The 119,142-nt window shown below is 42.0% G+C and overlaps 3 protein-coding genes, 1 long non-coding RNA gene and 1 other non-coding gene across 9 annotated transcripts; 1 reads left to right on the top strand and 4 right to left on the bottom strand.

Annotated features, from left to right (window-relative positions):
• Window positions 1-22,013: 22,013 nt before the first annotated feature.
• Window positions 22,014-40,714, bottom strand: LOC118393146 (uncharacterized). Of its 2 annotated transcripts, none has more exons than XR_004827498.2 (3): window positions 40,601-40,714; window positions 38,318-38,392; window positions 22,014-22,269 (listed from the first exon to the last, which is right to left on the bottom strand). It is a non-coding gene; the product is annotated as an uncharacterized LOC118393146 (long non-coding RNA). The 2 variants fall into 2 exon arrangements; XR_008063908.1 differs by lacking the exon at window positions 22,014-22,269 and adding an exon at window positions 35,763-37,632.
• A 2,088-nt stretch (window positions 40,715-42,802) lies between these two features.
• On the top strand, window positions 42,803-62,484 carry LOC118393145 (zinc finger and BTB domain-containing protein 34-like). Its single transcript, XM_035785505.2, has 2 exons — window positions 42,803-43,699; window positions 53,612-62,484. Exon 2 carries the CDS (start codon window positions 53,645-53,647, stop codon window positions 55,163-55,165), a length of 1,521 nt encoding a protein of 506 aa, XP_035641398.1. The 5' UTR covers window positions 42,803-43,699; window positions 53,612-53,644; the 3' UTR covers window positions 55,166-62,484.
• si:dkey-191c17.2 (uncharacterized protein LOC100005628 homolog) lies at window positions 62,483-65,632 on the bottom strand. Its single transcript, XM_035785504.2, has 2 exons — window positions 65,088-65,632; window positions 62,483-64,873 (listed from the first exon to the last, which is right to left on the bottom strand). The coding sequence occupies exon 2, from the start codon at window positions 64,871-64,873 to the stop codon at window positions 64,085-64,087; it is 789 nt and encodes a 262-aa protein (XP_035641397.1). The 5' UTR covers window positions 65,088-65,632; the 3' UTR covers window positions 62,483-64,084.
• Window positions 65,633-77,896: 12,264 nt separating this feature from the next.
• LOC118393143 (angiopoietin-related protein 2-like) lies at window positions 77,897-107,062 on the bottom strand. Of its 4 annotated transcripts, none has more exons than XM_035785500.2 (6): window positions 106,739-107,062; window positions 106,438-106,620; window positions 95,329-96,255; window positions 82,464-82,657; window positions 81,043-81,313; window positions 77,897-80,870 (listed from the first exon to the last, which is right to left on the bottom strand). In XM_035785500.2, the coding sequence occupies exons 3-6, from the start codon at window positions 96,221-96,223 to the stop codon at window positions 80,671-80,673; spliced, it is 1,560 nt and encodes a 519-aa protein (XP_035641393.1). In that variant the 5' UTR covers window positions 96,224-96,255; window positions 106,438-106,620; window positions 106,739-107,062; the 3' UTR covers window positions 77,897-80,670. The 4 variants fall into 4 exon arrangements, with proteins under 4 accessions (XP_035641393.1, XP_035641394.1, XP_035641392.1 ...); XM_035785501.2 differs by having other exon boundaries at window positions 106,438-106,602; XM_035785499.2 differs by having other exon boundaries at window positions 106,438-106,591.
• On the bottom strand, window positions 93,770-93,823 carry LOC118394324 (U7 small nuclear RNA). The gene has a single exon (XR_004827741.1). It is a non-coding gene; the product is annotated as a U7 small nuclear RNA (small nuclear RNA).
• Window positions 107,063-119,142: the final 12,080 nt, after the last annotated feature.

Raw genomic sequence — 119,142 nt, 5'->3', positions numbered from 1 at the left:
AGTATAGGGTCGTTCGTCTTCCCCTGTCTCTCTGTTATTATCCTGCCACTCCTTAAAGGAGCATCACTTACATTACCACTTCAGCTCAAACACCTCAGTGTCTACAGATACAAATGACAGGGAAATGGGTACCACCCATATCACCTTGTTAATCTATGTGAGTTATGGCCCCTGGCTGAATTGCTGTCATTTCTCCACTATGACAGTCCTACCATAGCCAAATGCAGTTGCCATTTCTTCTGTACAATATTAGCTAAAATCATTTTAATATATGTGTGGTATTATTAGTATGTTAGGAATGATTTATTATAGATGAACTAAGACTCTGTACAGCTGTGAGGAGATACAGTATGTCCAGGGAACATGCCTCATAATGTCTCCTCTCAGGAAGCAGGTTGAAGTGATGGGCTCAATGGGCTGAGTCGTGAGTACTGATTACAGAGTGAAAGCCACAGCAAACTGGGATGACAAAGGAGCCTCATTTACAGTAAACACACAGGGAGCTGGCACACCCACGGAGTGTTTGCATTTCAAAAAGACTGTTGGTCAGGACCTCACCTAGTAGACATCAGGCCAGGTGAACCCACAGTGTAGGGCTCTGACGACAACGGTAAGCTCAGTTACCAGCAAACACAAGCATGTAGTGTGATATACTGTACTGTATAGTACTTTACTGTGCAGAGTTGACATCATGTTTATTCATGTTGGATTCCATTATTTGAAGATGTTATAACATATTAGTGAATATCACAATATTTTAAACCTTTTCACTCTTAGGCACTTCTGGATCTCAATAATGTACTGGTTGTTTAAGCTTTTCCCAACCATAATTCCTTATTCCATCCACATGCCTTCATATCCTGTCATTTCAAACCACAAACTGCTTATTGTCATTAATAATGTACCGCTCATCATCAACACAAACCTGAGATTCTAGCTTCTCAAATTAGAGCGGAACTAATCAAGCCAAAACAGTGCAGGCAAAAGTTCCCTGTATCAGTCTGCAGGCAGTCTGCTGTGAGATTCAGCTCGCCCAGAGAAGTCCCTGGGACTAGTGGGGTGGCCTGGGCAAGACAACACCACTCCTGAAACATGAGCTGACCTCTACCACTCACACACACTCTCATACACACATTTCCACTCTGTTAACCGTTGGCCTCCGTAGAGTTTTCACACATTTCCACCACTGCCGCTCTGGCACCACATAGGAAATTAGTCCAGCGACAATATTTTCATTCGATTACCAAAATCCCCCATTTTCCACCTGAGAGACAGTTGTAGGCCTGTTTATTTCTTCTAGATGTTTTCTTTACATTCCGCCCCAAGAAAAAACATATGTATGGTCCTGTTTTTTTATCCAAAGTATTAAATGAATAGCTACATACATTTTTAGCAGCAGGCCTCTTAAGAACACAGCATGGCTGAAGACAATCTATAGTGCTACAGTATGTGTCAGTCAGTGACCTTACAACCATCCTCTCTCCATCACTCAAATCAGAAGAGGCCCTTCACGAATGAAACTACTGTAACAGATGACTGTGTTTGCTCTGAATATCCCACAATACATTGTTTTTATCTGACTATTGTTTTCATATCCACAGCATATTTTGACACAATGAGGTCCTTTAAAGCGTATTTTATCACCATTATTTCCCAACCTTACAATTAGAAGCGACCGAGACCACATTTCCCTCAGCCCAATTAATTACAGGCTGGGCCTAAGACAATCAGGCCTCTGTGGGCTCACTACTGTCTGGATCTCCCTGCTCCCAGCACAATCATCTGAGTTCAGCCCAAGTCCAACTGGGGAGCAGAGGAGCTTCTCTCCGTTTTTGTTGAGCACTTTTCATTGCTTGTGGTTAACTGTTAGGGAGAATGGTGGTAACCAATATCTGACTCTGACACTTTCTTCAAGCCAGTAATTTTCTTGAAGAGAGTCTTGAAGGGCCCTGTACGTGATGAGCACACGACTGAGGCTGACTGACTGTGCTCGTAAACAAATAGAGAAGTCATAGCCTGCTATCCAGCCAGGTACCGCCCCGCCCCAGAGAAGCTTTGAGTTCAGGCTCTCAATCCAAAAACACCACGCTCTTCCACAGATACTGTATGAAACTATTTGTGTCGTGAGAGGCTGGTCAACTCTGTGTCCTTTTGCTGAGAAAGAAATGGAATGTGATTTACCTCTCCGTGCCCAGAGGTGTAGACATAGCCTTGGATAGCCCCAGTAATCCTCCCACGCTATTGGACACCATCTGTTTTTTTGATTTTTCAGCATTATTAGTCCTTATTTGTACACGGCCGAGGAATGCAGTCTGACTGTTTGAAGTCTGAGGAGGATGGTGAGGCCAGGGGCAATGGATGTAGTAGAGATAACCTCCGGGGCTAACACAAGCCAGCACCCCTAACCTCCTGAAGATCCACCTTTAATGCTGCCCTACAATCCACAAACACATTTTTGCCACAGACATTTTTGGACTCCCTCATGGGAATTGTATGTCTTGCAAACTAGAACAATAGATTGACCGGGGACCTCAATTTATAGAATAAGAATGACTATAGGACGAGTTTTCCATTTGCTGCGTCTAATTAAAATGGACATACAGACGTATGCTCCTATTATGAAACCTAAGAAAGGCTATTCAATGTGGATAAAGAGATGATAATTGGAAAACCTAATATCTTGCTTGTGGTCTTAACTTTAATTAGAGGTTTGTTCGAACACTATGCAGTGGCAAAGTTATTGCTTGCATGCAGGGTAAATAAGTTGATTTATCTTTCACTATAGTGTTTCATAACCATGAAATGCAATGTAAACTGATACCTGTGTGCTTACCATTATTACATGACTTGACGTACCTTTTTGCAAATACACAGGACACTGACATTTACTGAGCTAACTTCTAACAAATTAAAGTTCACCTCTGCTGTTGTATTGGATGGACATACGTCAAAAGGGAACACAGAATTAAACCTGTCACCACGTTTTCTCTCTAGATAAGCTGTCTGTTAACCACAAGACTTGGAAGGGAGTGCGTGTCTGCAGTTTCATATTACTCAGGCAGTTTACAAACTGTCAAATAAAGAGCTCTATTTAAGTATTTTATTCCGTCTCATTTTCTTAAAAAAAAAATGGCTTCATGTAACGGAGAGACATAATCAGTTTCATTTGATAGCCTGTTAAAGCCCGATGCCTTCTGCACTCTGTGATCCTATCACACTTGTATAGCTGAAACTGAATAGGAGACAACTTGTCCAGGCACACTCAGGGCAGGGAGGAGTCAGATGACTGGCTCGCAGCAGACTAGGTCCCTCCAGACAGCACATCTAGTCCTCTGGGAAGTAGAAGAGACCTTTCAGTTACCCTGGGATGTAGCACAGGACAAGGTGTTTAGGCTCTCTGCTATATTTCACCCCACGATGTTTTGACAGAAATAGCCATTGGCTAATAAATCACAGGTACTGTAGGCATAGAACTTGCCGTAGACAGTAAATCCTAAAGTCAACAGCCAATAACTGGTAAACTAAACTGGCAGGAATTCTGCATTTGGCGCACATCCTGTCATGTACTTTCTATTTACTACATACGCTTAATACCTCCAATAAGAGACCATTTTTCTCTGCTTCCTGTAGGCCATTGCTGACTTGTAAGACATACATTTGCCTCTGTTCTTTATGAGGGAAGTTATAAAAAGCAAGCCTGTCCTTAAGGTCTATATTTGTTTACATAAATGAGCTTAAGTTGTTGTTCATGCCCAAAGGTCTTTGACAAATAGTAAATCTGCAGAGTGCAAAACTTATTGAAGTGACACTGTGATAATTGTTCTCCTAACCTGTATCATTCAAATCAGCTGATGTCTCGTGTTTGCAGCATCTTTTGCACATATGTCATGAAATAATTTACTCTGATAGAATTGAAATAAACAATGAAATAATCGACTTTTATCTTACTTTATATATTGACCAGTTTTAGAAGAATGTCCTTAGGTCAGTATAAATAATTCAATTTCCTAACAAGGGCAGGAGGGATAGTTCTCTCACAGAGAGCGGTGAGGGTCTTCCTTTTCAAGCTTTATCACATCAGTGGCAGTGTGAGCCATACTGTATGACATTCTGAGGGGACTAGCTACAGTAGTAAGGACCTTTGGGCCATGTTGAAATGAAATGGTCCAAGGGATTAACTACACCCAGACAAGTCATGCAATGAATCCACAAAAATCTAATTGGCTGACCTCAATTATTTAAGCCCTCGTTAAACCCCACGCTGGAATCCTGCTTAACTCCTCCAGTTGCAATGACAAAGCTAACAGTGCAAACCTAAGGACTTTTGGGCTGGATTCTGGATCTTGTCACGTCACCCTATGTGACCTATGTATGACCTAATTGACCTATCTGATAACGGGTGTTTTCTCAGAGAGAATAGAGGTCCCTACCACTGTCACTTGCGTGCCCTTCCCTCTGACCTGCTCTGAGATATTATGAAGGCTCCGGAGTTTTTGTCAGGACAGCAATGCTATTATTTTAATGTGAATGTGAATGTGTTTTCCATACATGTCTCATAGGATGGATGAATATATATAATGTAAAACACAATCATGATTCCTTGTGCCTCCTCAGAGAGTCTTCTCTCTATGTCTGTGTCCTCCCAGACCGTATTGACTGTATCAGAGGCCTGACTGAACCCCAGTACCTTCTTCTCTCAGCTTACCAACCGGAGCACCACACCAGAAGACCGTTACTCTCAGATGGGCAGCTTTGACTGGCTTTGACAGCTTTATTATAGGGCTTTAAACATCCCAAATAAACCTCAGATGAACAGCCCCTCCAAACTTTTCTTCAAAAGGTTATGACATTCACTATATGGATTTTTATGGGCTTTCTTAAATGTCATGGTTTAATAATTAACTGTGTGGTCGTTTTGGAGAGAAATTGCACTTTTGCAATGTCTCTGAGTATGGTGAAGTTAAGTGTTGCTATTGTTTGTCTTCTCCATATATATTTTGGGGGATTAACTGGTGGATGTAATAACATATTCATCTCAATAGATCCATGTTAATATTTAGACATAGAACACCACCACATGTACAGTATGTCAAATCATTTGACATGTCTTTGATCTCCATGTTATATAAACCTCAATCTCATTGATTGTTTACCTGTCAGTGTTGGGGTGGGGATGCATTATCATTTAATATAGTATATGTTTCTAGCCGGAGCAATAATCTCTGGTTCCAGATTACATCCTAGCGCAGATATCAAAGGACGTGACCTCCCAGAATGACCTTTTTTATGTATACGTTCTGTCGGTGTGTCTACTCTTCCGGCTGCAGCGGTGCATGCATTTGTGTGTGTGAGGCTTGAGTTTCACAGACCCTCCCTCTAGTCCTACTCCTCCTCGCTTGGTGCGGTCAGACCGTCACATCAGTGAGGCAAAGCAGGCAATGGAAAGTCAAGGTCGTGATGGATCGGTTCCTCCCGGGCATTTACTGGTTCTCTCCCAAGGTGGAGGTACATGGGTTCACATGGCTCTGTTCCCCACATCCCTGCATGTCATCAGACTCCCTGTACCCTCCTGATTGAAAGCTCTCTGTTGACTTCCTCTGCTGAAAGGGAGGCCTGACAAGCTATATGGCGTTGAGCGCTAAGCCATGAATTAGGATAAGTAACACACGGTTTTATGTCTTTATGTTATAGCTTTTCACTAAATGAAAATGTTCTCAGAGAAGGGGTGTGAGAAAGATTTATTTAAAATGAACATTACTCATGCTTTGTAAAGCTCTCTTGTCATAGTTTTATGATGTCTGAATATTCCTCAGAAACAACCATTCTGTATTAGCTCCTCAAAACAACATTTGAAATACTTATTGAGCAGATCCAATCCTCTTGTTGAGATGCACATCGGTGGTGTCAATCACTGTGAAACTGGATCACCTGATTTGCCTCTGAGAGGAGGAAAACAATGTGATGCAGCAGCCTTCTGGGAGGCAGCAGGGGGCTCAGGTGAAGGCAGCAGGGGGCTCAGGTGAAGGCAGCAGGGGGCTCAGGTGGAGGCAGCAGGGGGCTCAGGTGAAGGCAGCAGGGGGCTCAGGTGAAGGCAGCAGGAGGCTCAGGTGAAGGCAGCAGGGGGCTCAGGTGAAGGCAGCAGGGGGCTCAGGTGAAGGCAGCAGGGGCTCAGGTGAAGGCAGCAGGGGGCTCAGGTGAAGGCAGCAGGGGGCTCAGGTGAAGGCAGCAGGGGGCTCAGGTGAAGGCAGCAGGGGGCTCAGGTGAAGGCAGCAGGGGGCTCAGGTGAAGGCAGCAGGGGGCTCAGGTGAAGGCAGCAGGGGGCTCAGGTGAAGGCAGCAGGGGGCTCAGGTGAAGGCAGCAGGAGGCTCAGGTGAAGGCAGCAGGGGGCTCAGGTGAAGGCAGCAGGAGGCTCAGGTGAAGGCAGCAGGGGGCTCAGGTGAAGGCGCAGGAGGCTCAGGTGAAGGCAGCAGGGGCTCAGGTGAAGGCAGCAGGAGGCTCAGGTGAACGCAGCAGGGGGCTCAGGTGAAGGCAGCAGGAGGCTCAGGTGAAGGCAGCAGGAGGCTCAGGTGAAGGCAGCAGGGGGCTCAGGTGAAGGCAGCAGGAGGCTCAGGTGAAGGCAGCAGGAGGCTCAGGTGAAGGCAGCAGGGGGCTCAGGTGAAGGCAGCAGGGGGCTCAGGTGAAGGCAGCAGGGGCTCAGGTGAAGGCAGCAGGAGGCTCAGGTGAAGGCAGCAGGGGCTCAGGTGAAGGCAGCAGGGGCTCAGGTGAAGGCAGCAGGAGGCTCAGGTGAAGGCAGCAGGAGGCTCAGGTGAAGGCAGCAGGGGGCTCAGGTGAAGGCAGCAGGAGGCTCAGGTGAAGGCAGCAGGAGGCTCAGGTGAAGGCAGCAGGGGGCTCAGGTGAAGGCAGCAGGGGGCTCAGGTGAAGGCAGCAAGCCCTGACAGAGAGAGGGCTGTGTTCCCAGCCAGCCTGGAATGAGTTACCATCGCTCAGGGAGGAAAGGCTACCCACAAACCCCTTGCCTTTGGCTATACATTTGAAGGTGCATGTAATTTCTTGTCAAGTTGCCCTGGAAACATTGGGTTGCCTCTTCACTGTCTTAAAGTTTGTGTTCAAACTGTCTGGAAGAAGATTAAAAAAATAAGCTGTCTCAGTGTCAGGTGAGTAATGTACATGCTTTAATTCTTCAAGTCCACATAAACTGTTTGTAAGAGTAAAGTGAAAATGTCCCTGCCCAACTAGTCCTGTCACAGGTCTGTTAGATAGCTACAGGTCTGACATACACTTACAGAATGATGTGTATCCCAAATATTTCATCCCTTACAGAGAACAATAGACAATAACATTGTTTGTTAGTGCTCTTCTTGGTCTCCTGATAATAAATAGAACACCATCTAATCTTGCATTACCCCCGCAGTAGGTTGTATGCCAAACATAACTAGACTCACACTGCAGGGATGATGGAAAACATGAAATATTTGTGTCACCACAGCAATTGGAACAGAGCAACATTAATAGACCATGCGGGTGTTAATACAATTAAGCGAGAAATATGCAAAGTATATGACTGTACGACTGCCCTGCAGTATCTACATAGACAGGTGTCAGCCATCTTTAGTGTTTACGACAATGCTCCCCCAGCAAATTATGTCATTGTAGCCTAATTGAATTAATGATGTCTGGGAGCTTGGGTTTCAGCATGAGTTCAGCCTTAAACAATTTAAAGCTGTTAATGATCTCAGCAGGAGGAGCCCTGCTCTAAAACAATAAACTCATCAGCATTGGACATGTAGAAACAACACATTACTGGTGCTTTAGGACCCAGTAGGCTACAAGTGCTGAGCGATGTCTTAATGGCTATTGGTTTCTCTTTTGCTTCCATGTTGACTGAACGATGAGGAAACGCTGATCGAGTATATTCATTATGACCATATCCAATAACCAATAACTTAAGTCTTTAGCAGCCTGCATTACTTCACAGTTGTACACTTTGCTGATTCATTTGACATATTGGGGAAAGAAAGGTCCAACCAGCATACATTTTGTACTTGTCTTAACATATTTCTTATGGCTCTACCCACATCAAAAAAATACTACAGTTTACTATAGTATTTACTGTAGTGGTTTTGCGGAATGTAGTATTCTGTAGTACTTACTATAGAATTCTGTAGTAAACGGAATACTAAAGAATACTATACATTGTAGTATCCCTCGATCATGTGTAGTACTTACTTTAGAATGTTGTTGTATACTGTAGGATACTACAGTAAATACAACAGAATACGACAGTCCACAAAAACACTACAGTAAATATTATTGTAATGTCTGACAAAATACTATAGTCGGCAAAAACACTACAGTTTTTTAAAACTATTGTCACGTTTGTCGTAATGATGAGACCAAGGTGCAGCGTGATAAGGATACATTCTTCTTTAATTAACGAAGAACACTTAAACAAACTAACAAAACCACGAACATGCCGCTATGATAAACCGAGTGCTGATATGCAACTACACATAGACAATAACCCACAAAACCAAAATGGAAAATGGCAACCTAAATAGGATCCCCAATCAGAGACAACAATAGACAGCTGTCTCTGATTGGGAACCAATTCAGGCCACCATAGACCTACATATACCTAGACATACCAAAACCCCATAGATATACAAAAAACCTTAAACAAGACAAAAACACACATACCACCCTCGTCACACCCTGACCTAACCAAAATAATAAAGAAAACAAAGATAACTCAGGTCAGGGCATGACAACTGTAGTGATACCACAGTATTTAATTTGCATAAACCCTGCCCATTGCCCTCCCCATATCCCAAGTTGTGCCACCCATAAGTGAGAAACCTACATGCCAAGTTCAGACAATGTGTTGTGTTTGCTACAGGTTAAAGAAAGGAGCAGAAGAGCTGAACTATCTGTTCAGCCCCGAGTCCTACCTACCTACTTACCTACCTACCTACCTACCTACCTACCTACAGTACAGTACAGTACAGTACAGCACAGGTTATGGAAAATTGGTTATTTTAGTATATGTCCAGTAGGTTTCCTCAAGGAGAAAGAACCCACTTCTAAAGATAAAAACACTATAGAAAATACTACAGCAAGGTTTGCAAAAATGATACAGTAAACACTGCACTTTACTACAATAATGTCCTCAAAAACACTACAGTAAATACTATAGTATATACAATAAACTATACAGTATTTATACACAGTACTAACTACTATAGTAGTTAAATACTATAGTATACTACTATAGTATTCTACAGTAATATCTGCAAAAGCACTATAGTACATATATTACAGTCCACAAAAACACCACCGTTTTTAAACTATAGTAATACTACAATATTTAGAAAATAGTAAACTATAGCATTTTTTCAAGTGGTTAAGGAAACCACAACAAAAAGCAAATTGACTAAAGACAAATATAAAGAATAAAGCAGACATGATCATCAGAAGGTTCTAGCACCTCATAGATGTATAGTAGTTAGAACCATGCAGTGAGCTGTCAGACAAGCAGTGTCTCAGTGATGTGACTTTACTGCCTCTGCCCAAGGACCTGTAACCCATTTGACAAGTATTGCAACCCCATTAGCACTGCTACCTCTGTCTGGACATGTGAAATGAGACTAAAAGTGTCGCTGTGATGAAAGAGATTCTCTTTAAGGGGCCTTCAAGCAAGGAGTGTCAGCAGAGGGGTGATTAAAAATATTAGGGGGGCAGCATTTGTGTAGGTGTGTGGATCTTCTTATCTATGTTGTGGGTACATATACATGCATAAGATCCAGTGATCTGCTGGGGAAGCTGGGTTTTGTTGGCAGTAAGGTTGAGGTACTCTATCATCATCACAGAACATAGAGAGGAGCTGTTCACTTGATATCCATGCAGTGATACCATGGAGGATTTGACATGAATTGTGATGTTCGCTGGACCACAAAATGCTGAATCAGTAACGGCATGGCAGGTGCATGACCTCTTGGACCATGGTGGACAAAGCATTCAGGAAACACTGTTCTAGCTGTAGAAGAGGCACTTCATCTTCATCAAGTGGTGGTCATAATAGTTACGTTGCCTGACGCCGTCAAGTTGATGACAATAAAATCCGCATTATCATTATGAGTTAAATTGCACAGATTGTGTCACATTTTTAAGTAGGCTTGTTTGAAATATTCAAATAGCATTGTAAGAAAGAGTTATTTTGGGATTGTGAATGCCACTTTACTGTGTTTAAAAGTTTAAACAGGAAAGTATACTGTACACAGAAATCAGGATTGGGTTTAGACTTTTTTTTCAAGTTGACTTTTAATACAGAGAATGCATTAATAGCCAGCTTTTCATCTAATAAAAACTAGCCGTCTAGACAACTTCATTGTTGCCACTGTTTCTGTCATGCTAAATGTTGGACTTTCACATCTGTCTTTATTTTCATTTGGTTTTTCACTGTCTATCACTGTGTGGTTACCACATTTGCTGGGTGTTTCTCAAAATCCCCACACGAATCTTTCCAAGACTCTATAATACATTTATTATCATATTTTCTCCATGGTTAACCATATATACTTTATTCATTCCTTCAGATATTTTTCAATAAACAGTCAAAGAAATAAACATGTATCAATTTCTTATGGTCAGTATTTTTGTTGAAAACCATGAAATGCTTTCAAAAGCTAAGGCTTGGCATTACGCACATGGAGTAATACAAAAAAATATTGATATAAAACAAACTACTGTATTTACAAAGAAAGAGGGTCAAAGCCTTTTTTACACAACAATCATGCATAGCTATTGTGCCAAATGTCAAGTTATCCACCAAAATCTTTAACAGGATGGCTGAATGATGATTTTCTTGTCTCAATAGACCAACATGTTTTTGGACCAAAGTTTCTCAGTGTCCAGTCTTGTGGGCTGTGACCCGTAAGGAGTTAGTAGGATGAAAAATTGCAGTTTCTAGTGTCTTGGATTAATTATTGTATGGCGGGGAACTCCCTGTTCTGTTTGGAGGGCTTAGCTTGCGCAGGGTGATGTTTTCTTTTGGGCCTTTTCCACAGGGATAGGTTTGCCCTCATCTTTGATAGTTAACCCAGGGTGACCCCATCCCCAGGGCCCATCCAGCTCCCAACTCCCACCTCCCCCCTGCTTCTCATTAGGTCCTGTCCACTCATGGGACCACAGTATATGAACCTCATACCTCCTTCACAACCATCAAATCACGCCAACATGGATTTAAGGTAACAAATACTGTCAGTCTCTTTTGTAGCTTCATAGCCACAGAAGGGAAAACAAATGGTAGTGGGTTGTTCTGGTTCCCTGCTTATTCTGAATGTTTCAAGTTTCGAGTTTTAGTGAAATGCAAGTACAGTGAAATGCCTTTCTAGCTTGCTCGTTCCCAACATTTCAATAACAGTAGTACAATAAAAAAAGTAAAGTAGAACAAAAACACATGAGAAATGGAAATAAGAACACAAGAGAGTAAGTAAGCTACTGTATATAGAGGGTCGGTTCCAGGGTCAGTGCAAATACCATATTTACAATGTGCCGTTCTGCCTCGCTAGGAGAGACCAAAAAATGTCCTCCCACCAAAAAAAATACAATAGTCCCAGTAAGCAAAATGCAGTTGAAAAGACATGTAAAATATGTATTTTCTAGACGTTGAAGTTAGGTTCAATTTAGGTTCTGAATGGAAGGTGAAAAGACATGTTTTCTGTAAGTTTAAAATGCATATTTTGCAGGGCGTTGAAAAGGCATCTTTTCCAAACATTGAAAAATATGTATTTTCCTAATGTTGAAATCAGGCAAATATTTTGTTCTGAATAAAAGTTTGAAAGACAGAAAGAATTTATTGTAACGAAGTTCGTCTGTTGTTTGAAGAGAGTCAGACCGAAATGCAGCGTGTAGGTTACTCATGACTTTTAATGAAGATAATGCGTTACATGAAATAACTGAAAATACAAAAACAACAAACGAGTGAAACTAATTACAGCCTATCTGGTGACTAACACAGAGACAGGTACAATCACCCACGAAATACAACGCGCACTCAGGCTACCTAAATACGGTTCCCAATCCGAGACAACGAGAATCAGCTGACTCCAATTAGGAATCGCCTCAGGCAGCCAAGCCTAACTAGACACACCCCTAATAATACACACTCCCAATTAATACAAACCCCAATACGAAATACAACATATAAACCCATGTCACACCCTGGCCTACCCAAACATATAACAAAAACACAAGATACAATGACCAAGGCGTGACATTTATCAACGTCTGTGTTTGGGCCAAATCAAGGCTTGCCCAGACCCGACAAAATCTGAACCAAACATAGACTTCTGTCCGTGCTTACTGGGGTGTAGCATGCCATGTCGGCTGCAATGGGCATTTAATGAATGCCCATCCATGTGGTTGGCTCACCATTTGTAAAACAGGACATTGCATTGGATTTATTAGTTCTGATTCCTGTGACTAATCAATTTGGCTATTTAAGCTCTGAAAATCAGCAACTCAACTTTATCAGGTGTTATCGTCAGCCTATTTGCAATGTGTTAACACAGACATATTTTATTTTTCAGTATGATCAGCTTGTCAAAAATGTATCGATACAAACTTGAAACCACTGATCATGACAATGGGGTGAAACTCCTGGACAACAGTTGTGATTGTCCCTTCCATATCGTCCATTTTACTTTGACCTGTCCTGTTTTTAGGACATGTTGTTTGCTAACATGACAGCTCATTTGATATTTTATTTGATTTAGGTTAGGCTATTTGATCGGAGAAACCTGCATGATGTTAAAATTGTCCGTCTCATTGCACTGTCATACATTTTATCTCCAGCCTGTAGGCTACAGAAAAGGCTGCATACTCTTTCTATAATATCCTATATCTGCTATATGATTTATGTTAGATACTTTTTTGATGGAATGTTGGTGGAGCGCCGCAGCTATCTCCAACAGCACCCTGGACATTTTGCGCCCCTGCCTTTGACAAAGTCGACACTGTATCACAGGGCGACATCAGCGCTCACCTAAAAAGCCCATATGTCGCTGGTTGAGAGAAATTGTAATTGCTTTTGGGCAGAATTATGTGAGGTGTTATGCGGCGGCCTATGGTAGCATTGCCTTAAAATTGTTTAACTTGGATCAAACCTTTTGGGTTGCCTTCCACAAGCTTCCCACAATAAGTTGGGTGAAATTTGGCCCATTCCTGCTGACAGAGCTGGTGTAACTGAGTCAGGTTTGTAGGCCTCCTTGCTCGCACAAGCTTTTTCAGTTCTGCCATCAAATGTTCTGTAGGATTGAGGTCAGGGTTTTGTGATGGCCACTCCAATAAATTGACGTTATTGTTCTTAAGCCATTTTTCCACAACTTTGGAAGTATGCTTGGGGTCATTGTCCATTTGGAAGACCCATTTGCGACCAAGCTTTTATTTTTTTATTTTTTTTTAACCTTTATTTAACCAGGCAAGTCAGTTAAGAACACATTCTTATTTTCAATGATGGCCTGGGAACAGTGGGTTAACTGCCTGTTCAGGGGCAGAACGACAGATTTGTACCTTGTCAGCTCGGGGGTTTGAACTTGCAACCTTCCGGTTACTAGTCCAACGCTCTAACCACTAGGCTAAGCTGCCGCCCCGCTTTAACTTCCTGACTGATGTCTTATGATGTTGCTTCAATATATCCACATAATTTTCCTACCTCATGATGCCATCTATTTTGTGAAGTGCACAAGTCCCTCCTGCAGCAAAGCACCCCCACAACATGATGCTGCCACCCCCGTGCTTCACGGTTAGGATGGTGTTCTTCGGCTTGCAAGCCTCCCCCTTTTCCCTCCAAACATAAGGATGGTCATTATGGCCAAACAGTTCTATTTTTGTTTCATCAGACCAGAGAACATTTCTCCAAAAAGTGAGATCTTTGTCACCATGTGCAGTTGCAAACCGCAGTCTGGCTTTTTTATTGCGGTTTTGGAGCAGTGGCTTCTTCCTTGCTGAGTGGCCTTTCAGGTTATGTCGATATAGGACTCGTTTTACTGTGGATATAGATACTTTTGTACCTGTCTCCTCCGGCATCTTCACAGGGTCTTTTGCTGTTGTTCTGGGATTGATTTTGATTTGCCCAGAACGCATCTCCTTCCTGAGCGGTATGACGGCTGAGTGGTCCCATGGTGTTTATACTTGCATACTATTTTTTGTACAGATGAACGTGGTACTTTCAGGCGTTTTGAAATTGCTCCCAATGATGAACCAGACTTGTGGAAGTCTACACCTGTTTTTCTGAAGTCTTGGCTGATTTATTTAGATTTTTCCATTATGTCAAGCAAAGATACACCGAGTTTGAAGGTAGGCCTTGAAATACATCCACAGGTACACCTCCAATTGACTCAAATGATGTCAATTAGCCTATCAGAAGCTTCTAAAGCCATAACATCATTTTCTGGAATTTTCCAAGCTGTTTAAAGGCACAGTCAACTTAGTGTATGTAAACTTCTGACCTACTTGAATTGTGATGCAGTGAATTATAAGTGAAGTTGTAATGGCGTTCTTCGTTTGTCGAAAGAGAGTCGGACCGAAATGCGGCGTGGTGGTTACTCATGTCTTTAATGAATGAATCGCGGTACATGAAATAACTGATACAAATACAAAACAACAAAACGGAACGTGAAATCTAATTACAGCCTATCTGGTGAACACTACACAGAGACAGGAACAATCACCCACGAAATACAAAGTGAAACCCAGGCTACCTAAATACGGTTCCCAATCATAGACAACGAGAATCACCTGACTCTGATTGAGAACCGCCTCAGGCAGCCAAGCCTATGCAACACCCCTACTCAGCCGCAATCCCAATAACTACAAAAACCCCAATACGAAATACCACAAAATAAACCCATGTCACACCCTGGCCTGACCAAATATATAACGAAACACAAAACACTACGACCAAGGCGTGACAGAAATAATCTGTCTGTAAACAATTGTTGGAAAAATTACTTGTAGATGTCCTAACCGACTTGCCAAAACAATTGTTTGTTAATTAACAAGAAATGTGTGGAGTAGTTGAAAAACAAGTTTTAATGACTCCAACCTAAGTGTATGTAAACTTCCGACTTCAACTGTACGTGTGAGCAAATGAAGTGTGTGTGTGCGTGTGCGTGTGTGTGTTGAAGTGTCAGTGTCAGTGTGTATTAAACCTCAGGATAAGACCCAGATGCAGACAGTTCAGATCACATAAGTTTATTTGCGAAACAGGGGGTAGGCAAACGACAGGTCAAAGGGCAGGCAGAGGTCAGTAATCCAGGGCAGAGTCCGTAAGGTACAGAACTGCAGGCAGGCTCAGGGTCAGGGCATGCAGAATGGTCAGAAGAACTAGAAAACCAGAAGAACTAGAAAACAGGGACTAAAGAGAACAGGGGTATGGAAAAACACGCTGGTAGGCTTGACGAGACAAGATGAACTGGCAACAGAAGATGAACAGCAGAGGAGCTACGAATCTTATAGATGGGGAAAAGGCCAATAAAACAGCGCAAAAGTTTGCCCAGAGGGGCAGACCATGAATGGACAGCCATACCCTCGGCCTGAGACGATAGCGGGGAGCCAGGGTCCGGTGGCGGTCTGCCTATCATCGACCCCTAGAGGTAGTCTTGAGAAAAGCAGACCGGGCGTCTTCCAGGTACGGCGACAGCGGCGGATGAATATCTGGGCCAAGGGAACGCTGACCTCTTCCTCTTTCTCAGGGAAGAGCGGGGGCTGATAACCCATCAACCACTTGAAAGGCGAGAGACCAGTGGCTGAGCAGGGAAGGATGTTGTGGGTATATTCCACCCACACGAGTTGCTGGCTCGAGGTAGTGGGGTTGGCAGAGACAAGGGAGTGAAGAGTCGTCTCCAGATCCTGATTGGCTCACTCCGACTGGCTGTTGACTGGGGATGAAACCCGGAGGACGGACTGGCCGATGACCCAATGAGTGTGCAGAACACCTTCCAGAACCGGAACGAGAACTGCGGACCATGGTCAGAGACCATGCCCACCGGAAGTCCTTGGATCCGGAAGATGTGCTGTACCATGAGCTAGGCCGTCTCCTTGGCTGAGGGGAGCTTGGGGAGGGGAATGACCACCACCGTAAGGATCGTGGTGTTGACATCAGACGGAGGGAGACCAGTGACGAAGTCCAGAGATATGTGTGACCAGGGATGATGAGTGACAGGAAGTGGTTGAAGGAGGCAAGCCGGAGCTTGCCAAGGACTCTTATTCTAAGCACAGACAGTGCAGGAGGCGACGAACGCGGAGACATCAGGGACCATGGTCGGCCACCAAAAGCGTTGTTGAACAAAGGCCAGGGTACGACGAGAGCCATGGTGACAGGTAAGCATGGAGGAATGAGCCCAGTCCAGGGCCAGGGAGCGGGCAGCGTCTGGGACAAACATCCAGTTAGCTGCCCCCCCGGGTTCCGGCTGGGAACGCAGTGCCTCACGGACCAGGTTCTCTATTCCCCAGATGAGTGCAGCCAGCAGACACGAGGTGGGAAGGATGGTCTCAGGGTCCAAGGGTGTAACGGCGGGGCTATATCAGCATGAAAGCACATCTGGCTTCACATTCTTGTAGCCTGGGCGGTGCGGAGATATTCCAGGATCTTGTGATCCGTTCCCCTAATGAATGGATGTTCTGCCCCCTCTAACCAGTGCCTCCACTCCTCCAACACCCTCTTCACCGCGATTAGTTTCATATTTCCCACATCTTAATTCCTCTCTGTGGCATTAAGACGATGGGAGAAGAAGGCACAGGGATGCAGCTTTAAGGTCCAGAGCAGAATGCTGAGACAGGACAGCCCTGACTCGAACGTCCGAAGCATAATCCTCCACCACGAAATGACGACACGGGTCTAGATGTATTAATATAGGAGCCGTGGTGAAGCAGTGCTTAAGGTCCAGGAATGCCTGGTCTGCCGCTGGTGACCATGTGAATGACACCTTGGGAGAGGTGATCGCAGAAAGGGGGGAAGCCATGGTGCTGTAACCCCAGATAAAATGGAAATAGAAATTGGAAAATCCCAGGAAGCGTTGCAGCTGCACTCTGGACGTGGGTTGGGGCCAATCCACCACCGTTCTCATCTTTCCGGGATCCATCTGCACATTACCAGTAGCAATGATGTATCCAAGGAAGGAGAGATGGAATTCTGATTTTTCTGCTTTCACAAAAGCTGGTTTTCCAGCAGACGATGGAGGACTTGTCAGACGTGGAGAACGTGTTCTTGAGCTGAGTGTGACAAGATGAGGATGTCGTCAAGATAGACAAACACGAACCGTTTCAACATGTCGCGGAGTACGTTGTTAACCAGGGCCTGGAACACAGCAGGAGACCTCATGATAAGACCCAGATGCAGACAGCTCAAGTCACAGAAGTTTATTTACAAAACAGGGGCCAGGCAAATGACAGGTCAAGGGCAGACAGAGGTCAGTATTCCAGGGCAGAGTCCGTAAGGTACAGAACGGCAGGCAGGCTCAGGGTCAGGGCAGGCAGAATGGTCAAACCCGGAAGAACTAGAAAACAGGGATAAAACAGAACATGGGTTTGACGAGACAAGACGAACTGGGAACAGACAAATAGAAAACACAGGTATAAATGCACAGGGGATAATGGGGAAATGGGTGACAAGCACAAGACAGGTGAAACAGATGAGGGTGTCATGACGTTGGCCTGGGGGTAGGTTTATGACAGTCATAAATACCTCTTCCCCCCTTTTTTCCTCTCTCTACCAAATCAAATCAAATCAAATGTTATTTATATAGCCATTCGTACATCAGCTGATATCTCAAAGTGCTGTACAGAAACCCAGCCTAAAACCCCAAACAGCAAGCAATGCAGGTGTAGATGATGTTACATTTGCAAAACCCTTGGTTAACATAGAGATTCTGGGAACATCAGAAGGTGGGGGGAAATGAACTATATTCTGGTAATCCGATCAATTGAACATATGCGGTGGTACTTAATGAATATGATGTCATCTGAGACATTCTCATCAATGATAAGATGACATAAACTCTACAGTGCAAAGTCTACACATCAGAATTATCGGATTCACATGGAATTGTGGTTCAATTTAAATGTTTGAATATGAATTTATTTGTGATGGGATGAAATGTGATTTTAGCATCTAAAATGTGAGATTTGGGTTTTCATAAGGTAGGGCTCTGCTCAATCAGTGGCCCGTCCCTTCCAATATAAAGGCTTGACGACAATATAACCTCCTGTTCCGAGGATGTGAGGACGACGGTCCGTTGTCAGAATGGTGATAAAAAGAAAGTGATACCTCCTAGCCGTTGAGTAAGCAACAGCAGCTGCAAACGCAGGTTAGGAAGGAACAGACAGAGTATCCCTTCTACCACACAATGACGTTACTACAACATATCCAATTTACCAGCAGAGACATTCTTCAAAGGACAAAGGACTCGTTTGGGCAACACGGCCTTCCATCTACCACCAACCTACCGAAGCGCAGTTCAGAGTAAATATTTATTTCATTTTTCTTTTCCAAATGGGCGGTAATTTAGAATGCATAAGATTCTGTATTTACGATAGCACAGCTTCGCCCTTTGTTCCTCAGTTTTCCCGCTTTTTCACTCAAACCCAGCCCTTTCTTTGGTGTAACCAGCTGTCATATCTTTTCCGCCCGCTAGGGACGTTTTCCTTTATGACGTCATTTGTAATCAAGTTAAGATTTAATTATGTGTATGTGTAATTCTGTGTGATTAGTTAGGTATTTAGTAAATAAATAATGAAACCCAATTTTGTATTGCTGATTCAACTTGTTAGCCAGGGTTCGTGCAGATAACCAAGAATTTACAACTTTCAGATGAGTCTGAATTAAGATGACGATTAATATTGACTGCAATTGATGTAAAATATTACTTGGTCTTTAAGAGTTTATTCGGAAGATAACAGCTCTATAAATATAATTTTGTGGTGCCCCGACTCTCTAGTTAATTACATTTACATGATTAGCTCAATCAGGTAATATTAATTAGGGAGAAATTATTTTATAGACTAGCATGTCATATCACTTAATCCAGCATAGCCAAAGACACGACAAGGGTGTGACAGTGTGTGGGTGTGAGTGAGTGTTTGTGTAGAGTATGCATAGAGAGAAATCAAAAAGAGGGTGAGACACTTCCTCTGATATCTGCAGATATCAGCTGTGAGAGCCAGTCCAAAGACATTACGTTCTTATGACATTTCAAACTGCATTATTGCTTGACACTTGAGGCTTTGTATGGGTATATTACTTCCTATTGGGGTTTAAGGCTTCATGTAAATGAGAAGAATATATTAATGCAAGAACAATATTTAGGCTTTGTTTAATTGTGTATTTATCACTCTTCTGTGTGTGTGTGTGTGTGTGTGTGTGTGTGTGTGTGTGTGTGCGCGCATGCGCGTGCACGGGCATGTGCGTTGTGTAATACAGTCATCACTATTGATTTTGGTGACAGGGGATATTGACGCTCGCTGAGTCACTGCTATCACAGTGTGTGATGATGAGACATGAATTTGTCTGGCCTGCCCCACAGCAACACAAAGGGCTGAATAGAGAGCAGGAGGTTGGGATGGGGCCTGTGGCCAGACTGGCGGCAGGCCCATCTGAGGGCCAACAGCCAGCCACCTGCATGGTACTGCTGGCCTATTCTCCCTGGAGCTGCCAGCCTCTCTGCCAGGCCTCATCTACAGCCCAGCCATATCCTGTTCTCTCCTACTCTAATATCTTCTCATTCCATCTCATCTGTCCATCTCGCCGGCTGAGTTTGTATGTGACGAGTGTCATGGCCTCAGCTGTGATCTGGCTTCTTTTCAGCTTTCACAATATGGTGTGATCAACAATGAGGCTAGCCAGGACAAAGATTAGCTGGGCATTTTGTTGTTTGCTGTTTGTTTGACTGTGCAACTTGTTTGTTGTCTTATGGCCTTTTGATCTTTTTCACTTTAGGCTTATCTAATATCCATACAATTTAATTTCATAGGACACAAAATTATTGCTTGTTTTTGTTAATGCAGTGGTGTGAATTGTGTTGATTGCCATTGTCTTCAATGAAATGATATAAGGTTTGCTACAAAACAAGAGAAAGTTACTGAATCTGTCATAGAACTATCTTGTACATTTGACTTTTCCTCCGACAATCATTATGTCCCCTCCTGTACTCCCTGTTCACCCAAGCCTGCGTGGCGATGCATGACTCCAACACCACCACTAAGTTTTCAGACGACAGTGGTAGGCCTGATCACCGGTGAGGATGAGACAGCCTACAGGGAGGAGGTGCCGGAAGAACAACCTCTCCCTCAATGTCAGTAAGACCGAGGAGCTGATTGTGGACTACTGGGGGACGACAACTGACTGAAAATACAGTTTATTTTTATTTCTCATGTGTTTTTGTTCTACCTTGCTGATTTTAGTATTACATTGTTATCGACAGCTGTATTGTTGGGTTTAGAACTTGCAAGGAAGGCATTTCACTGTACTTGTGCACGTGACATTACAACTTGAAACCTGATGTGAATGTTTTATTAAAATCTTAGAAATGCTAAATCATATTTTGATAATATAATGAGCAGCGAGTGGAACAGAGGAACGTTCTTAGCTGTGCCAAGGCAGTCAAAAAATAAGGGTTGCTTTTATATTTGATTGTAGAAGCTGTGCGATGAATTTCATAAACAATGTGTTGAAATCATATGATCAAACTCCACTGCTGCTCTCCCTCTCCAGTTAATTGAGAGAAAAGCAATTTAAATATATTTTCAAATATGCTATGCTCAACATACTGACACACACCCCTCATTCCTTCTTAAATCCAACTAGGCCTACCTTCTTAAAAGTACAATCGCTTCACCTGAAATGAGAAATACCAAAGAAAATATTTATTAGAACTACTTTCATGATAGTTTTTGAGATCGAGTCTTAATTAAAGATGAAAGTGAAGAATATATATATATTTTTAAATACATTATTGGCACTGTGACACATTCTTGTCACATTGTATCTTCCATGATTAGTTCGACTTAATTTACCTGCCACAGGGAAGGTGAACATTATGACCAATCAAATGTCAATGCTACACTCCAAAGTTGGTAATATAGTAAAGCCTGAGAACATAATTCTCTAGTAGGATTCTGTATGGGTGTTACTAATACAGTTTTCATGAAACAGTCAATTTGTGGGGAAATATTTGTGGTGATATTGTCTAAGCTATAGATAAGAGTTTGATTATTTACTGTCTTGTCTGCATTTTGCTACACCCGTGATCACATCTGCAAAATATGTGTAAGTGACCAATAAAATTTGATTTGATTTGTTCTGTGGTCAACCTGCGGTGGGGCAAAATTGATCTCTGCCAGGTTAATACTGCCCCCTGGAACCCATTCACTGTATTGCAATCATGTTCAAAATGGAATTGTGAATAAATTAAAAGCAGTTAGATAACAAAATGTAAGTGTCAATATTTTGTCATCCATTAGTATTTAATCAATATAATAAGTTAAAACCATATCTCTGAAATCATTCTAGAAGTAAGCGCACATGTAAAAATGAAGTGTGGTAACCTCTTACTGTCATAATAAACGCTAAGCACCAGACCCATAACTTTGTCTGTGTGTTGGTGATGGTTTTCATGTGTTGATAACTTCATTATCCGAAATGATTACTGCAGTTTTTAATAAACTATGTTTCATCCCCATATCATACCATACCAACATGCCCTGGTTCAGTATGATGATGGATCGTCTATAATGATTTTGAACTGAGAATGGTGATAAAACCCTGAATGCTAAAACATCCCTTTGCCTATTGAGGGTATTTATTCCAAGTAATATTTCCAAATGTAATTATGTAAATAATTACTATTTTAGATATTGTTGTTGTTGGTAATATCCAGACCATAAATAGAAAGTTTCAACATGTGTTTATGTAATAAATAAATAATTAGCATACCTATATTTACCTTCACACTGCAAGACGCATTTGACAAATGTTTATTTCATACAAAATGAAACTACTGTCTCTTATGGAACTTAATCAGTACAGACACATCCTTGGCTGCATCAACTTTACAAACTGGTGTAACATTTACAATTGTTTTCAACATCAATAGATTTGAATTCCATCAAGGTTCACCCTGAGAGGTGAAATATTAGCTCTGTTTTGTGCCCCTCCATGGTCCTGTAATGTTTCAGTTTGGTGCACCTTTGTTCTGGTGACATTCTAGTTTTCCTCTGAAAGACAGACAGTGATGTTTTAGGATTATGACCCCAGAGCCCCAACAAACAGGTCATCCAAACATGTGATTCAGAGGAAGATAAAGGCAGAAGGAGCACACCAGGATCCCTGTCCCAGACAATAAGAAGCTGAAACAGAGGAGGAGAGAAATTTCCATCCCAGCTATAGGCCTTGTCGGATCCCCATCCTAAATTCCCGAGCTGTCTGAAGGAGCCCTCAGGACTGGTAAGCTGGCAGGGTGTGTTGTGCGAGTCTGGCCTGCTTCTGTAAGCCCAGGCGGGGGGTATGGAGGAGCTTTTGGGGATAATTTGATAACTTGTGCATTTTTGACCCCCTCATGGTCTCACTGTCTCTGCTAGAGGGGAGTCAGTCTGGGTTAGATGGAGCCACCAGAAGCCCTTCAGTATATCTTACACATTCATGCCAGTGATAATTCACAAACCTGTCATGGATTGGTCTCTAATATACACAGAACCAATAATGTGTGTCAACCTCCAAGGTACAGTGAAGACAGAGTTCATGAGAAGGTCAAAGTTGGTATACTTTACTACTGCTCTGGCCTTGATCATCCAAACTTGTTTTGTGAGGGGCATGACGTAGAGATCATCAGCCTAGGGCAAAGACAAGGCTGGTAGGGAGACTTTCTGAGACTGTCTGAATGCTGAAAGCACTTTCAGGGATACAACCTTTCTGAACAGGTTTGCAGATCCATGCAAGTACCAAAACAAAGTAATTATCACCAGCCTGAAGGAGAGTCTGTTCTAGACTAATCTAAAGTTCCATCAAGATACTAAAACATAGTAGAATTGAAAACACAGACTAGAGTCAGATGTGGGGGGAGAATTCTGTTCTGACCTGATGGAAGCCAAATCCTGTGCATTGCTGTTTAAGCAGAAATATCAAACAACTGCAGATACTATTTTTATGTGCGGAACTCACACTCAGTTGTTCCCTTTCTTTGATGTTCCAAGAGTTTCTGCACTACGATAAATAAACAGTAATGCGGAGGAGAGATTACAGACCAAAATGGCTGCAACAGGGAGGAAGCTATGAATCTAGTGAATGGTAATGAATCACATTCACTTGCATGAAGATACAAGGACTCAGCACTGTGTGTATTAGTCCATAGTCCTGTCTGTCTTACTACATGAGAGTTGACATGTTGTCATATGTGATGATTCAGGGGGATAGCTACTGCAGCCATAGCTCTACATGGCTCTCTGTGTGTGACCGGTTCTCAAAGGGGGGCGGCTGTGGCGGCTATCCATTATCAGTAACAGGTCAGGGTTGCACAATGGGGGCACTGTCAGATCTGTCGGGGATGCACTGTGGTAGGTACAGGGGTCACTTTGATCTCCATGCAAATGTTCACTGGAGTGTGCCATGTCAGAAAACTGATCCACTCTGGACATTTCCCTCCAGTAACCATCTCAGAATCCATCTCTTGCAGACGAAAAAAACAACAACAAGAAATACAAAAATGTGTGTCTTAATTAAATCAAAGGAAAGTGAGTTAGATAAAAGGATGCCTGTCTGGTGTGTGTGTGTGTGTGTGTGTGTGTGTGTGTGTGTGTGTGTGTGTGTGTGTGTGTGTGTGTGTGTGTGTGTGTGTGTGTGTGTGTGTGTGTGTGTGTGTGTGTCTCAGATGGGAGCCAAGACTGCCCTGTCTGTGTTTGTGGGCCTGAGTGACCCTGGTGGGTGTGTTCACTTTAAAGGGCTCAGTGAACTGTGAGGACCTGAGACATGAGACAGAGTCGCCCAGCTGGCCCAGGGCCCCGGGACACGGGTTCACCCAGAGAACGTGAGCTGTGCCGGGGAACAGGGCTGAGACTGGCTCCCACAACCCTCCACTCCACATGTCAACAGGCCCGTTTGAACCTCCCTATGTTTTTACTTGCTTGTCCCTGGAAAACTGGGTTCTGGTATGGCTACTATAAGTATACATTACACTCAAAGATCTTTCCTGAAATTGTCAGTTTTTGTGTTATTTACAAAAAGTATTTTAGAGAAGATATTAGAAACAGCCAGACTTAGTCATAATCAATGATTATATTGACTGGTTGATTGGTTGGTTATACGTAGTCCAGCCCATTCATACTGCATTTACAGTACATAATAATTGGATGGCGAAGTAAGACAAACATTTTGCTAACCATTTCTCAACAGTAAATGTTATCATAATAAGCTTTGAAAGTTCAACATATATTTTCAGCCAAGATGTCTAAAGTTTGAAGAAACACTTCCTGCTGGATCATGTAATTCTGAAGAGAAGCACTGTACAGACAGTGTTACGTCCCAGTCACTGTCTGACTCAAGCCGAGTATCTGTATTAGGTTATAATGTTTGCTGTTTTAAAATGAGGATCTTCTTTTCTTTATTTTCTTTTTTGAGGACATTGAGGCAGACAGAGCCCGAGGGCCATCATCCTGGCTGGGATCTTAGGAAGTTTCCAGACAACCATCCACCCTGTGGACCCTGCCGTTACTCTGGGTGAGGTCTGGCGGATGTCAATTGAACCAATATTTAAATATTTAAGCAACAAACATTACAAGCTCCCCCTTGGGTGCAGTTATCAGGTAATGCTGCCGCAGTGCTCCCCAGAGCATCATGGTTAGAATTACAGTGTAAATTAAAGCTGACACTAAGAAGTGCTCCTCACAATGACCTGCAGAAACCAGCAGACAAAAGGCTCTATTATAGCGCAGGACAAAAGGGAGGTTACTAGAGATACCTGAGCCCACTCTCGCCGAGTCAGTGTGTCTGCTGGAGGAGGAATGCCTGGTGTTGCTGTACCACAACACACACACACACACACACACACACACACACACACACACACACACACACACACACACACACACACACACACACACACACACACACACACACACACACACACACACACACACACACACACACACACACACACACACACACACACACACACACACACACACACAGGATACACAAACACATCATCCACTCTTCCCGACAGCTTTCATTATTGTATATCATAAGATGTGATTTCTCAGGTTATCACACAGAAAGGTCAACAGTGATCTGTACCAGGTATATAGTATGTACTGGTGTCATATTATAATGACCTGGAGGCCAGAATCCTGTGTTTTTGTGTGAAGAAAGTAATATCTGACTATTCCGGTGTCAAGAGGTTAGAACAACACAAAATCTCTCTCTTTCTCTTTCTCTATCTACCTCTCTCTCTTTCTCCCTCACTCTGTCTCCTCATGCCGACACCATTTGTGAATTTCAGGAGATTTTATCCTATCTCTCTCCATCTGCTGTCTCCATGGTCCTCAGCAGGCTTTCACCTCCACACTAATTCCCCACTTCATCTCGGAGTCAGGATGACAGGCCTGCATGGTCCTTCTCCTCCCCCTCTGTCTACTCTGCTGTCCCCCACCCTCTCTCTCCCCTGCACCCAGGCACTGTCAGTCCATGGACAAATTGGTCAGCTGAGTTGCCCACATGACATGAAATGAATGACAGCAAATTTGTTTGAATCAGAGATATCCAACTGTCTTTTTTGAGTTATTGAAATAAAATGAAACAAGACTTAAAAGATTTCAAAAAATGTGATAGGCTGTCACGAGGCTGTCACAAACACAGAGATCCCACACATCACAGAGTTCTACCGTTTGTGGAATTATATGGTCACAAATACACCATCATTTCAACATTCCACTGCTTGTACTTGATGCTGGCTGTGTCGTCATACCGAATCCACATTATAAGGACAGCTTGGTGATTTTCAATAGAGCCCTATGGAGGGAGAGGACTACAGGGTTGTAGAGGTCACTGGAGAGATCAACACACAAGATGTTTAATAATGCATATGGCCTTGCAGTGTTCACAAAGTGTCAGCTGCCAATACCAGTCTTGTCACTTCACCACCTTAGATTAGAGCTACATACAGCCATTACTGATAGATATCCCTATTGATTTTGGAATATTGTTCCCATTGATTTTCCCCCTTTGTTGAATTGTTTTTAATAATTTATATGGTAGTACTATTGGCATCCATGTTCACACGTTTTTTGTTGTTGTTATTGTCACATGACCTGCATATGTATTGCCATACTAGAATATATATAGGCCTATATAAGCTGGTAATAAAGTCCAACAAGTCCAAGTCAAATTGTATAAGCTTGGTATATACATTCTTGTGTCATTGTCTGTAATGTTGCTCAGAGATATGATATTGCAAAGTACTGCAGGTGCCCCCAGCATAGGTTCAATCTGATGGCAATGGTTCAGACTGAGGGGAAGGGACTGTTTGCACGTAGTTATTGAAAAGATAAGGCGGTATGAAATCACATACAGGAAGATGCATGGTGCAGAGACAGGTCTCAGACAGGTCTCAGACAGGTCTCAGACGGTAAAGGAAGGTTCGGGAATCCAGTTTGTGCATCCAATGAAGACCCAGCTCTTATTAAAGTTGCCTTTGGATGTTTTAAAGGCTTCAATGGGAAGTTGTTAAGTTGGGAATAGAAATAACAAGCCAGGAGAGAGGACAGACTGCCATCTGTCAAAACAGAAAGGTTTTAGTGTGAGGATGGCTTGGGGCAAAGTGCTAACTAACTTGTGATTTTTTTTGTCTCGCTAAAGATGCATTGTATATGGTAGCCTTGAAATAAATACAACAGGCCCAAGAAGTTGTTCATTAATTTTATATCAATTAACACCACACTGTAAAAAAATGACATCCAGTTACCTGTAAGTTATTATAATAAAAGGCAAAGTATGTTACCGTAAATACAAAACTTTACAGTAATGTACTGTTAAAACAAAGTTTCTTTATGGAATTTATCTTATTTTGCTGGTTGCCAGTAAATTACAGTGCAGGTGCATCAAGTCTCATAAGCCCACAAAACAAACAGTTTGGAGAACAAGGTGCAGTACATTCAAAAAGTATTCAGACCCCTTAACTTTTTCCATCATTTGTTAAGTTACAGCCTTATTCTAAATGCATTAAATTGCTCCCCCCCCCTCCTCATTAATTTACACACAATACCCCATAATGACAAAGCCAAAACAGGTCTTTAGAAAATTTTTGCAAATGTATATTTAAAAAAAAAAAACTTGAATTAAAAACTAAAATGACATTTACATATGTATTCAGACCCTTTACTCAGTACCTTGTTGAAGCACCTTTGGCAGCAATTACTGCCTCGAGTCTTCTTGATATGACGCTACAACAATGAGTTTCTCCCATTCTTCTCCGCAGATCCTCTCAATGTCAGGTTGGATGGGGTGCGTCGCTGCACAGTTATTTTCAGGTCTCTCCAGAGATGTTCGATCGGGTTCAGTTCTGGGCTCTGGCTGGGCCACTCAAGGACATTCAGAGACTTGTCCTGAAGCCACTCCTGCATTGTCTTGACTGTGTGCTTAGGGTTGTTGTCCTGTTGGAATGTGAATCTTCGCCCCAGGTCTAAGGTCCTGAGCACGCTGGAGCAGGTTTTCATCAAAGATCTCTCTGTACTTTGCTCCGTTCATCTTTCCCTGCCGCTGAAAATCATCCCCACAGCATTATGCTGCCACCACCATGGTTCACCGTATTGTAGGGATGGTGCCAGTGACGGCATTCAGGTCAAATAATTCAACATTGGTATCATCAGACAAGAGAATCTTGTTTCTCATGCTCTGAGTCCTTTAGGTGTCTTTTGGCAAACTCCTAGTAGGCTGTCATGTGCATTTTTACTGAGAAGGGGCTTCCGTCTAGCCACTCTACCATAAAGGCCTGATTGGTGGAGTGCTGCAGAGAAGGTTATCCTTCTGGAAGTTTCTCCCATCTCCAGAGAGGAACTCTGGAGCTCTGTCAGAGTGACCATTGGCTTCTTGGTCACCTCCCTGACCAAGCCCCTTGTCCCCTGATTGCTCAGTTTGGGCAGGCGGCCAACTCTAGTAAGAGTCTTGGTGGTTCCAAACTTCTTCCATTTAAGAATGATGGAGGCCACTGTGTTCTTGGGACCTTCAATGCTGCAGAATTCTTTGGTACCCTTCCCCAGATCTGTGCCTCGACACAATATTGTTTACGATCTCTACGGACAATTCCTTCGACCTCATGGCTTGGCTTTTGCTCTGACATGCACTGTAAACTGTGGGATCTTATATAGAGAGATGTGTGCCTTTCCTAATCATGTCCAATCAATTGAATTTACCACAGGTGGACTCCAATCAAGTTGTAGAAATATTTCAAGGATGATCATTCGAAACAGGATACACCTGAGCCCAGTTTCGAGTTTCATAGCAATGTGTCTGAATACTATTTTATTTTTGTAATACATTTGCAAAACAAATTCTAACTTTTTTTTCGCTTTGTCATTATGCGTTATTGTGTTTAGATTGATGAGGAAAATAATGAACTTCATCAATTTTAGAATAAGGCTGTAACGTAACAAAATGTGGGAAAAGTGAAGGGGTTTGAATACTTTCCGAACGTGCTGTATGCACAGTATATTCAGTCCTGTAGATTGTATTGCTTTGTTATGAGTGTTTTATCAGACTCAAGGTATGACACAGTGTCTCTCTCTGGGTTGGATTAATAGCAGATGAACATGGTGTACATGTGCTTTCCAACAAGGGAAGAGCTACACTGAACAGTGGTCGTTACAATTTATTGATTTATGCATGTCCCTCAGTGCACTGTCATGCCTCTTTACCCTATGCAATGAATTATCTTTTGCATATAACTTGTTTTCATGTTCTCCTGCAGGGCAAAGCAGCTGTGGTTTGTTTTTGGTGAAACTGCTCAACTTGAAAATGTTTGCAAAAACTGAAGTCAATATTTTGTTCCCTCCTCCTGTAGCCTATAATCCTCACTGGGGTTTGTATGTGTACATCGGTAGCATATGTTCTTGATATTTCTAGCAGTGATAGTCAATATATGTAATTGCCATTGTTCGTCCAATCTGACTAACCCAAAAAGGAAACTAGTGGAGCTCAGGCATCTCCGGTCTCCCATGATGAAGATGGAGGTTAACTTTGACCCACAGACAGAGTGGGCGAGGATACTTGTCTAATTGAATTACTGTCTTAATCACACTCCCAGCTTGTAAATATTGTTCTGAACTTCTCCCCCTCAGTGTCTTCAGTTAAGAGACTATTACACACATTACACATGATTTTACCTCAACTTTCAATTAGCAAAATAAGAACAGTAAATGGTCAAAAAGTTTTTATTTAATGATATAAGCCCTATAATGATATTTCACCTGATTAAGTTTAAAACAATCTTAGTTAACCCAAAACTAAAGTCTTGCATAATTGGTCAGCTGCTCAATTAAGTTCTGGGACCATACATGTTAAGAGAAGGGATTAAGAGATGCTAGAGTGAGGAACAGAACCGGAACAAGGAGCTCCACCCTCTTTCTTCGCAAGTTACCTGCAAGTCTATGGGCCGAATGTCCCCTCCCCTTCAGACATTTGAAAGATGCTAACCCCTGCGAAATACAAATAACCAGTGACGAGAAACCCAAACAGACGCGCAAAATCTGTCCAAGAGAGATTAGGTTTAAATAACTTCTTAGTTTACTATGATTAACAATTGCATTGGTTGCTTGTTTATTGGACTAATGGACGAATGATTAGATATTTTGTTTTAACTTTCTCACATCACCCCCTGATGGTATACAAAAATATAACATAGACTGTAAGTCACAGTACTGTATGTCTGAACATGTGGCACAGTACAGGCTTGCTCGGGTCTACAGTACAAAACAGTTGCTGTGTTTGGGCCCCTGATATATTCTATGTTGGAAGGCCTAAGAATATGTATCCAATTATGATGACCACATGAGGTCATACAGTACATTTTACAGTGTAATCTAGAGGCATGATTTAGGTGAGGAAGGACAGAGGCTTGGTGGAAAAAACACTTGTCTGTGAGTGTTAGTTAAGGCCACAGTCATGTCACTTATTACATCGTTCTGGAATGAGCTGCGAAAAAATGTCTGCCAACCCCAGTCCCTCTCCAGCCCTTCCACCGAGGGCGAGAGTTATGGGGAGTTTGAGCATGTTACACATTGTACTCTGCAGATCAAAAGCAGTTTATGGCTATTCAAGATTGGTATTTTTCCAAATCTGTTTTGTAGTCACACTGGCTTTACATTTCTGGTCCCCAAATCTCTTGACAAGATTATTTAATTTCACTTATTTGTGATTTAAGATACTATTCCAAATGAATTTCCATGAAAGACCAATTTCTTCAAAATGGATATATTAAATTATTTATTTTTCCTTGATTAGCCTTTGCCAAGTAATTTGAGAGCTTAAATTAAATTTCCAGTCTTTCATGTTCATTCACAAAACATCTTTGGGGAAGGAATTAAAAGTAACTGTTGGTTTCGCGCTTACGGCACAGAGCCACCTATATTAAAACTGACACCTCAAAATGTCCTGGACAGACATTCGGATACTTGGATTATTACATTCAAAATATCTCAATCACCTTTCATGGTAGAGCATCTTAATTGATGTTATCCTTGTAGAGGGTAGTATGACAATAATATGAACAAGCTAAATGTGTCCGTGGCTGATTCCAATCTGCAGAGTTTAAAATGTATGGCCACCATTGACCCTCATTGCTTTGCTGGCTTCCTCAAGAGAACCTGCTGTAGGCTGTGTGCCAATCGCTTTCAAATTTAAAGAGGTGATGAGGAAACTACCCAGAGGAGACACGAAACACATCAGTTCTAGCACAATAAGACTTCTCTCTTTCTTCCATCTAACCTCTCCCTTTTAGCAAACCTCCTGAGCACTCATTTCCAGCCACTTTAACCTGTTCTTGTGTTGGGGGACTTATGTCGTCATGAGTCAGTGGAGACTTAACTAACAGTGGGGATTATGTTTAAGGAAAGCCTGGGTAAATTGATTGCACTGAGAACTGGGCATTCTGACTTAAATTTCACCAAAGCCTCCACTTACGAACGAAAATCAAGAATTTGTCAAAGCAAGCTGCGTATAATGAGGTGAAACAGAACAAATCCTTAGAGGTGGCAGTCACGGATAGTCCTGTGCTTCTATGAGGTGTGAACGACCAGCGGACTGTTCTTGGCTGAAGATTTCAACCACAGTATATGAGAATGACACCTTGTTGGAAACTGTATCATGGACAGTGATGGCACTAAGCAACATGAGCGGCCGCTTAGGGCCCCGCGGCCACTAGTGGGCCCCCGACCAAAAACTAAAACAAGTCAGTCGTGGTTTCAACTTACTGTTTAGGTTTAGAATAATAGATAATCACTCAATTAGCCCATGTCAGCTAACATTTTATATATTGCTAGGTAAGTTAGTCAAGACAGCTATCTAAACCTTGTAGTAATCATGGCATAATTACTGATAGGGTACGCAAGGCAGGTGCCCAGGGTCCCTGATTATGTTAGTCACTACACTCAGATGGAAAAATGTGTAGAATTTCAGGAAATTTGCTATAAAACTGCAACGTTTTCTCTCCACCCCATAAAAGTTATTTTTTTTTAATTGCAGAAAATTCACAAAGAAGGGAGCCTGAAAAATGATTTGCCGTGAGGTAGGGAAGGCCCCCAACCAAACTTTGGGACCCCAAAACGCTACAGCCAGCCCTGATCATGGATATCAGTATGTTCAGAAGGTTTGCTATGTGAGCATTAAGCATAGCTCTGCTTGTGGCTGATCGGAGAGAGAAAAAAGAGAGCCAAAGGGGTGGGGGAGGGTAGCATAATTTTCTTGGTGGGCTCTTTTGTTCTGAACTTGGGGTGAGTGTAAGTACAACACTGTATTTCCTTCGTCAAATCTGTCAGAATGTCACATAACTCTATCGCACCTGACATGCACTTTCAGGGATGGAGGGGGGAACAGACATGCCCCTGTGGGATCAATCACTAGATCATTACAACCCTTTAAAAAGAACTGACAAGTGACAGAGGAAACAAAACAATGGACAGCCTTATAGTGTTGGGTAGCCTATATTCTTTATTTCTTTATTTTACCCCCTTTTTCAAACTTGTCTCATCATTGCAACTCCTCAAAGGGCTCGGGAGAGGCGAAGGTCGAGTCATGCATCCTCCGAAACATGACCCGCCAAACCACTCTTCTTAACACCCACCCGTTTAACCCAGAAGCCAGCTGCACCAATGTGTCAGAGGAAACACCTCTCAACTGACAATTGAAGTCAGCCTGCAGGTGCCCGGACCGCCACAAGGAGTTGCTAGAGAGCGATGAGTCATGTAAAGCCCCAACGGCCAAACCCTCCCTTAATCCGGACTATGCTGGGTCAATTGTGCGCCGCCCTATGGGACTTCCGGTCATGGCTGGTTGTGACACAGCCTGGGATCAAACCCGGGTCTGTAGTGAATCCTCAAGCACCTCGATGCAGTGCCTTAGACCGCTGTGCCACTCGGGAGGCTATATTCTAAAAGCTCCACAAGTGCTGTGTATGTGGATAATCAATGAGGATAAGAGAATAACGGCAATGTTATAGCTGCTTCACGGCTCGGGCCTCTAGGTATGATATCAAAAAAAAGAACTGTAAAAAAATCTGCTGATAAACATTAGGCCTTTTTTCTTTCTTTCTGTTGGAACTGTCCCTTTCATTTTCTGTCTGACATTGTTAAGCTGTTCGCTGTCTCAGAACCTGTTCAGGTGGCGAGTGAGAGATTACCCTCCCGCAAAAACAGCTGGGTCTGATCTACTTAGTTAACTGACTTTCATTGAACAACAAAAAAAACAGGAAAACAAACTGTGAGTGGGGTGTCTCGCTTCCTCTTCCGTCTATGATAACATGACAACACCTCCACACTGAAGTCAGGGATCAATGCAATAAAGGGATGTGGTCAGCCTGGTTCACACACTACAGACAGTGGATGGAATGCTGCCCTGTAGAGCCTCCCTCCCTGTTAGCATTGACCACCACAACACGACTCTCAACATGACTTTAACACGGGCCGCTGACTGGTGGTTATGAAAGGGACCATCTACAGGAGGCCATTCTCCCCTGTAAGGGGGGGCACTGTCTAGTCCTCCCTGGGCTGACCTTCCACAGATCCAATATTACTGCCCCCAGCCCCCTGCATGGCCCCTGGTCTGTAAATCCCCCATCTGAGTCTGCACATGGGGACGGATTGGGTTCCAGGGCCACCTCTCTCCCTGTACTGACCCGGCCCATAAACAGGGGCTTTCATAAGAGATCACAGGTGCTTATTTACAAAATGGCAATTTTCTTGATAATTCCATGTTACTGCATTACCAGATCTTATCACAGGGCCAGTATCATATTCCTGAAGTTTTAGACTTTAATGAAAGATGCTTTGCATCTGGCTGCAGGTGGCTAAACCAAGTAGACCAGGACTTCTGCTGGTCTTTGTCAGGCAATACCAGAGAAAGACATACGGCAGGTATGGGGTCAGGGACAAGGATAGGGATTTGAGATGGAAATGCTGTGTTGCAAAATTTGTAAAGTGATGTGTTCATAGGCAACCAATCCAGTAGCTATATTTTAATTTCAGCTCTGTAATATTTCATTTCCAGGTTGGTTCACTTGTAAGATTGACAACATTGTTTGACGGTTTCACTATAATATCTAATGTCTATATTTGTAGGCAAAATATTACTTTGTATTACTGTTTAGTTTTAATTGTAATCAAACTAGCTTATATGTTGTAAACATTTTTAAGAGGCACATTTCCTTAAGATTTTGGTAAATAAAGCTAAAGCCTGTCTTTTTACATGTTTTGGAAGGGATGTAATTTCAGCCAGCTATGGATCATTAAAAAGAGATCATATTAAATACCACTTCTTGAGAGGGAGAGGGAAAGCGAGAGAGAAATAAAGAGGAGATTTGTCAGTCAATTCTGAGTGACCCAATCCCCTTAGCCTAACGAAAAACAGGAGAGAGAGGGTTGAGGTCAGCTTTCTGTAAATTTGCCGATGAAATGTTGACAAAACAGCCAATTTTCTCTAATTTCATCGCAGCCTTCTTTCAACAGCCCAGTCACTCAGAACCCCTTCATTTAAAATAGCAACCTTTGACACGTACCTCATCCCTGACTTCTTTGGCCTGGCAGAAATACGTTACAGTTGTGTCTTTCAGGTCAGGTGGATGCCGTTTAAGTCCTTGGCTTCATAAAGGCGGCCTTTGTCTCTTTAGCCTACTCTCCTGGGCTCGAGTAAAGGGATAAGAAATGTAGTTAATAGCTCAGGATTGGCCTAATCATCAGCTGCCATTACTGCTCCAATATCAGCAGGGATGACAGACTTATCAATAACAAAGGCCCAGCTGAACCGTCCACCAGTCCATCATCTTGATCTCTGCTCCACTAAGCAGGGCTTTCATTTGGGCTAAGCACCGGGCAGCACACCTCTCCTTCTCTTCATGGTGTGCCAGATATCACTCATCCCCACAGGCCTCTCTGTGTTTTCTGAAAGCCCAGGCCATAATTTCCACAATTTGCCTTAATTTCTTAGGCAAATGCAATATGATATATTTGAAGACGAAGCATTTAGAGCTTCATTATCATTTGTATCCACGCACCTCTAATTATGATTTTTCTGAGAGTAGTGTGCCGTACTGTTGTTCATCTTTGGTAGTTCAGATTTTCAGATCAAATTAAGATATCTAAGCTATTAATTTTCATCGAGGCGCCTAAATATTTAAAGGGACAGATAAAGCGCTAAACAAAAGATGCAAATGCCTGGTTTTTTGTTTTAGAATCATCAGAATAATTTGCTCTAGTCTTGAACAATGACAGGGGAAATATGCGGTATGCTTTCTCTCTCTTTATAAATAATGGCAACATTTTCTTTGCTGATATCAGCTACAACCTCCCCCAAACCCTCAACGTCTTCAAGGAGTAACCTGAGAGGGCTGAGAGGTGCTCCCACACCTGGCCGAGCTGGCCCTTTCATTGACAGTCATGGTGAGGACCAGGCACTGACAGACTCAAACACCTGCTATTGGGAAATATGTTCTCCATCAGTGAACTATAGCTTCTCTCTGGACTAGAGGACTGGGAGGCCATTGTTCCTCCTGAGTACTGACAGCCAAGTTATTTCTGGACTCTTGCTGCACATGGAGAACAATGTGTTATTCATGTTATATTTACAAGGAGACAAATGGAATGTTCTCCATTGCTATTAAATGTTATTAAAGTGTAAACCATTTCCTTGCATGTCAAGATGTTGTAGTTCAATTATGTTTGATATTGAAAATTAAAGTGACAGTTGTATGATAACTGCTCAGGTTATTCTGTTTTTATTCTGAAACAAAGCATATGTTCATTTTTTTGGGGGGGTGAATGTTCTATAGTCAAAACAAAACAGTAGAGCCCCTTATTCCTTCACACTACTACCTGAGATCATGACTTTGAACAGATCCTAGCAGCCTTTGCTCCCCAAAGATTTAAGGAGGGGGTCATTGCGGAATTTGCTAAGTCATCTGGAATAATAAAAAAAGAAGTGAGGCATCTCAGAGCCTCAAGCCACCCCACCTGGAGCCTGATCCCTGCCACCACTCAAACCCAGTCCCATTAGTTTACCGCCAAAAAGTTATTGGTCAAGTAGCCTAAATGGCACTGAAACAAACAAAGCCCTTTTTCAAGAAAGATTACAACTTCAACAGGAAACCCTTTGATTAGGAGGCTGCTTGAAATGTTATCAATACCATGATCACCCCTGCAGGTCAACAAAACCATTTCTAATCACCATACCTTGGCTGCACCTTCAGTTCTGTGTCGATCTCTTGAAAAAAGCAAATGACTGTTGAGAATAGAGGAGCAACTTGTTTAACAAGGAGCATGTGCAATGACAAAGCCATTCTGTTCCTTATGTGGATCTTCCACCTGCACCCAGATTAGGTAAGATATTCACTATAGCTGCCAAGCTGAATGAGAAGAAATACACACAGGATCACATTCAGCCCTCTCGTCCATAAATACTGTAGGTTAGGAAGGACAGAGACTGCTATAGTCTAAAATAAAAGAGCTATTCCATTCTTGTTTTATAGGAAGGATATAAAGCCGTTTATATAAAGCTTACAAATTCAGGTTTGTAAGCTTTAGTTTGTACATCATCAAAAAGAAAACGTTGCAGCCATGCACTAACTTGCCAATAACAACAAGGTTGTCCATTTGATACACTCCAGTCTACTGTGTAGTGTATAGCACACAACGAGTATTTCTGTTTTGAAAGATGTTCATTATGTTGTGTTATCACATTTCCAAATTGACTCCAAATTGATGTTTTGATGTCTGTCTTTTACAGAAATATTTACTTTGGACAAACATGTTATATACAGTACATAGCTCCATACATATGCACGATTTCAAACTCGCCTCTTTGCATATATTGGTCAATATCCAAGTAGAGAGAAACTAAATGTAGCTTCTGTTTTTTGGATGAATGTTTATTTTGTATTATGGTTAATATGTAAAAATAGATTTGGTTGAGGTGACAGTTAATTTGACACAACTCTGTTATCTGCAATTGCTACATTAGATCATATGTACAACACTATGTACTGCATTGACTGTAATTATAATTGTAATTATGAGTTGCTACCGAGTGGTGCAGCGGTCTAAACACTGCATCTCAGTGCTAGAGGCGTCACACAGATCCTGGTTTGATTCCAGGCTATATCACAACCGGCCATGATTGGAAGTTCCATAGGGCGGTGCACATTTGGCCCAGCATCGTTCGGCCGGGGAAGGCCGTCATTGTAAATAATCATTTGTTCTTAACTGACTCGCCTAGTTCAATAAAGGTTAAATAGAAAATACAAATAATTGAAAAGCTAGACTGATTTATTGGAAATTAAAACTGCAAATCACTTTTGCATTTCAACACTCTAAATCAGGAGGGAGGGACTCCTTATCATACTATTGCATAGCTCTGCGATGCAGTGTCCTACTGTAAATCAGATTGTGGTGAAGTTACCGTATCGCAGACACACTGTAGCATTAGGCTACACATAAAATATCAACAACTACAATTCCATCGAATTTTCAGATAAGCACGTATTTTTAAAGAGAAACATATCAAAGTAATGACACAATATAATTATTGTGACCTTTCCTTTCCTCTGTTTTGCTTTCAAATAACTATATCTCTATTTATCCTTACTATTTTCTTTGCTCCCTGTTGTTCCATATAGATTGTTATTCCACAGCCCTCTCTTTAGTCAGTGGCACCCCATGCTGGAGAGACTACAGAACTACATGCAGTACCATTATGACTGGTTTATAAAGGGTGGATCATTGACTTATTTATTTATTTAACCTTTATTTAGCTAGGTAAGTCAGTTAAGAACAAATTATTATTTACAATGACGGCCTACCAAAAGGCAAAAGGCCTCCTGCGGGGACCTGCGCCTGGGATATAAAATAAAAAATAAATACAATATAAATATAGGACAAAACACATCACAACAAGAGAGAAAGCACAACACTACATAGAGACCTAAGACAACAATATAGCAAGGCAGCAACACATGACAACACAGCATGAAAGCAACACAACATAACAACAACATGGTAGCAACACAACATGGTAGCAGCACAAAACATGGTACAAACATTATTGGGCACAGACAACAGCACAAAGGGCAAGAAGGTAGAGACAACAATGCATCACACAAAGCAGCCACAACTATCAATAAGAGTGTCCATGATTGAGTCTTTGAATGAAGAGATTGAGATAAAACTGTCCAGGTTGAGTGTTTGTTGCAGCTCGTTCCAGTTGCTAGCTGCAGCGAACTGAAAAGAGGAGCGACCCACGGATGTGTGTGCTTTGGGGACCTTTAACAGAATGTGACTGGCAGAACGGGTGTTGTATGTGGAGGATGAGGGCTGCAGTAGATATCTCAGATAAGGGGGAGTGAGGCCTAAGAGGGTTTTTTATAAATAAGCATCAACCAGTGGGTCTTGCGATGGGTATACAGAGATGACCAGTTTACAGAGGAGTATAGAGTAGAGTGATGTGTCCTGTAAAGAGCATTGGTGGCAAATCTGATGGCTGAATAGTAAAGAACATCTAGCCCCTCGAGAGCACTCTTACCTGCCAATCTATAAATGATGTCTCCGTAATCTAGCATGGTTAGGATGGTCATCTGAATCAGGGTTAGTTTGGCTGCTGGGGAGAAAGAGGAGAGATTACGATAGAGGAAACCAAGTCCAGATTTAACTTTAGCCTGCATCTTTGATATGTGCTGAGAGAAGTACAGTGTACCGTCTAGCCATACTCCCAAGTACTTGTATGAGACGACTACCTCAAGCTCTAAACACTCAGAGGTAGTTATAACACCTGTGGGAAAAAGGACATTCTTCTTACCAAACCACATGACCTTTGTTTTGGAGGTGTTCAGAACAAGATTAAGGGTAGAGAAAACTTGTTGAACACTAAGAAAGCTTTGTTGTAGAGCATTTAACACAAAATCCAGGGAGGGGCTAGCTGAGTGTAAGACTGTATCACCTGCATATAAATGGGTGAGAGAGCTTCCTACTGCCTGAGCTATGTTGTTGATGTAAATTGAGAAGAGCGTGTGGCCTAGGATTGAGCCTTGGGGTACTCCATTGGTGACAGGCAGTGGCTGAGACAGCAGATTTTCTGACTTTATACACTACACTCTTTGAGAGAGGTAGTTAGCAAACCAGGCCAAAGACTCCTCAGAGACACCAATAATCCTTAGCCGGCCCACAAGAATGGAATGGTCTACCGTATCAAACGTTTTGGCCAAGTAAATAAAATTAGCAGCACAATATTGCTTAGAATCAAAGCAATGGTGACATCATTGAGAACCTTTAAGGTTGCAGTGACAGATCCATAACCTGAGCAGAAACCAGATTGCATACACGAGAGAATACTATAGACATCAAGAAAGCCAGTCAGTTGATTATTGACAAGTTTTTCCCAACACTTTTGATGAACAGGGCAAAATAGAAATAGGCCTAGAACAGTTAGGATCAGCTTGAGCTCCTCCTTTAAATAAAGGATGAGCATTGGCTGCCTTCCAAGCAATGGGAACTTCCCCAGAAAGGAGAGACAGGTTAAAAAGGTTAGAGATAGGCTTGGCGATGATAGGGAAAGCAACCTTAAAGAAGAAAGGGTCTAAACCATCTGACCCAAATGTTTTTTGAGGGTCGTTAACACCTCGGACTCAGTGACTGCCTGCAGGGAGAAACTTTGTAGCGGGGCAGGGAAAAAAGAGGGAGAAGCATCTGGGATTAGAAGGAGTGGGAGATGAAGGAATGTTGGATGGGCAAGGAGGCATGGCTGAGTCAAATTGGAATCCTAACTTAAAGAAGAGGTGAGTAAAGAGCTCAGCCATGTGCTTCTTGTCAGTAACAACCAAATCATCAACATTAAGGGACATGGGCAGCTGTGAGGAGGAGGGTTTATTCTCCAGGTCTTCAACAGTTTTCCAGAACTTCTTGGGGTTAGACCCACAGAGAGATAACTGCTCCTTAAAGTAACTAACTTTGGCCTTCCGGACAGCCTGAGTGCACTCATTTGTCATTTGCCTGAATGATAGCCAGTCAACCTGAGTATGCGTGTGCCGAGCCTTTCACCAAATGCAATTCTTGAGGTGGAGTAACTCTGCAAGATCACGGTCGAACCAGGGGCTGAACCTGTTTTAAATTTTACATTACGTAAAACAAATCTCCAGACAGTAGAATATAGCCTATCACATATCATTTCAGTTAGGACATATGAGAGACATTGTGTTTTGAAATTAGGGTTAACTCTTCTGGGCAGAAATAGATCACCACATATGTGGTATGATAAAGGAGAGCTGCTTTAGACAGGCAGGCCAATTCTGATAACTTTTTCCAGTAATTGGTCTTTCGACCAATCACATCAGATCTTTTCAGAGCTGATATGACTGGTCAAAAGACCAATTACTAAAAAAATATCAGAATTGGCCTGCCTGTCTAAACGCAGCCCATGTGTTCCCAGTATAGGGGCATTGGCCTTGACCTCTTGTCCAAATGCAGCCTCTGACCCCTATTTTCAAACAGTTTGGCACCCCTGGCGCAATGTGCATTTCTCTGAAAATATTAAACTGTGAGAGGATTCTCTTTACAAATCCCAAATGTTATTTTTTCTCTGAGTTTTATGTTGTGATATGCTGTAGGCAAGCCTTATTAATATAATTTAAAGAGTGTATGAAGCATAGATTTTGTAGGGAAGGCCCCATAGGCCATGTGCTTGCGCATAGAGATGGAATCTAAACAGCAGTATAGAAATGCATTTTGTGATTCCACAACCCACACATAAACTTCTTAATTACTGTGATTAACAACTTTGAACCTAACTCAAACAGATAGTTATTTGTTGTACCTTAGTGTGATTGGGGCAGCAGGTAGCCTAGTGGTTAGAGCGTTGGGTCAGTAACTGAAAGGTTGCTATATCGAATCCCTCGAGCTGACAAGGTAGAAATCTGTTGTTCTGCCCCTGAAAAGGCAGGCAGTCAGTAAGACCTTGACAGGTTAAATAAAGGTAACATAACCCAGTATCGCTAGTTTAAAATATGGTGTGGCTATAAGAATAGGATATGCTACAAATTTGTCACCATAAAAAAATTGTACCGAGCAGATATTTGATGCAGTGGGTACGCAATAATAATAATGACGACAGAACCCCGTGAGTTTTATAGGCATCTTTGTTATATTTTGTTTATTAATCTAGCTATCGATACTAGCAGATTCAGACCAGAGAAGAAGAGGCGAAACAACAGGGACAACTGGGCCAGCAGGTGGCGGTGTTTTGCTTCTTTCGCTCACCAAGCGAGGAGTTTTTGTATGGAGGTCAATAGCTAGGTTTCCATCCAATTGGCGAAAGATTTTCATGAGAATGTTCTAAAATCTGCATAAAACAATATGCGCATTTTCCCACCAGAGATGTGTTTCCATCAAACTGACTTATTGTGGAAACAAGTATGTGCGTGATGAGGTAGTGCACATACAAATAACATTTGCTGTTAAATTCCAATGTAAGAATGAAACAAGCAAGTTCAATGGGTTTGCATTGCATTTTCAACGCTACTGCTGGTCTTCTCACAAAAACGTTTGCGTTATATAGCCAACTTGCGCAATCTGGCCTTGGCACGTGCGCTCTCGCTAACAGGTCACTGATACAGTACGGGTAGGCTACCTACACTATGAGATTATGAATAAGAGCGAGCGATATTATTTGTATTTGTCAAACGGCAGCCACGCATCAATCATTATTGTCACCAGAATATGACCCTCTATATTTAAAGGAGCAACATGCTCATCAACTGCAATTTCACCACCCTGTGAAGGTCGTCATAATTTATTTCAACTGTACTAGTGTAATAAACTGCATGGTTTTCCGAGTCGTAGTGGAAGGACCACACAACATATCATCGTTGACTCCAAGTTTTCTTCAATATGATGGATATTATATCAACATTTGAACATAAAAACGTTTCCACCGACATTTCTCGAATAATTAATTTAACAGACACAAAAATATCTCAACCTGTCTAGTTTACTTTATTTTGTCGACATTTGGAAAGTTTACCGGAAAACGTAATTATATTTTTTTATCTGACATGTACTTTACTCGCATAAAAGGTTTCAACGCAAACCTGGTTAATGAGAATGTTTAAATTGGTCAACATAAAAACGAATGGCTTATTTGCTACGTGAGATCTTTTTGATCGAATAGAAGTTTCGTAATACTTACGTTGTTACGAAAGTACTGATCTAAGTAGGACACGTGACATCCCGGCAATGTTGAGGAAAAAAACACTATACCGGAGTTGTCTCGCGATGGTTATGCATATTCATAGTATGAGGCTAGAATAATTGAGTGTATTTATTTATTTATTTGTAACCTTTATTTGACAAGGCAAGTCACTTAAGACCAAATTTCTTATTTACAATTACGCCTTCCCCGGCCCAACCCTCCCCTAACACACGACGGACGATGCTGGGCCAAAGTGCCCTTTGGGACCACAGTTCACGGCCGATTGTGATACAGCCTAGGATCGAACCCGGGTCTGTAGTGACGCCTCTAGCACTGCGCCACTCGGGAGAAGAAACAAAAATACAGTGACTCATGTTAGAAATGTTGGTCAAACATTTTACATTTGAGGTTGGACGGATAAACAGTATCATACTTGTATACATATAATCTTGGAGAGGTATTGGAATGTTCGAAATGAACTGCCGATATCACAGCATTGCTTGATATTTGTTCTTGAATACTTTGTGCAACATATCAATTGAACTGGCACTATCAGGACGGTTCTATGTGACAAACATGAGACGGAAAAATAGGGTCCATTCGACACATTCTATTTATATCATCGAATTGCTAGGCTCTGGGCAGGGCGTCGTTGGGTTGATAGGCACTGGGCAGGATGTAGTTGGTAGCCATGGCGAGGATTTGAGCTCCGGTGGGGACACCAGCCAAGGAAAGAGCCACTAGAACCAGCGATGTCAATGTACGGCAGAGGAGTGCCAGAGTCCACACCGTACTTGTTCAGCCCAGAGGCCATGATGAGGAAGGCAGCGGGGGTCTGATGTCCGCGGGGTGTAGCAGAGGATGTCAGGTTGTTGCTTTGCAGAATATCCTCATACTCAGACATCCCCTTATAGAAGTCATAGTCCTCACGCCAGATTTGTTTTTTACTACCTTTATTCAACTAGGAAAATCAGTTAAGAACCAATTATTATTTACACTTAAGGCCAAACCCGGACGACGCTGGGCCAATTGTGCGCCGCTCTATGGGACTGCCAATCACGGCCGGATGTGATGCAGTCTGGATTCGAACACAGAACCTCCCCGCTTTCTGCCACTGATTGACATTGCCAGAGCGATGGCCAGCGCCGTTGTCCATGATGATAGAGTAGTTGGGTCCCATGGCATGTCCTGTCAGAGTGGCGATGGTAAACAGCTGAGGAGACACCTCACCTACCGCCTTCTCTCTCATCTCACAAAACACGTCGACCATCAATCACCATGCGTTCATCAGCATCTGTGTTTCCTACATGAACCCTGCGACTCGCACCGGACACCACCAACTACGTAGCAGCACAAAGCATCTCTCACTATTGAATACAAGCGGTTGACGTCAACAACCCTCATCGAATATTCAAAAATAATTACAATAATGCAAAGAAAGGATAGGCTGGAGCTTGACAGCCCGCGGTGCCGCTTTGTGGACAACGATTCCGATTGCTAGGGCGGAGGGACATGCATATTGCCATTATATCCACACTATTTGGTATCTCGTCATTATATCCAAATCTCTGCCCAGACAGAATCATTGGCAGGTCGGGCTCGAAACATAATACACTTCCGGTTGCATAAAAAAATTGCAGCTACCGACACAGCTGGAGTGGGGGAGGCCTTCCTCTAGTGAAAGCGAGCTACTGGGGGGAATGGGTGACGTTTGATCGGGAAAAGGTGAGTTCGACAGAGTAAAAACATTGATTTGGACACTAATCGAATATAACGTCATCGTCAAAATGATGTTGCTGCTGCTTGTGTCATTTGGTGAAAACGGTTCTACTCTAGCGGCGCGCGCTAACTGTTCAACGTGGGTAACACTAGGCGCATACGCCTAGCACATTTTTGGGGAATTTGCCTGTTCTTTTCGATATCTGTTAAGAGCCATGGTCTCAGCCCGCACAGGTTAGTTTTGCATTACATAGCTTTCTAGCTAACTTTAGCCACATTACGTCAATTAGACCTAGTTTGCTGGCTAACCAACATTAACTTATTTTGGCCAGCCCCAAGTGTGCCAGTCTTGTGTTTTTATGCCGTAGGACGTAGCCACCTAGAAGCCAGACACGGAATAATGCCGTTGCAACTTTTCGAAGCTAATGTCTGTCTCGTTAGCTACTTTTCTAAATATAGTGGGAGTTAACGTTTGCTCAAATCACACTTTTTCTCAACAGGATTATCTTGTCAGTGTATCAAGATAGCTACATGAACTGGGCGTTAACGTTAGATGACGTTACGATGTTCATTCCATTTCATTTGCATGGATCCAAAGCAATGGCTATTACATTATTAACGTTTTTGTGGAAATGGAAAGGTCGATTGCCTTTAGGTAGGTAGGTGACATTTGTGGGGAAATACTGTGGAACATGTAACTAATAAACTAACTATCTAGCTAGTATCTAACTAAATTACTGTGTTGCAAGTAAAGTTGCCTAGTTCCTGCACTGTCAGGTGATAGTTAGCTAGGCATTTAGCTAAATAGCATGCAAATTAGCTACACTGATAGTAAACAAACATTGTAACAGTAATACAGAAATGTAAAATGTAGGCTATTGGCTTAAAAAACACATGATGGGTCTGTTTTTTTCGGGTTGTCAACTTTAAGTGGAGCATCTGACCTTGATAAAAGGCCAGAATAAAACCACTGTTAGTCTGGTTGTATTACATTTACATTACATTTAAGTCATTTAGCAGACGCTCTTATCCAGAGCGACTTACAAATTGGTGCATTCACCTTATGACATCCAGTGGAACAGCCACTTTACAATTTGTATGTTGTAAACTAGTTATAGACATGATGTAAGGACACAGCAGTACAAAGTGCATTGTCACCTGGTCATCCAGTTCACCTGCATTCTCCTTGAATTCAAGGGTAGTTATATTAACTTGTTAGACAGTACAATTGTGTGTGTCCCTTTCCCGAGCTAATGCACATACAGTACTTTGTCAATAACTTGGACTTGGTCGAGCCATACCACAAACTCAAAGGGCAGTGCATTGTAATAGTTTATTTTTTTCACATGAAAGGGAAGACAGAAAGACAACACCCTTGAAGCCCATACAACCTTCTAGGGTTTTCTATTGTGCTGCAGTATTATAGGAGTTACTCAACCACTGAATATTTTCACTGCATGGCTTGTCAGAATATACAGAGACAAACCAAATTAAGCCTTGTGCGTGAGTAGCATTGACTTTGCACACATTAAACCCTGCATTTATGGTCATGGTTCTCATTAGGATAAGCTTTAAAAGGTTTTAGTCTGCCTCTGCCATCAGTGTTGATTGAGCAGTACAAGGGCAAATTGCTAGGAATAGCCAGACGAAGGAGGTCTCTGAATAAAGCAGTAATAGCCTTGATGTGAGGTTCTCATTTTAATTCCTTTATCAAAACATATGTATTAACATTGTCTGTTTTGACATCTCAATGGTGGGTAGTTATTTGGGCTAAATATATGCTTGAAGTTGTATTGGGTCATCTGTCTTTGAGAACAGGTTAAGGAAGTTATAATTATTACCAGTAGGTTAGTTAGCATAGTGTTGGATTTGCTCAGCTCAGCGCTCCGTTTGGGTGAGTATAAAAGAGAAGGATTTGACTTCTCTGCGCAACGACTTACAGGGAAGTCGTTTTTTTTTTTGTACTGATTAGACTACGACCAGCAAATAGGCCTATGCGAATCCTGATTTCCCTTGCTAATTTTGTAATAGCCATTTTTTAATTAGGCCTTTGCTACTTGTAATTGTGCTGCAGTTATTCCGCGGCAGCTTGGTTATCAGTTTCTGGTCATTGAAATGTTATTTACCCAAAGGGACTGGCCTGAACAGAGATTACTGAACAAAGATGGTACTCCTGTGTAGCTCAGTTGGTAGAGCATGGCGCTTGCAACGCCAAGGCTGTGGGTTCGATTTCCAAGGGGGACCTGTATTAAAATACTCAGTACTGTCAGTCACTCTGGCTAAGAGCATCTGCTAAATGTAAATGTTGAAACATTTAAATGTAATGGCTGAATGGCGTGACTAGTAGTCCATGTCAGTAATTGAAATAAGCAGAGGTTATTGATGACCTGCCATTAGAATGAGACAGGTAGTGACATCCCAAGTGGGGTGTTATTTTCGTGGTGTTGGTCGCATTTTGATTAGGCTAGTAGCTAAAGGATTGCGTTGTCTTCCAGTGCTTTTTCTCCAATGCATGGGGAATTCTAATAAGCCTGCTACACAGATGATAGGAGATTATAGGCTAATGGATAATGGAACTCTTTCTCATGTCTTAATCAACCCAGAAACCCAATTTCATGTGGGTCAGTTCTACATTTATTAATTAATTCCTTGTTATTTCCAATGCTCAAATTTAAAATACATCAATGTGCTTGCATGTTATGCTGCTCACACCAGGGCAGATAAGCTAATCCCCACACATTATCCCCCTCCAAATTCACAAAATACATTTTTCTCAGAAGTCTCCCACTCTGCAGACTATTTGTTGCCCATCTCATATTGCTGTATCATGTCTTGCTTGAGTCGGACTGCATACTGTTTTGCAAAATACTGCTTATCTTGAAGTAAGCATTCTTTGCTTGTTTGCCAGTGCTGATGGGCAGGTTTTGGAGGTTGTCTTTGAAGTGTAGTCTTTTGTTCAGCCATAAGTCATAGACCCACAATAAATTGGATCTTTCATTTTGAACTTAATCAGACCGACTAAATTAAAGTGAATGTTTGTGTTTCCCATCCAGTCCATTTTAGCATTGCTTATGTGACCGGCACCCCTTTGGGTTCAGCTCAGCCACAGAGCATACATTCTTTGGCTGCCCTTCAACTTGGCTCTCAGTTCAGTTTGCAATGCATGGTGTTGGCATAGGCCACTGATAGGTTTAATATGCACACAATATTTGCAAGCCTCATGATGGCAGAGTGAAAATAATGTAAGCCTGCACCTCCATTTTCCTTTTCTCTCCATCTTGCTTCTTTCCCCCTCAGTCTCCTGTGCCAGGATGAGAACATATGGGTAGTGTGACAGGTGTCTTGGCAAGCCTTGGCAATTGGAGAAAGTGTTTTCATTCTCAAACTGCTGACAGAAGATCATGCTGAATTGCCAGAGAGAGGAAGGGGGAGAGCTGGGAGAGGGGCCGATGGATTGGGGGGGAGAAATAAAATTGTATTTGTCACATGCTTCGTAAACGACAGGTGTGGACTAACAGTGAAATGCTTACTTATGGCCCTTCCCAACAATCCAGAGAGAAAGAAAATAGAAAAGTAATAACACGTAATTATAAATACACAATGAATAATGATAACTTGGTCATATATATGGGGTACTAGTACCGAGTCAATGTGCAGAAGAGGGCAGAGCTGGAGAACCGACTCAGACAAACCAGCTTTTGTCAAATTGCTCAGGCCAAGTGGCTAAAACAGAATACATTTGACAAATTCCATATTAAGGTCAACCTGAGCATGAAAAAGCGAAATAGCTTATTTCCTAATTAAACTACTTTCATATTTACCTTGAATGTGTATATTTTGAATTAAAGACGACATTTGACATTTTTATATTTGCCAATTTGAATGTTATTGTTACTACAAAGTAGGATACAAACTCTCAAAATAAGTATTTTCAGTACTCGTTCTAAACATAATGGATGTGACTGTTATGGACCCTTCATAACTTTATCAATGACTCACCAGTCAGCAACACTGCATAACACAATCATGATAGAATGTTCATGCCCTTCCTACTGCTTCCAAAGTGTGTCTATGTTTGCAAACAAGCTAGCAGACAACCTTTATCTGTGTGTGTGTGTGATCTGTTTCACATGTACTCACATTCTCATATGAACTGCAATCATGCGTTCTCCTTTATTTTACTAGGCAAGTCAGTTAAGAACAAATTCTTATTTTCAATAACGGCCTAGGAACAGTGGGTTAACTGCCTGTTCAAGGGCAGAACGACAGATTTTGTACCTTGTCAGCTCAGGGATTTGAACTTGCAACCTTTCGGTAACTAGTCCAATGCTCTTAACCACTAGGCTACCCTGCCGTCCCCATTGCATGTGATCACATGGCATAATAAAGATCTTAAATTCATAAACATAATTAAGGTCTTAAAAATCCATCACAAAGTTTCACCGGTCATGCTGAGGTTGTTTACTCCCTTGAGTAACTACAGGTACCCCCCCAGTGACAATATTGATCTGTATCTGTGTAGTCTGCAATGCACATGCTTGTGAACTGTAGCTGTCAAGTCTCAGAATCTCTACAAAAGTGCAAACCCTGTGCCACTGGTAGATTATAATTCAATTAAACTTTTTATTTTTATTACCATTTCAGTAAGGAAAATTAAGAAGTTAACCCTTCATAGGAAAGACGATATAGTAGGGATGAGTGAGGAATGAGTCCAGCTAGCTCAAATAAACAAGGGAATGAAATGGGTGTATCAATCCTTGAGTCTAGGGTTAGAGGTATACACTGAGTCTACAAAACATTAAGAACACCTGTTTTTCCCATGTCTTACACTGGTCAGGTGTAAGCCATGATCGCTTATTGATGTCACTTCTTAAATTCACTTCAAATCAGTGTAGATAAAGGGGATGAGACGTGTTAAACACTGATATTCAATTTTGGCCGATTCTGATATTTTCCTTGCCAAAGAAAACGATACCGATATTTAACATTTTAGCAACCTTTTAAGCATTCTAGTACAGTTAAATAGTTTAAGCAAAGTGTCATATGTTCAGTTAATGGGAAAAATTACACATCCATGAATGTATTTTATCGCACAACAGGTATTCATGACACAAATATTTTAGCTGCCCCGCATTACAAAGATGGTTAAGGTGTTGGTGGCTCTTCTTACTATCCATTCTTGACTATATGGAGAAACCTAAACATGCTTTGAAATAAGTACTGGTTTAAACTCAAATGCAGTTAATCATTTTTGCTTTGACTACTTGAAAACATGACTGTCTCTAGGCTGTCATAAACTTCAATAAATGGCACAAATGTGCTCAACTGACTTGACTCGTAAAATGAGAGAAAATTTACAACACCAGCTCATCTTTCATTTAGGAATTTAAAAAATAAAATAAACAAACAATTGCTTTGTTTTTAAATTAATTGAAAATCTTGACCTATACCTGCCATGAATGAACAATAGAAAAGCAATTCGTCTTAGTACAATTGTTTCCAGTGACTCTAGATGTCTGGGTTACAATATGACTGCCCATTTACAAGTTTAACATTTGGGGGAAGTTTTTCTTCACAAAGAAGACCTGCTCGGCTTTGTCTTTTTTCGTCTATAGTGTGTGAAGCTGCACTAAAAAAGGCGCTCAATGTCCACACTAGTACATAGAGCACCAAGATACTTGTGTTTCCATCTTGTCCAGCTGTCTCTGTAACATTTCACGTAAACCCTGTTTCTTGTCTGCATCAAAGTAGTGGTCCTTGTACCTAGCATCGAGCATGGTGACGACACAGTAAAGAGGCTCAGAGAGAATACCACCGAATGGCATGTTCACAGCGTCTGGTAGAGTACTTTGGCAAGTTCTAACCCCACGGTCTGTGTTGGAAGTTTTGTTGAGCAGGAGTTTTAATGCCATGACAGAGGGTATCACGTCTGCTGCCGACGCAGTTGAAGAGCTTATTTCTCCAGTCAGTTGTTTGACTGGAGCTAGGAGTGTGTTCATGTTTTCAATGAGTCCACTGGTTTGTACTGATTTGTTGCAGGTAACTCAGTCAGCTGCGTACACGCCAAACACTCATTTGTGTTCCAGCAGGCTCTCCATCATGTAAAGAGTACTGTTCCTTCTGGTGAAAACGTCTTGCTTAAGCCTTTTCGTTTGCACTCCAAGCTGCTCCTGTATGCTAGCTGTGAGTGTTTAAAATGACCTATTATCTTCCTACCTGTTGCCACTGTGTCAGATATGCTGTGTTGGGCCAAAACACCTTCGTTCACAGCATGTGTGCCATGCATGGAAAACTGGCGACTCCGCATTCTTCAAAAGCCTTTGTCATGTTACGTGTACTTTGTTCTTGGGGATTTCAAACATGTTCTCAAATGCCATTGAAATGGCAGCAGCGATAAGAGAACCAGCACCTTCTTGAACATGCAATATGGCTTTCCTCAGTACGAAATCCTCATCGACCCACTGTGCTGTCAGACTCAGCATGCTCATGGGACTGACATCGCTGGTCCAAATGTCAGTCGTGAAGCTAGTAGCAGTGACGCCCATAGCAAGTAGCTCGCTGATGTGCGATTCAACAATACTGTGTAACTCCGGTAGGGAAACATCTGAAAAATAGTGCCTACTTGGTAGTGTGTACTGGTGCAGAGAACGGTTGATTGTCAAGGGCAATGAATTCCATTATCTTGGCGTTAATGGATTTCGCCTTTGAGTTGTCTCGCTGAAATGTTCTTGCTCTTTCAAATGACTGCTCGACTTGAACTTGTTTAGTTGTTGGAAGTGTGTGCTTAGTTTTTTTCTGCTTTTGTTCTAGGTAGTTGTCACGCCTTGGTCTTAGTGTTTTGTGTTTTCGTTATATATTTGGTCAGGCCAGGGTGTGACATGGGTTTATGTTGTTGTATTTCGTATTGGGGTTTGTAGTATTTGGGATCGCGGCTGATTAGGGGTGTTGTATAGGCTGCCTGAGGCGGTTCTCAATCAGAGTCAGGTGATTCTCGTTGTCTCTGATTGGGAACCGTATTTAGGTAGCCTGGTTTCGCTTTGTATTTTGTGGGTGATTGTTCCTGTCTCTGTGTAGTTTCACAAGATAGGCTGTAATAGGTTTCACGTTCCGTTTGTTGTTTTCGTATTTGTATAGTTATTTCATGTATCGCCTTTTTCCTTTCATTAAAGACATGAGTAACCACTACGCTGCATTTCGGTCCGACTCTCATTCTACAAACGAAGAACGACGTTACAGTAGTTGCTGGGGGATGATGCACTTTCAAATGAGTAATTAGGTTTGTGGTATTGAAAGATTTCACTTTCTCCCCCCTGGAAATAATAGCAGCACAAACGTTGCATATGACCTTTTTGTTATCTTCCTTTGAAACTTCAAAATAGGTCCACACAGCAGACATTGTGGGCTAGGTTAGGAATGCTGTGTTGCACATGTAGCGCTGTATTTTTTTGTGGCTTGATTACGTTACCTACCTACGTTATCCAGGTGTACACGTCAGCTTTGACATCGGTTTTTGCACATCGGCGTTAAACTAGACAATAGGGCCGATGCCCTGATGTTGGCATTTTTGGCTAATATCGGCCGATTGTGATATTCTCACCGATATATTGTGCATCCCTAGTTAAAGAAGATTTTTAAGCCTCTAGGATTTCCTAATGTTTGGTATACACAGTGTATATATAGGCAGTTTGTGGAATTGGTAACAGATAAAGACCGACTCTGATGCTGTTGAAATACAGTTCTTGAGGAGAAACGACCACACAGGATTTGTGTACATCTTGCCAGCCAAGGATGACAAGGCTTGGGTGGCTGCAGGTCAAGTTGTCCAGTCCCTGTGTCCTTTTGTGGACAACGTGGAGGGGGTATCATAGAGCCTATGCTGGCATATTAAAGGGTGTGAGATTAACGCAAAGCATGAGTTTATAAAAGCAACTTTTGAGTTTGAGTTTTTGTATGTATATTCTGTTACTCAATAGGTGATTTGACAACATTTTAATATTTTGAATAAAACATTCATGATCTAGAATGAAATTACTAAAACTTTGTACATTTGAAATGGATTGCAGTTTCATTTTGTCTTTTGGGACTCTGTCACATCCATAACATTTTCCTGTAGTGTTATTGTGAAAGTGCAAATATTTCTATAATTGTTGAGGTATGCAGCACTCTAATTCGTAATGAAAGTAGAGTTTTTCCAAATAAAGAATTCTGAATGCATTTTCTAGCACATTTATGTTTGCTTAATTAATATGGGACACATGAGTGCACTTTGATATCCTATGCAATAACTATTCAAGATACTTGTTATTTATTTAAATATAAACAATTATTTCGCACAGTGTCACATCCATAACAGATAATTTCCCATGCATAACGGTACATTTTCCTCTCTAAAGTATGTGACAATTTTTTGTTGTTTTTGTGTGTATCCATGCCATACTTTCAAAGTGGCTATTAATATTTTACCCTAAGACTGAGTTTGACTTTAGCTGGTGTCTCCATTCTCCCAAAAATGGGTGTCCATTTCCCTCGTAAGTATTGTTCCGTTACTTTCAAAGTGGCATTACTTAGAATTTTGGAGTTTTGTGTCTACTCTTCCCCTATAGGGTTTTACAAATGTCTCACAGAAATGATAAGTCCATTTTGTGAGACATTTTGTTTCTCATTCTGTGTGGAAATGTCACATCCATAACACTGTAATTTCCCACTGGTAATTACAGTGCCCTGGCCTGCATTTTCAACCCTCAGAGAATGGTTAAGGTAGTTCCATCTATGTTGTAGGCTACAGCATTTTTCTTTTGATCTCCTTTATAAAGCAGTGTTCAGTCCTACTCTGGTTGTAACAAAGTGACTTTCTGACATTTACAGCTAGGCTGGGCTGGCTAACACTTTCTTGCCAAATAACCAGATTTTCGTCTTTCTTTGCCAAAATGCATAAAACGACATGCTAGTGTAATTAAAATGCAGAAATGCTTTTAGAGTGCATTCTATTCCACATGGAAGACTACAGTTCTTGTCATATTCCTTCTAATGGATTCATTTCAAATTGTGTCAGACTACCATGCTGCAGTACTATCTCTTCTGACCTCCAAGGTTTAAGGGCCTGCTTTGTTCGTGCTGGATTTTCACTCCAGATTAAACATCTGCTTGTATTTTTTGTTGTCGTTAGTTGTTTTTCTGTGGTGCATATTACTTGTTTTCTGAGTGCTTTTGTGTGTTTAACTTGTGCACTCCCAACACAAGTTGGAATGGGTGGAATGAATATGCTTTTGCAGGCCATCTCCAAACTTGGATGAGGCTGCAGTTATCCCTACAGTCATTCCTTTGGCAAATTACTGTGAAATTGGCCAGCTGCTGAATGGATCTTATTTCAAATCGAGATTTCCAAATTGTTCTCTTATGAGAGTCTGTCGGGTCAATGCTGAACTAGGCTTTGACTCTCAATGCCTATTACTGCAATATGTCAAATGCACTACGTTTTTGCCCAGGCGATTCTTATCTGAATAAATGCTATATATATATAAAATAAAATAAATATGCCTTTTTCTGGCAAAGAATGAGACGTTAGTCTAACTTGTACTGGCCATTTTGAAAGCATACAGTATTTTCTCAGGCCAGTCTGAATGTGAAATTCTATTGGCTGTAGCCAGGTTTCTTAGTGTTGGCATATTTCTGGCACAGACAGCCAAAGTTTGCTCATAAAGCATGCTTGTTGCTATTTGGCTGTTGTGGCACACTGACTTTATTTGTAAAATATGTTAAATGAACCTCAATGTTAACTGTCAATGTTCTTTCGGATATTTTGTATGTGAAAATGAAACTTGAAATGCACTAGTCACTAAACTGTGACTGCATGCAGGTGTTCTCAGATATATCCTGATTCTTAGTCCTAATGATTGTTTTATTTTCTGTTTCTGCCAGGTTGTCTACAAACTGGTAAGCCATATCCAAGAGATGGATGACGGCAGCGCCTACATAGAGTTTGACGTGCCAGAGTTCAGCAACACCGTCCTCAACCAGCTCAACGACTTGCGTCTGCAGGGGAAGCTATGTGACATTATCGTTCACATCCAGGGCCAACCGTTCCGGGCCCACAAGGCCGTGCTGGCGGCCAGCTCACCGTACTTCCGCGACCACTCAGCCCTGGGAACCATGAGCGGCCTGTCCATCTCCGTCATCAAGAACCCTGATGTGTTTGAGCAGCTGCTGGCCTTCTGCTACACTGGCCGCATGTCCCTGCAGCTCAAAGATGTCATCAGCTTCCTCACAGCAGCCAGCTTCTTGCAGATGCAGGCCGTCATTGACAAGTGCACCCAGATCCTGGAGGGAATCCACTCCAAGATCAGCAGCGCCACCAGCCCAGACGAGGGCTCCCAGGCCAGCCGCAACGGTGTTAAAGACAGCAGCCTCTTCATCAACCCCACACAGATCTCCCCCCCTTACTACTCCAGACACAGCATAGAGGCCCGCTCTGAGCTAGCAGCAGGGAAAGGCCATGGCAGGGCGCGGCACCAGGAGGAGGGCCAGTCAGACCGCGGCAGCAGTGACAGTGTGTCAGAGCAGGAGGCAGCCACGGAGGGAGAGACTGAGCAGGTGGAGCTGATTGGGAAGGACGGCCAGGTGACAGACGTGCATGTGAAGCTGGAAAAGACGGACCGGCCCAGCTACTCCGACAGCTCCTCGGCAGGCGACGATGGCTACCACACAGAGCTGGTGGATGGAGAGCAGGTGCTGGCTGTCAGTGTGGGCTCCTATGGTCCTGTCATCCAGGCAGCTGGCTACACTTACTCAGGCCTGTCATCTCCCTGCTTCGTGAGCCTCAGCAGCTCCAGCCCCTCCCGCTCCATGCTCAGTGGCTTCAGGAGCGGCCGGGCCAGAGCCAAGCGCCCCCCTGTAGCCGTCCCAGCAGAGGTCCTGAGTCAGATCAAACCAGGAAACGCAGAGGACAGCAGCGAAGCAGTGTTGGATCAAGCAGGCTTTGAGAATGACGTCCAGGAACGGAGCCTGCGCAGCCAGTGGTACCCCTACAACGAGAGGCTCCTCTGTATCTACTGCGGCAAGTCCTTCAATCAGAAGGGCAGCCTGGACCGCCACATGCGCCTGCACATGGGAATCACACCCTTCGTCTGCAAGTTCTGCGGCAAGAAGTACACTCGTAAGGACCAGCTGGAGTACCACATCCGCGGCCACACGGACAACAAGCCCTTCCACTGTCAGATCTGTGGCAAGTGCTTCCCTTTCCAGGGAACCCTCAACCAGCACTTGAGGAAGAAGCACTTGGGGGCCACAGAGGGCACCAATCACATGAACTCTCCAGAGAGAACGGAGGGGAGCTCTGGTCAGAAAGACCCAGAGGATGCTTCAGAGGGGATGGCCTTTGAGACGCAGTATGTTGAGGAGGCTCCGGCCACTGACATGGAGGAGAGCTCAAAGTGTAGCCCTGATGAAGCCCAGGCATCCGGGTGTGATTTTTAGGCCCCTGTTCTGGTTGAGGAAGCTTTAACATGTTTTGTTTTTGTTGTTTTTTTATGTTTAGAATTTCTTTTGGAAGCGGCTCCTTCAAATGTTGCATCTACCTTGTACTTCCAGGTTTTCTGCCTGTCCATTTTTAGTGAAAGTAGAAACATAGAATAAGAAAAGGGTGCTTTTTAAAAATAGATTATTTCAAAAGGAAGGAGAATCAACTTGCTATTGATAAGGTGGCCTCAATAATCAAGGCCTCCTTGTTGTTTTTGTTTTCTCTTTAATCTTTCCATGTTTTTAAAACATATTTACAGAGTAATATAGGCATGTTGCAATAATTGATAATATGAAAGCTCTGCTGCTTGTCACAAGTTTTTACCTGACCTGTTTTTGCACATGTGGCCAAAGGTGGTCACTTTACTCACAAGGAATTATTTTTTCTGCAAGTGCAAAGCTTCATGTGACATATCTGTTCAATACCTCATGATACAACTACATACTCATAACAGACAGTATTTTATGAAACTCCACCAGGTTCTACCTCATAGCTAAGAACCTAACAGGATCAGAAGTGTTTTCCGTTTAAAAAAAACAAACAGTTTTGTTTTATGGTCTATGTGTTATATTTGCCAAACTCTAAGAAGATCAATCCTCAGTCTCAACACAACGCCTTGATACTGTAGACTAATGTTCCTTGCTGGTTGTATGAACTCTGGACCTTGTCCATCAGTTCATGGTCAACAAGGATGTAATGTGGTCGAAGAAAGGATTTGCTATCTTTAAGCAATAAGACCCGGGGAGGTGTGGTATAAGGTCCATATACCACGGTTAAGTGCTCTTCTTACGCACAACGCAACGCGGAGTATATTGGCCAAATACCACAAACCCTTGAGGTGCCTTGTTGCTGTGATAAACTGCTTACCAATGTAATTAGAACATTTAAAAATTATTTTAGGGGTCATACCCATGGTATATGGTCTGATATATCATAGCTTTCAGCAAATCAGCATTCAGGGCTCAAACCACCCACTTTATAATGGTGTATAAGAAATATTAAGTATGTTGTATGTTTGCATTGAGCAAGCTCAAGGACAGTGGATAGAGTACAATAGTAGAACACAATACATTACATGATTTCCACTGTCTCTATAGCCAAGATCTAGTTTGCTTTTCAGAACACACAGGAGCAGATTCCACTTATCGGTCTCTTTTTTTTACCCAGTGAAGGTCACATGCAGTTGGCCATGGTGTCTTTTACAGATGTGATTCTATCTATTAATCGACATGGGGATCAATGATTGAGCCTGACACAGTGAAATCATTGGAGTGTCTTCCATTCTGATGGTGTTTAGTTAATTATTCTCAACCTGTTTATGTGAAACTGTTTTTTATCTGTGTGGAGATGATGCTCAGTGCAGAGTTCCCCTCATTAGCTTGGCACAGCAGGCGCAGCGCTGCCCTGGATCTGCATGGAATCAATATGCTCACAGTATGCAAACAGGGAGAAGGGAATATCCGCCATCTTGTCATGGCAGTTTTTGTTCACTCCATTTCATGACAACTCTTGTTCTGCTCTTTTGTTTTAATTGACTGTTTCTGCCCTTTCCTGATCAGACACAACTGTTGAGATGAGGGGATAAAATGGGAAAGCGTGTAGTCTCATTGATGCTTCATTAGAAATTAAGAGTTTGATGGACAAAGGGTAGAGGGTTGTGAGATGAGGTTGTGAACCAAAGTAATGGTGCACTTTTTGTGAGTAAAATAGTGGCAGTTAAAGTTAAGAGCAGTGGTGACTGGTGACCATCAGTTTATTGTGACAGAAATAGGCTTTTTAAAAGTCAATGATCAAATTATTACTGCATCAGTCAGTGTAAGTCCATTTGACAACAGATTGGTAGCTAGCTTTTTCAGTGTTAATTGGTAAATAATAATCATAGGGCACTGCTGGCATCGGGGATGGTGCTCTGCTTGTTTAGAGATTAGCTGGGCTTTCAGGGCTCAGCAGTTGGATGAATGTCACAACTTTTGTTAAAGATTCCATTTTTCATATCGTCATAAGTCACTAATGCACGCTATGGTTGGGGTGGGAGGTAGGCTGTGTTTGTCAGATGTATATTGCATTACATGGCTAAGCATTGCAATGCACAGTGCCATGGCATAGTTTAGGTGGCGAATGGGATTTCAATATTCTTATTGTGTGATAATGCTTCTAAGTGCAGTAGTTTTTAATAATATGGGCCTAAATTCTGATAATTATTGCTCTAACGTCCTAGCCCAGATCAAACTCTTTATTTGGTAGGTGCGGTTAAGATCAGGTGGAAAGCTGATCCTTAAAAAGCACTTTTTGTCAACAGTAATTTTGCTCCATCACCCCTCTGCTTGCTGACTTGCTATTTCAGCAGTGAGTTGCCGTCCTTGTATCCTGTTATCTTTTAGTTTTTACACATGAACACACAAAACTATAATTACAGTATTGCAAGGAGCTAGCAGGCTCACTGTTTAGAGAGAAATGTCCCGAAAAGCCCAGAGGTCCAGGTGGGTGTGGACAAGAGAATTTCCTCTTCATTTAATGTAGCACCACCATTTACTTTGCCTGTTTGTTATTTTTCAGTTGTTTGCTGCATCTTTTTTTTATCACATTACCATCCCCTTGCCTTTGGCAGAACTTGGTTCTGTGATTTTCTTTTCATATTGGTATTGTGCAGTTTTGCATGTATTTCCATATTGTGTAATGTTAGGTCACCAATGCAGTCTTTTCTCCACTGACTGCTCACTACACATGTGGTTAGCTCATTGTTTCACCAGATACTGTTGTAAACTCCTCCGTTTACAACCAAAAGGACCCTTCTGTGATTCAGTGAGTTATCTGATTCACTGTCTCCATGTCTTGTTGCTGATCAGTGACAGGCTCTTCCCTTTTTGATTTATTTGTGTATTTCTCCATCAACAGAACATATGCTTGACAGTGTTGTCCAAAGTCAGCCACAATCTATTTTCCTCTGTCTTGGATAAGTCTGGGATATTTATGTTACGCTCTGTGTGGTAATGCACTCTGCACATTTGCAGAACCATATCTGTAAAGTCTTAACCCTGCTCTTATTGAATCTGTCCCTCTGTCCCCCTACTGATTTTAGAATGGGGAATCGATACTGAACAAAGTTATAAATGCAACCATTTTTTATTTTACTGAGTTACTGTTCATATAAGGAATTCAGTCAATTTAAATGAATTCATTAGGCCTTAATCTATGGATTTCACATGACTGGTAATACAGATATACATCTGTTGGTCACAGATACCTTTTTTTAAAAGGGGGGGGTAGGAACGTGGATCAGAACCAATCCGTGTCTGGTGTGACCACCGTTTTGCCGTGTAGTGTGACAAATCTCCTTAGCATAGAGTTGATCAGGCTGTTGATTGTGGCATGTGGAATTTTTTCCCACTCTTCTTCAGTGGCTGTGCGAAGTTGCTGGTAATTGTTGGGAACTGGAACACGCTGTCGTACACGTCGATCCAGAGTATCCCAAACATGCTCAATGGTTGACATGTCTGGTGAGGTAATGGAAGAACTGGGACATTTTCAGCTTCTAAGAATTATGTACAGCACCACAATGGGCCTCAGTATTTAAGCATGTTATCTCTGTGCATTCAAATTGCCATTGATAAAATTCAATTGTGTTTGTTGTCCTTAGCTTGTCTGCCAATACCCCACCCCCACTGTGGTACACTGTTCACAACGTTGATATCAGCAAACCGCTGGCCCGCACGACACCATGCACGCGGTCTGCAATCTGCCCGGTACAGTTGAAACCGGGATTCATCCGCGAAGAGCACACTACTCCAGCGTGCCAATGGTCATCGAAGTTAAGCATTTGCCCACTGAAGTCGGTTACGACGCTGAACTGCAGTCAGGTCAAGACCCTGGTGAGGATCACAAGCACGCACATGAGCTTCCCTGGGACAATTTCTGCAGAAATGTTTTGCTTTTGCACACCCACAGTTTCATCAGCTATCCTGGTGGCTGGTCTCAGGCGATCCCGCAGGTGAAGATGTCGGCTGTAGATTTCCTGGGCTGGCGTGGTTACATGTGGTCTGCGGTTGTGAGGCCGGTTGGATGCACTACCAAATTCTCTAAAAGGACAGAGGCGGCTTATGATAGAGAATTAACATTGAATTCTCTGACAACGGCTCTAATGGACATTCCTGCAGTCAGTATGCCAGTTGCACGGTCCATCAACTTGAGACGTGGCGTTGTTGTGACACAGCTCTACATTTTAGTGGCTTTTTATTGTTCACAGCACAAGGTGCACCTGTGTAATGATCATGCTGTTTAATCAGATTTTTTGATATGCCACACCTGTCAGGGGGATGGATTATCTTGGCCAAGGAGAAATGCTTACCAACAGGGATGTAAACAAATTTGTGCACATTTTGTTTTTTGAAAAAAGCTTTTTGTGCTTATGGGAAATTTCTGGGGTCTTTTATTTCAGCTCATGGAACATGGGACCAACACTTTACATGTTGCATTTATATTTTTGTTCAGTATACTTTACCATGTAAAAATATGGTCCTTTTAATAGGTTATTGAGCCAGGAGTCAAATCAAAGATCTCCCAGTAGATAATTCTCCAAAGGTATGTCTATACATTTGGCCCGACAAGAGGCATGATGAGTTTTCTAGATAATACTTTTTTTTCCCAATTCCTTGCTATTTCCAACAGATTGTCTTGTTACAACACAATGCAGTTGAATCCCACATAGGATGTTGCCAGATATGATAGTCATATCATGAAAGAAATGTATGAAGCCATAAGTACTAAAATTTAGATTTGTTTGTTTCATTGTCATTTTAAGATGCCAACCATACAAATCCTAGAAATATTTTAAAGAAAAAGAAGCTTTTGAATCTTGATCTGTGCCTTGCCATACAAACGATCACTAGCTGTATATCCCTGTGGATATAAAGCATCTGACACTTACAGTAGACATTTGTTTTGTGCCTGCCTTCAATGGAAAGAATAAAAGGATGGAGGACAAAGTATTGATAAAGTACTGTTGATTTTCTTCACTTTTAATTTGGATTTTAAAAATAAATCAAAAATTGTAATAGTTTATGCAAAAATGAAATGTCTACAAGGGAATAGGCACGGAGAATCATGTCTGAGATACATGCCCATGTTGCGCCCTTAAGTTAGCAGGGTAATGGGCACCTCGTTTTTAGTCAGCCATACCATTTCCTTGTCATCAGACCCTTTTTGATACTTGTATTCATTTGATAATGTGATGGATTGTGTTTTTATTATATCGTGACTTGCATGGCATCTAATCACAGTCATGAGCTGTTCTGTTCCTCTCTCCAGAGGCTGTTTTGTATGTATACTGTATCCTTTCTGTTAGTACTGAGGACAATCTAAGATCTCCTTCAGTCTCAGAGAAGGGAGAGTACAGCTAGACTCTTCCCTCTCAAGATTAATTTTGTTACATCTGGCCAGGGGGACAGCTTGTTGAGAATGAGCAGGTTTAAAAAAATAAATTTAAGAAATGTGTTTTAAAAAAGTGCAAACGTGCTCGGTTATAGCTGTATTGCACATCACTCACCCACAAAATTGTTTAGAAATGCTGATGGCAGTTTTTGGAACTTAACATTAGTTCTTGTTTTTGTCTCATCTGGCATGTACTTAGAAATAGCATAACCTGTCTTTGATACATTCATATTCCAGAGGGATATATCATTCTAGTCTCCCCTTTTTAAGTGATTACTTTATCTTTAGGGACCTTCCCGCCCCCCATAAATGGTGCTTTTAGTCTGGTCAGGTTATTTATTGATTTTTATATACAAAAGACCACATATATATAACATATATATACATGCATATATATTAATTATAGGGGGATGGAGGGGTAATTTTGTTTAAATGCTTTTATAAACTTAAATGACTAATGCCCCAACACTCACCAACCAACTGAACCTAACACTTGTTTGCATTCACTCTGTTTGTTCAAAACTATTCATATTAAAGGTGGGGGGAGCGATATTTGTGGGCCAGAAGTAATCAAAGTAATCAAATGGAAGTGTTTACAGGGAAGGCTGTTGGACTACTTTTTGAATTTGCAGATCGTTCAATTACTTTTTTTTAACTGATTAACTTCAGGTAGTTTATGAACACTGATATAGATTTCCATAGCTTCTCAGCCTTTCTCCACTGTGTAATATACAAAAGCAATAATCTTTTTTTAAAGGGGATATATTGGTATCAATGAGACTAATCTAGTTCTCGGGCTTTCACTTCTCAAACAAAAGCTGAATGTGAGGGAGCTGTAGAACTAAAGTAGGCCGAGGACAATTTGATATAGATTTATTTTTATATATTTTGTGAATCTTTGGACCGGTTAGGTGAAAATGCTCATTAGGTGAGACTGGTATTTCTGGTCTTTTAAGTAGGCATCCAAAGCCTAAAACGATCAGTGAACTGAAACGCAAAGCTGAACATGTGATTCCGTCAAACCCCACTGGTTTTAAAGTTGCACCTCCATCTGTGTCAAATACTGAAAGGGATTTTGGGCTGCACAGCCACATAGTAGGAGTGGCAATCTGTTTTCATGCTAAAATGTCAAGGTCTTCCCTTTCCCCTCGAGTACTGAGACTATAGTTTTAGCGGGTCAGAGTGGAAGTGGTCAGTACTGCTTTAACTAAATGTTTAGACTGACCTGTTTCATTCTCTTTGATGTGAAACTCCTTTGTCTCTCACATTCTGTGGTATCTGGTTAAGTATGTGATCATATAGCAAAAAACTAAGTAGAACTCAGGGCTTATACTAGTGTTATAAAGTGGTCACTCTGGGCATACAGCTGGTGTGTAGAATTCAATGTGCACTTCTATTCAGGTGGGGAAACACATCCTCAGTCAGTGGTTCCCAAACATTCTGCCTCAAGGGTCTCACTGAACCCATGTTTTCCATTCCCACTCTGCATGTATGTGACGAGCTTCAATGCTGAGGAACAGGGGAGACCTTTTTAGTTTGGCCCATTGTCCGTCCACCTGCCTCTAGTCCGTTCTACATACAACCCAACTGTGAACCTCAACTCTACTGTTTTGTACAATGATGAAGTAAATGAAGCTAGCTAGAGCTGATGCTTTAACTTTTAACTTGCCATTTCTGAATTTATTTTATAGCATGAAAAATATATTTATTCAAATTATACTTTACTCATAATCATTCTGTGCTGCTTTATTTTGGTTCATAAGCTTGTAAATTGTTTTGTTTTTTGATACTATGAAATGTCAATAGAAAATGTGTTTTTATTTGTAAAATAAAGATGCTCATTTGGCAACCTTGTCCAGTAATTTTATTGTATTAAAGGTGGAGGCGAGCACGTTGTAGGTGAGACATTGTTGGGTACAGAAACTGCAGAAATGACCTGGCCAGCAGAGGGACATCACACACTCATTTGCTGTAGCTACTCTGTTTATTTTACTCTTATCTATCCTGATGTATAGTCACTTTACCCTGCCTTCGAGTACATATCTACCTCAACTACCTCGTACCTCTGCAGATTGATATGGTACTGGTACTCCCTGAATATAACTCCCATTCTTGTGTATTTTATTTTATTCTTCTTACAATTTATTTTCTACACCAGTTGTATTTGGCACATGTGACATAACATTTTATTTAAAACATTGTAGATGTTGCACACAAACACTAGCTAGCTACATTACCAAAGCTTTTTTTTATTTTTTTATGACAACTAGAACATTTTTTTTTTTTTTACTGAATTCAAGCAGTCTCTCACTAGCCAAGGTTTCCATCCAAACATTTCATGAGGATGAATTACCTGATGCATGAAAAGTCATTACCTGGCTGATGGTAGTGACACAATTTGTTCGTTCGACATGGTGGGATCTTTTTGTGTCGGTAAAATGAATTACTCGAGAAATTACAGTGGAAACAACTTTATGCTCATATTTATAGAATAACCATATCGAAATAAACTTGGAGTCACTCAATGTTGTGGTCCTCCCAATACGACTCGGGAAGCCAGGCAGTTTATTAGGCTACACATGAAATGTTATTAACGTTGTAGTGTCTTAGCTCTTATTACTAATTTATATAACAAGAAAGACTCCGAATACAAGAAAATGAACTAGCTTCAAAATTACTAAAACTAGTTAGTACAAGAATAACAGAGCAAAAGACTGCGCATGACCAAGGGCGCTCCGCTCTTAAAGGGGACATCAGTAATTAACAGAACATAACAAACTCACAGGGTGGTGAAAGTGCATTTGATATGTTTGATGCTCCTTTAAATGTAGGTAACCTACCCGTACTGTATCTGTAAGGTGTTGGCTAGAGCGCACGTGCCAAGGCCAGAGTGGGCACGTTTGTTATATAACGACAGTTTGTGACAAAACCCATCAGTTGTGTCGAAAATGCGATAGGAACCCATTTAACTTATAGTTTTCATTACTACATAGGAAATGTAACCTCAAAAGGTATTTTTATGTGCCCTATGTCATCATGCACAGACGTTTTTCCACGATAAGTCAGTTTGATGGAAACATCTCTATTGGGAAAATATTTTATTTTATGTAGATTTTAGAATATTCGCATGAAAATCTGTTGCAAATTGGATGTAAATCTAGCTACTGACTTTTTGTTTATCCACAGGCATTGCGATAATGATTTCTCGCGCAACACAATAGCAAGTGCATCATGCAACACGTTGATCATCTTGTGCATGCTGTTATCATTCGTAGGTGGGCCTACTAACAACATCCACATACGCATACGGTGAAAATAACAACCTGAACTGTAAAATGGATTAGACACCAACCTAGATAAACATATAATAATTTGGGTCAATTGTCCTCTTGCCATGAACATCTGTTTGAAACGCTTAGATAACCGATACACAGTAGCTTGTAACATGGTCAGTTGGGAGATAAGGGCCTTAGGTCAAGCTCTGCAGCCACTTTTTCCATCTTCTCCAGTTCATGGCCAATATGTAAAATGTCTGCCCTCATGGACACCAGTGCAGTTTCATTGTTTGCAGATCCTCCCACGCTGTGGTTCTTCTGCACCACCAGTGTGCAGTCATCACCAGGCAGCTTGTACTCCATCCTCCTGGCCCTTGTCCAGCTGCCATAACTCTGGATCCCTGCCAGCTCCAGGAAGGCCTTCATGGCCTCAGTGCTGCTGTAGCTCTCCTGATCTCTCACTGGGACCCCTAAGAAGTGAGCCAGGTGCTGGATGATGGGAGTGTGGCCAGTCAGCTCCCTGTACTGGGGTGCAGGAGGACAGGACTGACCCTGGATCTGTCCTATCTCTGGAATAGAAAGGGGGTTGTCCTCACAGCCCTTTGGCCCTTCTGTTTCATCTCTATCCACACATAGCTTCTCTCCCCAGACTGTAGAGGGACATCCAGAGCCAGCAGTCTGACTCTCTGGTGGCATATTGTTGGAAGAGTATGGATTGTTACCTATGATCATTCTCCACTGACTGCCCTGTTTGCTTAGCCAGGTCTGCTGAGAAGCCAGGTGGAAGCTCTCTGTGTCGTAGTAATGCTCTCTAATGGTGACCTCTTCGATACACCGTGCCCCCTTCTCCTGCAGCCGTGCCTCGGTCTTCTCTCCCAGCTTGTACTGCAGCTCCACGTTCACCCTGATGGACCCCTGGGGTCCCACCTCTTCACCTGTTCCTGCTAGTGGTCTGTTCAACATCTAGCAAAGCAAGATGCCACACCAAGAGGTTCTGATAAGAGGAATCAGTGGTGCAACATCTCATAGTACAGCACAGATTACATGCCAGTTTTAAGCAGATTCAGTGTATGTTACAAATGGGCAAATATACTGTATATCTTGTGATGGTGGAATTATAATTTTAAGGTATACTGAATTTTATTCTGGGTTGATATGGTTACAGCAGTTGTCTTACCTCTACCGCAGAGATCCTCAGCTTGAAGCACGAAGGAGAACCTGTCTGCCGTCCTCAGCTCACACACAGAATGAAGGTTTGTTGTTTTTAACCGTTTGAGCCTCTGCTGTTGGGTGACTAGAACCTATGACGAATGAGCTAATGGCAGTCATGGCGTTATTAGAGTTTATAGTGAGTCCAAGCCACTGCCTTCTGGTGTTTAGTGTTTATGGATACTGCTTTGGTTGTCATGGAGGTCAGCTTATCTTCCCTGCATTATCCGTCACCATGATATAATCTTTATTTACATAGCTATATATGCATGTCTCCTCCCCTGTGTGTCTCTAGTGCTCCTATCGTTCTATCGGTGTGGCAGGTAGCCCAGTGGTTAGATCATTGGACTAGTAACCAGAAGGTTGCAAGATCGCTAAAAATCTGTCGTTCTGCACCTGAACAAGGCAGTTAACCCACTGTTCCTAGGCCATCATTGAAAATAAGAATTTGTTCTTAACTGCCTAGTTAAATAGAACAGCGATCAGTAACCATGGTAGTGTTTGTCTGAAGTATGCCCCTCCTTTTAGCTGATGTGTTGACAATGCCACCAGAGGGTGCTAGAGAATTAACATGAATGGCAGTGCCCTGTTGATGTAGAATTGCAGCATACCTGTATGTCAGTAGTGTATGCAACTTTACTTACTATGCATTGATTGAGGAGAGCAACAGGAGAGATTTCATGCTATTATCCGCTTGTTGTTTGTGAAGGTGCACAGGACCATGATCAGGAGAGGATCGGTCAGGCCCTATAGGCTACTCTTCCTCTTGTGGTTTTATTACATTTACATTTACATTTAAGTCATTTAGCAGACGCTCTTATCCAGAGCGACTTATTAAGTATAGTTATATATATTACACTTCAAAGGCAGTGTGACAAGGTGAAAGACATAGCCTGAATGTTGATGCTCTTCATTTCTATATTGATGTCATTGAGTAGCCTATTTAGAGGAGGATATGAGGTTACACTAGAAATTATCTTTGATTTTAAAGTGGTTGCATGTGGATAGACTTACTGCTCTCTTTTCTGTTTGAGTCCAGAGGAGGAGGAGATGGCACTGATTTAAGTATTCAAGATCAGAGACTAGGAAGATTACATAATTTACTATTAACTCGGTACAATACTTATTAAACAGATAGTCCTATTAGTTTTGTACTTCGATTTCCTTTGTTTAGCTTTTAAAATATATGGATGCTGATGGTGAAATGCAGTATCAATTTGTTTCCTAAATAGCAGGATAACATAACCAGAAGCAGCTAAAAACCTGAGTTTGTGGAATCTCATTCACTGAGCTTTTGGTTAAGGAGCCATGCTGGCATTGAGCTGTCCCACATTACTCTGACTCTAAGTAACACAAAGTACATTTACTACCAGCAGCCCCTTTTCCTTCTCAGACTCCAGTTGAATGTTCTGTTTAATGTTCTGCAGTGTTATTGCTGCTGGCCCCATAGTGTTAAAATATGCATCTGCAGGGGGAGATATACAGCTGTGCTACAGCTAGAGGCCAATGCAGACAGTGTTAGTGTTTTGTGAGCTTGGGTCCAAATTGTTCATCTGGGAATGAATTGGACTAAAATGGAGTAAATGGCAGGGAGGCCTCCCCACATCTATCATCTGGGTTTAAATGGTTCTCTATCACTTTTACAGCAGTGGGTTTCACAGTTGTCAGCAGTGGATATCCCACAGTTTGTATTCAATAGTTTTCCAGTGTTTAATTGCTAAAAAATGTGTTTCTACTAAGCCTAGTAGTCTTGGGAGTTCATCATTTTGAAGTGGATAAAGATTTGTATCTTAATTTACATCTACTGTTCTAGCTTATTTTATTAGTGATGCTCTACTTATGCCATACCACATACTACATATTATGTAAATATATATGCCATTTAGCAGACGCTTTTATCCAAAGCGACTTACAGTCATGTGTGCATACATTCTACATATGGGTGGTCCCGGGAATCGAACCCACTACCCTGGCGTTACAAGCGCCATGCTCTACCAACTGAGCTACAGAAGGACCATTCATTCACATAAATGTATTCAATCTTAATTATATGGTTTGAAAATTGAGGCCTATTCTCATCTGAGAGTGCTGACTCCATTGTAACTTTCTTTACCATATAAGGGTTTGGCAACCCTGAAAATGTGTACAGTAAAATTATGTTTTTTAATTTGTTTATGCTTTGTTTGGCATTATATTATGAAATATCATCACTGTTTAGTTACATGTCAGCACCAGTCCATTTGACAAAGTATATTGAACAAAAATATAATCACAACATGTAAAGTGTTGATCCCATGTTTCATGAGCTGAAATAAAAGATCCCAGAAATATTCCATATGCACAAAAGCGTATTTCTCTCAAATTATGATCAGCAATTTGTTTACATCCCTGTAAGTGAGCATTTGCCAAGATAATCCCTCCACCTGACAGGTGTTTCATATCAAGAAGCTGAGTAAACAGCATGATTGTTACACAGGTGCACCTTGTGCTGGGGGGCAATGGAAGGCCACTAAAATGTACAGTTTTGTCACACAACACAATGCCACAGATGTTTTCAAGTTTTGAGGGAGCATGCAATTGGCATGCTGACTGCAGGAATGTCCACCAGAGCTGTTGCCAGATAATTTTATGTTAATTTCTCTACCATAAGTCGCCTCCAACGTTGTTTTAGAAAATTTGGCAGTATGTCCAACCGGTCTCACAACCACAGACCACATGATACCACGCAAGCCCATTACCTCCACAACTGGCTTATTCACCTGCGGGATCGTCTGAGACCAGCCCCCCAGACAGCTGATGGAACTGAGGATTATTTATGTCTGTAATAAAGCCCTTTTGTGTGAAAAAACTCATTCTGATTGGCTGGGCCTGGCTCCCCAGTAGGTCGGCCAGGCTCCCAAGTGGATGGGCCGATGTCCTCCCAGGCCCATCCCTGGCTGCGCCCCTGCTCAGTCATGTGAAATCCATAGATTAGTGCCTAATACATGTATTTCAATTGTCTGATTTCCTTATATGAACTGAAACTAAAATCAATGACATTGTTGAATGTTGCGTTTATATTTTTGTTCAGTATAGATGTAAATGTGTTTTTAGTCATAGTTGAAGTTGCATACTAAGTCAGTTAATAGATAATAAAATGGATAGTGTCATGTCAGTAAAAGTTTATCCTGAAATAACACTTTAAATCACTCTGTGCAGTGAAAGATTAAAACGCATCACACAATGAAAGTCCAGGAAACCCTGTAGTGGTGTGTTATTTAGCTAACAGCTGTGATTTAAATAACCTAAGCACACACTCTGAGTGTGATGTACTGGCCATGGTTGGTCTAAACATTACGTACTGTAAACATTATGTTTGGATCTAACAGACCTGCTCAAGCTATCTATCCAGGCCTGGGTTACAGTGAATGGCAGTTGTGGTTGGGTCTCCCTATTAGTCACTTACGATTCCATCGTGTTTTTCATTAGATTTCTTTTGTCCAATTTTATTTATGAGATCAGTATACAAGTCTTTTTTTATTGTATTATTATTCCAGCTTTCAGCTCAAAGATGAGTAGGCATTATAGACCTACTGTATGTATTGTTATAGTAGCTTAATCATGGAACAACTGGCAGGGTATGTAGCCAGTGTATTATGGAGTTGGATTTATGTTGGGCTGACATTTTAAAATATTTATTTCGGGACCTCAGAGGAACAGTAAATAGTGTTCTAGCAGTTCTTTATGACATGGTAAAACACTATACCAGGAGACTAGGAGATTCATATAGACTAAAATGTATGTATTTTCTCTGGGTAATTTGTGACATCTTAATTCAAAACTCATCATCTGGTCATCTGGATTCGACGGGATGGAAAGTGGGACTTCCACTGTTAAAAGTAAAACAATCATATGCTAATTAAGTACATTATATATATATATTTTGGATTCAGATGTAGCTTTATGATAAAAATCCTTGATAACCCCATAACAGGGGAATAGGCCTCCACCTCCCTTCGTATTGAATACCTCATCTTGGTCTGTTTTTAAAAAAACTATCTCTGGACTCTGACTGTGCAGTTTTATAACAATGTTATTGCATATCTCCTGTGGCCCATACTGACGAACTCTCACTGTTAGAGCACAGCATAGCTTTTGGGCCTCCAGTCTTTCATTGGAGAATGTGGCCAAATATGGAAGACATGAAAGGCTAAGTAGTATCCATGCATGAATCCATGCTCTGCTTATCAGTGTTCGAGCTCTGCCCAAGCCTAAGGAGTATAAGAAATAGCCATTGGGCCTAGATGTTAAATTGCGGTTGGCCTTTTCCAGTACAGTATGTTTATGGGTCCTGCTGGTGCAATATTTCTGATGGCACTTAATGAAGGGGTTCATTTCTCTGGTTATTCCACTTTGATAGTTGGTGACATTACAAAGGTGTCTTGATTTCATAAACCTGATGTTACCACTTTTTCCAGTCACATTTTCCATATTTTTCTGTAAACCACATTTTATTTGTCCTTTTCAGATGTGTACTTGTTGTTGTTCAGTGGAACAGGCATTACTTATGGCCTTCTTAACAGGAGGACTGGTTGTGCTGAAATTATAGGCATGATGCCAGCCTCCAATTTAGCCTGTTACATCCTTATTAGACCTCTATTCAATGTGGCTCTATTGGTTCACCCCATTCCTGTCTTTAGTACTCTCTTAAGATGTATATGTATCATCAGTACATGCATGATAACATTGAAGTGGCTGTGAAGGTTTGTGTTAGTACCATAGTAAAGTAGATAGAAAGCATCACCCTAATAGTGATCTACCATGTCATAAATTCATGGAGTTAATATTTTGAGACAATCAGTCATTGATATTGCATGAATGAAAGCTGTATATGTTAGGTATGAACAAGGAACAAGGGACAGTACTAACAGTATTTCTTTGACTTTGACAGACAAGAGTTATTGCAGCCATGTGCAAAAAAATCATGAATGGTTCACTGATGTGAATTCACATCTAAAGATATGAGCTCATTCACCACTGGCACGTTAAAACATCACTTTGATTGGATGTTAGGCTGTACAGTTTAAATGAGCTGTTGAATTAAAACCATTGTTTAACCACTCTGTGTCATCTTTCACGTTTTGCCTGAATTGCCCAAATCCTCACAACCGGAAATATATGTTTGCCTGATGTTGGGATGTCACGCAAACCCAAAGATGGAGTGGATTGTTATTGTCCATTTTTTTAGTTAACATGTTATTGTTATTTATTGTGGCATATGTTGAACTGGTCTCAGACCATTTCCACAATTACACGAATTCCAACCCCATTGGGAATAGATACTGATGTAGGCTATTAAACGATTTGGAAATGTTGAATCCCATGTCATCATAACCAAATGTCAGCTGTGCCCCAGAATCATGTAGCCCACATCACGCCAACCATTTGCACAATACCCTTGTGTAGGGGTGGATGACCTCACATGCTTTCGTAAGAGTGCATTTCAGACTACTTATCATTTTTACATGACAGAATAAGAGGGTAAGGTGGAGACGCCTCCATCTCTCCCTCACATTCCATCAGGTAGGCCTAATTTCCAACTGTATTATACTGTAATAGAAACACTTTGACCAAAGGACTGATTGTTTGGCTTCTACAGCATCTCTTCCTGTAGATGCTTATAGTGATGATGGCTGGTGAATCAATGAATGTGTGACTAGGTGATTTGTTGTCTTAATTTCATGCATAGGCTATTCCATTTCCTGCAAGTCAGTTTATGGCTGATGAGAGACATATTTACAACAAAATGCAAAATAAATAAGGAGTTATCTCTTAAAACCATCCAGATGAGTTACATCCTGCTATATTTGTGCTAGGTTTGTAATGGTGTGCTTAGATGTTCCCAAATGTTTCAGACAGTACGACCCACAGTCCCCTAACAGTACGACCCTACAGTATTAGTCTTCACTGGACCTGTCCAGGTCAGAGCATTTGCCCGTGTCAAATTATAAATGTAGTCCATAAATCTGATTCAGTCTGAAGTTTAAGAGTTGCTCAAACACTGTCTGCATTACCTCAGTGACTGGGTGTAGTAAAAGCTACAGCCCTCCTGGCTCTGTACAGGCTGGGATGGAGAGAACCATGGGCTGCGCGTAAGTTTCCAACACTTCCAGTAAACCCGCAGACCTTCAGCTGTGTGGCACTGCTGTCAAGACCCATAGCACATTCATGTTGTTTCAGTCCTTATTAGCTGCATGCAACCTGCTGGGTTACAGTGTGACAGAAAACAGCAGCACTTTCTGCTCTAAAACGGATACTTTGGACATTGAAATAGGTCAAGAAAAGGGTTCCATACATGGTCTTACACTGTAGATCTTGTATCCTCTCTTTTTCCACATTCTTGGAATTCATGTGATCATTTTACAAGTGTTATTTCCATTTCGAGGGAGATGTGGTTCATGCATTTTATTGGACTTGCAACTGTCATGGGAACACTTGTGAAAACGGGATTTAGTACAACAATGTGCTCAATGTTAGCAACAGACTAAGAGGTGATTGCAAATTCTTGTGACAAATATATTTGTTTTATCTGTAACATGACGGTATACCATTGAAAAGTCACCTCTAAAGGGTACAACAACAGTGTACACTATATCTATGTCCTAACCTCCCTTCTCCTTTTGGTCATCAGGCGTCAGTTAGCATGATTGGGCTAAAGGTAATAGTTAAAGCAGGCACACTGATGACAAAAACAAAGAGTTCCTTCTGACTTTTCTAATACAGGGAAAGCCAGCACAGTGCTACAGACAGGTCACCCTGTGGAAGTTAAAAACGTGGAAAAATACTGACATCATACACCCCCAAAATCTGGAAGGGAACAAACAACTGAAGACAGGAGCTGCACAGAGGACAATAAATCATTGAGTTTATTGAGGATGTAAGAAAGTGGGATGAAAGCAGAGTCTCAGTATTAGAATTAAATGCACTTTAAACTTGTCATATTTTATTGTGAATGCTTATACGAAGCCATATAATGCATTAATAGCTGTCTCGTTCTGAAAGGTTGATACTTTTCCTGGAACTGAATGACCTATGCTCTCTTTAATCTCTGTCATTTAGATCTCCAGATAGACTTGGATCGCAAGACATGGTAGGACTGTAAGAGGTTGCTTTCTGCATCACACCCTGCTCTAACTTTTAGAAGAAGTATACGATTGAATTAAACCCGGGACAGAGTTTCCACACAGAAAAGTGCACAGAAGTGGGTTGGAAGAACTTGAAACAGTGGTCATGGCATCAGTTTTTACCCCAGGCTTAAAATCTATTAGTAGATCTACACATCACCACAATTTGAAGCTCAGTTCCATGGTTTTGGTCTTAGGGAAAGCTGAATTATTCCACATTTGATACCAATGAATGCAATAAACAACTAAGAATATTTCATCTTCAACCAGCTATACTGTATTAGCCTATATTCTATGTGTGACTCTGTTTCTAAATGTTTCCATTGACTACCACATTGATGATAATACTTATGTGACAATACTTTGGTTTGGTTTGGATATACATATGGAACAATATATTGGTTAGGTTTTTATTGCAATCACAATCTATTATTATAATTATTCCATCCATGTTGTTTTAAATTGTGTTTTTGCTGACTTGCAATAAGTCAGTGAAGTGTACCATTCTGCTCACTATTCAGCGACACGCTGTATGCCACCTCTATGGGAAAAGCTCTGATCCATGTCAAAGCCAGTCTCCTTTTCCCAGGCTGATGTACACTATAGGTTTATTTGGCTATATATGAAAATAAAGGTCAAAGAAATAGACAGTCTCTAATATTACCAGCCGATGGCTGAGGAATGTTCTTCACATGGTTCAGAGAAGAGTGGAATATGGTGCCCTTTGGCTTCATTTCAAATTTCTATATGAAAATAGGCACATAACAAATCAAATCAAATTTTATTTGTCACATACACATGGTTAGCAGATGTTAATGCGAGTGTAGCGAAATGCTTGTGCTTCTAGTTCCGACAATGCAGTGATAACCAACAAGTAATCTAACTAACAATTCCAAAACTACTGTCTTATACACAGTGTAAGGGGATAAACATCAGAGTACTTTGCAGTAAATGATCTTGGTAAAGTTGTGGAGGCCTATAGACTTTCTTGACAGAGGCCTCCTTCAAAAACTACTGATGCCTGATGCCTCTCAACAATATGCCTATGAGATCACATTGACCATGCATGTCTCAATCTGTGGTCTCTCTAAATGCCCCATAACTGTCTGCCACGCCAGCTTTGACATATTTATTTTACATTGTGCTCCATTAATACTTTTAGATTTCATATGGGCATTTCTTTGTTGCATTTTTGGGAAAACATTTACACATAAGCCCAACTATGTTCTACACCAGTGAAACACCAACAGAACATACCTGTGCTGGTAGATCAATTGCTCCTCTGTTTCGCTTAAACATTGCCTCAGATCAGAACCTGTCTGCAAATGCTTTATCATACCATGATTGTTGTCTCAAAAAAACAGGCCCCTCGTCAGCTTGATTCTGCCTTCACTAGCGTGCTCAGCTAAGACTCTACTGGACTGCAGGGCAGAGACGCTGTCTTTCTCATGATACAGTACCTTTGTGAAAGCTGCAGGACAGAGGCATGAAATAGATGGAAAGATAGGAGAAGTAGAGGTGAGGGGTAATCCAGACGCCAATAGAAAAACATTACCCTTTAATCAAGGTATGTCTGACTACCTGTGGATTTTGTGTAAATGAAGAAGGATGGCAAGCTCATTGTGGAGTGATGCTCATCAGGTGGAGGGGAGAGGGAGCAAGAGGGAGATGGAGAGAACAATATAGATACAGTGGGGCAAAAAAGTATTTAGTCAGCCACCAATTGTGCAAGTTCTCCCCACTTAAAAAGATGAGAGAGGCCTGTAATTTTCATTATAGGTACACTTCAACTATGATAGACAAAATGAGAAAAAAATCCAGAAAATCACATTGTAGGATTTTTAATTTATTTATTTGCACTGACACACACCTGCTACATAGCCGTTAGGCCCGAAGCGACAAAGACTAACTGCAGGGATCCATCTTATTAATTCCCTGCCACAGCCTTTGATGTATAAGGTATTAAGATGTGTTGGAACCTTGACTGCCCTCAATGAGTCTGCACAGCAATACGAGTCGATCAGCCCAGCCGTCATTATTCAAAAGATGAGGCATTTGAACTGATTCTCTCAGCGTTTCTCTGCTCAGAATATGCATGTGTGCGGATTCAACACAGCTTTGTCTGGTGGGGAGGAGGAGGAGGTGGGGTTCGGGGCTCTGTCAGCCACATTGACTGGGCTTTTCCATTGTGGTGGTTCATTGGACATACACGGCGGGGACAGCTCACTGGCAGTCAGGCTACACTCACATTCATGTTCATGATTGATACATCTACATGTACCTTGCTCCTCAGATTTACAGATCCATAAATGGAACTTTGTTACATATGATTTCTCTCCACGAGACACAAGGATGTGAGGATGAACAGACCTGCAGTGACCTGAGCATATGAGTTTGTGCTAACGGTTGAGGAAAATTAATGTACAGTATTTAGTTCTGAGAGCCACTCTGGTAGATTCTTGGCTGAGTATGTTGGTTGGTTCTTCACCAGGCTGGCTAGGACTGACTGTGGCTGTTCAACTCTGTGTGAATGAGCAGCTGATTGAGAGCCAGCCCACTGTCAGAGAAGCTTTCCACTCCACCTTGGACAAAGCACAGACCTGGGCAGAACCCCTTTCATTCTGAACATTCAACTTCCCTTTGTGGAAATTCTGTTCTGATGGATTTGAAATGATGAAGAGGAATGAAAATTCCAAATGGAAAACATTTTAGTTGATGACTGCTAAACCATACAGAAACTTCTCACAAAGAAAAGCCACACAGGAGGATCACACAGTTTATTCTCAGTAGCTGCAATCAAGGAAACACGAATGGAATCTAGGTCATTCTACCAATTAGGTGCCCTTTGAGAAGTTTTACCTGGTAAAAAGAAAAATGTATTTCATCTAATTGTAACATTCATAAAGAGCACATGTTCAACTTAATAAAATAACACGTGTTCCCATCTAAAGAGGTTAAATAAAGAAATGACTATAGTAAGTGCATGTAAAGTAAAAGGATTGACCCTAACAGCGTTGACAATTTCTTCTTAAATCAGCCATAAATCCCCTTGTGACAGGGGGAATTGTTGCTTGTTTTATTGAAGTAATGGGCACTTCATTCATTACAACAGGCTTTTAAAATTCAATGTTGGTGCACAGGTTAGTTAAAATATCAAAGGGATGCCATAAGGCACTCTTTTCGTGGAATGACCCATCTCTGTTGATAAATTACTACTGAAATGTGTGTCTGAATTTGAGTCATCGTGAGATGTGCTTAACTTGTTTTTCTTTCATAATTAATATAATGTGTTAGCATTCCTGAAGCTAATGTTAGTCATGTCTGTGAGAAATGATCAAAAGAGAACTCCCTAAAATTCCTTAATGATTGTCTGGAGGACACTGAGGGGAGAAGGCCAGGAATTCATAAAGCTTCACAAGTGAGTCATCTTTCATAAGTTTCAGATGTATTATTTGCCTATAAAACCAAATGATATGTCTTTGTCTACTTTATTCTGAATAGCTCTAGAGCTTACTTGAGACTTTACTTCAGTTATTTTTTAAGTGTATGGTTATAGATATGGCTCAGTTTGAGCAGACTGTCTTTCTTTTTCCCAGGTTTATTCAACTCCAGCAGAGGGAGTGACCATTTAGACAGTGAATACAGCACAGGGGAATGGCTTTTCCACTTTTCCTAAATGCCTATAATCTAAATGTGTATTTGAATTCGACAGAAATGGAGACTCAAAAGTGGCGGAAAAATGTATGTGACTTACATTGCTTTATGTGTTTGGCTCCTCTCATAACAACATGAGGAGAATCTGGTGCAGCATGCATGGTTTACTGTCCCATTCATTTCCTGTGAGCACGCAGCTGATCCAAAACCAATTTTCTATTGGAATAAGGTATCAAATCTGCAAATTTGAGAGCCAGTTCAGTGACACTAACTCCTGAATCCTAATCTTTTTTCATGGTCTTCTAACAAGGAAAAAAAAAGCACAGTTGCTCCCTCTTTCTGTAGCATCCATTAGCATGCTATCTGGCAGTGCTAAAGCCTTTTAGATGATTTTATGATTAAAAATGGAATCCACAATAGGGGAAACAGGGCCACTGTCTGCCCCACGGCTGTTGTTATTGTTTTTGTTTTGTTGACGAAGCAGAGATGAGGAGCGTAGCACATCGTGAGGGAAAAGTGCTATTCTATTGCGCATGCAATGATATCTGAGGGGGGAAAACATTGTTACAAACATGACTAACATTAGCTTTGCAGTAACTTATTTGTTGTCATTATATTGCAAACTGGCGTGGCAGTTTCACCGATAAGGATTCTTAACTTTAAAACTAGAATCCTTATTTGGTGACACTGTCATGTCCGTTTGCGATATTACATTTTTGCATTTTAGCAGACACCTTTATCCAGAGCAATTAGGGGTGCTTTGCTCATGTCAACAGATGTTTCATCTAGTCGGCTCGGGGATTTGATCCAGCGACCTTCCGCTTACTGGCCCAACGCGCTTAAACATTAGGCTACCTGCCGCCCTATTACAAGCAAATGCGGACTTGATCTTTAAAGAGCTGTTCCAAATAAACACTCTCAACAAGCTTTTGTTTCAGACACGTCTCATTGGTTAACGAATGGTTCTTTTTTTGATACATTTAATCCAGTGGTTGCAAAAGGACGTTCAGATGAAAAACATCTGATGGAACCAGATTCATTGCAGTGTTGACATGCTTTTCCTTTCTCTACAGACAGGAAATATCCATCTACAAAGTTTGTTATAGCATTTCAATTTCTTAATGCATTAAATGTCCTCTGTCATACCGTCTTAAAGCTGCAATAAGTAACTTTTTGGGAAACCTGATCAAATGTTCATGAAAATGAGAGGTATAGATCTGTCATTCCCATGGGAAGCAAATCTAAGAAGCTGTACATATGTTGCATGTGCACTACTTCTATGCTTTCCATTCTTAAGTTTAGTTTTAACATCTTTTACATTCAGTTTTGTACACCAGCATCAAACAGCTGAAAATACAATGATTCTCTATGCTTGTTTTATTACATAAAATTAGCTGAACTATTAGAATTTTAGCAACCAGGAAATGGCGGTGCATGTTTTGCACATTACACCATTAATGGGGAATAATTTCAGACTGCAATAGTGCTGTGAGGGGAAGGGACAATGGCATGCCAGAGGTTTTACAGGCTGTCATGTTTCATTCATCATCCCATGGTCCACTGGCCGTGTGGTTGATAAATGCTATATCAAAGACATTGTCTCTATCTCCCCAATCACACGTTGTACACAGGAGAGCAGAGCTGCTCGTGACATCTTCATCGCAGACTGCCTGTAATTATCCTAATCTCCATGGCTCCTGTGGACCCAGGCCCTGCTTGGCTTGGGCTCTCAGACTTACAATCTCTCTCTCTCTCTCTCTCTCTCTCTCTCTCTCTCTCTCTCTCTCTCTCTCTCTCTCTCTCTCTCTCTCTCTCTCTCTCTCTCTCTCTCTCTCTCTCTCTCTCTGTATGTATGTGTATGGCCTATAATACTAGATCCAAGACACGTGAACATATACAAGGTAATACAACAGAATATACATTTACAGTTGTGTCTGTACATACAGGAAAAACTCTCAAAGAAGCTGCACATTGTTTATTGCAACTGTATAGTGATACATGTTAGCTTTGTTACGTTATATTACAAATATATTTTATGTACAGACAAAATGTGTCAGCTCAATTTACACCAACAATTAATTTATACAGTACATATATTGCTTGGTTGCTTTGTTGCAAGCAAATGAATACCTGGCCTTACATTTGAGGTTTCATGTCATAAAGTAATATTGAAAAATGACTGCTGCAGGGAACCATTATATTTTATAGAATATCACTCTACCATCTAGACTTACAGTGCATTCGGAAAGATTTCATACCCCTTGACTTTTTTCCACATTTTATTAAGTTACAGCCTTATTCTAAATAGTTTAAATGTTTTGTGTTCCTCATCAATCTACACACAATACCCCATAATGACAAAGCAAAAACAGTTTATTTGAATTTTTGCAAATGTATTTAAAAAACAAACAGAAATACCTTATTTACGTAAGTATTCAAACCCTTTGCTATGAGACTCGAAATTGAGCTCAGGTACATCCTGTTCCCATTGATCAAACAAAGAGATGTTTCTACAACTTGATTGGAGTCCACCTGTAGTAAATTCAATTGATTGGACATGATTTGGAAAGGCACACATCTGTCTATATAAGTTCCCACAGTTGACAATGCATGTCAGAGCAAAAACCAAGCAATGAGGTCGAAGGAATTGTCCGTAGAGCTCTGAGACAGGATTGTGTCGAGGCACAGGTCTGCCCAAACTGAGCAATCAGGGGACACGGGCCTTGGTCAGGGAGGTGAGCAACAAACCGATGGTCATTCTGACAGAGTTCCAGAGTTCCTCTGTGAAGATGGGAGAACCTTCCAGAAGGACAACCATCTCTGCAGCACTCCACCAATCAGGCTTTTATGGTAGAGTGGCCAGACGGAAGCCACTCCTCAGTAAAAGGCACGAGCGCTGCTTGGAGTTTGCCAAAAAGCACCTAAAGGACTTCGCTCATAAGAAACAAGATTCTCTGGTCTGATGAAACCAAGATTGAACTCTTTGGCCTCAATGCCAAGCGTCATGTCTGGAGGAAACCTGACACCACCCCTACAGTAAAGCATGGTGGTGGCATGCTGTGGGGATGTTTTTCAGCGGAAGGGACTGGGAGACTAGTCAGGATCGAGGGAAAGATGAACGGAGCAAAGTACAGAGAGATCTTTGATGAAAACCTGCTCCAGAGCGCTCAGGACCTCAGACTGGGGCGAAGGTTCACCTTCCAACAGGACAACAACCCTAAGCACACAGCTAAGACAAGGCAGGAGTGGCTTCGGAACAAGTCTCTGTATGTCCTTGAGTGGCCCAGCCAGAGCCTGGACTTGAACCTGATCGAACATTTCTGGAGAGACCTGAAAATAGCTGTGCAGTGACGCTCCCCATCCAACCATGACAGAGCTTGAGAGGATCTGTAGAGAAGAATGGGAGAAACTCCCCAAATACAGGTGTTCCAAGCTTGTAGCATCATACCAAAGAAGACAGAATCGCTGCCAAAGGGGCTTCAACAAAGTACTAAGTAAAGGGTCTGAATAATTTTGTAAATGTGATATTTCATTTTTTACATTTTTTTTAAATAAATGTGCAAAACTTTCTTAAAAACCTGTTTTTGTTTTGTCATTATGGGGCTTTGTGTGTAGATTGCTGAGGGGGGGGGGACTATTTAATTAATTTTAGAATAAGTCTGTAAGGTAACAAAATGTGGAAAAAGTCAAGGGGTTTGAATATTTTCCCAATGCACTGTATGATTAAGTCAGTTGTCATGATTCCCTGTACCTTGCACTCTGCCACACCAGCAGTATGTTCATTGGAATGATCTAAATCATAGTTACTTTGAGTTTGTAAGCCAGATATCAGGTCATAACTGTTGACAGTACTAGTGCTGTAGAGCAGACTCTTGTATCTATTCCGCCTTTTACATAAGTGATAGACATTAGATTGTGTATGTTGACAAAGATTATGGCTAACATATTAAGAGTACCTGTCTATACCATGGTTTAAGAAATGTGATTATTGTTTCCTATAAATTACTCACCTGAAGAGCTTGATTTAAACACCATAAGGTTAGTCACTGGATATAATGTCCTGCGTCATCTTCATTCTCATAAAATTATGTTCTGCACTATAAAACATACAGACTACAATATAAGATTGCTATTCCAAGCTACTTAGTGTGAGCACTGTGAACTGACATACACTCCTGTTTTCTCCCATTTTTTTTTACCTTTTTATTTTACTAGGCAAGTCAGTTAAGAACAAATTCTTATTTTCAATGACGGCCTAGGAACAGTGGGTTAATTAACTGCTTGTTCAGGGGCAGAACAACAGATTTGTACCTTGTCAGCTCGGGGATTTGAACTTTCAACCTTCCGGTTACTAGTCCAACGCTCTAACCACTAGGCTACCCTGCCGCCCCATATGAATCACACCGTACCATCAGTTCTAAGGCAGTAGTACACTTTGCTCAAAAGTTAGGTCAACAGACACATTTGAACTAAATTTAAAGGGAGAGAAGCAAGCATACAGCCACACCGTTACATGTGTTCGTCTGTGGAGAAACAGGATGCACCCTGCTTCTCCTTTATTGCTCCACCAAGAGTCCTGCCTGAGGCTTAGATATTGCACTTTCTATGTCATCATCGTCTTGATCTGGCTGTGTAAGATGCCTTTATTTCAGAGTTCAAGAGTTGGTCGAATTGAGGTTTTTGCGGAGAGGAAGTCGTTTTGAAAAGGGGCTACTTGGTCTTGTTTATGGATATTTAATGAAAGGTGTTTGGGTTCGGTCTTATCATCATAGATACTTTCTTCAGGGAGTAGGCACCTCCTCTGAATTCAGCCCAGTAGACTCCATCTTGGTAGCGACTGCGGTAGTGTCCTCCTCTGTACCATACTCCGTTGAGGTTAGAATGGGCACATGCATTGTACCACCAGCCTCCCTTCTGGTAGTGGGCACAGTTACCTGGGTTGAAGCAAATATTAGTTGGACAACATTGTAAAATCTCAACAAAAATGAGTGGGCTTACATTTGTGGACTTACAGTATGGACTAGGCTAATGAACTGAGTCAGAACTCAACACTAGAAATGTTATCTTGTGTTTCTGTTTCAACGTGACTGAGTGAGCATGTCCTACCTGTATATGCATCATGGTCTCTGTCCAGCGTAGTGAACTGTTTGCCATTGTGCCAGGTGAGGGAGTCTCCGGCGTTGCCATGGTAGCGGCCCACCCTGAGCTTGTAGAAGTCTGCCTCAGGCTCCAGCCTGAAGCTGGCATACTCTGCAAACACCTTCCTCCCAGACCAGTCTTCCAGAGTCACCAGCAGCTTGTAGTTCCTCTGGTTGGTCAGCCAGTAGATGTTCTCCAGGCCCAGCCAATACTCTCCATCAATGTTCCCAAAGCCTTGCTATGAGGGGCAAAGGGAGAATACATACAACACAGTCAACATGATGGGCTTTACACAAGTAAAGGTCTGGGGGATAATTCAGAGCCTCTTCTCTAGTCGGTGCCTGGGAAGTACTGAGATAAACAGTCCCTCTAGATGCTCTGACAGTAAAGGTCAATATGAATCTGTCTTAGAGTGTTGTTTATTGTCAGGGAAGGTATCAGCAAATAGCCCATGAGCCTACTACACCATAGCCAGTATTCAGTGGTCAGATCTTCACTGTCTTGCAATTATAAAAAATGATTTAATGGCCTGTAGGATCTACAAGATGTGTGCTGGTCTGGACTGTTCTGCCTCAGTTCCGTGCCAGGACAGGTCACTGGATATGATGTGTTTTACATTACATTGCGCATGCTTTGAATCATGGGAAGATCTGGCAATTGTACACATTTAATTCCCATATGTTTTAATGTGTATCGTAAAGGTCTTGGAAAGTTCTCTGGCAAGGATTTAAACAAGATTCTTGCAAATTGTTTGTCTGCCCTATGATGTTTGCACTCAAATAGTTTTGCCTTGTTGCAGTGCTTTAGATCCTTACACTAACCAGACCCTTTTCACCTCATTCCCCACTGGCAATATTCATCCCTTAGTATTTCATGCTGTCCTCATGACTGCCTGTGTAATGTTGTGTAACTACCTGAATTCAGAAATGTAATTTTCCTCAAACCATTGCTATGATGTAAATATAAATAATTTTCATGGACCATGAATCATTTTTCAGTGGGCAATATTTTTATTGTGGCATTGATTTCCAGTATGGCAGCTATTCATCCACACGTTTCTCATTAAGCCTGTATGCGTCCTGTGTGGACTAATTTCACAAAGACCCAACTCCTGTTGACGGATGGTATGAGTCATCGGCCAGTGGTGTGACTGACAGGTGCAGAACCCTGTAGGTACAGGCAGTGCAAGGGACCATTCTCCTCAAACCTCAACAATGACTTAGTTTATTTATTAGTTCAGATCTTTTTAACGTCAGACACACCAGACATAAGTCACCTGTTTCACTTCGAACTACTGCCAATGTTCAGCATACAGACACAGTTCTACATAAAACCTGCCTCCCCTTTATACTAAAAGAGTTTGCCTTAGTGTGGGGCTGTTTACATACCTTGTAAGTCTCCCAGTTCCTGAAGAAGTTGACTGATCCGTCCAGCCTCCTCTGGATGACGGTCCAGCCACCAGGGTCGTGTCTCTGGTCACACCACACCTGCATTAGTTTGTTGGCGTTCTCTGGCTTCACCAGGTACATGCCACTGGCCGTGTGGCCATCCTCAAGGGCCTGAAGGCAGTCCTTCCATGGCCCTGCATGGGACAGGAAATGAGACAGACACAGTGGTTAGACAGAAAGCCTGGTGGAGTCAGTGGAGTCAGTGGAGGTTGTCAAATAATATGAGTCATTTTCATATTCATAATTAACCCTTGTGTGGTGTTCATGTTTTTGTTATTCACCCAATGTTTGCGGATCTGGACCCACAACATTATTGGGTTTTTAAAACAATACAGCCATACCAATTTTTGTAAAAATACTGAACACTTAATATTTATATGTTGACTGATATAAATTACAAGGAATATAGACAGCATACATGATTAATATTAGCCATTTACCTCTGCTAGATCACATTGACCAATAAAAGGGCTATTCGTTTTTTTAAATAAAAAGTGATTTATGTAAACAAAAATCAGTTATAATCAAGACATGGGTGCAAAAAAATCATGTTTATCTTGAACAAATATAAATTAAACAAGGTTTTCATCACTATTGATGTTTATTGCTTTGAACTGAACAAATTGGAAGGACTAATTTTTACATACAGTATTTTATGGAAATTATAAATGAGCCCCATTGAACACAAATTAAGGCTGGTCTACACACCACATGAGGGACAGAGTTTTACTGTGTGTGTGTTGCTAATGTATTTATTGCATTTGATGCATGTGTACTGTGTCTTTCTGTCCTTCTTGGGTCCACACACATCGCAGCGTGTCTTCTTGTTGCTACCGGTTGCAATCTAGAATGATAAAAACATTTACTCGCATATATAGTTAGAGCAGGCCAAGGTAGGAGAGTCAGACACACACACATGCAACAACATCACTAACACTTACCTCCGGTATTGGAGTTGTTGGTTCTGTGGGTCAGACGGATGGGGCACCAGCATCCTCCTCATGATGGCTACAGAAGCTGGGGTCCTTGGGATATGTTGCCTATTCTGGATTTGAGGTCTTACCAATGCCTTGCCCAGCTCCTCGAGAAAGTGCCATCTCCTCTGGAGCTTCCCTCTGTTCCAATCTGGGTTCAAGGCCATCAAGATGACAAACGGGTTGTAAACCGAGATGTCCAAGATGTTGAAGAATATCGTAAGGTTCTTCTTTTCAGCTGTAGCCAGTCACCAGCTTGTCTAAATTGTCCTCCCCTCATTTTGTGGCATTGTAATGCATTATGATTTCTGTTTTCTGATGTTCCTGGCCACAGATTCTGCCATCCCAATGCAGCATATTCATGAGTTCCAAATGTTTGTCTTTCTTTGGCACGTAGGACACTAGGGACGTGTAGGCCGTGAACACAAATGTAGAGGAATTGATAGGCCTGTTCTGTGTATTCAACAGCTGAGTTGGGAGCTCTGGCTTGTTTTTTCATACTGTTCCTACCATTGTCAGCTTCATCTTGGGGAGCTCCTGTCCCAACTTGTGCAAAGTAAAACAGTTTTTCCTATGATGTTGTGGCCACGGAGTCCCTGTGTCACGTCCAGGACAACCCACATCCCTTGGTTCTTCTCAGGGGCTCCTCCATCTGGCTTCCCCATATACACTTGCAAGTTCCACGCATAGGATGAAGCAGCATCACAGGGGGCCCAGATCTTGATTCCATATTTTGTATGTTTAAACGGTATGTACTGCCTGAAGGGGCAGTGTCCCCTAAATGGTATAAGCTGCTTATCAACAGTAACGTTGGGCACCAGGGTTGTGAAACAGGAGAAGGCGGTCCACCCACTTGTCCCACACGGACCTGATTGCAGCTAGCTGGTCTCTCTGCTGTCTCGGTTATCGAAGCGAATAATCATGGAAATAATGTTGAAGTTTTTCAAAGACGTTGTTGCACGGAAGAGTTCTCTGCCAGTTTCTGCATACCACAGGGATTCTGTGGATTCCCCATTGGATCTTAAAACACCAGCAAGGATAAGAACCCCAAAGTATGCATGTAAATGAGTTTGGTCATCTCCTTTCATCGTTCTCCAAAAACACGCCTCCCCGCCAAATTAGTGCAGTCCAGAATGAGTTCTTGGATGGTGTCTGGGATGAACAGTTTAAAAGAAGAATTTATGTCCTGCACATGAGTAACCGCCATCGGCCCTGGGTGCATCCTTATCACATTGACAGCTATGCGGGGTGGCTCATTCCTTGGGCATATTTCTCCTCCTGCAGGCTGCTGATGAGCTGGTTGCTGACAGAGACATGATCCTCATATTCTGAAAATTCTTCACCTTCCAAAGTGGAAGATGCTATTTCCACACTAGCTTCTCTCTCTACAAAAATGATTTCTAAGGTCCTCTGATCAGAGATAATTTTTTCCATACTGATTGATTGTGGTAAGGAGCCACACAAGCAAAGCTATTTATTTGTTGAGTCCCTCCCCCAATTTGCACCTGGCTGGGGTAGAGTGTGGAGGTAACAGACAGGTAGGCAGACAGACAGGTTCTTGGTGCTGTGTTGAAACAGCAGGTCCAGGGAGGAGGAAGACAGAGTGAAGGCACACAGCAAACTTTTTTTTTTTTTTGTACTTGTTTTCACCTACACACACACCTTTCTACACTTTTTAATTAACCTTGGGTCCAGTGGACCCAAACACCACATACTGTATGTAATATACATGTGTAGGGGGGTGCACAGTGTGCACTCAATGAACATGTGTTATTTTACATGTTCTTCACAGAAAATGAGCCAAGGTCAATGAGTCTCAGGTTGAAAAAATTATTAATTTGATAATTTCTCTTTAGTAAACATTGAAAATGGGTCCCACAGACCTGAATACCACACAAGGGTTAATACAACTTTCTTATTGTGTGACCATCACAGTACTGGAGATAGATGCTATACAGCCTCATTGAAAAGACCACAGCATCATGTTACTGCTGCTACTCCCATTTTACAGTAGCTTTCAGATGTAAGGCCAGGATTGACTTTGGTTGCTGCTCTCACTAGTGAAATTACTACAGGCTGTGCAGCCAAGAGCAACATTGGCATATGGCTATAGGGAGGCCTGATTGCTGAATGATGCAACATTAGCAGATACTGTAGATCAGCAGGCACTCTAAAGGTCCCTTGTTGATGAATGATATCATGGGCATTGGGCTGTAGAAAACACTATTTTGTTGAAGTAGAGTTGGAAAGACTCTTAATATTTAATCACTGTCTTTCTAAACCCCTATTAAACCCTTGCATGTTTCTTCTGTTGTTATTGTCAATGGGTGTTTTTGACCTACCCCAGTGGAGGTAAAACCACATCCTCTACAATACTGACCCAGAGCAGTTGTGCTGTCATGCAGATCGGAGACATTCCATGTGATTGATAGTGTTTTCATAAAGCGTGTTCTCTCAGCAGTGGGCTTTAGCTTGGCCATTCTCTGGTAATCTAATCTCAGATATCAGCCATTAAAACTCTACTGAGACAATGCCCTCCTTCATCTGGAAAGGCCTGTGTATTTGTGGACACACAATGTGCCATACAGCTGTCTGTCCACATTTCATCACAATATTGTTTTGAACATTTGTATTAGGACTGATGCCCAACTGAGCATTCTACTCAATGCAGTCTTTTTTTTACCTTTATTTAGCTAGGCAAGTCAGTTAAGAACAAATTCAAATTTACAATGACGGCCTACCCCGGCCAAACCCAGACGACGCTGGGCCAATTGTGCTCCGCCCTATGGGACTCCCAATCACGGCCAGATGTGATACAGCCTGGATTTGAACCAGGGACTGTAATGACACCTCTTGCATTGATATGCAGTGCCTTAGACCACTGCACCACTCAGGAGCCCTAGTGAGTCTTAATGGGTGTCTTAATGGGTGCTGATGAAGATTTTGTCTAAAGTGCATTACTGTGGCTTGGAAACACGATGACATTTCAAAAGGAGGGAAATAATTAGTAGGACAAGCTTTTGTTGTCATTGTGATGTCTCCAAATTGACTAGCGAGCTAAGATTGAGGGGAGAGCACTGACATTTTAGCTAGCTAACGTTAGCATTGCTATCTACAGTTGAAGTCTGAAGTTTACATACACCTTAGCCAAATACATTTAAACTCAGGTTTTCACAATTCCTGACATTTAATCTTAGTAAAAATCCCCTATCTAAGGTCAGTTAGGATCACCACTTTATTTTAAGAATGGGACATTTCAGAATAATAGAGAGTGATTTATTTCAGCTTTAATTTCTTTCATCACATTCCCAGTGGGTCAGAAGTTTACATACGCTCAATTAGTATTTGGTAGCATTGCCTTTAAATTGTTTAACTTTGGTCAAACGTTTCAGGTAGCCTTCCACAAGCTTCCCAATATAAGTTGGGTGAATTTTGGCCAATTCCTCCTGACAGGGCTGGTGTAACTGAGTCAGGTTTGTAGGCCTCCTTGCTTGCACACGCTTATTCAGTTCTGACTACAAATGTTCTACTGGATTGAGGTCAGGGCTTTGTGATGGCCACTCCAAAACCTTGACTTTGTTATCCTTAAGCCATTTTGCCACAACTTTGGAAGTATGCTTGGGGTCATTGTCCATTTGGAAGACCCATTTGCAACCAAACTTTAACTTCCTGACTGATGTCTTGAGATGTTGCTTCAATATATCCACATAATGTTCTGTCTTCATGATGCCATGTACTTTGTGAAGTGCACCAGTCCTTCCTGCAGCAAAGCACCCCTACAACATGATGCTGCCACCCCCATGCTTCACAGTTGGGATGGTGTTCTTCGGCTTGGAAGCCTTCCCCTTTTTCCTCTAAACATAACAATGTTCATTATTGCCAAACAGTTATATTTTTGTTTCATCAGACCAGAGGGCATTTCTCCAAAATGTACGATCTTTGTCCCCATGTGCAGTTGCAAACCGTAGTCTGGCTTTTTTTATGGCGGTTTTGGAGCACTTTTCACACCAAAGTACGTTCATCTCTAGGAGACAGAACGCGTCTCCTCCCTGAGCGGTATGACGGCTGTGTAGTCCCATGGTGTTTATACTTGTGTACTATTGTTTGTACACATGAACGTGGTACCTTCAGGCGTTTGGAAATTGCTCCCAAGAATGAAGCAGACTTGTGGAGGTCTACAATTTTTTGGGCTGATTTCTTTTGATACTCCCATGATGTCAAGCTAAGTTTGTGAAGGTAGGCCTTGAAATACATCCACAAGTGCATGTCCAATTGACTCAAATGATGTCAATAAGCCTATCAGAAGCTTCTAAAGCCATGACATCATTTTCTGGAATTTTCCAAGCTGTTTAAAGGCAATGTCAACTTAGTGTATGTAAACGTCTGACCCACTGGAATTATAAGTGAAATAATCTGTCTGTAAACAATTGTTGTAAAAATGACTTTGATGTCCTAACCGACTTGCCGAAACTATAGTTATTTCACAAGAAATTTGTGGAGTGGTTGAAAAACGAGTTTGAATGACTCCAACCTAAGTGTATGTAAACTTCTGACTTCAACTGTGTTTCTGATTAACTTTGCTAGCTCATGGCAACCTTGCCATCTCTTTAAAGTTAACTTGACCACATCATAATGATGACAAAGTTGTTTTCTACAATGGATTTTTAAAAATCTACTTTAGCAATGTCCAAGCAGCAATGTTTCCAAGACATTATAGTGAACATTTGATGAAACGGTCATTAGCCCCCAATCAGAAAGACCTGGCATCAACCATCAGCCAGACATCATTATGCTGCAGCATCTGTAGTACGTTGATAGCAATGGCAACGATGCAACCTAGTGACGGAGGTGCAATCCATGAATACGCAACTTGGAGAAGTACAAATACAGGCTATGCTCTGTCTTATGACTGCACCTCCGTCGAGTAGAAATAATCATAACAATTCTAATAAATGCAAGAGTTGGGCAATAGATGAAAATACTGCAAATGTTTTTTTATTTTTTATAATCCATCAGATTTTGACTGATGCACATAAAACATTTTACTGACATGGACAAATAATGTATGGAGTTCAGTGATTTTGATGGGAATTCAGGCATTGAATTTATTGTTGAATTTCATTTTTTCTTAGAATGCAATCATACAGTATATACATTTTCTTATTGTATCAGATATTTTGTGTTAAAATAGATAACTATTGGGCGTATTTGCATTAATAAATGTACACAAAGGGATGGAACAGGGCTGAACATGGCTGCAACCACCAAACACTTTGGTCTACTATACCTGCTCTTACATGTTCTGTCTGCCCTACCTGCTCTTACCTGTTCTGTCTGCCCTACCTGCTCTTACCTGTTCTGTCTGCCCTACCTGTTCTGTCTACCCTACCTGCTTACCTGTTCTGTCTACCCTACCTGCACTTACCTGTTCTGTCTGCCCTCCCTGCACTTACCTGTTCTGTCTGCCCTACCTGCTCTTACCTGTTCTGTCTGCCCTACCTGCTCTTACCTGTTCTGTCTGCCCTATCTGCTCTTACCTGTTCTGTCTGCCCTACCTGCTCTTACCTGTTCTGTCTGCCCTACCTGCTCTGTCTACCCTACCTGCTCTTACCTGTTCTGTCTACCCTACCTGCACTTACCTGTTCTGTCTGCCCTCCCTGCACTTACCTGTTCTGTCTGCCCTACCTGCTCTTACCTGTTCTGTCTGCCCTACCTGCTCTTACCTGTTCTGTCTGCCCTACCTGCTCTTACCTGTTCTGTCTGCCCTACCTGCACTTACCTGTTCTGTCTGCCCTACCTGCACTTACCTGTTCTGTCTGCCCTACCTGCACTTACCTGTTCTGTCTACCCTACCTGCTCTTACCTGTTCTGTCTGCCCTACCTGCTCTTACCTGTTCTGTCTGCCCTACCTGCTCTTACCTGTTCTGTCCGCCCTACCTGCTCTTACCTGTTCTGTCTGCCCTACCTGCACTTACCTGTTCTGTCTGCCCTACCTGCTCTTACCTGTTCTGTCCACCCTACCTGCTCTTACCTGTTCTGTCTGCCCTACCTGCTCTTACCTGTTCTGTCTGCCCTACCTGCACTTACCTGTTCTGTCTGCCCTACCTGCACTTACCTGTTCTGTCTACCCTACCTGCACTTACCTGCGCTGTCTAGACAGCCTCATTAATTACTGTTGTTGTCACGTTCTGTTGCATAAGAGTGTCAATAGCAGGATACCCTCGGATAAAAAAAAATCACCAATATATGGCTGAAAATGACAGACGAGTCATGTGCGTTGCTAGTGTAAGTATGTGGGGTGTTCCAGCATCAGACTGCGTGGGTTTTGCAGTACTACAATGACACTTTTTGCAAAACATTACCTCAACTCAGATTTTCCTGAACCTCTTCAAGTGTACACTATTAATCTGGTTGTTTATTCAAATTCATTATACTGAATTGGACTAATTTAAGATAATCCTACTACATTAAAATCCTTATTTTACCTCAGTAACTCTGCCAGGGAGACCGCTGGAACTTATCCCAAATTCCAAAATGTTAAAACTTTCACTTCACGTTTCATTTATCTGACATAATTCCCAACTTGGCAGTTGGTCGTTTAACAGAAGTTCTGTGATGAGGTATTTAATATGGCTATGTTTTGAAGACAAATGTGAAAAGTGACCATTAAAGCATTGTTGTGTCTTTCTGTAGGTTAAAGTATGTTTCCTTATCTCTGAAACATCCTCCACCACCATAGATGTTCTAATGCATTTAGCAGCATATGTAATATGATTCACTGCATAGAAGTATCAGAATGTTATGCTAAAGTATGCTAAATGGATTCTCTGACAGATACCAAATTCTGAGCAGGATGTGTTTTCTATTGTTCTGCAGTATATCATTTAACGAGGAATGTTCATGTTAAATGCCGCACGTGTTTGGTTTATTAGTCTCTCTTGGTGTTGGTTCTCTTTGAGACTGGTTAATATCTGTAAAAACAGGTTCATATCTGTAATAACATGAATTGGCTTATTGCCTGTTAGCCGTTACTCTCCACTTAGAAGAGCTCTAGTCATCATACTTGGAAACCGGCTTCTATTGGGCCGCTGGTGTAACAGTATAGCTTCCGTCCCTCTCCTCGCCCTCCTCTGCACACATCTACAACTGCCTCCCACGAAGCATCGTTACCCATCACTCCACAAAAGCCACGGCCCTTGCAGAGCAAGGGGAACAACTACTTCAAGGTCTCAGAACGAGTGATGTCACCGATTGAAACGCTATTAGAGCGCACCCTGCTAACTAGCTAGCCATTGCACATCAGTTACACTGGCTCCACCTCTCTAAATGGATGTGAAAGTATTTTCCTATTCAAGAGTTTACACTAGTGGTCACCAACCTTTTCTGCTCAAAATCACTATCACGGTCAAAAAGCAAGCCGAGCTCTACCGCTCAGAATTTTAAAAAACATTTATTTTTTATTTACATTAACCTAATAAAAACTGTTCTGAAGGAATGAGGTTTGGGTACTGGGCCTAATATATTATCACAGAATATTGGCTATATGCCTGGCCTGCCAATATTATTCTTCTCAGACCAAATTATATTTGAAAACTCAAGCTTTCATAACAAAATAGATAAGTTGATGTGCAAGGCACAGCTGAGCATAAATTTAAATAATTAGCTTCTTTATTTTACTGGACTGATGTTACCTGCATCTGATGGTCATGGTGCTTTCAAAACAACCGGGAACTCAGAAAAAAACTAGGTCAAATCATGATGTCAGTGATCTTCAGGTCGGAAAGTTGGAGCTCTAGAAAGATACCCATGTGTTTGATATATTTGATACCATTCTGTTGATACTGCTCCAGCCATTACTACAAGCCCGTCCTCCCCAATGAAGGTCCTCCCCACCAACCTCCTGTTGTATCGGTACACTTGGCTACTCATTCATTACAGCTGCAGCGCGAGTGGAAGTAGGGAGAAGCGCTCTTTCTGTTTTGTAATAGTGTTGAATAAAAACAGTGTTGACAATGCTGAATAAAAACATGAACTGGACCAGTTGGTGACCACTGGTTTACACTGATGTGATTAGCCAACTGACCTGTTTAGGACAAGATGGATATTTGTACAGAGACAGGAGGAAGAGAGGTATACACACAGAGACTGAAGCAGCTAGTCTGTGTCCAACCAGGGAATGGAAGCGAGCCCTGGTTTAAATTACTAGGAAAAGGCTGTGTGTGTGTGTGTGTGTGTGTGTGTGTGTGTGTGTGTGTGTGTGTGTGTGTGTGTGTGTGTGTGTGTGTGTGTGTGTGTGTGTGTGTGTGTGTGTGTGTGTGTGTGTGTGTGTGTGTGTGTGTGTGTGTGTGTGTGTGTGTGTGTGTGTGTGTGTGTGTGTGTGTGTGTGTGTGAGAGAGAGGGGTGATAGAAAGAGAGGAAGACCAGACAGGGGGATGTCAGGCTTTCATAAAGAGGTCACACTGACAGCCTGGCTGTATCAGAGTAAAAAGTAGGGAAATCAAGGAGCTAATTCCAAGTAGGACTGTATGTAAACGACAAGCAGGACTGTCACAGACAGAGACAGAGGAACAAAGGTTCACATTGTAAATGACCAGGCTAAAACAGGTTAGGTTGTGCTTGGATTGCATGTGGGAAGTAATCCATCAGCCAGCCTCCTTCTCTCCAGTAGGCTTTGTGGAAGAGCTGTGTTGTTTAGACATAAACCAGAGGGCTGAGCCTGCCACTGTGGCAGAACATTTGACTGATACAAGCCTAGTGGGGATGGAATAAATGACATCACACAGATACGTACTCATTATCTTTCCTCTGTCTTTTCATACCCTCTATTCCTTACTCTTTCTTTCTTTATTTTCTTTCTTTCTCTCTCTACCACCACACCTCTCTCTCTCCATTCCTTTCTGCATTGTAATAGGACTCAGTTTTTGTGTGAGGAGTTTGTATAACCTTTGAGGGGTGAGTTGCAGTCGGCCCTGACAGGAAATTGCTTGCCCCCCTTCAAACACAGTCAGGAAAGCACACTGTGGAACACAAACATTTCTATGGAAAGAGCTGTACAGCATAAGCCAGTGTTTCCTACTACATTCAAATTACATGGTATCTAGTGGATGTACTGTATCTGTTAACAAGAAAATACTTATCAAATCATTTTCAGTTGATTTGGCGAATTCCTTATGGAAGCCTCACCGAGTCTTATACATCCTCTGGACAATCCGTGGCTGCTAGCCTGTGGCGGGGTTTCCCTCATAACTGAAACGCTATATTTACCATGCTACCATTGTCAGGGATAGATTGACCATGAAATGCAGTGTAAGCTGGCAACGCCCCCTCAGCAGTCGGCTTGTTAGCCCATGGTGAGTTGAGACCACACAAACCCTGTTTCTAAACTTCCCTTCATCTGGTGTCTGTCCGCTGAGACACATTTGCTTTTCGCTCAAAAATACTATCGTATACTATGGTATAAATACTATAGTATTCACTGTAGGGTTTTTGCGGCCATTACTGTAGTATACTGTAGTATTTAGAATTGACTAACACTGTTGTAAAAAAACTGTAGTATAAACTAGTAATTACTGTACTGTTTTTGAGAACTGTATATACAATAGTAATTACTGTAGTTTTTTGTTGACTGTAGTATACTGTAGTATTTACTGTAGTGTTTTTGTGGACTGTCGTATTTACTGTAGTGTTTTTGCGTACTGTAGTATACTTTAGTATTTACTGTAGTGTTTTATATCGGACATTACTGTAGTGTTTACTGTAGTGTTTTATAGCAGACATTACTGTAGTGTTTACTGTAGTGTTTTATAGCAGACATTACTGTAGTGTTTACTGTAGTGTTTTATAGCAGACATTACTGTAGTGTTTACTGTAGTGTTTTATAGCAGACATTACTGTAGTGTTTACTGTAGTGTTTTATAGTGGACATTACTGTAGTGTTTACTCTAGTGTTTTATAGCGGACATTACTGTAGTGTTTACTGTAGTGTTTTATAGCAGACATTACTGTAGTGTTTACTGTAGTGTTTTATAGCAGACATTACTGTAGTGTTTACTGTAGTGTTTTATAGCGGACATTACTGTAGTGTTTACTCTAGTGTTTTATAGCGGACATTACTGTAGTGTTTACTGTAGTGTTTTATAGTGGACATTACTGTAGTGTTTACTGTAGTGTTTTATAGTGGACATTACTGTAGTATTTACTGTAGTGTTTTATAGCGGACATTACTGTAGTGTTTACTGTAGTGTTTTTGTTTAATTATCTTTGACATAGAAGTGGGGTCTTTCTCCTTGAGGAAACCTACTGGACAAATACTAAAAGAGCACATTTTCCATAACCTGTACTGTACTGTACTGTAGGTAGGTAGGTAGGTAGGTAGGTAGGTAGGTAGGTAGGTAGGTAGGTAGGTAGGTAGGACTGGGGCATGAACGGATAGTTCAGAACATCTGCTCTTTTCTGTAACCTATAGGGAACACAATATATGGTCTATACTTGGCATGTAGGTTTCTCACTCATCAGTGGCACAAATTGGGATATGGAGGAGGGGAATAGGCAGGGTATATGCAAATGAACTGCTATAATATTACTGTAGTTTAAAAAATAGTTGTTTTCTTTTCGAACTGTAGTGTTTTTGCGGACATTAATGTTGTATTTACTACAGTGTTTTTTTGCGGATAATACTATAGTATTCTACAGTACACTACTATAGTAAGTACTACAGATGATCGAGGGATAATACAGTGTGTAGTATAGTATTCTACAGCAGTGGTTCCCAGACTTTTTCACTCGGGGGCCCCCCTTCCACCATTGGTGAACATCAGTAAGTTGAAAGCCTGACTGACTTCCTTAAAAAAAATACAATTGAGGGGGAGGGGAACTCCTCGCCCCCCTTGCTGACCTCACCTATAGTTTGGGAACCACTGTTCTATAGTATACTACAGTTTACTACAGAATTCTGTAGTAAGTACTGTAGTATGCTATAGTTAACTGTAGTGTTTGTTTTCATGTCGGAATATTCATATCCAACAGCAATAGTCACTCGCACAGACATACTAGCTAACATTTCACTGTTAACAGTTAAATATGAGGAATAAAGCAATACAACTTTAAAGACAATGATATACTGTAGGAATTAGTCATGTTTTGTTGAAGACCAGTCAGATTGTTTTACTTCTCTTATCAGATAAAGACCAAGTTAACTCGCCAAACACACACACAGCTAGAGTACATGACAGACAGCCTTATCCAGTTGTGATCCCTGTCAACTATACAGTTAACTAAATCTATCAATTAATCATCCACTTACTTAAGCTTCATTAAGTGTACCAAATCAAGGAGGATAGGTTCAGACAGCTCCACTTTCACTGGCCTCAAAACCAGAGGGCTCTAGTCCAACCATTTATGGGCACACATAAATATGTGTTTTAAGATTCTTGTGTGGATTGTAAATCAGCTGACTGTAGTATCAAGCCCATTAGATGATATGCATCTCAAAGCGTTTGAGACAACAACAGCTCTGTTCTCCCTTAGAGGCCTTTTCTCAGGAAATGTGTGGAGCTTATTATTCCCATAGACAATAGTGAGAAGAATGGATAAAGAATGGAGAGCTGCTGTTGGCTGATGATTAAGAAATACCAAACTGCTCTCACACACAACCCTCTGTTTCAGACTGGCGTAGACATTAGTCTGATGAGTGTTCATAGAACATGCCAGCTTCTCTATTTCCGCTTGACCCTCATATAAATGTAACTTCAGACCAGAACTGTATTAAGGAATATTCATTTCAATTGGTAACATAAAACAACCAGGCTGCTCAATGAAACAGAGAGACTCACCAGAGGGTTTGGTAGTGATAGAGGGGCTGCCTGTGCCGCTGGGCATGGTAGGAATGACAGGCAGTACAGACTTCTGGTCACTCTGAATCTCGTTGGTGATCTGGTTGGTGAGGCGTGGGTAGGTGGGAGGTTGGTAGGGCTTGTTGATGGGTGGTGATGGTGCAGGTGGGGGTGGGGGCTGTGGCCTTGGCTGGGGGACGGGAACAGGGCGAGGGGGGCTGACGGGCCGACCCTGGCACTGCTCCTCCAGCAGGGCGATGAGGACCGACTGGTTGTTGGCCAGAGTAGCCAGGTGCTGGTACTTGTGCTCCAGGTCCTTGTAGCGGTTAGTGAGCTGCTGCATCTCCGAGGTCTGGTTGAGGATACGGTTCTCCATCTGCGACAGCTCCAGGGCGTTGTCCCTCTTCCTGATGATCTCGTGTAGCAGCTGCATGTAGAGCTGGGTCACCCTGGAGTTCATGTTCCTGCTCTCCTTCCTCAGCAGCTTCACCTCGTTGACGATACCTCCGTCCACCTCAACCAGCTGCTGCAGCGTCTCGATCTGATTCTTCTGCTTCTGCAGCTCCACGTTCAGCAGCTCCAGTTCCTGCTTGCTGACGCGGTTTTCCAGCGCTGCATCCGGCTCCTTGCGGTTCACACAGATGGCCCCTGTCACCTTCTGCTGGGGAACGATGAAGGTGTAGGAACACTTGTCGGGCTGCTGGGGTTCGGCGGCGGCTCGCCTGCTCCTCTGCCCAGCATACAGGAACGCTCTCTCCAGGCCATCCTCACTACTCTCCCTTTCCTTGCTCCTGACCTGGGGGTTGCTCTCCTGAGGGTTCCTCGGACCCTGGGGCTGCTTGGCTCCAGAGACAAGACCATACACTAGGAACAGCAGCACCACGGGGAGCTCCATCAGTCTGGGAAGGGCTCTCACTCACACACACCCTAGGAGGCATAGGGATTTAGAACAACAGGAATGGATGGGGAAAGAGAAAGGGAGGTCATTGGTTTGGCACAAATAATGAATTGTTTTAAAAATACTGTGACATTCCACGCTGTGTTCAGCTATCTCATTGAAATGATCTCTAATCGCACAGTATAGGCCTACCGTTTTGATAAATGGATGAATGTGTTATAAAACCTAAACAAACTAATTTGTATAATTCAAAGGAAAGGTTCAACCATTTTTTATGTTATATTGTTTTTGTGCATCTCTGAGTGATGTCATGTTTTCATGTTTTCGAGCTAGCGACAAATAGACTCCCATTGACTCCTTGAAGGAGAGCACTTTTTTTCCCAGAATACACCTTGCGGCCCATTGACGTAGCATGAGCAATGTTTCCCATCTCCTCAAAAGTATATCTGCCCTTGTAGAAATGTATTTGTGCAGTTTGTATAAGCGATTTTACAGCTAACTAGCTACGTTACATTTGTTCACAAAAAATATTGTTATTACTGTTATTTAACACTGAAAATTAAAGGAATTAGTGGTTTTTCCTTTAAGCTCATACTCATATTCACTTCTTGGGGTTAGCATGTCTCAAGTGAAAGGGTATTATTTTGTCAGGTATTGCGGACATCCCCCTCTTCAAAGGGGGGGACACTCTTGACCCAAACTGCTACAGACCTATATCTATCCTACCATGCCTTTCTAAGGTCTTCGAAAGCCAAGTCAACAAGCAGATTACTGACCATTTCAAATCTCACCATACCTTCTCTGCTATGCAATCTGGTTTCAGAGCTGGTCATGGGTGCACCTCAGCCACGCTCAAGGTCCTAAACGATATCTTAACCGCCATCGATAAGAAACATTACTGTGCAGCTGTATTCATTGATCTGGCCAAGGCTTTCGACTCTGTCAATCACCACATCCTCATCGGCAGACTCGACAGAATTGGTTTCTCAAATGATTGCCTCGTCTGGTTCACCAACTACTTCTCTGATAGAGTTCAGTGTGTCAAATCGGAGGGTCTGCTGTCCGGACCTCTGGCAGTCTCTATGGGGGTGCCACGGGGTTCAATTCTTGGACCGACTCTCTTCTCTGTATACATCAATGAGGTCGCTCTTGCTGCTGGTGAGTCTCTGATCCACCTCTACGCAGACGACACCATTCTGTATACTTCTGGCCCTTCTTTGGACACTGTGTTAACAACCCTCCAGGCAAGCTTCAATGCCATACAACTCTCCTTCCGTGGCCTCCAATTTCTCTTCAATACAAGTACAACTAAATGCATGCTCTTCAACCGATCGCTACCTGCACCTACCCGCCTGTCCAACATCACTACTCTGGACGGCTCTGACTTAGAGTACGTGGACAACTACAAATACTTAGGTGTCTGGTTAGACTGTAAACTCTCCTTCCAGACCCATATCAAACATCTCCAATCCAAAGTTAAATCTAGAATTGGCTTCCTATTTCGCAACAAAGCATCCTTCACTCATGCTGCCAAACATACCCTTGTAAAACTGACCATCCTACCAATCCTCGACTTTGGCGATGTCATTTACAAAATAGCCTCCAATACCCTACTCAACAAATTGGATGCAGTCTATCACAGTGCAATCCGTTTTGTCACCAAAGCCCCATATACTACCCACCATTGCAACCTGTACGCTCTCGTTGGCTGGCCCTCGCTTCATACTCGTCGCCAAACCCACTGGCTCCATGTCATCTACAAGACCCTGCTATGTAAAGTCCCCCCTTATCTCAGCTCGCTGGTCACCATAGCATCTCCCACCTGTAGCACACGCTCCAGCAGGTATATCTCTCTAGTCACCCCCAAAACCAATTCTTTCTTTGGCCGCCTCTCCTTCCAGTTCTCTGCTGCCAATGACTGGAAGGAACTACAAAAATCTCTGAAACTGGAAACACTTATCTCCCTCACTAGCTTTAAGCACCAACTGTCAGAGCAGCTCACAGATTACTACACCTGTACATAGCCCACCTATAATTTAGCCCAAACAACTACCTCTTTCCCTACTGTAATTTAATTAATTAATTAATTTTGCTCCTTTGTACCCCATTATTTTTATTTCTACTTTGCACTTTCTTCCATTGCAAATCTACCATTCCAGTGTTTTACTTGATATATTGTATTTACTGTGCCACCATGGCCTTTTTTTGCCTTTACCTCCCTTATCACCTCATTTGCTCACATCGTATATAGACTTGTTTATACTGTATTATTGACTGTATGTTTGTTTTACTCCATGTGTAACTCTGTGTCGTTGTATGTGTCTAACTGCTTTGCTTTATCTTGGCCAGGTCGCAATTGTAAATGAGAACTTGTTCTCAACTTGCCTACCTGGTTAAATAAAGGTGAAATTAAAAATATATATATATATTTTTAAAACTTTGGAAATGGTGTGTTTTCCATGGGTCCTGTCTGTACAGGCTGAAAGAAACAAGACACTGATTCCAACACAAGATCTGGCACCACATATTCTATGCTTGTGATATCATTGAATGTTATCAAACAGTGGAAATCTCAACTCCGAGACAGATTTGATTTCACCAAGATGCCAAGCTGCCGTGCCATCATGTTTCTAAACAGGCACCAGGCTGGTGGTGTTGGCTATGGTTATGAGAGCATGGCTGGCTCTGGGCATTAAGAAACCTTTTTCGTGGCCTGCGTGTTTAGCCCATTAGGCCCCTGCTGTTGACCCACAAGGCTGGGATCTACTCTTACACTGACAGGACATTAATGGGAGCCTTCACAGCTCCACTGATTGAGACCAGAGGCCCCATGTCCCTTAGAATGGCCTTCTCCCAGTCTCTATTTCCTGTGAGGGCCAGGCAATCACACACCTCAGGGAGCAGTCCTGTCCTGCCCTGGGAGCCCCTATTAATTCCAGAGCGCAGCCCAGCATCTAGGGCAACTCTGGGGGTCCTTGGGGCTAAATAAACATTGGCCACCATAAAAGGAAGCATTTCCTGCTTAGGATGCTGTGACTTTGTATTATATAACATCAACTGTAACTGTGTTGCATAATAAAAGTAGAGGAATAACCTTAAAATGTGTGTTTGAGTATGAAAAACATAGCCAGACACATAGACAGGCACATACAATTTGATCTGGATTGTATTTTTACTTAACAGTAAAGTCATTTGCGATACAGTAGCTTGGGTTTGTGAACTGTTATTCAGTGGACCGGAATTAGATGTGTTAAATGGAAGCTGTTGGAGTGTCAATAGTCTAACCCTTTCCACCTCTGCTAAGTCAAGTGTTGTTTCTTTTAGCTAATAAGGTACTGATCTCTCTAGTTGGTAAGTTTTTTTAATGATGTCAGGGAGTTGTGTTTAGCTAGCTGTCCTGACTCTGGCTCTCTTGGGTGACGGCCACTGTTAGGAGGAATGTTTTCACATGTCTATCCCCTATCTGCTCCTCAGTGCTGTGCAGGCCTGGGCATCACTTCTTATGGAAAGTTTGACATGCATAGCAGCTGATGCTGTTCTTGCGCCTGTTTTAATATATTGATCAGATTGTATCAGACCTGAACTGTTTACCAAGAGAAGGACACTGGGGTGCATTCACAAGTTAAAGAACACATCATAGTGTATATATCATTTCCTATATGTATTTGGAATATTGGAATTTCAATCTAAATTTAACCTGAAAATAATGTAGAACTCTTGAACCTTCTCAATGTGCTCTGGATCATTACATTACTCTGTTTATCAGTGTTGAGAGAATGTTGTGTAATATCAATCTTCCCTGACAGTGTGTCTCTGCAGAGAGGCTACATTTAAGTAGTGTGATTAATGCACAACAACTACATTTTAAGATACCCTTAGCTTTTTGCAGGAGTGCATGAAAAAGAGGCACTTTGACTGTTTGTTCCATATTTCAAAGTGAAGGCATTTATATTAGAAAAATAGCTGGGCAGCAGTTGGAGGGGCTGTGGTGTTATTGGAAGCGGAGGGGATGCCCCAGAGTGCAGAGGAGAATGTGATAACAAGGGCCTGTACCCCTGGGGCTCCTTAATTGAAAGCTGCTGCATATTGGATTATAGAGGAGCCTGTGCAGCACCTCCCTAGAGTCAGGACAATCCTTTCTTATCTCAAAGTGGGAGGCTTGGTGCAGGGCAGGCTCATGGCTGCCTAGTTCTGTTGAGTCTGTTCAGTATGAGGGCAACTATATGAACTGTTCAGCAGTTACTGCTAGATGTCTGACCCAAAGGAGAACCACGTGCATGATGTTCAGTCTGCCTTCAGAATGAGAGGGGAGAACACTTGTTTTTGCCTTGCTATTCTGGGCATGGGGCCAGCACATTAGGTTAAAGAGATGGAGAGCAAAACTGTCCAAGAACAAGGCCTTTGGAGATCTCTGGCTGGTATGAGGGAAATTATAGTTGAAGATATGAAAGATATAAAGGCATGGAATGGGAGAGACAGCCAGATATTAACTCACTTAACATTTTGTGCTGCTGCCATGTTTTGTTGCTACCATATTGTTGTCATGTGGTGTTGCTACCATGCTGTGTTGTCATGTGTTGCTGCCATGCTATGCTGTTGTCTTAGGTCTCACTTTATGTTGTGTTGTGGTGTCTCTCTTGTATTGATGTGTGTTTTGTCCTATATACAGTGGGGCAAAAAAGTATTTAGTCAGCCACCAATTGTGCAAGTTCTCCCACTTAAAACGATGGGAGAGGCCTGTAATTTTCATCATAGGTACACTTCAACTATGACAGTCAAAATGAGAAAGAAAATCCAGAAAATCTCATTGTAGGAATTTTTATGAATTTATTTGCAAATTATGGTGGAAAATAAATATTTGGTCACCTACAAACAAGCAAGATTTCTGGCTCTCACAGACCTGTAGCTTCTTCTTTAAGAGGCTCCTCTGTCCTCCACCCGTTACCTGTATTAATGGCATCTGTTTGAACTTGTTATCGGTATAAAAGACACCTGTCCACAACCTCAAACAGTCACATTCCAAACTCCACTATGGCCAAGACCAAAGAGCTGTCAAAGGACACCAGAAACAAAATTGTAGACCTGCACCAGGCTGGGAAGACTGTGATTTTGAGTGAAAACCTCCTTCCATCAGCAAGGGCATTGAAGATGAAATGTAGCTGGGTCTTTCAGCATGACAATGATCCCAAACACACCGCCCGGGCAACGAAGGAGTGGCTTCGTAAGAAGCATTTCAAGGTCCTGGAGTGGCCTAGCCAGTCTCCAGATCTCAACCCCATAGAAAATCTTTGGAGGGAGTTGAAAGTCTGCGTTGCCCAGCAACAGCCCACAAAACATCACTGCTCTAGAGGAGATCTGCATGGAGGAATGGGCCAAAATACCAGCAACAGTGTGAAAACCTTGTGAAGACTTACAGAAAACGTTTGACCTCTGTCATTGCCAACAAAGGGTATATAACAAAGTATTGAGATAAACTTTTGTTATTGACCAAATACTTATTTTCTACCATAATTTGCAAATAAATTCATTAAAAATCCTACAATGTGATTTTCTGGATTTTTTTTTTCATTTTGTCTGTCATAGTTGAAGTGTACCTATGATGAAAATTACAGGCCTCTCTCATCTTTTTAAGTGGGAGAACTTGCACAATTGGTGGCTGACTAAATACTTTTTTGCCCCATTGTATTTATTTTTTATCCCAGAACCCATACCCGCAGGAGACCTTTTGCCTTTTGGTAGGCCATCATTGTAAATAAAAATGTGTTCTTAACTAGTTAAATAAAGGTAAAAAAAATATATACAATATCAGTCAAAGGTTTGGATACACCTACACATTCCAGGGTTTTTAATATAGTAAAGATATCAAAATGATGAAATAACACATATGGAATCATGTAGTAAAGTGTTAAACACAGTAGCAGTTCAAAGTAGCCACCCTTTGCCTTGATGACAGCTTTGCACACTTGGCATTCTCTCAATCAGCTCCATGAGGTAGTTACCTGGAATGCATTTCAATCAACAGGTCTGCCTTGTTAATAGTTTGTTAGTGGAATTTATTTCCTTCTTAATGCGTTTGAGCCAATCAGTTGTGTTGTGACAAGGTAGGGGTGGTACACAGAAGATAGCTCTATTTGGTAAAAGACCAAGTCCATAGTATGGCAAGAACAACTCAAGTAAGCAAAGAGAAAAGACAGTCTATCATTACTTTAAGACATTAAGGTCAGTTAATGAGGAACATTTCAAGAACTTTGAATGTTTCTTCAAGTGCAGTTACAAAAACCATCAAACAATATGATGAATCTGGCTCTCATGAGGACCGCCACAGGAAAGTAAGACCCAGAGTTACCTGTGCTGCAGAGGATAAGTTCATTAGAGTTACCAGACTAAGAAATTGCAGCCCAAAAATTGCAGCCCAAGTATAAAACACATCTCAACATCAACTGTTCAGAGGAGACTACGTGAATCAGGCCTTCATGGTCAACTTGTTGCAAGGAAACCACTACCAAAGAACACCAATTAGAAGAAGAGACTTGCTTGGGCCAAGAAACACGAGCAACGGACATTAGACCGGTGGAAATCTGTCCTTTGGTCTGATGAGTCCAAATGTGTGATTTTTTTGTTCCAACCACTGTGTCTTTGTGCGCCACAGAGTAGGTGAACGGATAATCTCCACATGTGTGGTTCCCACTGCGAAGCATGGAGGAGGAGGTGTGATGGTGTGGGGATTCTTTGCTGGTGACACTGTGTGTGATTTATTTGGAATTCAAGGCATACTTAACCAGCATTGGCTACCACAGCATTCTGTAGCGATTCACCATCCCATCTGGTTTGCGCTTAATGGGACTATCATTTGTTTTTCAACAGAACAATGACCCAACACACCTCCAGGCTGTGTAAGGGCTATTTGACTAAGAAGGAGAGTGATGGAGTACTGCATCAGATGACCTGGCCTCCACAATAACCCGACCTCAACCCAATTGAGATGGTTTGGGATGAGTTGGACCGCAGAGTGAAGGAAAAGCAGCCAACAAGTGCACAGAATATGTGGGAACTCCTTCAAGACTGTTGAAAAAGCATTCCTCATGAAGCTGGCTGAGAGAATGCCTAGAGTGTGCAAAGCTGTCAACAAGGCAATTTTGAAGAATCTCAAATCTATTCTGATTTAACACTTTTTGGATTACTACATGATTCCATGTGTTATTTCATAGTTTTGATATCTTTACTATATTATTATACTATTATATTTATATATATATATATATATATATATATATATATATATTACTATAAGCCTAGCCTACATTTTTGTCTCCCATTAATTGTGAAAACATGTCTTTAACACATTTAAATATATATTGTTACTGAATGCCCACATGTTATTCTCACAAAGCATCTGCCCACGAGTAAAAGCTCAGAAGAAGCCGTGGTTAAGTTTTGGTTTCAGTTTTAGTCTTTTAGTGTGAAACTCTCCTCTGGATGCAGTATATTGGTCCCTTTCATGGAATTCCCACAAAGCCCTGTTGTATGATGCGGTGTGGCGTCATCAAAGTAGATGCTGATTGACTAAGAGATGATAGTAAAGGTTGGATCAAGCTACATTATCTAAACATACATAGAAGACCTTATTAAGGTTCTGAACGAAAGAGACAGTGATGGCCTTCAGTAATATAAGACCACGTTGTGGGATGTACAACAGGGGGGAAAAATGAATTCCTCAGTGGGACAAAGAGGACAACAACACATGATAATGATCTGGTCTAATGGAACAGTCACTGTCTCCCTTATGTTAATGGCCTGGGATTGATGTGGTTTCCCTCTCTGGAACATTAGCTCTGTGTCTGGGAGAAGCTTTGCTCCGGCCACTCCATGTCACTCTATGCCACAGAAAAACCCCATAGTACTACGCGGTCAGCCAGGAGTCTCCAATTAGTCTCCCAGCCAGGCTTCCCACCACCTCAAAGCTGGAGGAAAATGCCTGAGCTGGCAGTGGGGGTGTGTGTGTTCAGATAACACAACATGCCAGACGCAGGCTCCCAGGGCTCCCAGGGCTCCCAGGGCTCCCAGGGACCAGAGTTAGTTCTATTTGCCCCAAGACAGTCAATCTATTATTAACCCCTCCGTTACCTAGCACCTGAGGCAACAACAGCAGGCCCCATGCCCTCTTCTCCTCCGTAGTTATACAAAGACAGCTGACTAACTGGCCTTGTTATTGTCGTGACATAAAAAGAGGACGGTGTTACTATAGACAAATAACCACAGTAGCTTTATGGATGACAGTGCACTTGAGGTAAACAGTGTTCCTTATTAGGATTGTCTAATTAGGGCTGTTTTGCTCATTAGATTGTCTGTCAAATTCACAGCTTGGTAATGACTTTATCAAATCATCTCCCTATTTTTCTCCGTATCTAATAGTGTGTGACAGGCAGTGCTTTGTGTGGGTCAGTGTGGCTGTGAGCAGCAGCGTACTCCAGTGTTTTTGTTCATGCGCAGCCCATAATAATTAGTAGGTGAGCAGAGCGGCCTGGCGGGCCTGGCTGATGTCTCTCGCCCTAGCCCCTCTCATTTCAGAGTGAGTGTGGCATTCCTCACATTCTTAGCCACTCTTTAGAGTGAGCTGCCACAGACAGACAGACAGACAGACAGACAGACAGACAGACAGACAGACAGACAGACAGACAGACAGACAGACAGACAGACAGACAGACAGACAAAGTCAGTTCTGCCTTCTGTTCTACCACACCACAGCTGTCATACATACACCAGCAGCTCTGTTATCTCAACTACCACAAACTAATACAAATGCACATAATTCTTCACAGTTTATTACTAGTCATAACATATCAATTCAACACCTCCCAATTTACAGCATTGGAGGATTGTGCAAAATGAGGTATATGCTCAAATTAGGACCAATTGACAGTGCTGGTTGTAAACATTCAGTATGTCTTGGATCAGAATTAAGTTCAGTTTGAAAGGGTAATCTGAGTAATTCATTATCTAAGGTGACACCATTCTTTCCTTACGCATGTAATCCTGGTTTGCCCATAACATGACACTGTAGACATAATTAACCTCAGCCCAGCCTCAGCCCCAACCTCCGCTACCTGCTCAGTCTGCTCTGAGTCTGACACTGATGGAAAGCAGCCATTGTTATGGCTTTCCACAGCAGAGAATAGTTCTGATGATAGTTTAGCACATTTAATAAGGTTTCTTTCTTTTACTCTTTCAGGATTGTGTGTTGTGGTGTGTTTTGGACATGCTGTCAGGAAGGGGGTTTCAGAAATCGTTTTGATAGGTTCCTAATTGCACCATCGAAGCACTCTTATCCACAGCCCTGGCAGCAGAGACAAAGCAGAGATTCAACAGAACAGCCCTTTTCGTTCGTGTCCACTTCAGCATGGAGGTATATCATGAGGCAGCAGAAAGTTGTACCCAGTACTTTGTGCAGGATTTTATTTTTAAAAAACTGTAAATATTCATAAGCTTTATCCATTCATGTACAAATGACAGCAAACTCATTTAGACTAAAATGTATCTGAAATTTGGCATTTTGTGATGTGAATTTCTGTTCTTTTTCTGAATAATAAAACAACCTCAAATAAGCAACTTCTACTAGTGTGAACCACATCACAAAATGAGGGCATCGCTTTTTATGGCACTGCTTACAATCATGAATGTCCCAGAGATGCTCCTGGTAAAAAGACCAGGCTCCTACTATTGACACTTTTCACTGGCAGCCTATCTTTGTTGTTCGAGTATGTCTTTGGAAGGATGACAAGCTGAGTGTTTATCCGTGGTTATCAAGCCCTTGTTCTGGAAAGCTCACTACTTCATTATCTCTGCTTTTGTGTCAATCCCTCTCTGCTGTGTCTATATCAGAGCCAGCTGCCTTGTTAAACAACTTAAAGGAATCAGACAGGGGAATTGCCCCGGGCAACAAACCTCTCCATGTATCTCCATAGAGATACCACTGAAGGGCTAATCTTCAAACTGATCAGCAGGAATCTCTGGCTAACTCAACACGGGGTGGCCAAAGCCTTTCTGTCACTGTGCAGCTTAGCGATCAATTTCTACAAATGTACTAGATTATCAACAGATAAGACTAGCCACACTTAAAGAACTATGAGCAAGCCATGCTAGATGTTTGCATGTACACATTCAATAAAGACAGTGAAATATACAGGGAAAGTCAAATGCCACTGAATCCTTACCAGATAATTGTAGACTGTAGCTGGTTTTCCCTTCAGTTCCCTTGCCCTCCCGGCAACACTGATTGACGTGTCCCCTTGAAGAAAGTCATCACCAGTCTGTGTAAAAGCTGCTTGGGGCTGTCCCTCTCTTTCTGGATCACTTGCTCTTTGGCACCTGAGTAAACCCTGTCACTCAATAGTTGGCTGTGGTTTGAATCATGTTATTACAACCAGGAGCTGCACTTGCTGGGAATAAGTCCTTTGTACTGTAGGCACTGGGCAAGGATAAAACAATTAACCTCATAAGATTTTAGACACTTACCAATTAAAAGAGAATACATCCAAATGTGTTAGATGTAATGGGTAGTTTCGTCAGAGGCAGTGAGAGAGCAGCAGGCAGTGAGAGGCCAGCATTGTCTGGTCAGTGTGCTCTCTGTAGCCCGGTAGGAGAAGACTTTCACTTTCTATGTGCTGAGTCCATCACTTCTGCTGACGACTCTGAGACAATCTTTTTCTGCTGCCCCCCTTAATAACTCCCCTTTTCTTTCTCTCCTTTCTCTCTCTCTCCCATGTCTCTCACTTTCCTTCTCTCTCTTTTGCTCTCTCTCTCTCTCTCTCTCTCTCTCTCTCTCTCTCTCTCTCTTCCTCTCTCAGTGCATTTACATGATGAAAAATGCTCTGACACAACGTTTCAGTAAGCTGACAAATTTAGCACAGGCCCTCCCCTTTTCTCCTTTCTCCTCCCCTTGGCACAAAGACACCCACAAGCATGAGATACAAGCTCTGGCTACACACACGTACCTCCCCTCTCTCATTCCCACACACATACACAGTTCACTCCAGTTTCCCATCCCCCTCTTGGTCCACCACCACTATGTCTGGCATTGGCTGTTGGTTGTAAGAGCAAGGAGTGGTGATGTCACAGTAATCAGAGCCTAATTGGGCATGTATGTGAGCCACTGTAGGAGGAAGGAAGCAGCTTATAGAGATATGGAGAAAATATACCCAGCATTAGTCCAATGGCAGTTTTGGTTTGAGCTAATAGTAGTTCATCTTTGGATTGGATGAGAGAAAGCTGTCCTTAGACCAGAGCTAATGGGCACTCTCTTGGTTGTGAAAAGCCGCTCTACAGAGGGCACCAGATTGGGCTGGAGGGGGTGATGAGGATGATTTAAACGGTTAATTTATTTATTATCTCCTCATCCTTCTCTACCCAGTGTTGTTTTTGTTATTGTTGGGGTTCTTTGCATTATTGAGTTTGTGTGTTTGTTTTGTTCTTGTTGTTTGAAGAAGATGCCTGGAATTTGTTAGAGTGATTGGGAACAATTTGCTCAGTATGGACAGAGCCAAGGCGTGTTCATGATGTGTTAGTGTGTAGACAAGCTTGCCAAAGCTGAGAAAAGCAGTCATGCAGAGAATTGGCTGTGACAGTCTTCAACTGGCTATACTCAAATAGGTTTTGTTGCTCTCTCATTTTGCATAAGGACTGAATTGTTTATTTCTTAAGGTAATAGTCTTGTTACTAGGTTTCCAGATTCCACTTTAATTCTTTATTTACATGACGTGTTTATATTAAGGAGCTAGCTAGCATTAGCAATGTTTGGTGGTTAATTAGACTGAGATCTAACTAATATGCTGACCTAGCAAACAGTGTTGAAATGTCTTATTTTAAGAAACAAATCACATATAACGTTAAATGAATTTGCTCACAGAGGAAACTAAACTACTAAAAATACTAAACAGCATTTATTAAGTGTCTTAAAAAATGTAGCCAATATAACTTTCTTATCTATCTCACAATGAAAACAACATTATGCAGGGTGCTACAATATTAACCTTGAAATCATCAGCATGTGAATAAAGAAAGAAGCAGACTGAATAATTCCTCTTTAAACTGTTTATTTTATCTTTTTTTAAATGTATTATTTTTGGGTAGCCACAACATTTACATGAGAAAATGTGAACGCTATGGGGATGTGAACCTTAGGATGTTTAAAGAGACAATGTCAGAATGTACATTAGCTAAGTGATAACTGAGCAATGAGCTTTCAACCATTGGAATTTTTAAAGAGTATGAACAAAATGAAATAATTAAATCCACAAGAAATACAAAATCATACCCAGTTCAGAACTATTTACTTTTTGAGTGAACTTTGGAGATGGCAGCCCTCTAGAAGTCCTTCGGCCAAAGCTTGTTGAATACATACACTAAAACAATCAAAAACAACATTTAGATAGACCTACTAAAAAAAATTACTGAACACATTTTATATTTTGGCATCTTAACATTTTGACTCAGCAGCTGGTTTGGCATTAGAAAAGCGGGGTTTCTGTTACAAAGTTGCCTTGATGTCGCTATGCTTCTCACTGATACTGGCATTCTATATATTTGTTCAGCAAGGAAACAATCTGCCTTATATAAATGCTATATTATAAACTGGGACACATGCTGTGTTTATAACCAAGTGGGAAGGCGGTCATTTCCACTTGTGAAGTAGTAAAAACGAGTTGGATGCATTAATGTGCTTAGAACTCCTTGAGAAACACTGATTGTCTAATGACAAATAATAAACTAAAAGTACAACTATAATGCTCGCAAACAAATTATGGTGTTCCAAAAGCATATTTATAGATTGCTTTTTATAAATAATGTTTTGTCTTCCTATTTAATTGCCGGAAATGCTGTTATTGAAGTCAGCATGTGGGAGAAGTCAGAGCACAAGGATGATAGACTAGCTTCCCACTACTAATTACCAGTTGCAGGGGCGTTCAAGTGGATTCTTCCCAGTTTTATTCGGTAAATACCACCTTCCCACTTGGTTATGAACATGTGTTCACCAGAAACAACTTCTAGTAAACTGATTGCCACTGGCAACACATTGCCAAAGGTTTTGCCACAGATTGAAATAGAATTTAGAGATAATTGTTTGCCTTGATGAGTGATTATGCCTCCATTAGCGGCCAATAAATATAATTGTTGCCAGTTTTCCTGCAAATTCATCACTAGTGGCAAACATTTGCATACTTCTAGCAACATTTTGTGGCACTCTATTTAGTTTGCAGCAAATTTGCCACAAATGTACAGGAAATTTGCAGCAACAAATAACATTTTGTAAGGGTACTAGACGGTTAAATATAAATATAGTTACTTGTTTTCCAATAGTGAGTATGTAATAATAACAAAATATTAGCAGTTGCCATCATTCTTGCTCATACTGTTGGTTTGTGATACTTGATCAAAGCTGACTGAAGAGAAATATTGGTCGGCTGAAACAGCAGGCTACAACATGTTACCATATTATAAATGCTACACTGTTATGTAAGCATGTTATTTCTCTGCTTTTATTGGAGCTTGGTGTAAAATAAAATCATTAAGTGAAACTGTGGGTTTTCACAATGTACAGGATGTCTGGCTTTTCCCTTGAGCTACATACATTCTAATGTGATTCAGATGTTGCCTCTCACTGCTATAGGTATAAACAAACATGAGACCTATAGGCTATTTAGCCTCCCGTCCATCAGGCGACCAAATAGTCAAATATAAGATTTACGTTTATAATCCTCCAATGTTTAAACACATAAAACATTGTTATGAGTCAGAGGGAATGTGATACTTACAACACTGAAATGCCAGGCTTTAACTTAACTGCAACCTGAAATATAGATTAAAATAGCTAAAACATAATGTTTATTGCCATAGCTGACCACATTTTTCTATTTAGAGTAGGCATTTTGCTTTCACATCATGACACCAACTCTTATAACACTGAAGTTCATAATTTAGCAGCCTGCCTTTTATTGAGATTCTACTGATTTGCTACTTAACTGTTCAAATGCAGTAGGCCGACATCAATGAGCATTTATGAATGAAAGACAGTTTGCATTTATGCATTTCTAACCAGAAACACGTTTGTAGTATTTGCAAATGAAACCTTGAGTTCTCATTTCTATACAGAAAAGGGCTCTCGTGTGGTGCAGCGGTATAAGGCACTGCATCTCAGTGCTAGAGGCATCACTACAGACACCCTGGTTCAAATCTAGGCTGTATCACAACCAGTCCTGATTTAGAGTCCCATAGGTCGGTGCACAATTGGCCCAGTGTTGTCTGGGTTTGGCTGTAGTAGGCTGTCATTTTATATAAGAATTTGTTCTTAACTGACTTGCCTAGAGGTTAAAAAAATTAAAAAGACTGTTTTGAGTAGAACACTCAGTTGGGCACCAGTCCTAAAACAAACATTCAAAACAATATATTGTAGTTAAATAAAGGTTAAATATGAAAAAAATACCGTAGTTTGGAAAAGGTGAAAAGAGTGCTCAGGTGTTCTTCTTGGCATTAGCTTTACTGAGCTGAGCAATTCCTGGAAAATTGTTGACTTTATAAAAGTAAATGCATATTGTGGATTCAAAGGTATTGAAAATAAACCCACTGAACGACAATATCTCGAAGCCGTTAAGATAAAGTAGCAGTTAGGTATTTGGTGGAGCTTTCAACTAGCGACTACTTTGAGAGGGTTTCTTCTCACTCACTTGAAGACTGCATGAGATCCCTCTACCCAATGAATTGTCTTTATAGCTCCATGAGCCATCCTTAACTGAGCCAGAGCAGGTGCTTTTACTGGACGGACTGTGTGTTCATCATTATTGATCACTTCCATGAATGTCACTTCCATGAATGACTCTTCTCTGTCTGCCAAATGTGAATGGGCTATACTCTGCCTTTTCTCAGGGTGCTACGATGATATCCCTTTGGTGGAGTGGGTGGGTTTATATCCTGCCTGGTTGGCCCTATCGGGAGGTCATTTTGGATGGGGCTACAGTGTCGTCGTCGCCCCCCTCCCCACCCTCCTGTATCTACAGTGCATTCGGAAAGTATTCAGACCCCTTGCCTTTAAAAAAAAAAGTGTGTTACAAACGTATTCCTCATCAAACTACATACAATACCCCATAATGACAAAGTGAAAACAGTTATATATTTTTTTTAAACAGAAAAACCTTATTTAAATAAGTATTTCAGACCCTTTAATATGAGACTTGAAATTGAGCTCAGGTGCATCCTGTTTCCATGGATCTTCATTCAGATGTTTCTACAACTTGATTGTAATTGAGGTGTGGTAAATTCAATTGATTGGACTTGATTTGGAAAGGCTGACACCTGTCTATATAAGGTCCCACAGTTGAAAGTGCATGTCAGAGCAAAAACCAATCCATGAGGTCAAAGGATTAATGTGATTAATATGCAAGTCCTGGTGAATGTTATTTTGTGCCCATACAGTAACTTAACTCATGATTGCCAATGCATGCTCTTCATCGTTCCAGAATTTGTCATCCCCAAAATATTTCCTTCGTGAGAATGGTGTGTACTGTACTTACAGTGCCTATGGAAAGTATTCCGACCTTTTGACTTTTTCCACATTATGTTACATTACAGCCGTATTCTAAAATAGATTAAATATATTTTATTTTCTCAGCAATCGAAACATAATAACCCATAATGACAAAGCGAAAACAGTTTTTTTGCAAATGTCTTAAAAATAAAAAACAGAAATACCTAATTTACATAAGTATTCAGACCCTTTGCTATGAGACTCGAAATTGAGCCCAGGTGCATCCTGTTTCCATCATCCTTGAGATGTTTCTACAACTTGATTTCCCACCTGTGGTAAATTCTATTGATTGGACGTGATTTGGAAATATATAAGGTCCCACAGTTGACAGTGCATGTGTAACGGATGTGAAACGGCTATCTTAGTTAGCGGTGCGCGCTAAATAGCGTTTCAATCGGTTACGTCACTTGCTCTGAGACCTTGAAGTAGTAGTTCCCCTTGCTCTGCAAGGGCTGCGGCTTTTGTGGAGCGATGGGTAACGATGCTTCGTGGGTGACTGTTGTTGATGTGTGCAGAGGGTCCCTGGTTCGCGCCCGGGTATGGGCGAGGGAACGGACATAAAATTATACTGTTACATTGATGCTGTTGACCCGGATTACTGGTTGCTGCGGAAAAAGGAGGAAGGTCAAAAGGGGGGTGAGTGTAACGGATGTGAAACAGCTAGCTTAGTTAGCGGTGCGCGCTAAATAGCATTTCAATCGGTTACGTCACTTGCTCTGAGACCTTGAAGTAGTAGTTCCCCTTGCTCTGCAAGGGCCGTGGCTTTTGTGGAGCGATGGGTAACGATGCTTCGTGGGTGACTGTTGTTGATGTGTGCAGAGGGTCCCTGGTTCGCGCCCGGGTATGGGCGAGGGAACGGACGTAAAATTATACTGTTACATTGATGCTGTTGACCCGGATTACTGGTTGCTGCGGAAAAAGGAGGAAGGTCAAAAGGGGGGTGAGTGTAACGGATGTGAAACAGCTAGCTTAGTTAGCGGTGCGCGCTAAATAGCGTTTCAATCGGTTACGTCACTTGCTCTGAGACCTTGAAGTAGTAGTTCCCCTTGCTCTGCAAGGGCCGCGGCTTTTGTGGAGCGATGGGTAACGATGCTTCGTGGGTGACTGTTGTTGATGTGTGCAGAAGGTCCCTGGTTCGCGCCCGGGTATGGGCGAGGGGACGGTTTAAAGTTATTCTGTTACACATGTCAGAGCAAAAATCAAGCCGTGAGGTCGAATGGTCTGTAGAGAAGGGAGGTGACGACGCCGGGGTTCGCGGCCACATGGAAAGCCCAAGAAACAGCCCAAATGTTTTGGGAGGGGGCACAAGGGGTGGTCGGCGGAGCCGAGGAGTGAACCAGAGCCAGTCTGGGAGAAGAGGGAGAAACTGGAGGAGAGTGAACGGAGAGAGTCAGAAACTGTCAGTGAGTGGATGGAGATATTGGAGGAGAAAGAACGGAGAGAGTTGTTGAGTTGGTGGAAGATGCACGACATTTGCCCTAAGGAGCTTGTTATCAGTTTAATGCCACCTCAGTCAGCTCCCCGTACTCGTCCTGAGGAGCATGCTATTAGTCTGGTGAAATCTGTGCCGGCTCCACGCACCAGGTCTCCAGTACGCATCCACAGCCCAGTAAGTCCTGTGCCAGCTCTCCACACTCGCCTTGAGGAGCATGTGCCGACTTTACGCACCAGGTCTCCAGTGCGCCTCCACAGTCCAGTACGTCCTGTGCCAGCTCCCCGCACTCGCCTGCGAGGTGTGTCATCGTTCCGGTACAGTTTCTGCCGGCTCTACACACCAGGTCTCCAGTGCGCCTCCACAGCCCAGTACGTCCTGTGCCAGCTCCACGCGCTAGGCCTCCAGTGCGCCTCCCCAGTCCGGTAGGTCCTGTGCCTGCTGCCGCGCTCACCCTGATGTGCGTGTCACCAGTCCAGTACCACCTGTGCCGGCTTCACGCACCAGGTCTCCAGTGCGCCTCCCCAGTCCGGTTCGTCCTGCGCCTGCTCCCCGCACTCACCCTGATGTGCGTGTCACCAGTCCGGTACCACCTGTGCCGACTCCAGGCATCAGGTCTCCAGTGCGCCTCCCCAGTCCGGTACGTCCTGTGCCAGCTCCACGCACTCGCCCTGAAGTGTGTGTCACCAGTCCGGTGCCACCTGTACCGGCTCCACGCACTAGGCCTCCAGTGTGTATTCACAGTCCAGAGCTTCCGGCGATGGTCTCCAGTCCAGAACCTCCTGCGACGGTCCACAGTCTGGAACCTGCTACAGTCCACGGTCCAGAACCTCTAGCGAGGGTCAACAGTCAGGAGCTTCCAGGCAAGGCGTCCAGACCAGCTCCAGGGCAGGTGCCTTCCTCTGCGCCGGTGGCCAGTCCAGGCATGGTGTCTAGTCCAGCTCCGAGGCTGGAGCCTTCCTCTGCGCTGGTGCCCAGTCCAGGCACGGCATCTAGTCCAGCTCCATGGCCAGAGCATTCCCCTGCACCGATGCACAGTTCAGGCACGGCATCCAGTCCAACTCCATGGCCGGAGCCTTCCCCTGCGCTGATGCCCAGTCCAAGCACAGCGTTCAGTGCCGGTCCATGGCAGGAGCCCTCCTCTGCGCCGGTGCCCAGTCCGGGCGCGGCGTTCAACCCAGCTCCATGGCGGAGTCTTTCTCTACGCCGATGCCCAGTCTTGGCATGGCATCCAACCCAGCTCCATGACCGGAGCCCTCCTTTGCACCGATGCCCAGTCCAGGCAATGCGTTCAGCCCGGCGCGATGGCCAGATCCAGGGTCCGGGCGGGGGCTATGACCCGCACCGGAGCCGCCACCGACACTAGTCATCCCCCCTAACCCTCCCATTTGGTTTCAGGTACCTTTGGGGGATACTGTCACGTCCTGACCATAGAGAGCCCTTGTTTCTCTATGGTGGAGTAGGTCAGGGCGTGACTAGGGGGTCGTCTAGTTTGATATTTCTATGTGGAGTTCTAGTTTAATTTTTCTATGTTGGTGATTTGTATGATTCCCAATTAGAGGCAGCTGGTAATCGTTGTTTCTAATTGGGGATCATATTTAGGCAGCATTTTTCCCACCTGTGTTTGTGGGATCTTATTTTGTGTTTTGTGCATGTGCACCACGTAGTCACGTTTCGTTGTTTCTTTATTGTTTTGTTGTGCGGTTCACTTACTTCAATAAAAAAGATGTGGAACCCAGATCACGCTGCACATTAGTCCGAGTATGCTTCCAACGACGATCGTGGCAGGTGCTTCAACAATGTACTGAGTTAACGGTCTGAATACCTATGTAAATGTAATATTTCAGTTTTTATTTTTTTTATACATTTTCAAACATTTCTAAAGACCTGTTTTTGCTCTGTCATGGGCTATTGTGTGTAGATTGATGAGGGGAAAAACAATTTCATCCATTTTAGAATAAGGCTGTAACATAACAAAGTGAGGAAAAAGTCAAGGGTTCAGAATACTTTATGAACGCACTCTATGCTGCAATTGTCTATGTGGTGGGGTGTTATGGTCAGTCTGGTATAATTCTCCAGTCTTATTTGGGGTTCTGTGTGATATTAGGTATGCTCCCTCTAATTCTCCAATCTCTATCTCTCCCCTCCCAGAGGACCTGAGCCCTAGAACTATGCATCAGGACTACCTGGCCTGATGACTTCTGTCTGTCCTCGTCCTCAGTCCACCTTGTTGTGCTGCTGATCCAGTTTCTGCTGTTCTGCCTGCAGCTGTGGAACCCTGACCTGTTCACCAGACATGCTACCTTGTCCCAGACCTGCTGTTTCAACCATCTCTTTCCCTCTCTAATCTTTAAGAACTGGTCTTAATGGCCATGTAGTCGTATAATCTCCACCCGGCACAGTCAGAAGAGAACTGGTCACCCCTCAGAGCCTGGTTCCTCTTTAGGCTTCTGCCTAGGTTCCTGGCTTTCTATGGAGCTTTTCCTAGCCACCGTGCTTCTACATCTTGCTTGCTCGTTGGGGTTTTAGCCTGGGTTTCTGTGTCAGCACTTTTTTTTAAAGCACTCTGTGACAACATTGGACTGATTGATTCAATGCCATAATGGTTGTTATGCATGCTGTGTTGATGTAAACTAGGTATACACTAAACCTTTTTTCTCCAACTCATCTAATTATGTGCTAAGCATGCATTGTTCTTTTTTTCTCAAATGTGTTTTGTCACATACAGTATGAAAGCAAATGCACATATTATGAGATTTAGGGTTTAGGCTAAACGTTAAAAGGTGAAAGGATGGTCGTTAAGAGGGGACAATGCAATGAGCTTCCTTCCATATCCTCACAGAAAATCATGGTAATGAGAGGCCTATACAAAGAAAAAGAGGTCTGCACTGCAGATCATTCACATACAGCTCACATCATCACCACATGGTGGGAGACAGGCTCAGTGACTTGTCACAGCCCATCAAAGACTCCCTTGCTAAAATGTAGCAGTATCTATTTAGGGATGGAAGAGCATCTCATACAGAACACATTGTGCAAAGTTATTGTGTTCCACATTAAACTTAAGAGAGTTTGTGGTGGAAAGTGAAGGAATCTATGTCTGAATACAGGCAATGGTAATGGATAAGCAGATGATTTGATGTGTTGCCTCTTGGTTTTAGGCGACATAGCCTATGCCTATATCAACTTTGTGTTGTCTTGCTGTTACTCTAAATGCCTCAGGCCCTTTATCATAAGTAAAGCTTCATCCTAAATCATGTCTGTATAAGTAACAGAACTGCCCAAAAGAATCCCGAAGGATTTTGATATGGATTTTTACTATGGCAAGAATCAAGTTGCAGCCTTTTCTTTGATCAATACAGGGAGTGAATTTGAGAAAATGTACTGTATGTTGTGCTAATCAGCACTGCATCCTGGTAACTGTGACATGAAGTTCTGAATTCTGTCTGATGCCCAGGGCTGAAGTTCAACAACTTGAAGTTCCTATCTGTCTTTATCCCTCTCTTAGTTGAGGGATGTACTGTAGCATCAAGCAGTAAGCAATAGGCCATGGGAAGATAAACAAGAGTGAACAGAAATAAGAAAACAGCAGAAATCCAAGCTTCCATTTTACAGAGACCCTGTGACACACAACATTGTTTTTATTCATATCACTGTGATCAGTTAATCGTGGCTAATACAGATGGATTAACTGGCTTTCCAGTGTTCATGAGTATAAGCTCCCAGTTACTGTCGATGTGGCTGTATGTAATAATAATATATGCCATTTAGCAGACGCTTTTATCCAAAGCAACTTACAGTCATGTGTGCATACATTCTACGTATGGGTGGTCCCGGGAATCAAACCCACTACCCTGGCGTTACAAGCGCCATGCTCTACCAACTGAGCTACAGAAGGACCACATGTACTGTCAATGAGCAGCAGTGACCTTATTCCAACTGCAGAGTCATAACATGCAGTAGTGTAGCATAGATATAACGTCAGAGTCACCTGGTATATTCATAGGACAATAGGTACGATATATTTAGGAAAGAGAGAAAACATAATCTTACACAAATCAAAGAGATGGAATAGAGATGAGGCAGACATCTCTGTGATTTAGCTGAACAGTGTGTGCCTGATGTGTGCCCTACTGTGTCAGATCACCACACACACACATAGTGTGGTATGCATGCTGCTCAGCCCCTGCAGGATAAACATGGTTCTGCTGCACCACAAGGCCAGAGTGTGCCCCTGTCTCCCTTCCATGATGGATGGTTCCATGGTAACCCTAGCGACCTAGTCACCCCTGGGCTGCTCTCAACTGTTACTCACTGTTTGGAAGCCCACGTTGACTGACAGCTCTCGGACCAGAAGAGAAATATAGGTTTCTTTTTGTGTGGAATCTTAGCATCAGAGCATGCTTATTCCCTCTGGATGAAGTATTGGGTGGGTGAATTACTGTCTGGAAATTATATTTATTTCTGGGTGACTTGTTTACTTACAATTTACAGTACAGTGCACTTACTGTACAGACTGTTCCACTCCTCACACACAAGCCCCAGAGCTAAAGTAAACAGTCAGATGAACACCTCATCATCACTCAGTTTCAACTATCATGCATCATGAAGAGAATTACAGTCTGGTAGAATTATTGATATCTGTTTCACCTGTTCTGAGACGCAGAACAGGCACTCTGTAACTACAGTCTCTTGTATCCTCCCCCTAGTTGCTCACCAAGACTGGGACCTTTTCCGTGTAACACTTGAGTCATTTTCCATCCTCTCATGTACTTTTCAACTTTGTGATGTTTTTTTTATTTTTATGAAATGGATGGCTCTATTGGCTGTGCATCTGGTGATGAGCCTGAGGAGGGCTGCTGTTGTGGAGCTGTAAAGACAGCAGGAGTTGCTGGGAAGATGGAGTGTTCTGGGTTAAGACTGACTCGGACGCAGGTCACATCTCTAAGTGAGTCACAGGATTTGCTTTTTGAAGAAGAGGGCGGGGAGGTCAATGATCTCACTGTTTGTACACCATCACACGGCATACGACTAATCTTTCATTTTTATTTTATTTTATTTATTTTTTTATTTCACCTTTATTTAACCAGGTAGGCTAGTTGAGAACAAGTTCTCATTTGCAACTGTGACCTGGCCAAGATAATGCATAGCAGTGTGAACAGACAACACCACAGAGTTACACATAGAGTAAACAATTAAAAAGTCAATAACACAGTAGAAAAAAAGGGGGAGTCTATATACAATGTGTACAAAAGGCATGAGGTAGGCAAATAATTACAATTTTGCAGATTAACACTGGAGTGATAAATGATCAGTTGGTGTGCAAAAGAGCAGAAAAGTAAATAAATAAAACAGTATGGGGATGAGGTAGGTGAAAATGGGTGGGCTATTTACCAATAGACTATGTACAGCTGCAGCGATCGGTTAGCTGCTCAGATAGCTGATGTTTGAAGTTGGTGAGGGAGATAAAAGTACATTTAGATGTTCACATGCTGTTGTTTTATGTGTTTTTTGTTATCAGGTCATTTAACATTAATCATATGAGTAATCCCACTTTGGACTTTCTCAGTGGTGCAGGGGAAAACTGGCCTGCCTATCTTTACATAGTATGGTTCCAGCCATTGCAGGTCAGTTGGGAAGGACTAAATGCTGTGCCGGATGTGATTGTTAAGCTGGAACCTGGTCTGATGTGGAAAAAATGTGTCTGGCTCAGGATTCTGTCAGAATCACATTGACTGTTAAAAGCCTCAGAATGAAACCACCAAATGTGGAACGTGTGAGAATTCAGAAGAATGGGATTTCATTTCAACTTTATGAGTCTGAAGTTGAAAGTGTGAGTGGCTATAGGAATGTAGGCCTGTGTGGCCTAGTCTTCACATTACCTGCCCATAAATCCCAGCTTGTATGATT

This window comes from Oncorhynchus keta, chromosome 14 (genome assembly GCF_023373465.1).
Source record: "Oncorhynchus keta strain PuntledgeMale-10-30-2019 chromosome 14, Oket_V2, whole genome shotgun sequence".
Lineage (NCBI taxonomy): Eukaryota > Metazoa > Chordata > Actinopteri > Salmoniformes > Salmonidae > Oncorhynchus > Oncorhynchus keta.
The sequence above is the reverse complement of the archived record's forward strand: the minus strand, read 5'-3'. Positions and strand labels throughout refer to the sequence as shown.

What these genes read in the sequence shown, in the direction of transcription:
- si:dkey-191c17.2 (XM_035785504.2), bottom strand. Translation starts at nt 64,873, where the DNA reads ATGTTGAACAGACCACTAGCAGGAACAGGTGAAGAGGTGGGACCCCAG.
- LOC118393143 (XM_035785500.2), bottom strand. Translation starts at nt 96,223, where the DNA reads ATGGAGCTCCCCGTGGTGCTGCTGTTCCTAGTGTATGGTCTTGTCTCT. An exon ending in GGAACTGGGAGACTTACAAG is followed by an intron (nt 81,314 to 82,463) that starts GTATGTAAACAG and finishes TGCCCCTCATAG; the next exon opens with CAAGGCTTTGGGAACATTGA. An exon ending in AGACCATGATGCATATACAG is followed by an intron (nt 80,871 to 81,042) that starts GTAGGACATGCT and finishes GCTTCAACCCAG; the next exon opens with GTAACTGTGCCCACTACCAG.
- LOC118393145 (XM_035785505.2), top strand. Translation starts at nt 53,645, where the DNA reads ATGGATGACGGCAGCGCCTACATAGAGTTTGACGTGCCAGAGTTCAGC.